Source organism: Lycorma delicatula, chromosome 12, assembly GCF_047948215.1.
Source record: "Lycorma delicatula isolate Av1 chromosome 12, ASM4794821v1, whole genome shotgun sequence".
In the NCBI taxonomy this organism is placed as follows: Eukaryota; Metazoa; Arthropoda; class Insecta; order Hemiptera; family Fulgoridae; genus Lycorma; species Lycorma delicatula.
In genome coordinates, this window is record NC_134466.1 from 70772000 (window position 1) to 70881092 (window position 109093).

General features: G+C 31.7%; 1 protein-coding gene across 2 annotated transcripts; it reads left to right on the forward strand.

Annotated features, from left to right (window-relative positions):
• Positions 1-2786: 2786 nt before the first annotated feature.
• On the forward strand, positions 2787-108376 carry LOC142333443 (NAD(P) transhydrogenase, mitochondrial-like). Of its 2 annotated transcripts, none has more exons than XM_075380545.1 (21): positions 2787-2985; positions 6628-6834; positions 33076-33230; positions 34894-35034; positions 39580-39702; positions 45671-45858; positions 53551-53706; positions 54356-54560; positions 59922-60143; positions 62259-62485; positions 65499-65587; positions 69462-69660; positions 76069-76235; positions 78069-78206; positions 81374-81594; positions 82218-82369; positions 85347-85506; positions 89538-89642; positions 93602-93813; positions 95190-95368; positions 103981-108376. In XM_075380545.1, the coding sequence occupies exons 2-20, from the start codon at positions 6647-6649 to the stop codon at positions 95343-95345; spliced, it is 3204 nt and encodes a 1067-aa protein (XP_075236660.1). In that variant the 5' UTR covers positions 2787-2985; positions 6628-6646; the 3' UTR covers positions 95346-95368; positions 103981-108376. The 2 variants fall into 2 exon arrangements, with proteins under 2 accessions (XP_075236660.1, XP_075236663.1); XM_075380548.1 differs by having other exon boundaries at positions 104136-108376.
• Positions 108377-109093: the final 717 nt, after the last annotated feature.

A 109093-nucleotide genomic window follows, 5' to 3' on the forward strand; every position in this document is an offset into this window, starting at 1 on the left:
TACTGAAGTAATCTGTACTAAATAAATTCAGAATTATTTTAAAAACCATGTTATTTACTTTATTTGCCTTCTCAAGAACAGAAAGTGAATAAGTACTAAATATCTGAGGAGGAATCTGTAAGCTAAAAAAGATTCGATGAGCAACTTTTTATAAAAATCTGTTGTAGCTCACTATAGGGGCAAATTTCTTTTATGAACATGCTTACACACCTTAGCGGAAGAAAAATTTATTTTATAGAAGAAATATATGTTTTCTTTCACGTACAGAAAGATTTCTTTAGTGTGGTTAATACTGTAAAACAGTTTGATTGGTTCTGTAGTCTAAGGTCTGTCTCAGAAAATGGTGCAGCAGATAAGTATATGAATTCAGTATGTGTGAATAATATCTCAATAGTTTAGGCTGAGTCATTCTTTCACTCCCATGTGAAAGTGCAATTATTGCTTTTCGTCTATAATGAACTGTAAGCTATCACTTAACTGTCGATGATAAGCAATTGAAAATTTTGTTTGTGTCTGTTTGATAATGATAATATCATTTGTAATCCTTCAGAAAATTATTCATTTCAATGAAAGATAGTATTTAAATCTACTTATTGTGTTACTCTGTATGGCATGATTCAGTTTTATACTTCATTTTTATAACTCTTTTATTCAGTGTTATTCTTCATTAATTTTAATTTACCTTATGTTTTTGTGCCAGTTAGGTTTTAACAATAAGTGATTCTGTCATGAAACATAAGCCAGGAGAACCCTTAAGTAGCTCAGAAAGAAAAGTAGTATATATAATTTAAAAACAAGATAACCCTCAAACTGCAGTCAGACATTGCTTGGAAAGCAAGTAGTGCAACAGTCATTAGTGAAAGAACAAAATTTCATATAATAAAGAAACACAAAATTGATGATAAACATGTTAGCTCTAAAAAAGACTAAAGTGTGGGAAAATGATTGAAAAGTTGGACAATTTTAATAAAAGTTAGAAATTGTAAAATTGACAATTTTATCAGAGAAAAAGTTCATTAATTTTATTTTAATAATGAACTTCCTAATTTGTACAAATATTAAATGCGTGAATACTGATTTTGAACTGCCAAATTTTTCTAGAAGTACCTAACATCGTGTTTTAAAATCAATGCATTTTCATTTCATGTCCAGAAAAAATAATTCTTTATTGATTGACGTGAGAATATTATTTCATGACATAGGGAATATTTAAGAGAAATTAAGTGATTTTGTGAAGAGAGTAAGACAATTTACCATCTAGATGAAACTTGGGTTAATGTGGGACATATATAGGAAAAGGATAAAGAGTGCAAAAAACACTTTCATGAAAGGTTTTACAACTGGGTTGAAAACCCCAGCTGGAAAATGATTAATAATAATGCACGTTGGATGTGAAAATGAATTTTTGAACAGTGTTTATGGATATTCTAGATCTTCCCAAGAGTATCACAATGAAATGAATAGTGAAAATTTTAAAACTGGTGGTTTAAAAAAATTGTTGCTGAAGGATCCAACATAGTAAAAAATAATTGCCTGAAAACTAAAAAATTTCCAAAGCTTTTACCCAAAAATCAGAAATTGCAGAATGATTAAAATTGCATATACTGAAGGCATGTAAAACTAGAACTTAGATAAATATATCCATTATCAAGTAGATGAAATTGCAAAATCAAAAAATTATGTCATGTTTCATATTCCTACACATCACTGCAATTTTAACCAATAGAATTGATATGGGCACAAATCAAAGGCTGCATTGGAAGTAATAACAACATTAATTTAATTGATACAAAAGATTTGATAGATGTTAATTGAATATATTTAAGTGCATGGAAAAATTACATTCAATTTGTAATTAAAGAAGAAAAAATGCTTGGGAAACGGCAGAAAATTTTCATGAAAATATTATTGAAGAATATGTAGTGATAAATTTGGGAAACAATGACACTAGTTCAACAGACAGTATCTTATCAGCTACTGAAGAAATACATTAAGGAAACAAATATTTTTTTGTTTTACTTGATGAAATTTTAATATAGCCCTCTTACATTTTTTTATATTACTTAATTAAACTTTTTTTTTTAAGGTAAATAAATAATTTTTTCACAATTTTCTAATCTTTTTATTACACATTATTTTTTTCTTCATTTTCATGTTAAAAGTAAAGACAAGTGTTTTTTATCGGATGGATTGCGCTAAATTGAATTAGAATCTTCATACTGTTATGTTTAGGTTTGCGCTTTCGTGAAACAAATTAGTTATATTTTTCAAATGATATGGTTAATGTTCGATATTTTATTGCTAGGATTAGTGCATTTTAAGATATTCTAATATTGCGAAAATATCAGCATTCTTTAAATTTATTAACTGCTTCTTAATTTTAAATAACATTTAAAAATTAACTTTTTGTCTAGTTTTGTAATTTTTTTATGCGCTGAATCAGAATACATTTTCCGTTAAAATTGTTATTTACGATTTGTATTTTAATATTAATATTGGGATTAATTTCGCAAAATTATATAATTATAAGTTTTAATAGGTATAATGTTGTTTTTAAATCACATAAATTTAATTCAACATTATTGCATTTTAATATTGTGCGTGAAACATATTCAGGTATTTAAGATAATAATAGTTTCTTTTTTATTTAGAACTTTGACAAGTCGTTCTGAGAAACAAAATAACATTCTATATCGTAAGTCTCACTTATATCGATATATTAAGAGAATCGATATATTAAGTTAGCATCGGTAACGCTACATTTGTTTGTATGTAGGTGAGAGTGGGAGAGGAAGGGCTGATATTGTTTGTTTACTCCTGTATGTTAGTTAATTTATTTTAGAGTTGTTGATTAGTACTTATATTGTAGTTATGCTGTGACGTCCTTTAAGTTTTTTTTACGCATTTCTGTGATACTCTAAGTAAACTAACTTGCGTTCATTCTGTTAACTTTTTTATTTATTTAAATTTTCAATACACTAACCGGTAAGTATATTTAAATTAAATAACGTTCATTTATTATATTAATTATATTTTTCTTATTATGCTTTTCATTTAAAGAGTGTTAATTCTTTTTAAGCATTATGTTTTACCATATTTATTTCCTGTATTACATTTTTTTGGTTCTCTTGAGTTTTTGTTAATTTGATAGAAAAACGTATTTTTTGTTAAGTACCAAATATGGTAACATAGAACACAATATTGTTTGACCAAATTCATAGCCAAGGAGTTCCTTTAATTACTATGTCCTCTAATTTAATTATTTTGACACTTCTTTGATCGTAAATATGTTGAGAACATTGTTATTATTCGATTTTCTAAGTGGCAATACATTGAAGCTAATAATATCTATAGCCAGGTGGTTGACTCGTTATTAATTCAGCTGAACGTATGAAACCTAGAAATCTTCGAGCTATTAAAAATAGTTGTATTGTTTTCTTCGTTTCCCCCTTGATTTATTTATTTATTTTATATTATAGAATTATATCGCCATTAATATTAAAATTTTAACTTTTGTTATCTTGATCCATAAAAATATAAAGTGGGAGACATTATGGATAGAATTTGTTAAATTTTTTGTAAAGCTGATATTAAAAGAGAATATTGTCGTTTTTAAGTAAAATAATTATTTTACTTTACTTAAAATTTTAATTTTTAATTAAACGTAATCTTAAAATTTTAAATAGTTTTTCTATTTTACAATATATGAATTAATTTTTCTGGTACTGTTTGCATCTGAAATGTTTTTATGAAATTTCTTTACTTTGACCAGATTTAATGAAATATTTTTTAAAATTAATAATTTTATTAATAGTATGTGAAATTATATATTTGGTTACCCTGTTGAATGGTGACATTGCACCCTACGAGTGAGGCATATATTTTAGGATAGTTAGGGAAAGAGGTGTATACATAAAAAATATAGAGCGTTGGAAAAAGTTGGTTCAAGAGGGATGGGGTTTTAAATATATAAAATTAACATTAGCTCTATAGGAATTAAAATTAATTTTTTTCAACATTAAGTTTATGGAAGTCGAAGATCTAACCACAGTGATGTTGGGAGTTACATACAACAGTCCAGATGTGAATTATATAAACATGAGTGAACAAAAATGGATATTAAATGCCACACAATCTAATAGCAGGCAATGCTGTACAAATAAGTAAAATAAATTTTGCATTATATATGCAAAAATTGTATAAAAGTTCTATTATTATACTTAAATTAATTATAATTTCAACTTTAACGCTATACTGAAAATTGAATTACGTTGGTAAATTTCTTTAAAATGGAAAAACTAACCCAACTTAATTAAACCAAACAAAGTTAAAAGTTGAAAAAAATATTTTTATTCAAAATTACAGAATTCATATTCTATTACTGGATATACAATTTTAATGTCTACATATTTTTTTCAAAGGGATCTAAGCCTTTTTATATGATAATTTTATGTCGCACGTAGGTACACAAATGAGCTGCTAAGTGCTCCTTTCTGAAGCCTGTATTGGTGATGTCATGATTTGTATGCTTCCATTCACCCTCTATTTTCTGGGTATTCTCTTCATTAATGAAACGACCTGTTCCTATGTTGCTGTGGTTGTCTTGTGTATGTAGTTAATATTTGAGATCTTGTCAGTGGCTTGTTAATGCTGGCCGGCAATCAATCCATATCTCTGTGGCAGGAGCCACATGTTTTGTGATAGAAGAAGGTATCTCTTATCACATTTGCTGTCTTTCTCTACCGTTCCCATCTTGATCATCAGTTTCCACTGATTTGTCCTTTCCACTGATTTATCCTTCTTTGAACTGCTCATCAAGTGATGTCATACATATTTTACGACAGTATGGATACCGCTCGCCAACAGTACGGTTGTAGAGAATTCTGTTATCTATTGAGGCTTCTCCCATAGCCTGGGTTTGGCTGAGGCTAATGTCTAGCTAGCATATTTTAGAAAGCATATACAGTAGCACTACTTTTTGGGGATCTAATTTGACATTTTCAAACCACTTGTCTTCAGATGCCATTATTTGTTTGAGTTTATGCTCTGAACTACATTTGAATCAACTTAACTTACATTCGTAAAATGACATTTTCTTAAAACAAACAGGACAGTCATCTCTGAGCAGAGGAAATTTTCGTTTCTCAACCGATTTACACAGTTCTCCCTATGTGTTCTCTAATATGTGTTGCCGCTAATTTATAGGTAGTCATCTTTAATAGAACTTTTTTAAAAAAAATTTTTTGTTCTCTTTTAGGATTTGAACTCACAATGTATACTCCCAGAGTCATATACTCCAACCACAGTACCAGCTTGCCTATATTATATACTTAGTGTAATGACCTATCCTTTCTAACACAGTTAGCAAATAAATAAAAATTTTTAAATTATAGGCGAGTGATAAATGTTAATTTGAGATATGCAGACTGATATTTAATATAATATAAATTCTAATGCTTCCGTACATTCGTATTTATGAATTCTCTACATTAGCTGAAAAAGTAATAACATTTTTAAAAAATAGTAATTTATTTCTGAAAAATAATATACCATTGTATAAAGCTAAACACAAGTGTATATTACTTTTTTTTATAGACCTAATAGAATTGTAATTAATACAAAAGGACTTTGTTTTGGTTTTGGTGCTATTTTTTATAAATTGCCTTATTATTGGAAGTATTTTCTATTTTAATGTATCTACTATTAAACTCGATTATTTCCTTTTATAAGAACATTATTGTTGAGTTTTTATGATACTAATAAGATAAGATTTTATGTATGCTTGTGAACCGTATACTTAAGCACGTACTCAGACTTTTATCGCTACTGCCTAATAAGTAGTTTTATTTTTTCTATACAAATTTTATTTGATTATTACTTTCATAATTGTTACATAACTATTATTTCATGTATAATGTATTAACAGTGATTAAATCCATTTATTGGTTTTTATATTAATTTAGTAATATTTGCTGATCAAGATTTTCCTACAGTTTTCTTTGATTCTTTTGACAAATGTTGGAATATTTACTACCGAGCATGAAGTAGAATTATCTACCTGTTTCTTATGTAATATAATAAATAACTTTGTTTTGATCTGGATAAAATATTATTTATATAATTTACTACATTGTTTGTAATGTAAATATAAAAAAAAAATTGTATTTTATGCCGCTATAACGCTTTACTGATCTCCACAGTGGAACAGTGGCATCTTGACCTTTCACCTGGAGGTCCTGTGTTCAAATCCTGGTCAGCTATGGCATTTTTCAGACACTACAAAATTCCATTTAACGTATTCCACATATAAGCTTAAAGGCTTCTGTGTAATTTCATCGACCAGAATAAATAAATAATACTGGCTGCTTTATAATAACCTTGAGTTAGATGTAAATTATACTTTATTAAATGAATATAAGTATGTTTTTTATAATTATCATATAAATTATTATACATGATGATATATATCATGTATAATAATAGTGTATTATTATACACGATTTATATCGTGTATAATAACAGATGATTATTATACATTTGGTTTGTATTTAAGATTATGACATTATTATTTATACTCTAGTTAGCCGAAATAATAAACAAGAATTTCTTATTGTTGTGTTTTAACAGGTGTCTGTGATTATTAGTGATGATACGTGTTAAAGAAGTACTTCGTCATAACAGCTCGTTGAAGCAGATAATTATTAAAAGGAATTTTTCAATTAATAACATTTCATTACAAAAGTCTATTGATACTAAAGAAGTAAAACCTGTTGGTCGGCCGTATAAATATTTGACTGTTGGTGTACCAAAAGAAAGCTGGCAGAATGAAAGGAGGTATTTGTTGTTTTATTAAATGATAATTCTAAATCGATTGCTGAATATACCTTGGGTTCTTACTTTTTTAAATTAACATTTCACAAACGTATCAAAATCAATTACAGAATTAACGCGCAAGAATATTTATTATGTTCGCTCTATTATACATGTAAAATTAAAAAGAGCGAGTCAGGTGTCAACAAAAAGTTTCTGAGGAGAGATGAAGACCTTGTTTTTATTTTTAAAATCATAAACACAAAAAAAAATTGTGTACGACTCATTAATACATCTTAGTTAATATCTTTAAAGATGTTTTGCTTCAGTATTATGAGGGGCTTTTGTTGCGAAAATAGACAATCTACTTTAATTAGCTAAATTATTAAGTATGATTTTGGATATCGGTTCTTACCTACTGCTAAAGAGGAAAAATTTGAAAACTGTTATAATAATAATGATTTTCAAATTCTATTTACTTTAAGTTATTTTATTTTGAATTTTTTAGTTTTTATTTAAAATTTTATTAGACTTACCTTCTGTATGAAAAACATTGCTCACAAAAATCGTGAAGACAAGAAATCTACATTTTAATAAAATAAAAAAAGGAGTACAGAGAAATTGTGACAGAACATGCTAATTCTCCCTTTGTAATGTGGAAACATATTTTTATAAAAAACAAAAAAAGGAATAAAAAAAATAACAGAAAGAAACTGTGCTTGGCAGTACTGTGCGATGATATCACAAATAAATTAAAAATATTCTCATATCATTTATATTGTCAATGTATTCTTTGTTACGAAACTTTTCCATTACGGTATTTACAGAAAAACATAAGCAGAAGTATACAGAATTACCTCGACAAAATAAAAAAGTAATATCATAATTGTTCTATAAAATAAGACTTTAATTTATTTCAAATAAATGCTTATTTTTATTGACTCTTAAAAAAAGCACGACCATCTATGAGCAACTTAATTTGTAGTTTCCAAATGATTCATCAGTGATTTTATTTTGTAGCCTCAAGTAGTTGGGTTCTGTTTGACGATTAATAAAATAATAAATCTATTTATATAAGTGATAGATACGCTAGTTTTTTCTGATATATGTTTCTTTCTACCTTCTATTTCATTTCATAAACTCAAAGCTTTTGTATGGGAATATGGAATAAAAATATTACATTGTATGGAAAACTGCCCGTTCGGCATATAAATGTGATGCTCTTTCATATGAAACCTGGAATCTACTTTGTAGGTCAACAAAATTTATTTTTATTGATAAATTAACTAAGTAAATTTGAGATATTTTCCTATGTCAAAAGTTTCTTACTTTTTCCTCAACTTTTATGACCGCGCAGTATCACTTTAGTCACTTCATTATCCGAGTCTGATGGGACCGTTCTGGCCTTCCAGTCTTCCCACTACTTTTTCTTACTTTATTGTAACTAAAAATAAATGTAACGAAAGTAAATAGTATACAAATTACATTATAATTATATATTATATTAGAGTGACGTTACAGCTTGAAATTTTGTTTTTACCCATCAAAATTTATTTATTTCAACTGTTTTTGTTAATTACATGCAGCACAGTTCCTCAAATTCATAATGTTCACCGATGTGGATCGGTTTAAGATAGGATTAAAATATTAGTAACAGTAAATAGTATAAATTAATGTCAATCACCAGCCTGTATTTGTTAAGAAACAATTCTCTTTAAACGCTAGCATATGTATGCACCTAGGATTTGATTTTCTATTACAATGTTTTGGATGATTAGTTAAATATAATCCCTTTCACTGTTGACTGTTAAATATTTGATTTCAGAATTATAATTCTAGCATTATCTATTTTCGTTTCTATTGATGATGGAAATGTGCGTGCATCTACTTTTCATTTACATATCGAATCGAGCATAGAAGTAATTCTATAGGTATGAATTGTACAATAGTTTTACAGAACTAAATATTATTTATTTATACGTTTACAGTAATTTATATCAGCGGTAGTGACTTACTAAATAGTTATTATTATCTAATTTAATAGCCGATTTTTATCTAAGGTTATATCTGCCGCTGTATTGATCGTAATGTGATTATTATGTTTTAAACAAGATTCAATTGAATTTTTAATATTTAAAACGATTACTAAGGTTTTGTATTTAGTATTTATATCTAATTCTTTGTGTTCTTCTGTTTTGGATATTTATTCAGTTTGCAGCCGTGTTTATCACTTCTCGGAAAATAATCTCTTCTTATTCCTCTCTTTTGTATGTGGCCCCGCCTTCTGTCGCCGGATACATCTACTTATTGTAAACACATATTTCCTTCAAAAGAAAACGTGTACTCTTTTATAATCGATAATTATTCGTGGATAGGAATCAAGAAATGATATAACGGTTACGAACGTGACGGTCGACATCAAATGTTATGTAGACTCCCCGCTCGGCACCTGCTTTTGATTAATTAACTCTAAAGTAGCTGTTTTATTCTTTGACCTGATGAAGTCACGGGTAAAATGAGACTGCACGATTAGCATTGTACGTGAACAAAAATAGTTTTTCTTAGCCGGTCATTTCGTATTAGATAAACATTCTTCAGAAATAGAATGGTAAAATCGGTTATTTATAACTTGCACTATAGAAAAAAAACATAATGATAGATTACATAATCGGGACCCTGCTGCGCGTGTAAAAGATGAACTGTAATCTATAGTTAATGAGGTCATTATCATTTGTGTCTGTGTTATTTATGTATATAAATAGACACAGTAGTTATCAGTGGTGTGATTCCCTCTTTTACATAAAATAAATCAATTTTTTTATTATAATTTTTGGCGATGATAATTTAGTGGTCAAATTTTGTTACTTTCTCGTGATGACCAGAATATCCGATTAATTTTTTTTTGTTGTTATTCTAGTATTTATCTTAAATTATGTCATGGTAAAGCACTATATATTTTATACTATAATTATTTGTCGAGTTCATTGAATTTATTATCGGGTCTACCGATAACATTATTAATTATCGTAAACTATTCTGTTTTATTATTAATTTATTTTTACGACCTTAAAGACACTTAATTTATGTCAGTTATTTAAGACCCCCCATGATTTTCTTTCCTCTATATGTATTTTTTCATAAATTCTAACGAATGAACAACCGAAAGGTTTATTATTGTTCAAAAGGACACTACCAAGTATTACTTGGTGGTGGTGAAAAGAAAATGCTTTTAACCGTTTCAAAGTATTGAAAATTAGGCGAGTAATATTTAATCCAAATCGATGCAAAAATCTCATTTGCTACAAGATCAAAAATCATTTTGTTTCACTTTCAAGCACACCGATCGATTACTAAGCTTGATCTCAAAAGGCACAGATATGATTACAAGTCAGATCTTTCACTTGGGAGGAGGGAAACTCCAGAATTCAAATTAATTTTGTATCGAAGCTTCTCCTGTTTTAGGAAAAGGTATCTAACAGTTTCATTTGGACGTTAACGTAATCTTTGCGCCAGGGAATCGATTTTCTCTATAGAGTCCCGTTGTTTTTAAATGATAACTGAACATATTATCTTCGGTCGGGATAATTTTCCTAAGTTTTAGTGTATTTAATCTTACTAAGTAATGAAACAAATCTTTAAACGGTTTCTGAATTAGAAACTAAATTTTTATTACGGTTTTGGTTTCTTGGCATTCACACAATCTATCAGAAACATACCGCTTAAATGTTGTATTAGTTAAGACAGATCTGATTGAATGCCAATTTTCACCATTTATGGCCAGAATTCCAGCCCTCTTGTTACGCAAACGCTTGATGTGCTTTCATAAAACACTGGAAGATTGTGAGTGGTGAATCGTAAACGTCCGGTTCAGAAGAGATATTTTGATTAGGAGATACAATCCTAATACCACTTAACCCTTTTAGTGATGATTTTCAAGAGAAATTCCTAATTATTATAAATGTTATGCTCAGAAGAATCAAAATAAGTATTCCTTAAAACGTTTCAGAATTCTATTTAAAAGGAACATATCTATCAAAGTTTCAAATTCTAAGCTTTTCTGGTTGCAGTACCCTTTTTCAATCGCTCTTAATTTAATTTCTTAGGGGTAGTTAAAATAATTTTGGCTTTCTTTTATATGTAACTGCAAGTATATGTTCTAGCAATTATTGCTAGTGGTAGAGGGTTAGTTAGCGATGAATTAATCGACGAGGGTTTTCTGCGTGTTTATGCAAGTAATTTATTTAAATGACGAATCAGTATGTAGAGATATATTTATATATTGGATTATTAACGGTTATATAATGGATTTAGTTATCAGAAATCGTTAAACAGATAATATTAGAAATTGTAGACGAGCTGACGACACAATTAAATAAAATCCACTAAGCGTCGATCTCAAATAATCAAACGATATCGTAGTTAAATCTTGATCGCAGCAACATTACAAAGTACAAAATTAATAAATAAAAAAAGGAAACTGTTATAGTTCATATTAACGCGTGAAAATAATAGGATCGGTAGACAATAAAGTAACAATTTTTTTTTTTTGTCTTCAGTCATTTGACTGGTTTGATGCAGCTCTCCAAGATTCCCTATCTAGTGCTAGTCGTTTCATTTCAGTATACACTCTACATCCTACATCCCTAACAATTTGTTTTACATATTCCAAACGTGGCCTGCCTACACAATTTTTCCCTTCTACCTGTCCTTCCAATGTTAAAGCGACTATTCCAGGATGGCTTAGTATGTGGCCTATAAGTCTGTCTCTTGTTATAACTATATTTTTCCAAATGCTTCTTTCTTCATCTATTTGCCGCAATACCTCTTCATTTGTCACTTTATCCACCCATCTGATTTTTAACATTGTCCTATAGCACCGCATTTCAAAAGCTTCTAATCTTTTCTTCTCGGATACTCCGATCGTCCAAGTTTCACTTCCATATAAAGCGACGCTCCAACCATACACTTTCAAAAATCTTTTCCTGACATTTAAATTAATTTTTGATGTAAACAAATTATATTTCTTACCGAAGGTTCGTTTCGCTTGTGCTATTCGGCATCTTATATCGCTCCTGCTTCGTCCATCTTTAGTAATTCTACTTCCTAAATAACAAAATTCTTCTACCTCCGTAATCTTTTCTCCTCCTATTTTCACATTCAGCGGTCCATCTTTGTTATTTCTACTACATTTCATTACTTTTGTTTTGTTCTTGTTTATTTTCACGCGATAGTTCTTGCGTAGGACTTCATCTATGCCGTTCATTGTTTCAGTAACAATTAAAGTTTTAATCGCTAAATTTTACGTTTAAACAAGTACATATAAAGTCAGGTTTACACAAATTAGTGGAGTTAGAAAATCTGTAAATAGATTAAATGTTTTTGTAAAAGATTTTTAATTTAATCGATCGGAAAACCGATCTAATTTAACTCGAAAAATAGTTCGTCTGATAAAAATGAATACGTAAATATATATATTAAGTGTACCGGGACGTATTCGCCGAACTTTAGGAACCTATTCGGGACACCAAAACGAGTAAAATAGTTCATATTGACGTAAGCGCCCTATTTTGCTTCCTTTTCCTTCTGGACGCCATTTTGTGATTTTCAACAAAAATAATATTTCTCGGGAACGGGTCTAACCTTCTTTAATTAAATTTGGCAAATCTAAGACTAGCGTCATAAAAAAAAATTGAAAACGTCACTTCAAAACCGCGGCCATCGTAATCTTTTAATCTTCAATAGCTTTGTAATTATTTGTTCGATAAAATTTTTAATTATTACAAAATTTATTAAGCGTTTTATTTTGAATAAAATGACACCTCATTTGTAAAAATTCGTCGACAAACAATCGAGTTATTGCTGCAGATAATTAAGCAGTAGCCTCGCGCAACGTAATGCGAACCGATGATTTTTATTAATTTACCATTATTATTTGTTATTAATAATTATTATTACATTTAGTGGAGGAAATAATAACAAGGAAAAAATTAAAATTGTATAAACGGAATAATCCCGATTTTATTTTAGCAGACGTTAAACAACATTCGTGAATTTAAATTGTTGGAAACGTCAAAATTTTTAATTTATTGATATCGGCTCTGGCAATCCAATATAGGCAGTTCTCGCATTAAAAATTATTATTCGACGATAAGTAAAAAATTTGAAATGTAATAATGGCGGATCCAAGGGTAGATACTTTAATCCCGTATCGTTTTATCGGTGCAGAAAACGATGTGCACTCAAGTTTGATCGTCCGTCAGATTTCGAAAGAAATTCTATCACCTTTCACATTTTATGCTGCGTTTCACGATATTAATTCTAAAGAAAAATTATTGCTGCGAGAACGATAAAGTATACCTTTTTTTAGCTTTCTGTTGCGTACCGCCACTTTCATCACTTAAAAATCCACCTTACCGATGACATTAAAATTTTTTGTTAACCAGCCCGTTCTTTACTTTATCGCCTACGAAATTTCAGCCGTTTCTTTAACAATTTTTTAGTTATTTCATTTGTGAAATAAAATGACCGTCGGATCTGTACGACAAACAAACGCGTGTCAAGGTTTTGTTCCCTTCATCGTCATTTTAAATCGATTAATACGATGTTATTTAAATACGTATTTTATTTACTAATATTTCATCGCCTTGTGAGGCGACTGAAGGGGGAAAACACTATTGTCTTCAAAGCTCGCAGGGAACTTTGTCGTTCAACCAGCAGCAGTATCGCCGGTGTGACTCATCGTAATAATATTTACTAGCCTGTTATGCGAATAATATAATATTATCTCATAATTAGTCGTTTTTGAACTTACGATTACGGTATAAATCATTAGAACCCACTTCTAGTTATTATACATTTTTATTATTCGTTTATTTTATATCAGAATTACGTAAAGCGATTAGAAATTTTACTGAAATAAATTAAAGGATGATTATATTCGTGCCGATAGATAAGAAAACTTATCTTTTATGCGTTTAATTTTTCAATCGTGGCATCGTTGGAATGTAAGATAATTTATGTATAAATAAATTAAATTTCAACCTTACCAACGCAATTCGTCTGAGTTTTTCGAGTACTTTCGGTAATTCGGCCATCATCAGGAAACTTTTTCCTTCTACAAGGTGTCCCATATAAAACGCAACCCAACCTTATATTGGTAGGTATTGAAATAATAAAAAGGCATGTGTAAATGTAAATGTAATTATTATTATTACCCTACATTTAGAGTAAATTTGGAAGTGGCCGCCATCTTCTTGAATACAAGCTTCAATTCTTTTTACAGCGTTTCTTGCAACTTTGTTTGTGGCCGGATATTTAATACAGCTTGTTCAATATTGACTTTCAATCGTTCAAGTGTTCGCGGTTTGTCGCTGTAGGCTTTTTCTTTGAGGTAACCCCGTAGAAAAAAATTCCGCCGCAGTCAAATCTGGAGATCTTGGTGGCCACAAACCTCGACCGATAACACGATTACCGAAGAATTCCTCGACGAAATCAGAAGTTGAACCTGCGTAGTGCGATGTCGCACCTTCATATTGTAGCCGGCAGTGTCTGTCTTCCTCTTCCAAGAGTGCGATGAACCGAAATAAAATATCCTGATACCGTTCTGCATTAATGGTGTACTCGAAAAAAATAGGACCGATTATTTTCTTCCGCGATATTGCGCACCACACGTCCGACTTCAGCGGGTGTAATTGTTTTTCGTGATAAACGTGGGGATTTTCAGCGCTCCAAATTCTACTGTTTTGACTGTTTACGTAGCCGTCCAAATGAAACCGCGCTTCATCTGTGAAAAATAACGAATCCGTAACGTTAATTCCCTCGCGCAGAAATCGACGGAACCGTTGACAATATTGTAGCCGTTTTTGTTTGTCGGGCTCAAGAAGTCGATGAACCGTTTGAATGCGATAAGGTCGTAATTGTAATTGTTTGGTCGGCCGATGAACTTTAGACAAATTAATTTCAGCAGACAAACGTCTGATCGATTTATTTGGCGAGGCGAGTAATCGATCTTTGATTTCAGTGACTGTGAACGTCAGGTAGGTAAAAGATAACAAAAAATGTACCGTTAAATAGGAAAGAAAAAATAGGAAATTTTCTAACCCCGACAAAAAACGTTGACGGTCGTCGATTTGAAATAGCAATGAAGGTAAGGAGTGTCGTCTACTATTTTCTACTTTGTATAGATCCAAATATAATATCGTTTTGCACATCAAATAACGATTCAAAAACGGTTAGAGATACCGATCTGAAATCTCACAAGTAACAAAAATAATTGAACGGGTTAGATCGTGTAAAACATTTTTACTTTAAGTTTTTTTTTTTTGTCTTCAGTCATTTGACTGGTTTGATACAGCTCTCCAAGATTCCCTATCTAGTGCTAGTCGTTTCATTTCAGTATACCCTCTACATCCTACATCTCTAACGATTTGTTTTTACATATTCCAAACGTTAACTGCCTGCACAATTTTTTCCTTCTACCTGTCCCTCCAATATTAAAGCGACTATTCCAGGATGCCTTAATATGTGGCCTATAAGTCTGTCTCTTTTTTTAGCTATATTTTTCTAAATGCTTCTTTCTTCATCTATCAACCGCAACACCTGTTCACTTGTCACTTTATCCACCCATCTGATTTTTAACATTCTCCTATAGCACCACATTTCAATAGCTTCTAATCTTAGCTACTTTAGTTGCTAAAAAAACTGCTTTTGAATCAGGTATATCGCTTCTTGTATGCCAAATATTGTATTGATTGCATGGAATCTTATAAGATTCCAGTAGTAATCTATCATATATTATTAAAAAACAATTTCATTGAATTTTCCACTCGGTTATCTTTATTTTATGTGATGGTTGTCTTCAATGAGTATTTGACTCCCCATCAACCTTAAACCACTAGCACAATCATTGGCACTGGGTATGAGTTAAATACTGAACACAGTTACCTCGTCTCATTTGATGATGTACCTTTGTATATGTTTTGCTTGGTTTGACACATAATTTTATGTTGATTGTGGTTACCTAAATTAGCCTTATAAAAAAGTGCAAAAATATTCCTGATAAAATACTACAATATTACCTGCGTAAAAATACTTTTTTTATTTTTTATAGTTTGATATCTGTAGTTAAATAAATTATTCTGGTAATGCTATTATAATCTACTCTTAGATTATAATGAAATTACTATTTAGGTATTACACATTATTTAAATATTTTACATCATGCATTTTGAATAATTTAAATTAAATTTATCACTTCTCTGACTCTGTTGTGTTGAAAATTTACTTGATCATTATTTTATTTTATTGCTGTTTTTTTTATTGTAAATTTGTTAGAATGAGACAGATTTAAATTTTGCATGGTTGATTTCTAAAGTAGTCATGTTTTGAGTAAAAAAATATCTTTAAATATTATATGCCACTAAGGTAGTAATTTAATTATCCAACACTAGTTTATAATAGTATCAGATAATTTATTTTATTTCAATGACTGAGAGAGTAAATAATTGTCTTTATAACTTTAAAAATGAATTATTTTTTATTAATTTGTCGCATTAAAAAAAAACTTCTGAAGAAGGATAAATTTTCATAAAAGTCCTTGACAACGACAAAAGGAAAAACATTTCACGTTTCCTATTATGGTTGATAAAATAATATTTTGTAAATGTGTTTTTTTTTGTCTTCAGTCATTTGACTGGTTTGATGCAGCTCTCCAAGATTCCCTATCTAGTGCTAGTCGTTTCATTTCAGTATACCCTCTACATCCTACATCCCTAACAATTTGTTTTACATATTCCAAACGTGGCCTGCCTACACAATTTTTCCCTTTTACCTGTCCTTCCAATATTAAAGCGACTATTCCAGGATGGCTTAGTATGTGGCCTATAAGTATGTCTCTTCTTTTAACTATATTTTTCCAAACGCTTCTTTCTTCATCTATTTGCCGTAATACCTCTTCATTTGTCACTTTATCCACCGATCTGATTTTTAACATTCTCCTATAGCACCACATTTCAAAAGCTTCTAATCTTTTCTTCTCAGATACTCCGATCGTCCAAGTTTCACTATAAAGGGACACTCCAAACATATACTTTCAAAAATCTTTTTCTGACATTTAAATTAATTTTTGATGTAAACAAATTATATTTCTTACTGAAGGCTCGTTTCGATTGTGCTATTCGGCATTTTATATCGCTCCTGCTTCGTCCATCTTTAGTAATTCTACTTCCCAAATAACAAAATTCTTCTACCTCCATAATCTTTTCTCCTCCTATTTTCACATTCACTGGTCCATCTTTGTTATTTCTACTACATTTCATGACTTTTGTTTTGTTCTTGTTTATTTTCACGCGATAGTTCTTGCTTAGGACTTCATCTACGCCGTTCATTGTTTCTTCTAAATCCTTTTTACTCTCGGCTAGAATTACTATATCATCAGCAAATGGTAGCATCTTTATCTTTTCACCTTGTACTGTTACTCCGAATCTAAATTGTTCTTTAACATCATTAACCGCTAGTTCCATGTAAAGATTAAAAAGTAACGGGGATAGGGAACATCCTTGTCGGACTCCCTTTCTTATTACGGCTTCTTTCTTATGTTCTTCAATTGTTACTGTTGCTGTTTGGTTCCTGTACATGTTAGTAATTGTTCTTCTATCTCTGTATTTGAACCCTAATTTTTTTAAAATGCTGAACATTTTATTCCAGTCTACGTTATCGAATGCCTTTTGTAGGTCTATAAACGCCAAGTATGTCGGTTTGTTGTTCTTTAATCTTCCTTCTACTATTAATCTACTACTACTATTAATCTGAATCTACTAAGTAATCTTAAATTACTTTAAGTAATAAATTAAAAAAAAAATAATAATTTTTAAAGTGACAAACAACTAAGGTCAGGGATACGTAACAGAATTTTTTTAAAAGATGGTAGCTTTTTTACTTCATTTTCTACGAAATAAAGGAAGTATTGTAATCGCGAAAAATTTTTGTTTTCAGATTTCAACAGAAATATTCATTTTCATTAGTTTCGGCCTCACTTTTGTATGTACGTATCTTGCATAACTAGGCTAATAGTTTTTTCGTGTTTCATCGAGCGCATGAGAGAAACGAAATTTTTTCAATAAACTGCATTAGAATCGTTTAAAAGATTAAGATTTTAACTTTAATTTCTTTTTTTTCATGTCGAAATATTCTATTTTAAAGAAAAAGGCCATTTTTGTCTTTAATGCTGTATATTTCCCGATGTATCCAACGTATTGCTACAAATAGATATGGACATTAAACGGTTTTGATCTAGCTTTAATTACAAATTCTGATGTCTTTAATGTAGCGTTGCAGTTTTTGGCTTTTGTTCATTTTGCGCCGAGTTATTGAAATCTTTGAAGATTGAGACTGCAACATGTATCACCACCCGCTGGCTCTCTACTTAACCCCCCAACATCATCATCATAAAAATTAACTTAAAAACAGCAATCGCAATTATTATTTTTAACGGATGGTAAGTTTAAAAATTTTGCGGGCGCTAGAAAATGTTTGATTCTCAATGTGGGCGGTGAGTGAAAAAGTTTGAGATACAACGCGTTAGATTTTTCTTCGATTGAACACACCATATTTTTAAACCGTTCTTTTACGACACAAAAACGCTTCCTCAATTTCACATCATTTGAACATATCGATAATGCTTTTCCAAAAAATGGTTACCCGATTAAAAAAAATGTAAGCCGACTGCATTCGGTCGTTAACATTTTCCTTTACAAATGTTTTCCTCCTTTCAGTATTTCGTACGACAAGAGTCGGTGTAGTGACTTTTAATTTTTTAAATTACTTAAGGTTGAATGTGACAATTTACTATTTGCTCAGTTTTTTTCTCCCGACAACGATTTTTAAATAGATTGTCGGTTTTATTTTTTCTGCCGTTAATTACATCATTAAATGCATCTAATATGCCTAACAAATGCATTATTTATGATTCCATCACTCGCCCGACTCGGGAATTTTTCCAGTTAATCGTGAAATTATTAAGTTATTACGTAGTTGTAGCATATGTTTTTACGATCTTTATTTATTTATTTATCTATCAGTAAAGTACCCGCCCGGTCGAAATCCAGTATACAACACATTATTTCACATCGTAAAAGGGTACATTCATTTTTTTCTTAAGACAATCTGTACTAGTCTTTTTTAAGGCTGCGAGATGTATAGAGCGCTCGAGATAAAAGAGGTACCGCCAATTACCGTTGCTTTTTCTGAGTATAATTGATTTTTCATTGAATTTCACTATACAGTCCCTCTCTGATGAACAAAGTGAAGTGTCGCTTGTCTACTGTGAGTATATCCTAAAGCGTACTTTAGTGGAATTTACATGTTTATATCCGACCGCATTTTCGGGTCGGTGAAGAAAACAATAGGAAGCTACTTCGCTCCTTACTTATCTAGTAAACCTGGCACGGGGAGGATTTTAATATTATTTTTGAGAATAGTCAAAATAAAATCGTTACGATTACAGTACTTAATATACATATAACGTAAAATCGGTCGGAAATAAAATTAGATCACCCACAACGTTTTACTATAATTATGAAGTAGAATATTAAACTTTGATAAAGATGTCGTGCAACTATATATACGAGTTCTGTTCAGAAAATAACCGAACTTATTTTTGTAATGTTTATTATTCATTTTTGCAGATTACTTTTCCATATCCTCTTCAAAGTACTTCCCTTCCCTATTCACAGACTTTTCTCTTGCAGGGGTGTTCCCACTACGCGGAGCAATTGTGAATAGCTTCATTTGAAATGTCTTTAAGGTCCGTGACGTATTTGCTTTAATGTCAACAATAGTCTCAAAACGGCGTCTTTTAATCACTTTTATTTCGGAAATAAGAAGAAATTGCAAGTAATCAATTCTGGCGAGTATTGAGGTTCAGGGAGGACAGTCATCTGATTTTTGGCAAAAGAACTGATTAATTGATAAAGCTGAGTATGCGGGCGCATCGTCGTGGTGAAGGCCGTCAAAACTCTGGTCTCTTTTTGCGATTTTTTCACGTAACCGTTGTAAAACGCCTTGATAGTACGCACGGTTCATTGTTTCATCTTGAGGCAAGAATTCAGAACTCACAATTCCATTAAAATCGAAAAAAAAGGAAGACATCGGATAGAGACTGACATGCTTTCTTGGGGCGTGAAGATTCTTTGCCAATCCATTGTGATGATTGAACGTTTGTCTCGATGTCGTAGCCGTAAACCCGGCTTTCATCTCCCATTATGATCCTTTGCGTGAAGGTTTCATCGTCATCGGCTTGTTCAACAAGTTGCCGACAAACGTCCGCTAGGATGTGTAGTTGACCCCAGTGTAATTATTTTTCCCTTTGAGACCTTCTTTTCGGTAACAAAACATTTTTATTTGTACCACTATTTAACACCGTCTTCGGTTTTTAGAAGGCTTAATATCGCATATCTCTTGTTCGATTGAATCATCCGAAGATGAAGAATCGTCAGGTTCATAGTTGACATCGATCTTACAATTTTTCAAAGCGATATTCTCTCGCGTGAAACTTCAACGATGTCCTCTTGTTCGTTTCTTAAGGCAGTCCTACCTTCAGTCGTAATTAGTTTTTTCGATATAAATAATACGGATAATTTCTCAGCAGTAATTTATTTTATTTTCCAAAAAAGGTTTTTGGCATATTAATATAAAATGTTTAAAAAACTTGCACACCAACACTACATCGGTGAAAATCCATCCGATTGCAACCGGTCGACTGACTAGATGAAACTTCTACTATAACCTTCAAACATCAAGCTTATACGCACATTCAGCAGGTAGGAACATAACAGGGAGAAGAGGTTTCAGTTCGATTTTGCCTCTTAGATATATCAAAAACAAAATTTCACCGGTGTATTCTCACCCTCCGTAGTTTTAAAGAGGTAACTTAGTCCAAAATAATTGCTACGTAATGACGGGTTATCTCAAGCCATGCTGTGCGGCTTTGTGGATCTTAACCGCAGATTAAGTTCATCTTTTAGCTCTACTGATTATCTCAGTAGTGTTGAAAGAAGAATACCTTTCTCAGCGTTATCTGCTGAGGAAAATATTTCACGACGGTTGTATGAATCCTTCAAAAATTAATATAGAAACAGCAAGGTAGATGTACAGACCGGTACTAATTCTGAAGTGTACTTACTTTTTGAGAATGCAAAATGTATACAAAACCAGTATTTTGAAAAAAATTCAGCAGTACCCTTTTAATTTAAAGTATTATACAACGTATTCACTGAATCACAACATTCAAATAACAGTCATTATCGTGGCAATTTTAAAATGATAAAGATAATATTTATCGTCCGTGTTTGCTTATGTACATATGTAAAATGAAGTATCTATAGGTCTGTTCTGAAAATAACCGAACATTTTTAATTACGCGCCAACGGAAGTGCGGTTAGTAGCATTATGTTCCGCAAAACCTTCTCTGTAACCACATGTTCTTGGATTGTCGATATCTCGTTTAGTTTTCGTGTTATTGTTATTTGAGTGCAACGTTTTTAAGTGTTAGTAGCGATTTTTGTAACGTGCGAATTTCGGGAGCAACGATACAAAGAAAAATTTTCCGTGAAACTGGGGGATAAGTTACACAGAAACGTTTCAACTTTTGAAACAAGGTTACGGAGATGATGCTCTGGGTCGTACGCTCTGTTACGAATGGTTTTCAATTTAAAAGCGGCCTCAGACGATTGAAGATGCCCTCGACTAGGAAGGTCTTTTACTTCAACCGATGACATTCGTGTTCATAAAATCGACGATCTGGTGCGTGTATATCGCCGATTGACTGTCAGAGAACTTGCAGAAGAGGCCAGCATTTCGATCGGACCATGCCGTGACGTTTTGATTGAAAACTTGTGCGTGCATCGAGTTGCAGCAAAGTTTGTTCTTCGTCGGATAACCGAACGGCAGAACATCGAGTGGACATTTGTCGGCAACTTGTTGAACAAGCCGATGACGATGAAACCTTCACGCAAAGGATCATAATGGGAGATGAAAGCCGGGTTTACGGCTACGACATCGAGACAAACGTTCAATCGTGACAGTGGATCGGCAAAAGATCTTCACGTCCTAAGAAAATATGTTAGTCTCGATCCGATATCAAAGTGATGCTCACTGTTTTTTTCGATTTTAATGGAATCGTGTATTCTGAATTCTTTCTGAAGATAAAACGGTGAACGTGCGTACTAATAAGGTGTTTTACAACGGTTACGTGAAAAAAAAATCGGAAAAAGAGACCAGAGTTTTGGCGGCGTTCACCACGACGATGCGCCCGTATACTCAGTTTTGTCAATTAATCAGTTCTTTTGCTAAAAATCTAATGACTATCTTCCTTCAACCTCACTACTCGCCAGAATCGACGCGTTGCGATTTTTTTCTTATTTCCGAAATTAAAGTGATGAAAGGACGCCGTTTTTGAGACTGTTGTTGACTTTAAAGCAAATCGTCACAGACCTTAAAGGACAATTCAAATGAAGCTATCCAGGACTGTTCCGCGAAGTGGAAATACCGCTGGAAGAGAAAAGTATGTGAATAGGGGAAGGGAGTACTTTGAACGGGATAAGGAACGTATAAAATTTTTTACTACTTTTCTATGTAACTGCCTTCAATTTGAACAAATTTTTCATAGCGTTTCAGTAGTTTCTTCTTTCCCTCTTTAAGAAATTCCGTTACCACTAGCTTAACCGCGAAGTAACGCCATTTTTCAATTCTTCGTGATCGTCAAACCTTAGTGATTCATGTCACTGTTAAGGTGAAGGAAAATAAAATAAGCGCTTGGAGGTAAGACAGGGCCGTAAGGTGGATGATAAAGATTTTCCATATAACCTATTTCATTCACCTCGCCGTGCGACGGCTTTGTGTGGCCGGGCATTGTCATGCAAAATCAAAATCCTGCGTTTGTTTTTTTTTTTTTAATTTTTATCTTTTCGCAATACAAATTCTGCACTCACAGTAATTTCGCGATTACTGAATTTGACAAGCAAAAGACACCCTTTTCGTCCCCCTCCCCCCCAAAAAAAACAGTAGCCGTAAGTTTCTTTACCGAATATTCTTGTTTGTATTTCTCCGGTCTAGGAAATGATGAATACCGCCGTCGCATCGACTGCCGCTTTGTCTCTACGACATTCGATTAAGCTATCCGGGTTTTATCTCCGATAACGATGAGGTCGAACTATTCACCATCGTAAAGTCGCAAAAATTTATGCGCTACAGGAAGACGTTTTTCCCTTGTGTGTGTCTGTTAATATTTTCGGTACTCATCTGACACTCACTATAGCCTAATTTTTCAGACAAAACTTCTTTTTTTTAAATTTTTTTTTGCTTAACCTCCGGGACCATCGTTAGGTATTGCTTCAAATGAGATGAATGAAGCATCTGTGAAAATTCCATGCCTTATCGGGATTCGAACCCGGGACCTCCGGATGAAAGGGCAAAACTTCATAAATCTGAGGCGGCGATTTTCTTAAATTTTTTCATTAATTTTTTTAATCGATCAGCGACCGGTACGGTACGTTCCTCATTATGAACGTTCGTTCGCTCTTCCCGAAATGGACGGTTCGTTTGTCTTAAGCGTCCTTTATAATATTCGTTCCGTAAACCGTACAAATTTGCCTATGAGTTTCAGCCGCAAGCAAAAATCGGATTACGAATTGTAGCGCTTTTCTTTTTGTTTAATTTTCGGGGCCACCGTTAGGTATCGCTTCAGAGGATGAGATGAATGATTTATAGCTTGTGTGAAAATGTCGTGCTTTCGGGATTCGAACCCGGGACCTGGGGGTGAAAGGTCGAGACGCTACCACTCGCCCCACGGAGGCCGGCACGAATTGTAGCACTAAATAGATAAATATAAACGGACGATTATAAACTACTAACAACAAAACTATTGTTGCTAACAGCTGAGAATTCATTTAAATAAAATACGCAAACGCTTTCTGTTTATATCATGTATATAGACCGCTAATTCAAAACTGATTTTACTCAATACGCCTCGTATTCTTAACGCGAATGATTAAAATCGTTGTATTCTCTTAAACGTTTTCCTTGATTTTTTTTTTGTAAAATGCTTCTTGAAATTTCTAAAACAAACTTTTTTTTTTACATGAAAGGCCAGTGCTTGCTTCTAAGACTTCATCAGATTTATCACAAAGATTGTTCAATATGTTATCGGGTTTATAAGACTAATATGAGCGAGTGTATTTTGAAAAACTCCATCGATTCCGGGACCCTCTAAAAGAAGAAGCTCTTCTCTACGATTGACAGTAGTCTGTGAATTATCGCTAATCGAGTTCAGAGGCGAAATCCACCGGGTTGGTCTAGTGGCTAACGCGTCTTCCCGAATCGGTTGATTTGGAAGTCGATAGTTCCAGCGTTCAAGACCTGGTAAAGTCAGTTATTTTTACAAGGATTTGAATATTAGATTGCGGATAGCGGTGTTCTTCGGTGGTTGGGTTTCAATTAACCACACATCTCAGGAACGGTCGAACTGAGACTGTACTAGACTACACTTCATTTACACTCGTACATATATCATCCTCTGAAGTATTATCTCAAAGGTAATTAGCGGAGGTTAAACAGGAAAAAGAAAGAGTTCAGAGGTGAAGAATTATCACCTCCAAGAATTATTGTATCTTAAATGCGTTGTAATTAATTTACTTTGAATAGTAATCGGTTTAAAACGATGAATGAATTTTGAGTGAGAATGAACAATTTTAAGTAAAAATATTAATTTTATTTTGTATTTTTAATTGAATAATGTTTTTGTCTTATTAAATTAAAGCGTTTATTCATCATCGTTTCCATAAATAAACTTTTCATTTGTACAGCCGTATAATTTATAAATGTTTTTTATCTTCAAGGCAAATAACAGAAATAAGATAATTATAATATTTATAAATAAATAAAACAGACCTCTTGACAGTTGAGTCACACATTTAAACACACGAACGCATAAACACAAATACATATATAAATAATTTTAATAATTAGTATGCAAATATAATGGCATTGTTAAATATTATATCATTGAAATTAAAAAAAAATAAAAACAAAACAAAAAGTAAACCGTTTATAAATAACTAAAGTAACGGTTAAGTAAATACAGTTATCAAAATTAACGGCATGTAATAACCCTCTTTTAATATTATTAAAGAAAACAATTACGATGTACGTAATTGTTTTAGATTAAGAACAATTTAGATTCGGAGTAACAGTACAAGGTGAAAAGATAAAGATGCTTCGATTTGCCGATGATATAGTAATTCTAGCCGAGAGTAAAAGGGATTTAGAAGAAACAATGAACGGCATAGATGAAGTCCTACGCAAGAACTACCGCGTGAAAATAAACAAGAAGAAAACAAAAGTAATGAAATGTAGTAGAAATAACAAAGATGGACCACTGAATGTGAAAATACGAAGAGAAAAGATTATGGAGGTAGAAGAATTTTGTTATTTGGGAAGTAGAATTACTAAAGATGGACGAAGCAGGAACGATATAAAATGCCGAATAGCACAGGAAAAACGAGCCTTCAGTCAGAAATGTAATTTGTTTACATCAAAAATTAATTTAAATGTCAGAAAAAGATTTTTAAAGTATATGTTTGGAGCGTCGCTTTATATGGTAATGAAACTTGGTCGATCAGAGTATCTGAGAAGAAAAGATTAGAAGCTATTGAAATGTGGTGCTATAGGAGATTGTTAAAAATCAAATGGGTGGATAAAGTGACAAATGAAGAGGTATTGCGGCAAATAGATGAAGAAAGAAGGATTTGGAAAAATATAGTTAAAAGAAGAGACGGACTTATAGGCCACATACTAAGGCATCCTGGTATAGTCACTTTAATATTGGAGGGACAGGTAGAAGGAAAAAATTGTGTAGGCAGGCAACATTTGGAATATGTAAAACAAATTGTTAGGGATAGGGGTAGGGGAGGTATACCGAAATGAAACTACTAGCACTAGATAGGGAATCTTGGAGAACTGCATCAAACCAGTCAAATGACTGGACAAAAAAAAAATTTCATATTTCTTGTATTATTTATTTGTATTTTATAATCCTTGTGCATTTTTATGTTTTGATGTAGATTAATTATTCGTATCAGTTAAAATTAAATGATTAAGATTAAGAATAAATGGTTATTAGGTAAAATTTGCACTAAATGCTTCCTTAACATTATAATTAAATAAATAAAAATGATTTGAAAGTAATAAATATTAAACTAGTGTAAATATTTTGAAGAAACAAGAAAGTATTGGATTATATAACTTTTGTGGCATTCTAGTAAAGGCGTACAGAATGGTGTGGGTGGTGAAGCAAGTACAAGTTACTCATTTACCCAGTTATCTATTTTAATAGGTGTAATAAAAATGTTGATTGATAGCATTTCCAGGATTCATCATATGATGAACGAGGGAAATGGCAACACTGGTAAACTCTTATAAAGAGTTAAACAAAGTTTGCATTACATATGTAATTTTAAGGTTTTTTTTTTAATAGTCTTAATAACTGTAATTAAAAATCCTTGGGTATTGTTACCATACCCTATTGGGTCCTATTAAGTGTCCTAACAATAGTTGTTCAATAAAAGTGAGTATGATAAATGCTTTTAAGCAGTAGTGACTATGAAGATATATTACGCAAGTTGATATTTCACATATACAGGTGTTCCATGAAGAAACAGAGAAACTTTCAGATATGTTCTACTGGTGAAAATAATGAAAAACATTCATGTAAACATAGGTCAGGAAACACTGTTTTCAAATTATGGCTAGTGAAACATTTCACCTGGATTTCATTTCTTCTAATAAAAAGAGGCTCTTCTGTAATTTTTGGGACCCAAATTAAGAAGTAAAGTTTGCGGTTTCTTTTGTAATTTTAGATTGAAAATAAGATAAAACTGGTCTCAGAACTATAACTCTAGTAGTCTTTAAGATATCCAATGTAAAACACAAAATTTGGTGTCGAAAAACAAATTTTTTTAAGGTTTGTGGTACAATAGGTTTATTAAATGATTAATAAATGAACAAGTTTAGTAATAAAACTTGTTGAGAATTTAGTTCTGAGAAAATTAATGTAAATACATTCAATAAAAAGTAAATAAAGACTTTTAAAAATCGGTTTTTTATTGAAACAAAACATGAAAAATAGACAGAAAATCGTATTCTTTCTGTAACTAATAAATATTCTTCTTCAAAACAAAAACAGTATTTACTGAAATTAATTTTAAAATGGATACAAAATTTATTAAATAATATTTTAGCTGTGTGTATTGTATAATTTACACAGGTGAAACGAAATAATTAGGTAAAAACTAAATTGAAATGTATGTTATTTTAGAAATATTTAAAAAAATTTATGTATATGTTGGCTGGCTGCATTTACATGTATTTTCTCAGAATTAAATTCTCTACAAGTTTTGTTACTAAACTTGCGCATTTATTAATCAGTTAATAAACCTGTTTTACTACAAACCCAAAAAAAAAAAACAGTTTTTTTGACACTGAATATTGTTTTACGCCGGATATCTTAAAAACTACTATAGGTATAGTTTTGAGACCAGTTTTTTCCTAATTCCCAGCTCAAATTACATAAGAAACCACCAATTTATTTCTTAATTTGGGTCCCAAAAATTATTAAAGAGCTGAAATTCAGGCGAAATCTTTCACCAGCCGTAATTCAAAAACAAAGCGTTTCCAAACGTATGTTTATATGAACCTTTTTCATTATTTTCACCAGTAGAACATGAAGTAAAAATTTCTCCATTTCTTTAGCAGATATCCTCTATAAGCAAATCATTTTCTCTTTTTTCTTTTTAGTAGCAGATTGTAAGCTAATTTGAGTAGTACCCTTGTGTAGTGTTTTAAGAGATTTGCACAGTGTGGTTTTAAAAAATGTTTAGTAGTAGATGCAATAATAGTTTGTTTTTTTTTTTAATAAGGACACAGGATCAAGAGACTTTTATATATATTAATGGGTTTGTTTATGCATTAATATTTATAATACAAATAGTGTTATAAATGTTGTTTAAATAATTAAATTTTTAATTTTATCTATTGTATGTACAAGTGTGTTTTTATATAATTATATTATTTGAGTCTTAGTGAACTAATACTGTCCTAATAATGATTACTTAATGAACATATATATCTATACTCTTAATATGTTTGTTTTAATAACCGTTTACATTATCACTATCCTGTTTTTATTATCAGTATTTTACCATTGAGTTAAATATGTGTATCATAATATGTTATATTTTTTCAATAATAATAACATTGACATAATTGTTTTTAAATATATTACTTTATAAAAATAACATCTCATAAAAAAATAATTACTATTTCATTATATTAAAAATAATATTGTAATTATCTGTTCTTATATATTTATAATTATGAAGATGATATTTTCTAAATCATTACATTACAATTAGCTTTTTCTGTTGATATTAGGAGTTAATTATAAGAAATGGAAATAGACATAATTTCATTTAAACCAATGTTTAGAAAAGTTCTTTATATTAGAAATGAATCAAATGATAAATTGTTAGCAGTTCTTATCTAACAGTCAGTAAACACTTGAAAAAATGATTTTTGGGGATTGTTTTACATTTAAAGACATTAATGACAAACTAGTAAGCATTATTAGAGACATACTAATAAGCATTAAAAGATTTGAATGGCAGAAAGGCTCCTGGAATAGACGGAATACTTGTAGAATTACTGCGCAGTGCAGGTGAGAAAACGATTGATAGATTATACAAACTGGTGTGTAATATTTTTGAAAAGGGGGAAGTTCCGTCAGACTTCAAAAAAAGTGTTATAGTCATGATACCAAAGAAAGCAGGAGCAGATAAATGTGAAGAATGCAGAACAATTTAGTTTAACTGGTAGTCATGCATCAAAAATCTTAACTAGAATTCTATACAGAAGAATTGACAGGAGAGTGGAAAAAGTATTAGGAGAAGACCAATTTGGTTTCCAAAAAAGTATAGGGACAAGGGAAGCAATTTTAGGCCTCAGATTAATAGTAGAAGGAAGATTAAAGAAAAACCGACATACTTGACATTTATAGACCTAGAAATGCTATTCGATAACGTAAACTGGAATAAAATGTTCAGCATTTTAAAAAAATTAGGGTTCAAATACAGAGATAGAAGAACGATTGCTTAAACTTACAGGAACCAAACAGCAACAGTAATAATTGAAGAACATAAGAAAGAAGCTGTAATAAGAAATAGAGTCTGACAAGGATGTTCCCTATCCCCGTTACTTTTTAATCTTTACATAGAACTAGCAGTTAATGATGCTAAAGAACAATTTAGATCCGGAGTAACAGTACAAGGTGAAAAGAAAAAGATGCTATGATTTGCTGATGATATCGTAATAGCTGAGAGTAAAAAGATTTAGAAGGAACAATGAATGGCATCGATAAAGTCCTTCACAAGAACTACTGCATGAAAATAAACAAGAACAAAATGAAAGTAATGAAATGTAGTAGAAATAAAGTAGATGGACCGCTGAATGTAAAAATAGGACGAGAAAAGACTATGGAGGCAGAAGAATTTTGTTATTTGGGAAGTAGTATTACTAAAGATGGACAAAGCAGGAGCGATATAAAATGCCGAATAGCACAAGCGAAACGAGCCTTCAGTAAAAAATATAATTTGTTTACATCAAAAATTAATATAAATGTCAGGAAAAGATTTTTGAAAGTATATGTTTGGAGAGTAGTTTTATATGGAAGTGAAAGTTGGATGATCAGAGTATCTTAGAAGAAAAAATTAGAAGCTATTGAAATGTGGTGCTATAGGAGAATGTTAAAAATCAGACGGGTGGATAAAGTGACAAATGAAGAGGTGTTGCGGCTGATAGATGAAGAAAGAAGCATTTGGAAAAATATAGCTAAAAAAGAGACAGACCACATATTAAGGCATCCTGGAATAGTCACTTTAAAATTGGAGGGACAGGTAGAAGGGAAAAAATTGTGCAGGCAGGCAACGTTTGGAATATGTAAAACAAATTGTTAGGGATGTAGGATGTAGGGGGTGTACCGAAATGAAACGATTAGCACTAGGTAGGGAATCTTGAAGAGCTGCATTAAACCAGTCAAATGACTGAAAACAAAATAAAAAATTATATACTGACATTAATGTCAGTTATAACATTGAAAAGTGATGAGTTTATCTATTGTCTGCAAGCAAAGAAAAATCATCTTATAACTTCAAAAACTGTTTCCTTAAGGAAGCTGAGTATTCTAACAAGACTACGGTACATATATCAGGCATGGCTTACTGACAAACATTTTATTTCAAATCTTCTTTTCACTTACCAAATGGCCTTGATAGCTTACAATATTAATTTAATTGAAAATTTAGGCAGTACTGGGTGTCCAAAAAAAACTTCACAGTTTTAAATTAGATTTATCATTTAAAATTACAAATATATTTGTTTTATTACTTCAAAGTGCAAAGTTTAAAGTTTTTTACCTCTTAATATAACTAAATATTAGCACTCCTTACCGCCGTGCAGACTCAAATGGATAATCTATCTCATTCCTCACTCTGGAAACCATATCTGCAGGAATCACTTCTACAGCTTTTTTTATTCTTTGGTACAGATGGTCAAGCGACTGGATTTTTTTCTTTTTAAACGTTGTCTTTTATGTAGCCTCAAAAGAAGAAATTCATCAGCGTCAAATTGGAGCTTTGTAGTGGCAAAGAGATGGATGCTTCTTAGCATATCTCGACATTTGGGTATCTGTTGTTGATCACAGTCTATACAACTTCTGCTTGATGTGTTGAATGGGCTCCATTCTGTTGGAAAATTAGACCCTCCATATTTTCAATCCAGAAACACAAAGTTCTCCAACATGTCTGAGTGCACTATGTCTGTAATATGAAAAAAAATCCCAAAAATTTGATTATGCTTGTACCATACTGAACATTCACTTTAGGACAGTTGCGGACTAATTCCATCGATTCATGTTGATTTTTTGAGGTTCATACTTGACAACTATGTTGATTCATGACTCCATGAACGTGCTTCATCAGTCAATAAAATAGGTAGGCGGGAAGTTTTCATCAGCAGAAATTGAAGTCTAAGATGGTAGTTACAAATTGAACTCTGTGGTTTACTGTTAGGTTTAATTTCATGGAGTAGCTGCAGTTTATTAACATGAAGTTTCAATCACATGCAAACAACATTATTTTAGGAATGTTTAGTGCTTTTTGAACAACAGTGCTTTTAGGAATGTTTAGTTGATGCCTAACATTATCTAAAGAATATTTTGGACTTGATTGGAAAGATAGTCAAGTTCTTTCTGTATTCACAGCACTTTTCAGGCCATACTGGTGAGTATCCTTTCAAAATGCTTCTGGTTTCCAGAAAATTGTTCATATCACTTACATGTACTTTTATCACCCGAAGAATTTCTATGGTAGTCTGATGTACAATTTCTTTCTACAGCACTGATTTTGTTTCTTTGTACATACATTGTTGCTTTCTCTTGTGGCAACGTCATGATACTGAAGCCCAGGTTCATAACAGCTTGATCTCTGTAAGAGTCTAATACAATTGCTATTTGACAGAAAATGTGTAAACTAAAATTTAAGTGTTGTATCTTCAAGATTAATATATAAAATGCTACTGAGTGCTGTGTAAAATAATTCACTCTTGAAATCAAATAAAATAATTCATTCTTGAAATCCCAGAGTTCTTTTTCAGACACCTGATATTGTGTAAATAAAAAATGGCAAGAAATTAAATCAATAATGATATGATACTTAGTAATATGTACTATAAATAGTACTAGTTTAAAATTAATCATATTTAATAATAATGGTGGTTAATTTGCATTCCATTGTATACTGCCAGAAATCAGTATGTTAGCCCATTGAAATGTAAGTGATATTTTTAAGTGATAGCATCTTGGCCTTTTATCTGGAGGTCCCAGGCTTGAAACCTGGTCAAGCATGGCATTTTTCACACCCTACAGAATTCATTTATCTTTTATTAACTGAAAAAGGCATATAAACCTGTTGTTACTATGTTAAAACAATCCTAATTACCATCTCTTGTATCTCAGTTCTTTTATGCCCATCATGGTCTGTAGAAAACCTTTTAAAGATATTGTATATCAACAAATTAATGTAAAAGATCTTAAAAAAAAATAAAAGTCTGTTCTTTGTTGGGAAAAAAGTGCAATATATATTCACTGCCTCTACTCATCAAGAGAATTTGTTTTGAAAATATATTAGTTGGGTCAGGGCTCATTTCGCTTGCCTGACTATCTAGCAAGGTAGGCCCAGGTGAGCCTCAGGGCTCCCAGGTGCTTCTCAAGATTGACCCCAGCCAACAGAGCTTGTTTTGTGCTCACCATTCCTGTCTAGCCAGGACCCCCCCCCCCCCCGCCGAACTTTCATTACTCTAAAGCCTGAATCTTTATTGACACCTGAAAAAGAAATAGATTACAAAAGATAGAATAGTAAGTAACTATGGTATCAAAAGCACACAGACCTTTGACTTTGAGGAAAACTTCACAACTTATTTCTGTTGCCATGGTGACAGAAATTAAGTTTACATTTGACCTTGATTATTTAAAAAATATGAAGTTTGATGCAAAGTACCAATTGGTGTCATCAGGTCATTTTTGGTGCTGTATTAGAATATGACATTTGAGGTGCTTGATTATTAGCATTACACACACACCCAAACTCGGTTCTTTTAATAGTATGGATAGATTTAATTAAAACTTACATAAATAAGAAATACAAAATCCACCTTCAATTATTATGTTTCCAATATTTTCATGTGTATTGTAAAAATAGAATAAGAAAATTCTGATTAACTTTAAAGAAGGTGTTCTCAAAAAAAAGAAAACTCCTTTTTGAGAACAAAAAGGAATAATTTGACAATAGTACAATGATTTTTTGCTTTTTGTGGATGAGGATTGGGAAAAATAAGTTAAAATATTTCATTGGATCATTTATTTAATAAAAATTATTAGTTAAATTTCTAAGTAAAAAGAATTTGTTATCTCACTATTCTTAGATAAGCGATTCCATCAAAGCTGCAAAATTATCACCTTAGTAATTATAGTTAAATTTTTAAATATTTTTATATAATGAATGTATAGTCGAAGTCGTTGGTATTACATTTATTGAAATTTTAGTATTAAGTGAAACTTAAGTCTTGTTTTAATATTTAAAAGAATATTTTTATTATTTGTTACAGAGTTGCCATAACACCGGCTGTAACTGCTTCATTTGTAAAAAAGGGTTTTAAAGTTAACATTGAACAAGATGCAGGAGTATCTGCCAAGTTTCCTAATTCACAATATGCAGATGCTGGTGCTAATTTAGTTGATAAAAAAACTGCTTTTGAATCAGGTATATCGCTTCTTGTATGCCAAATATTGTATTGATTGCATGGAATCTTATGAGATTCCAGTATTAATCTATCATATATTATTAAAAAACAATTGCAATGAATTTTCCACTCGGTTATCTTTATTTTATGTGATGGTTGTCTTCAATGAGTATTTGACTCCCCATCAACCTTAAACCACTAGCACAATCATTGGCACTGGGTATGAGTTAAATACTGAACACAGTTACCTCGTCTCATTTGATGATGTACCTTTGTATATGTTTTGCTTGGTTTGACACATAATTTTATGTTGATTGTGGTTACCTAAATTAGCCTTATAAAAAAGTGCAAAAATATTCCTGATAAAATACTACAATATTACCTGCGTAAAAATACTTTTTTTATTTTTTATAGTTTGATATCTGTAGTTAAATAAATTATTCTGGTAATGCTATTATAATCTACTCTTAGATTATAATGAAATTACTATTTTGGTATTACACATTATTTAAATATATTACATCATGCATTTTGAATAATTTAAATTAAATTTATCACTTCTCTGACTCTGTTGTGTTGAAAATTTACTTGATCATTATTTTATTTTACTGCTGTTTTTTTTTTTTTTTTTTATTGTAAATTTGTTAGAATGAGACAGATTTAAATTTTGCATGGTTGATTTCTAAAGTAGTCATGTTTTGAGTAAAAAAATATCTTTAAATATTATATGCCACTAAGGTAGTAATTTAATTATCCAACACTAGTTTATAATAGTATCAGAATAATTTATTTTATTTCAATGACTGAGAGAGTAAATAATTGTCTTTATAACTTTAAAAATGAATTATTTTTTATTAATTTGTCGCATTAAAAAAAAAAACTTCTCAGGAAGGATAAATTTTTACAAAAGTCCTTGACAACGACAAAAAGGAAAAACATTAGGCGTTTCCTATTATGGTTGAAAAAATAATATTTTGTAGATGTTTTTTTTTTTTGTCTTCAGTCATTTGACTGGTTTGATGCAGCTCTCCAAGATTCCCTATCTAGTGCTAGTCGTTTCATTTCAGTATACCCTCTACATCCTACATCCCTAACAATTTGTTTTACATATTCCAAACTTGGCCTGCCTACACAATTTTTTCCTTCTACCTGTCCTTCCAATATTAAAGCGACTATTCCAGGATGCCTTAGTATGTGGCCTATAAGTCTGTCTCTTCTTTTAACTATATTTTTCCAAATGGTTCTTTCTTCATCTATTTGTCGCAATACCTCTTCATTTGTCACTTTATCCACCCATCTGATTTTTAACATTCTCCTATAGCACTGTATTTCAAAAGCTTCTAATCTTTTATTCTCAGATACTCCGATCGTCCAAGTTTCACTTCCATATAAAGCGACACTACAAAAATACACTTTCAAAAATCTTTTCCTGACGTTTAAATTGATTTTTGATATAAACAAATTATATTTCTTACTGAAGGCTTGTTTCGCTTGTGCTATTCGGCATTTTATATCGCTCCTGCTTCGTCCATCTTTAGTAATTCTACTTCCCAAATAACAAAATTCTTCTACCTCCATAATCTTTTTTCGTCCTATTTTCACATTCAGTGGTCCATCTTTGTTATTTTGTAGATGTTAAAAATATAATATTAGTTCTAATCTTTATTTTATTCTTTTTTATAGATTTAGTTTTGAAAATTCGTCAACCGATAGAATCAGAGGTTGATTTTTTTAAAGAAAATGCAACACTCATTTCATTTCTTTATCCTGGACAAAATCAACAACTTATTGATTTACTTGCAAAGAAGAAAATGAATGCGTTTGGTAAGTTACCGTTTATTTTTTAAGAGTTTTTTTAATTTTATTTTATTTTATGTAATTTTTTATTAACCTAATAAATATGAATTTTCTTAGATCAGTGAGTTAGTCTGAGTTTATACTTATCTGACCAGCTTAAGTTCAGTTGCAACCGCTAGGTGATGGTACATCAATTTCATCTTGTTTTGATAGTATACATGTAGCTGCATTATGTCTTTTAAGTTACCTTATTCCAATGTATAATTAATCTTCAAATATTGTCCCCTTGTCACCGTACCTTTATAGATCATCCTTCTTTGAAGGCAGGAAGGTCATCTCATCCTCTGAAGTAATATCTAACGGTTGGTCCTGAAGGTTAAAAAAAAATTATGTGGACATCACATGACTTCTTTATACGCTTATTAAATTACATATATAAATCTTTTGCCGCACTTCGTTTAAACTTATTTCATTTAAAAGCGAAATACGATCCTCCAATTCTTTAATAAAGTGGATAGTTACACAATTGCTGAAATATTAGTTTTTATTAACATCAAATATTTATACAATTATTGTTAATTCAACAATCTTACTTGAAATATTAGGATAGAGTAAAAGTCCCTTTATTACTCATATTACTAGATCAGTATTATTCGTATCTTTGTGAGTTGCTGATTAACAAAAGTTTTTGATTTCTGGTGTGTCATATAAACAAAAGTTAATAATAATTAAACTATTCCTGTAGTGAACTGCCGTATACTGGTTACAAATGTTAATTTCGATCTAACGGTGTAAAATATTCAGTTTTTATTATTGGATTATTTGGTGAATAATCAAATATGAAAAAGAAATAATCATACTGGAAGAAGAAAGATAACATGAAGAAATATATCTCAAAAAACAACAAGAAGATGAATATGAAGGGAAAGAAAATGTTAAGAACGAGGGAAGAATAAAAAAATTAAGAGAAGATTATAAATACAAAGAGGAAGAAAACATTAAGACCAAGGAAAGAATAAAACAATTAAGAGAGGATGATGAATATAAAGAAAGAAAATTTGAAAACTTGAGAATGTGTACACAAATTAAGATCATAAGAATTATTTCAAACCAAAGAGCGATTAAATGATTGGTAACAAAAAACAAATAAACAAAATGATATCAACTCCGATTTAGGGAGAATGTCCGACAATATCAGAGGAGTAATGAACTAAAAGATAATAATTTTTTGCAATTTATTAAAGGACAGGCATGTATGTCTCAGTGTATATGTTGTTTTTGTGAGGGTTTACTTTTCAGTCGCTCTGTATGTAGTTAACTTTAATGTAGATAAAATTAAACAGAAATTCCAGAATAATTAAATAAAATTAAACTAAAAAATCCAAAAATAATACGATTCTAAATTATAATTTTCAATTAATATTAAATAATTAGATTTTTTACCAAATCTACTACATATACACATATGTAATGTCTACTAAATTGTATTTACACATTTTTAAAAGTACATAAAATTTTATTTCACTAATAATTTTTTTTTATTATCATTGAATTATTATTTATTGTAAAAATTTTTTTACATTCACAGGCTTATAATTATTAAATCAATATATTAAAATAAAAAAAATAAAAGTTAAAAAATAAATAAATAAAAAAAAGAGATGAAGTCTGATTTGAACCAATATGCCTTGCCTTTAAGATCCAAATACCTCATTAATTAAAATTTTAATTTTAATTTCAATTCAAAAGGGAGGTGTACAACCATGCTAAATTCAAAATTACATCCTACGACTAATCGTTTTTTAGTTATGCAAAATACATTTACACATATATACGTATGTACAGACAGACGTCATGCTGAAACTAGTCAAATTCAGGGATGGTCAAAATGGATATTTCTGTTGAAATATGAAAACCAAACTGTTTCGCGATCACAATACTTTCTTTACTTTGTACAAGGAAGTAAAAAAAAGTTAAAAAAAAAGAAAAAAGGAGATGAAATCTGTTGACTGAAATTGTTCACAATTGCAGTACTTACTTTACTTCATACAAGCAAGTAAAAAAAAAAAAAAAGTTATATATTTATGTTAAAATATTACATTTTAAATGTTAGTATATATATATTTTTTTTTTTTTTTTTTTTTTTTTTTAAATCTTACCTGGTGAGATAACCCTATGTATTAACAATACATATTATATTCATTAACAAAAACAATTGTAAGCAAGAAAATATATACCTGTGTTATGCGTAGTTGATAATTCATGGTAAATAAAATATTTTGTTCAAATTGTGCAAACTGAATTGCTATGTGCAAGTATATTTACTTACTTTCACATTAGATGAAAACACACATCTATTCATCAAAAACTCCTTTCTTAACTCAGTGAATTTACAGTAATGTAAATTATAAAAATTTTATTTTTATAATCCCAAAACATTTTATGTATTGAAATGAAACATTTAGTGTTAAAAAGTTTATATCTTTCTTAAATATAATACATAACACTATTTATGTATAAAATGTGAAGTAAATGGTTTATATGAGCAGAATTATTTTTTCCATTGTTTATTTATAGTTGATCAACGATAATAGACATTAGTGACTTAAATTAACTACATGATCAGAAATAACTGAACAGTAAACACCAAACACAATAAAAAAATAATGACAAACTAGAACGTAATATATATTGGTACATCACCACTAGTCTATTTTCACTGCGCACATAGCATTCTGAAAGTGATCTCATGTAAGCAAAACCACTAAATTAAGTTCTTCTGACGCCCATCTATACCATACCTGTGTATGTGGGCAATTCACCAGTGTTTTTATATACTGTAGATCATGCTAGAGTAAAAAGCCCTCTATTAATTCATCACCATCATCTGTGAAACCGCTATGCCATGAGTAACTTAGAATTTACATCTGCACCTATAAGGATTGGAGCAGTACCAGAGAATCATAGGATTTTATCCGAGACCTGAAGATGGCAGTCAGTAGGATCTCTATACTGGAAAAATGAACTAGCAACATATAGATGCAAATTTTGAACATCCACAAGGATAATGACATCATGATTATTTGAGAGTTTGAGAGAATAAGAATACAATCAAGTTCCCTTCTGCACAAAACAGCAGACATGCTTTCAGAACCACGATAGAACCTTTTCCAACGAGAAAAACCTTGCAGATCACCAGACACAATACATGGATGCTGCAACGAAACAACATCGAATCCTCTGTGTAATGCTATCTCTCCAAATTCTACCTGAGCAGTGTAAGCACCCTATGCATTTAACTCGCCAAATCTAATCTTTAACGAAATAGAATTATAGTACATATTGAGAGCTCTCTGATAACACCCACAGTCTTTACTGTTCACAGAGTGCTTATGGTCCTTCCGAAGGTGTCTGCAATTAACACAAGTCAGAACGACCAACCTCTTTGGACACTTCCCACAAATGTGTCCTTCATCACCACAATGGGCGCAAACTGCAGGATGTTCACACAGAACTTAGGCCTGTGACCAAACCTGCAGCACTTAAAACAGTGCTGGACATATAAATACTCCTTGATCTTACACGAAGAAAAGTGTACAAACTACCTGCCCTCTGCAGTGATGCTCTTGAAAAGTTTAGGACTAACCTCGAAAATCCCATGTAGCACTCTGCCTCGCGCCTACCTGTTTTAAATCATAATTGACAGTCAGAATTGAATGTAGCCTCATCCATCTGAGTATTTTACTCCCTAATGAGAGCCATTATTTCTTCCTCAGACAGCTGTCGATCTATATCATAGACAATCACTTTAGGAGGCCTCTTCCTGTAGGGTTGACTTTCATGTCAGACTTTCCAACTTTAAAGGAGTCAGAGATGACCCACACAGTTTCTTTGTCAGCAATGTCGACTAAACCCTTTCTCGCCTCTCTAGTATTATGAATTATCAGGTTCTTCCTCTTTTGTCAAAGGACGACCTAAAATTCGTTCCTGAGGGACTCAAAAATTTTTAATTTCAAAGACTTTTGAATGTACCTTATTAGCCGTAACATGGATCGTCCATTTGCTTAAAAAATTAGCCATAAGTTCAGCATATTCCCGTTAACACCGTTCTGTAGTAAGTAAAGGATTATCCTTTCTTTCCAAACCATCTCATAGGCCTTTTCAATGTCTAAGGTTACAAATGCCTCACACACATCCATCTCCATAGATACTAGGTGATCCATGATAGATCTCTTTTCTCTGAACTCGTATTGGTTTTGGGAAAAGAATTTAATTGTTTCCAGATGCTATCTCAGTCTGTTATTTATTATCATCTCCATCACTATGCAAAGGTTGCATGTTAAAACAATCAGAGTAGAATTTATTAAAGCTCGGAATTAAGAGTTACCAATTCCAGAATTTTGTAATGTTGAATATTTAAAATTAGATATTTCAGTTAGTAATTGGTTTTTAAGAATTACGCGTTTTTATAGTTCATCTGAGTGTCTACTAATATATTTAATTCTTTATCTATATTTAACATATTCGTACTTTTATAATAGTATTTTCTTGTGTTTTAATTCTATTTTCTAGCTATGGATTGTATACCTCGTATTTCTAGAGCACAAGTATTTGATGCACTTAGTTCAATGGCAAATGTTGCTGGATATAGAGCCATTATTGAAGCAGCTAATCATTTCCCGAGATTCTTTGCTGGTAAGGCTTTTTTGTTAAATTTGAATGTCAATTGATTTCAAGTCAATTGAAGTTTTATGTTTACTTTTTACTTAGGATTAATAATAATATGAGGCTTGTTTGGAAAGTAAGAGTTCAGGTTTCATATTTGGCCACTACAGCAATGGGTGGGCAGGCACTGAAATTTCTTTCTTCCTTAATGGAAGAAACAGATTTTGTTTACAATTTTCTTTATGTGTTATACATTTTTAAGGCAGCTGAAGGATCTGTTGTTTGAGTATAGTCTTTACAATTTTTTAAAGGGTTAGTGATGTTGTGCCAGACAAATGGAATGAGTGTTGGAATAGTGAGAAGATTGTTTAATGAAGGAAGGTGAAATCTGCATGATGAGGTACGTGAGTGGTTGTTGAGCAGTGATTTGCTTCAGCTTGTAAATGAAAAAAAAATTGTAAAAACAGATGATTTACAATTTTATCGGTTTCTTAAATGTTGCTGCTTGAAATCAAGAACTTACCCTCATCATTTGTCAGAAAACATCATTTTATTGAAGAAGATATTCAGAAATTCGTTTCATCCTGTATTAGTATTAATAGAAACTATGTTGTAAAGTATTAATTTTTAATCTTTTTGTTTAAGATATGAAATTTCTTATTATAATTATTATATTGTTTTTAACATCCAAATTGTACTTCCTGAATGTGCATCATATTTTGATGAATACTGTGTATTTTAAAAATCTCATCTTAGTTTTGACACTAAGGAAAGATATGTTTTCAAGTATTTGATTAAATGGTCTATTTGAAAACATCCATTAATTTTTTCTATCTGTTTCTTTAAATATATTTCTCTTCCAACTTTGGTTTTGATTTTATTACATAAAACAGAATGCCTATGTTTGTATGTGTATATCAATATATACACATACAGTCAGGAAACAGTTCCTGATATTTATGATTGCATAAATATCAGGAACTGTTTCTTGACTAAATCATTTTATAATAGAGGTAGTTCTAAGGTTCATATAAATGAAATTGAAAAAAGGTTTTCTGTAATTTTTTTTTATCAAAATTGAGTGAGGTATCAGCAGTTCTATAGAAAATGTTATTGTTTCACTTCTTTTTAATAGAGGTGCGTGGTTTAATGTTTCACTTCTGATCTAATTTAAAATGAGGAGGGCTGTGTGTACAGACTAATTTCTAATCAGCTGTTGAAAATGAATTGGCTGTCATAGCAACACAACATGTACAATTACTACCACCAGCAGTTTATAATCTCATTACATGGTATCCATTTTGTTTACCATTGGTAAAGAATCAGTCACTGTAACATGGAACATGTCGTTGTTCTTTCTGTGAGGTGTCCTGTGTGTTTGTTTTTTTTTAATGGAAGAATGTACAGAATTCTTCTTTCTACAACTAACATAATAATGTAAAACTATGTCTGTTCAGTTTACATTCATGATAGCATATTAGATTCATAACGTAATTGTTGATCATTACCTGTTTGTTCATTTTTTATTCATACAAAGTTGATGATTTTCTACTGTCTTCAGTGTTCATTGTGAATTGCATTTAAGTACTTATGGTGATTTCATATATTTCAGAGTTTATGAGGTGTGTTAGAAAAGTAATGAGACTCACTTTTTACTTACCAAAGTTTTTATATTTTACAAACAACAATATTTTCCCCTTCAAATTAGTTCACCTGGGTAGCTATACACCGGCAGAATCGTTGTTCCCACTCCTGGTAGCAGCGCTGGAAGGCTTCAACTGGTAGGGCTTTTAACTGGTCGGTCATAGTCTTTTGAATGTTCTTCAGAGTTCCAAAACGACGTTCTTTTAAGACGTGTTTCAATTTCGGGAAAAGGAAAACGTCACTAGGACTCAAATCAGATGAATAGGGGGGTTGAGGAACCGTAGGAATGCGTTTTGAGGTCAAAAATTCCCTGATGGAAATGGCCGTATAACATGGAGCATTGTCATGATGAAACATCCACTTGTCTGCAATGTCTGGTCTCACGTGAACCATTTTTTTCCTGAGCCTTTCAAGGACACCTTTTTAAAACACTTGATTGACAGTTTGTCGTGGAAGAACAAATTCTGTATGCACGATACCCCTACTGTCAATAAAGCAAATTAGCATGGTTTTGATCTTTGATTTGCTCATTCGACATTTTTTCAGTCGAGAAGATGGCGGAGTGTGCCACTCTTTGCTTTGCCTCTTAGTTTCAGGATCGCACTCAAATATCCAGGATTCATTACCAGTGATCACACGATTGAAGAATTCTTGGTCATTGTCAATCCTCTCAAGATCAACGTACACGTTTCTTCGATTATCCTTCTGTTCCGTTGTGAGGTTTTTCGGCACTGATTTCGCACAAACCTTTCGCACGTCCAAATCGTCTATCAAAATTTGATGTACGGTGAAAGTGTTTAAATTTAACTGTTCACTCATCATCTTTATTGTTAAACGATGGTCTGATCTCACAAGAACCCTCACACGCTCAACGTTTTCAAGATTATTCAAGATTATGAAGTTGAAGGTCTCCCTGAGCGAGGTTGATCTTCAACATGTTCTCGGCCTTCCAAAAATTATTTGTGCCAGTGGCAAACTTGTGCTCTTGATAAGCAATGTTTCCCATAGGCCTGTTTCAACTTTTCAAAGGTCACACTCACATATTCCCCAAGTTTAACACAAAACTGATTGCACAACGTTGCTCTAAATTCCGATGCTCCATTTTCATAACATACAACTCACTGATGGCGCTGTCAAAAATAATGTGTTGGCTGAATGGAGTTGAAACTCATACTGAGCATGTGGAAGGGATGAAAAAACCGGTCTGGCACAGACCGGTAGACACAGCATTGCCAGATCGCTCACAGTGTTATCAATCTCATTACTTTTCTCACACACCTCATATTGTACATTGGTAAAAATTTTATTATGGTTTACATATTTAATTATTTTGAAGAGATTTTAAATAAAAACTAGATAATCCTTCTTTTTGCTGTGTATTAGAGGGGAAAATAATCCCTATTAAAAAATACTTTAACTATATATAATAGTGTTGAATGCAGATGATAAATGTGCATCTATAAATTCTAAACATATTTTAGAATGTCTGTATATATATATATATATATATACACACAAAGGGTAGAGTGAAAAGTTCCAGGTCCAGATCATCACAAATTTATATAAAAATACCTTTGGATTGTGCTAAAAGAGCTCAAGACAATTTGCCTGAAATGTTTTTCGGCACAGTTTTTGGTCAGGTGTGAGCAAACATGGCATCGATCTAGCGCACAGCTTATTCATGCCCAAATGTTCATGCAAAATATTGTTCACATATTCTATTGACATGCCTACAGTCTCTGCTAACTTGTTCACTGTCACTCATTGTTCTGCCAAAATGATTTTATGCACTTTTTCTATAATTTCTGATGTAGTCACTTCAGAAGGATGTCCACTGCATGGTTCATCACTAGTGCTTGTTCAACCCATTTTAAACTCTGCGACCCAATTTGTAACTGTTGTATTTGATGCAGATGAGCCTCCTAATGTCATATCAAACTCTTCTTTAATCTCCTTTGCACTTAAACCATTCAGAAAAAATATTTAATTATTGCACAAATTTCCAGTTTTTCCATTTTCCAAACATGCCCTAATTCACCATTTTGACAGACTGTAAATACTCTACTAAGTGAAGCAGCAACTTGGAACTCTTTTAGTAAACTAATGAAGAGTGAAATCATCTGATGCCCCAGAAAAAAAGCGTACTAATCTCTGTGTGAGGTCCAGAACTTTTCATCCCATCCTCGTGTATGTGCATATATATATTCATGAAGCACGTGTGGATTATCAGAAGCCTAAAAACACACATTTTTATTAACAACCCTGTCTACGTGAAAATGTGCCTCATCTGAAAACCAAACATTGCTCAATAGGATGTCTTAGTTCACAGCGAATGCCATTCTTTGATGTTTGCTGTCAGCCATTAATTTAGGCAACACTGTTATTTTGTACGGATACAAATGCAAGTCAGTTATTAAAATTCGCTGCACAGATCGCCTAGAAATTCCAACTTGTGCTGCTCCTTTTCTTGTGGATTTGCCCGAGTTCCTCAGCAGCACTGCTCTGACAGCTTCGAAATTCTGTGAAGAAAGAACATTGACAGGCCGTGCATGCTTGCTGTCAAATACTAAACCATCACTATTCAATTTTTTGTAAAGTCTATGTATTGTTTTAAAATGAGGGTGACCGCTGAGTTTGAAAATGTGAACAGAACCATCTTTGTGTAAGCACCACGCTTTTCGTTTCATTAAAAAACAGCACAATCTTTACAGCCATTTCAACAGTCACTCTTCCTTTGTCAGCCATCTTGGAGCAATACACAAACAGCGCACTCGGAAAGAGAAGAAACTAATATTCATGAACTGACCCTGTAGGGGAAGACACCCATCATGTGGCATTTGCAGTCGCCATGCCACCCCTTCAATACCTAGCCCTTATGAGCTTTACCGGAGGTCATCTTCAAAACCAAAGCAAAAGCCATCTTTCAGCCTTGTTCTTGCCTCTAGTCAGGATGCCACCGATACGAATGCCACATGTGATATTTTGGGAATACTATCCCAAAAAAAAAACAACAAAACTAAAACAAAACATAACTTATATTATGTCTCAAACAAGACTGAATATATAAAGTAAGGAAAGGAATTAAAATCAACACCTACCCAGAAGGTAAAAGAAGTGAGTTCAACACGCAGTTACAATAAAAAAAACCAACAAAATACTTAGCAGTTACAAAACTTAGCTTATAAAGAAGAAAGTGGGAAACCCAGGCGGCTCCCTAAATGCCTTTGGCAATCCTTTCTTTTGCCAAATAGTGTATGAAATTCTCAACTATTATCCGTTCAGGTTTCACCAATTGACATGGAGATCCAGTGCCAACCCAATAATATCGAGCTGACAGATAGTCTCCATGCGTAGCAACAAATACTTTGAACAAACCTTCAGAACTTGATGTACATTGTCCAGTTGTCCACATCACAGACACATTCTTGATTCCACCAGGCCAAATCTCTGCAGCCTGTCCCAGAAAGCATCATTCCCAGAAAGATATTGCATCACGTACTTATTCACGTGTACCCAAGAGGCCCCATGCAAACTAACATCAGGAAACAGACCGTACATATAACGTCTGCCCTCTGCCTCATCTCATGTGGCCTACCACAAAGCAGTACGATGTTGTTCAATTCCTGAACTTTGTCGGAAGTTAACTTGCTTATCTTCTTGGCTACATAACACGTTGCTACTCTGACGAATCAAGTCTATCGGTTTCACACCCGCAATCACCAAGATCACCTCCTGTGAAATCGTATGATAGCCATGTGCTATCGTTAAAAGAATAAGACATTGAGCCTTTAACAATATGTCTCAATAGCTTTTAAATTTTAGTCTATCCGCCCAAACAGCTGCCGAATATAGCATAATTGCCTCGCAGACGCCCTTATACAGGATACTCATGGTCTTAAAATTAAGACTCCAATCAGGATTGATCACACGCTGAATACAAAAGAAGGCACTACAGGCCTTCTCTGAAACATATTGAAGGTACTTCTTGAATTGCATTTTCTAATCGGAAAACACCCCAGAATGTATTTTATGTGCTGGCCTGCCATCGAAACACGAACCTACTGCCTCACTTCCGAGTGGCCTTTGAGGCCCATCATAGTAGTCTTCTCCGGGCTGAAAGTTATCTTATGTTGATGTCACTTCTGCCAACAAAACACACAGTAATAATTATTAACCTAACAATTATTGCCAAAGCAAATGTTGGATCATTTCGTGTGCCACTCTGTACTTATTCAACTACTTATTATGTCACCTGAATGCTTATATTTTGGTCATGGTTTAGTTTTTAGCATTGTTTGGCTACAGTCCGTAAAAAACATGATCTGTAAACAAGAAATTTGTTTATAAATTACAGGTCAGATGACAGCAGCCGGCAAAGTTCCACCAGCTAAAATCTTAGTCATTGGAGGAGGTGTAGCTGGTCTTGCAGCGATTGGTCAGGCTCGTAATATGGGTGCAGTTGTAAGGGCATTTGATACTAGATCTGCTGTTAAAGAACAAGTAGAATCTCTTGGAGCTGAATTCTTAGAAATCAATATAAAGGTAATATATTAGAATCAAAATAATGTTAATATAATTAGTGTTAAGCCATTAGAATCAAACGATTGGCATAGAAAACGATTGAGTTTATGAAAAATGCATTACCAATCTTTTGCTTTTAAGTTTTTATTTTATAGTACATTTTGTAAAGTAGTTTGACAGTGGTTTTGTTTGAGTTTTGTTTAATTCATAAATATAAATATTGATTTAAAAAAAAATTATTAGATCCAAATGTAGTGAAAAAGTGTTGCAATTTATACAAGAAATTAAGTGGCAGTTATAAGTAGAAGATGGAGAGAAATAAATTGTGATTCCAAAAGGAGGCTGAGGCAAGAGTACAGTCTATCTGTTGCTTTTCTGCTTGTATATAAAAGAAGCAGTACCAGAGTGGAAGGAAAATTTGGTAATTATCCCAAGGAAAATAATGTTTAGATTCAGTGATAACATTGTTCTTTTTATAGGTATCACACTGATATATTGCTAAGAGAAATTCAATTTGAATATTAATAAGATAAAACCTGTCCTATATCTCAGCCTTTCATCCAGAAGATCCCCAGTTCAAAAACTGGTCTGGCACGGCATGCTTTATACATTACAAAATTTTCATTTCATATTCTCAAGCACAAGTTAACATTTACTGGATGAATTAATCATCTACACAGAAAAAAATGTCCTAGAAAGAAGCACGATAAAGAGCTAAATGTTAAGTTAAGGGAACACATATCAGAAGTACCAGAATTCTATTATTTAGATATTAAAATTATAAAGGATGGACAAAGTAGTGCAGATATATCAGAAGCAGACCAGTACAAGGAAGGAGAGCTTTGATGCAAAAAAAGAAGCCTGCTAGCACCAAGTATAGATTGTCACCAAGTTGCTTTGACAGCTCGTGGCTCTTTAGTACCTTGTGGTAGCCCTGAAAAGAGCTTTTTGGGATTTTGTAATGATGGCCCTGAAAAGGGCTGTTGAGAGTCCAGTCGCTGGTCTCCAATGGAATTACCTTGGCTCAGCTGAGGGTAGAAAAAATTTGCAGCTCACGTTTTCACAAGTCACAACCAGACCGAGCTTTCCCTCAGCAACAGTTGGGTCCCCACCACTACTCTGGAGGCCACTACTGTAGCGTCTATATAGTGGTGGCAGTCAGTTAGCTTGGCAGTTGGAGCACATATATGAACTGAAAGCTAGCTCCACCCTCCTCTCCATTAGATTGATATATTATGGCTAGCGTTGCACTAAGCTGATAATAAGCACAGCATGTAGTAACAAGATATAAAAGTTAGAAAAGAATTTGTGAAAATATTTGTATGGTTTATAGCACTTTAAGATAGGGAAACATGGTCAATTGGATAAACAGATTGGATAGAACAGAGTTCCTTGAAATGTGGTGTTAATGTTGAAAATTAGCTGGTTAATGAAAATAAAATAAAGGCTTCTTAAGCCAAAGAGGAGAGAAGAGAAATCTATGGTAGAATCTTGTAAAGATAATCTAGGTTATTGGTGGCCATATATTAAATATTCTGGTTTAATTAATTTGGTAATAGATGTCTAGAATCTCTACAGTTTTTTTCTGTAGAGGACTATTGGAATAAAGATAAAACTGAAAATTAAGGATGTAGGATCCAATAAAATTGTTAAGTTAAAAGATTAAATTGATAAGAAAGGAGAAGAGTAGCACCAAACCAGTTACCTGAGTGATGACTCGAAAAAAGATTCCTTCTAAGCTTTTTTTTTCTTAGTAATTGGATAAAACATAAAAATCTAATTTTCATCAGTAGGGGTAGCCTATTAAATATTTTAAATTTAGAAGCAATGGAATTGTTAAAATTTCAATCAATTATAAGTTGAATAAGAAAGAAGCCCTAATAAGAAAGGGAGTCCGACAAGGATGTTCCCTATCTCCATTACTTTTTAATCTTTACATGGAACTAGCAGTTAATGATGTTAAAGAACAATTTAGATTCGGAGTAACAGTACAAGGTGAAAAGATAAAGATGCTACGATTTGCTGATGATATAGTAATTCTAGCCGAGAGTAAAAAGGATTTAGAAGAAACAATGAACGGCATAGATGAAGTCCTACGCAAGAACTATCGCATGAAAATAAACAAGAACAAAACAAAAGTAATGAAATGTAGTAGAAATAACAAAGATGGACCGCTGAATGTGAAAATAGGAGGAGAAAAGATTATGGAGGAAGAAGAATTTTGTTATTTGGGAAGTAAAATTACTAAAGATGGACGAAGCAGGAGCGATATAAAATGCCGAATAGCACAAGCTAAACGAGCCTTCAGTAAGAAATATAATTTGTTTACATCAAAAATTAATTTAAATGACAGGAAAAGATTTTTGAAAGTGTATGTTTGGAGTGTCGCTTTATATGGAAGTGAAACTTGGACAATCGGAGTATCTGAGAAGAAAAGATTAGAAGCTTTTGAAATGTGGTGCTATAGGAGAATGTTAAAAATCAGATGGGTGGATAAAGTGACAAATGAAGAGGTATTGCGGCAAATAGATGAAGAAAGAAGCATTTGGAAAAATATAGTTAAATGAAGAGACAGACTTATAGGCCACATACTAAGGCATCCTGGAATAGTCGCTTTAATATTGGAAGGACAGGTAGAAGGGAAAAATTGTGTAGGCAGGCCACGTTTGGAGTATGTAAAACAAATTGTTAGGGATGTAGGATGTAGAGGGTATACTGAAATGAAACGACTAGCACTAGATAGGGAATCTTGGAGAGCTGCATCAATCCAGTCAAATGACTGAAGACAAAAAAAAAAAATAAGTTGAATTAAATTCATCCAACATTTATTAAAAGAACTTTTGTTGTTCACGGATAATCCTGTACGAGCAGTAACTGACACATATTGAAAAAAAGCAATTGAAACAAAAAGACTATTTGCTTTAGTTATATATAAAAGATAGAAATTCAGATTGTGCAACTTAGCAGTATAATTTTAATTATATGTTTTTATTATATGTTATATTATGTGGCTGTGAAGTCACCATACCCCTAAAGTTAATAAAAAATATGAGTTAGTTTATGTGTTTAGAACAAACAGTATTTTTGTTGGGGTTGGTTGGCAACACTATATTATGTCACATACTGAGTAAAAGACAGCTGTGCTGAAATGACTGACACGCATAGTTACAGCGTCGAGGAGTGGTTAGTGACAAGTGTAGGGTTCATGATTGAAAATATATGAATCAAACAATGTAGCTAATTAGTGATATGTTTTGGCAACGTTTTAATAAGCCACCACCATGAAAAGCAACAATGTTGGCTTGGGAAACACGTGCAATTGAATTAGACAGTATTAAACCACATGGAGTAAACGAAAGTTAACGCAGTTAGAAACATGTACTGCTGTTGTAGTTTCCATTGAACAGTCCCCAATGAAATCAACTCGTAAGTGGTCAGCTGAACTTCGTATACTGCAGACAACAATGCAAAACCTTATGAAAAAGGACTTGAAGTAAAGAAATACATCGCATGTCATGGTATGGGCTGGAATTACAGCTCTTCAGTTGGTTGGTCCTTATTTTTTTGACGGGTCAGTGAATGCACAAATTTATTTAGAGATGTTGGAAGTACGGTTAGTACCACAGCTTCATGAGAGGATCTCATGGAATGAGTATGGTTGGAGCAGGATGGAGCACCTGAACATTTTGCTCATCCATGCGTTTCTGAATGAAAAATTTTCAGGACGTTGGATTGGCCGCAGTACTCCAGCATTTCCAGCTCCATTATTATGGCCACCACGAAGTCCTGATCTTACCACACCACACAATTCATTATGAGAAATTATCAAGGCAAACGTATCTGCACATTGCTACTCTAGAAATGAAGAATTACATGACTTCTGTATGCCTTCTGTAACATAACACCAGAAATTTTCCACCGCATGTCACAGAGGATGTGGTGACGTATAGAATCGTGTGTTTAACATGAGGGTGAACACATGACCTACTGGACCTTTAAAATTAATACTATGTGTCACATGAGTAAATTAAATAATTCATTATATCGCATTTTACATTTATAACTCATTAAAATTGTTAGTTTAACGTTAGGAGTTATGGTGATTTCCCAACCATCTGTACAAGGGAAACCTAAACATAACAGAAATTGTATTGTGCTGGGGGTAAGATTGCAGCATTCTGCTGCTGGAATAGTCCAGACAGAACCCCTTTAAGTCAGTGTACAAGATGATATCGTAATCCTAAGAGGAGGTACTACAAAAAGCACAGTGAATTTTTAACTCAGAATTATTTTCTGATTTTTGGCAAAAACATAGTAGCTGAAAATCTTGAGCAATGCAATGCAGGCCATCAAGGTTTGTTTCCTTTTAGGAAAAAACATGGCAGAAATACTTGAAACGGTTCAGACAGCCATCAAAGAATCTGTGATGAGCAAAACATCTGTTTACAAGTGATTTTCGTACTTTAAACGAGGAGAAATATCAGTTTAAGATTATCAGCAAGCTGGATGTCGTACAAATAATATGAACCAATGAAAATGTCAAAGAAATTTGTGGCGCTATCACCAAAGATTGTCAATAAATCAACAATTTTACCTGAGTTTCTGAAAAAATTCCACATTACTGTACGGGAAAAACAATTGGAATTGTGGCAGACACACTTTGCTCATTGTGCAGCAGCTTTTAACAAGAAATGGAATAACCTCATTGCCCCATCCTTCACATTTGCCTAGTGTTGCACCTTGTAACTTCTTTTATTTCCAAAGATGAAAAGAAACCTGTAGGAAAAGTGATTTTACAGGTAGAAGAGATGAAACAAAAAACAGCTGATGCCTTGAAAGTCATAACACGTGAATAGTTCAAAAATTGTTTTGAGCAATGAAAAAAATGCTTGGACAGACAAGTGTTTTGGATGTAATAGATAATACTTTGAAGATGATTTAATTTTCTAAATTAAAAAGTAAATGATTTTTCAAAAAGTAATTCCTGTTATTTTTAGGTGCCACCTTGTAAATAGGGCTCTCTACAAAAAAAATGTGTCCTGTGTGGCAACAAGAATTGTGGTACAATAACTTTTTTATTAAAAAACTGATGATATCTTGAGAAAAATTTACTTGATTTGATATTGGTAAATAAAACAGCCAAATAAAGTTCAGTCTTTTTTTCTAAATTTCACTTGTTAACAAAATGTGATTTAGTCAATTACTCAAAATACTACTCCTTGTAAAATGATGCTGAAAATACAAGATTTTTGTGAAAGTTTTATTGGTTTTTTAATAGAGTTCTGGATCATTTTATGTTGAAACTATATTCAAATCTCAGTAAAAACATTTCTAAAAGAATCATCAGATTAGCTGAGAGATTTTTGAGTTTTAATTGAATATTTTGTTATAAACAAACTTATACACATGAATATTTTCATTTATATAGAAAGATTACAAAATTCATAATTATATTTTGCAAAAATTGTGCTTTTTATAATAATTTTAAGTGGTTTACTTATTTTTAGCCCAATTGATACAAGAGTACAGTTGCATGTACCTACTACCATCTTCAGAATGGCAGAATAGTTTGCTGTATTTCATATTTCATTATAGCATATACAAGGTGTCCCATATAATACGCAACCCATCAATCACTCATCCATGAAATTTCAAAAGTCAAGCTTACTCCCTTACTCGTTACTGAAATGGACTCGTCCAACATCTGAACATCGCGGTGACGCAGTAGAACACTACCGATAGTAACAACAATGCAATCATAACGTTCAGTGTATTGCTAGAGACAAGATGGTGTTTTCGCTAGATGAACGTGTTTTCATTGTCGAGTCATACTTCAATACGAAATCAGCGGTTGCAGTGCAAGATTTGTTTCATCATAAGTACCCAGATAAACCGGCTCCTAACAAAACATCAGTATTAAGGTTAGTCGCAAAATTTAGAGAGACCAGTTCTGTTAATAACAAGGAACACAAAAGATCTGCATCACTGTTGAATACAGATACAGTCACTGAAATCAAAGACCGATTACTCGCCTCGCCAAATAAATCGATCAGACGTTTGTCTGCTGAAATTTATTTGTCTAAATCAACTGTTGATTGGGCGACAAAACGATTACGATTACGACCTTATCGCATTCAAACGGTTCATCGACTTCTTGAGCCCGACAAAGAAAAACGGCCACAATATTGTCAACGGTTCCGTCGATTTCTGCATGAGGGAATTAACATTATGGATTTGTTATTTTTCACAGATGAAGCACGGTTTCATTTGGACGACTACGTAAACAGCCAAAACAGTAGAATTTGGAGTGCTGAAAATCCCCATGTTTATCACAAAAAACAATTACACCTGCAGAAGTTGGGTGTGTGGTGCGTGATATCACGGAAGAAAATAATCGGTCCTATTTTTTTCGAGTACACCATTAATGCAGAACGATATCAGGACATTTTATTTCAGTTCATTGCACTCTTGGAAGAGAAAGACAGACACTGCAACACGACGGTGTGACATTGCACTATGCAGGCTCAACTTCTGATTTCGTTGAGGAATTCTTTAGTAATCGTGTTATCGGTCGAGGCTTGTGGCCACCGAGATCTCCTGATTTGACTGCGGCGGATTTCTTTCTACGGGGTTACCTCAAAGAAAAAGCCTACAGCAACAAACCACGAACACTTGAACGATTGAAAGTCAATATTGAACAAGCTGTATTAAATATCCGGCCACAAACTTTGAAAAAAGTTGCAAGAAACGCTGTAAAAAGAATTGAAGCTTGCATTCAAGAAGATGGCGGCCACTTCCAACATTTACTCTAAATGTAAGGTAATGGATGGTAATAATAAAAATTACAAATACACATGCCTTTTTATTATTTCACTATCTACCAATATAAGGTTGGGTTGCGTTTTATATGGGACACTCTGTATAATCATTCAGAAAACTGATCGATTGAACAATTATTTATTGTTTGTGTGACTATAAAAAGAATTTTTATCTTCTTTAAATTTTTTTTTATGTACGGTATTTTTTGTAAAGTGGGTTAGAGAATCTTGATCTTTTATATATTTATGTATATATAATATTTTTTCAGCTTCCGCAAAGTACAGAATTAGAGAACAGTCTTACCTTTCCTTTTTTTTTACATCCATCAAAACGTTTTCAGGCCTAAGCCCATCTTCATTGATATTTTATTTATAAATTCTTGATTTGTTTACATTTACACATTAATTTTATTAGCTTTTTATATTTTATTTTGTAAAGATTGTTTGTTATTTTTTGTTTCACTTGACTGAACAAATATTTGTTCTAAATTTTTAAAATTTTTATCAACAATCAACGGTTACAAAATAAAATGCAAAAAGCTAATAAAATTAATGTGTAAATGTACGAATCAAACATCTATAAAAAAATATCACTGAAGATGGTCTTGGACCTGAAAATGTTTAGATGAATGTATAAAAGTAAAGGTAAGTGTTATCTAATTCTGTACTTTGCCGAGGCTGAAAAATATTATATCATATGTAGTTATTTAATGTACAGAAGAAAAAGAAAAAATGAACTATAAAAAATTGAATCCTATATCTGTCGTGTTTTAACATTTTGCCAATCCTTTTTTCTATCCTTTTTCTAGCCTTCATTGTGAATTATGTGTAATCTGCCTTTATCACTGTCTTGACTTAATTTGTTGTTTATTTACTATGATTTTTTTCTATTTAGGAGGAAGGATCAACTGCAGGTGGTTACAGTAAAGAGATGTCTAAGGAATTCGTCAAAGCAGAAATGGCTTTATTTGCAAAACAAGCAAAGGATGTGGATATTATCATAACAACAGCTTTAATACCAGGAAAGAAAGCACCAGTACTTATATTAAAAGTGAGAATTTTTGCTTAATTGTTTTCTTTTCTTTAAATATTAGGATTCTTAAGCTACTCCATCCATATTGCCAATTATGTGTACATTTTTTACATAAAATTATTTTTCTTTTACGGTAGGTTATATGTTAAAATAACATAAATATATTTTTTATGAAACAGGAAAAATTTCTATCAGTCCAGCTTGTGAACCAGTTTAAAAATATTAATTTTTGCAAATGTTAAGTTAGATCGTATCTAACATAAAAAGGAATAATATAACAAAAAAAAAGTATTTATTATAAAAAATAAAATTAAAATATACATATAACATAGCAAATATATTGTTATAAAACCGTGTTTAAATTATTCAGAGAATGGAGATGAATACATGTTATTATGGTCTTAGCAGTTTTTGCTAAATAATGAGATTAAGGTAATTTTCTAAGTTAATGTGAGCTCTGAAATGTCTGAACTCAAAATTTGAGTTATAGTGATCAATTTTCTAATTTTTTGAGAGATTTAGCTTATGTGTCTTTTATAAGTGTGGTGCAAAGATACCTTACTTTCTTTGATATTAAAATTACCAGAAATGTTCGTGTTATAAATAAAAATGAAATCTGAGAATGATCTTTTATTTCAATTTTATCTTATTTATTTTAATTTTGCAGGAACATATTGAACTGATGAAACCTGGTAGTGTTGTTGTTGATCTTGCTGCAGAAGCTGGTGGTAATATAGAAACAACAAAACCCGGTGAAATATACTCATATAAAGATGTTGTACATATCGGTTTAACAGATTTACCTTCTAGATTACCTACACAAAGTTCAACATTGTATGCTAATAATATATCTAAATTTCTATTTTCAATAGGTAAGTACTCGATTCAGTATTTTGATTTATTTATTACAGTTTGACTAATGAACATAGGCACTTGATTTTGAGCTGTTATAAATTTGTTACTTATCAAGTAAAAAAAAAAAAAGAAGATATATACCAAATTAAAATCTTATATTTTACATTATTCCATTAAAAGCAAGGAATGCATTATTTGTATTTGTAAAAAAATTCTAGGAAAAACAATTTTTGCCCTCTTTGTTATATGTTGTTTCCAAGGTCTACTTCGACAGAAAAAAACTGTAATATGCCTAATTTATTTATACAGCCAAAACTCCCTAAATCGAACCTCCTTAATTCAGATGTCTCCCTAAATCAAATATTTACTTTGGCCCCCTTGAAAAATCTTCTTTAAATCGAATTAAATTACCTCCTGTATTCAAAAATTTTGAGGACTTTATATAAAGCCCTCAAATAAATAATATGTATATTCATATTATTTATTTGATGAAATCTTTTTTTAAACATTTTCAATAAAGAATTTACATGCGGTACACAATTTCCAAAGAAGCATAGATAGCAGTAAATTCAGTTTAATAGAGTGTATAGCGATCGTTAGTGTGGACTGTGAATTTCATCCGGTACTGTATGCCTAATGTTAATCAACTTCCTACTTGTTTATTTCTGTCACCGAGGTAGTTGATAACAAACCTACGTGCCTGATGCCACTGTATGATGAGTAATATCTAGTCTTATTCCTTACAGCAGGCTATGCATAACATAATGAGTCAGATTTTACTACAGTATGCGTTCTGATTTTACATAGTTAACATTAAAGTTGTTGTTACTAATTGTGTTTTACAATTAACATTTACACAGTGCACTAGTTTTTCTCGCGGACAAGTTATTTTCATTTTAAAATTTACGATTCGATTACATACATTTTTGTGCCTCCTTGCTCTTTTTTGTTTAAATTTTGATATGTAGGCCTTCTGTACATTTTTAATAGCTTAGTTTTATAATGAATGTACAGTGGAAATAAACATTATCTGTTGGTGATAAAATAAAGATTATAGAATAAGTTAAAAAGGATAACAAAAAAAAAGAAAGACATTGCTGGTGAATTTGAAATTCCATCAAGCACAAAAAGAAAACTCAAGAATTTCGTTATTTATCTCTTAATAGAAAACCCCCTAAATCGAAAAAAAAATATTTGTCTTCTGAGATTCGAATTAGAAAGATTTGACTGTATTAAAATATGGATGATCTTCAGTACGGATTTTATTTGAAATATGGATGAGTAATCTTTACCGTCATCAAATTTTATACAGTTTCAATAGTTATTGGTGACAACGGGTGTTTTTAAAAATAACATTATCTCCCATCAGTATTAGTTGTAATTAATAAATATTTTATTCTGATTTATGCATTGTACAAATCACATCCTTAAAAGATAAGTTATAAATATAAAACCTTAATTTATAAGATAAAAAATAAATATTATTAAAGACCATATTAATTAATTATTTAAATGTAAACATTTGAAATAATGTTGATTTTCACTAATGAAAATTATTTTGAACAACTGAACAATTATTTTTAGTACCTAACAATTTCCGCTGGTGACAGTTTCTTTGCTGGTACCTTTTTTCAGCACTTCTGAATTGTATCCAGAATAATGCTCCCCATGCTAGACCTACTGAATACACAACTGTTTTCAGATTGATGGATTCAAGGAAAGTTTCCATTTCTTCATCAGTTCACTTGAGTACTGAGCAGTTCATGGCGGAGTAATGCACTTCAAATGACCTTATAATATTCTTGGCCAATGGTTAGATCAATGTTTCCGTGTCTTTGTTTAGGGAAAATCACTCTGTCCATGTTCATTTTTATTCCTGATTTATTAACAGTGTTCCTCACATCCAGAATTTTTTAAGGAAGCAGTTGATAATAGATGCAGTTTCATCACACTTGTACACTTGATGATTATTTAAATTGTAAATGATCATAACTTTATTTTATTCCTGAGGAAGATGTTCTGCAGATTCACTGTCACATGACTGCAGCTTCTCCCTTAATGTTGGTTTGACTTATACCTTGATTAGAATTCAACTGCAAAAACCAGCCATCTGATGGATTAAAATTGTCAGCCTAATGGAAATCTTTATAGAACTTCACATCTTCAGATCTGATGACCATTCCAGATAGCGGTACCCTTTCACTTTGTTTTATTAAGAACCATTTGCTCACCAAGATCACTATCTCTACCTAATATTTAGTTTTTTCTTTTCTGTCCAATTTCACCTTCAGCTATGTTAACAAAATTTCTAAGTTTATCTTCCTCTTTAATCCACCCCCTAATTTTTCCTTCTGGGGTACCACACTCGCACAATAAACTTGCTTTGGTTTCCCAGTTTTTTACATCGTCGATTACTTCTCCTACTGAATATGCTTTCCGCTTCTGCAACATTTTGTATTCTGAACTCACGGCTTTTTAGTCAGAATGTGTGATTCAGACTAAAATTATATTTCTACTTTCCTAGATCTTAAGAGTTTTTGGCAGGTGCAGATTTTTTTTAACCCTTGTAGAATTATACTATTATTCCTTTATTTCTGCGAAATCCTTTGGAAGGCAGTGATCACAGTCAACTAGGAGGGGTGTGGTGAGGATAAGTCTTAACAGTACAATTACAATGCAGAACCTCTTTCTGCAGAATTTTAACTGTTTTTCTCAGTTTTATTTAAAAAACTAGAGTATTTTTTATTGGGAGACATACTTTCCCTGTGTTACATCTGAATTCGAGGTATTTTGAACTGTGGTATTTATTACTTATTTATTTTGAATCGTGGTATTTAGGCTTGTACAATATTTATTAAAAATATTTGTTTTGCTGTTATTCTTAAATTTGTTTTAGTAGGTTTTTTTTTGTGTTGGATATTTATGTCCATCTTATTTTATTCATTTTCCAGATGGAACCCAATGTGTTCGAATATCCATTTTTCAAAAATGCTGCTACTGCAAGAAATTTTGGTGTGTGATTTTATAGCTATTGTTCATTCAGCTTTGATTTAAAATTAATTAATCCTTTTTTTTTTTTAATTCTGTACATAAGAATTGAAAAGAGATTGGAAGAAGTGTTAGGAGAAGACCAATATGGTTTCAGGAAAAGTATAGGGACAAGAGAAGCAATTTTAGGCCTCAGATTAATAGTAGAAGGAAGATTAAAGAAAAGCAAACCTACATACTTGGCATTTATAGACCTAGAAAAGGAATTCGATAACATAGACTGGAATAAAATGTTCAGCATTTTAAAAAAACTAGGGTTCAAATACAGAGACAGAAGAACATTGCTAACATTTACAGGAACCAAACAGCAACAGTAATAATTGAAGAACATAAGAAACAACCCGTAATAAGAAAGGGAGTTCGAGAAGGATGTTCCCTATCCCCGTTACTTTTTAATCTTTACGTAGAACTAGTAGTTAATGATGCTAAAGAACAATTTAGATCCGGAGTAACAGTACAAGGTGAAAAGAAAAAGATGCTATGATTTGCTGATGATATCGTAATAGCTGAGAGTAAAAAGATTTAGAAGGAACAATGTATGGCATGGATGAAGTCCTACACAAGAACTACCCCTATGAGAATAAACAAGAACAATATGAAAGTAATAAAATGTAGTAGAAATAACGAAGATGGACCACTGAATGTGAAAATAGGAAGAGAAAAGATTATGGAGGTAGAAAAATCTTGTTATTTGGGAAGTAGAATTACTAAAGATAGACGAAGCAGGAGCTATATAAAATGCCAAATAGCACAGGTGGAATGAGCCTTCAGTTAGAAATATAATTTGTTTACATCAAAAATTAATGTAAACGTCAGGAAAAGATTTTTGAAAGTATATGTTTGGAGCATCTCTTTATATGGAAGTGAAACATGAATGATCGGAGTATCTGAGAAGAAAAGATTAGAAGCTTTTGAAATGCGGTGCTATAGGAAAATGTTAAAAATCAGATGGGGGAATAAAATGACAAGTGAAGAGCTGTTGTGTCAAATCGATGAAGAAGGAAGCATTTGGAAAAGTATAGTTAAAAGAAGAGACAGACTTATAGGCCACACATTAAGGTATCCTGGAATAGTCGCTTTAATATTAGAGGGACAGGTAGAAGGAAAAAATTGTGCAGGCGGGCAGTGTTTGGAATATGTAAAACAAATTGTTAGGGATGTAGGATTTAAGCAGTATACTGAATGAAACGACTGGCACTATATAGGGAATCTTGGAGAGCTGCATCAAACCAGACAAATAACTGAAGCCAAAAAAAAATCTTTTTTCAATTTATTTCTAATAAGGCATTCTGATAATTGAGATTTTAAATATAATAACTTCTCTGACAGCTACCAGAAAGAGCCAGCATGATGTCACAGAAGGGGCCAAGACACTTGACCCAACTCTTATAGCGCTTGTTTGAGGAAGAATAAATAAAGCACAAGAGAAGAGGAAGATCAACCCCTCGTAGGAACTATTTCCAGTCATTAATTTCCCCAGAGTCATTCATTAATTTTGTTAATTCCTACTATTTTCTCTGATCTATATTTTCCTAGGAATTCTTTTCTGTACTGCATCCATTTTGTGTCTATGCTAATTATTTTTTGTTTTCTACTAACATCAGAAGTAAATCTTTATTTCTTCTTTCTTTTATTGTTATTACACTTGTAGTTGCTGCATTGACTCACTCCTTTCTGTAGTGCTGCATTAGTTTTCTTTTTGCAATTTCTGATCTTGTACAATAATTAACATCTGATTCTTGTTTGACTGAGATCAAATAAGCCTCCACATGGCATCAAACAAGAGAAATTTTGCTTTATACCCTTTGGCATCCATTACATTTAATGGTACTAAAGAATGTGCTAATGAAACTTAGGCACATGGTGAGGTGTGCATTATAGTTTGCTTTTGTAAGCAAACGGACACAACACAACAAAAATCGATTGACAATTGTCATGTTAATAATAATATGTTATGAGGGACAATGTTGAGGTACAGACTGATCTATATCTTCACCAAGATCTTAAGGTTACACAGCACTTTGAAACAATAAGCAGCTCATGAAGGGTACACTGACTGTATACACTGGTAGTAGTGAGTGTATGGAAAAGCTGCAGTTGTATTATTATAAATTAATGCGTAGAGAAGTATTATAGGTAGGTGCTGGTAACTTTTGTGTACAATAATTTCCTTTTTCTTTAATATTTTTTTAATAACCCTTGTAAGTAACTTATTTCTCTAAGTTATAAACAAATTCTTGTTAAAATGGTGAATATATTATTTTGTCCCATATTATGAAACCTGTATGTTCTGTATACAGTGTATTAATATGTAATTTTATACTTTTTAGGTAGTCAGGATCACTTTAATATTAATTTAGAAGATGAAGTTATTAGAGGTAGTATTATACTGAAAGAAGGTAAACTATTATGGCCGCCTCCACCTCCAAAAGTGCAACCGACAAAACAATCTACTGCTGTTACAACTTCTACAAAAGCACCATCTGCATTATTACCATTACCTGAAAATCCATTTAATAAAACATTGAAAGAATCTCTAATGTATACCAGCGGTAAGTATATCTAGTAAAATCTGTTTAGAAGCAATTTACACTTATCACTTCTGTTTATGAATATCATGACTTAGGTTTCAGGATTTAAAGATTCTGAGATTTTCTATTCACACTCAGGTGTAATATTAAAAACTTAGCGGGCCTTAAGTTTATTTGTTATTTTGCTGTTACGTACTTTTTTTTTAAGTGATTCGGTCAGAAAAAAAATTGATGATAATACAAAGGATTCCATATATATTTTCATGATTAAAAAAATGGTATAATAAACATTGTCAATAAAAAGAATGCATCTTTGAAGCATGAAAGTGTTAATTTGCATGACTTAGGTGAGCATTAATTGGAAATGGAGAATGTTGGTGGATCGACAGCTATCAAGCTATCAAGAACAAGACATAAGTCTTGTTCTGCGATTCACACTTTCATTCTTTCAAAAGAAGCTTATCAAGTTTCTTTATTTTTAGTGGTAATTGATTTAATTTTTTTTTTTTTATTTGTAATTAATTTAGATTAAATAGAAAGAGGTACAGAATTCAGTCATAATGTTCTTGAATCCAGATAAGATTAAGTTTGTTCTGTTGCTCTCAAAAAAACAGTACAATAAAACTTACAGACTGAGCAAAGAAGTGTACATGATTTTAAAAACATTTATTGGTGGTCTTATCAGATGTGACAAGTTCACATCTGAGATTCAAGGAATCATTTATTTTGTCGGCAGTAGATGATTGTTGGTAAAAAGAAAATTGAGGGAGTGCTGGTTACATTCAATTACAGCCCCAACCCAAAGTTTTCTATTTGTCAAGTTTTACATTAATTACAAAACACCCTTGCTTGCTGTAGATTTCACAGTTTTGTACAATAGTTGAAATTATGAACACATGAGCTACAAATTCTGCAGTCAGTAATAACAGAATACCTCCATAATATTATGATTTTGCAGTGGAAATTTCTTCATGCATCAATCAATACTATGGGTGCTTTAACTGTGTTCTTATATTTCTCCTTAAAGTTATGTCGTAGATACAGTGTATGCATGTCTAGTGATAAATATTAAGATCAATGATTACCGTCTATCCGGGATTATATTAGTATACACGTAGAGGGAAATTGAATATTGCATAGATCTTCAGACAGATCCACAAAAATATTTCCTAGAAAAAATTTATTTTTATATCTGAATTTGTTAATATCTGTTAAAACTATAGTTTAATAATAATATGTTTTGTGAAAATTGAAGTATTGACCATTTACATTTTTATAATATTTGTAATGTTTTGAAAACTTTTTTCTGAATGACATGATGATTTCTCTAACATAATATTTTTGTAATCATTATATTGAATTTTTTAGGTCCCTGCAAAGATCAGCTTTATTATATTCATTTGATTTCCATTTCTGATATAGGTCTATAGGGATTATATGCTCCAGAATTTTTTTTTATTATGAACATTGATAGGTTTTTGTTTGTTACTTTATTTTGCTCATTTTTACATGTATGTATTTCTTTTATTGACTATTATTTATAATTTTCAATTTTTTATGCATTTATTTGGAATGTATTTATATTTATAACACCATAAAAATTGTATTTTTAAAAATAGTTTTATACTTTCAATCAAAAACAATATTCTGTGATAACTCATCTGCATTTTACTTTGGAATACTTTGTATAGTATTAATTTCTAAATTTATTTGTATTGCTCTTGGTAAAATATATATATGTTCCCTGATTTATGTGGATACATATAAGAAATTTACGTGTAATATTTTACTACTGAATGGTTGCATATACATATTTTTGTTAGTTTCCTTTTATTGTTATTTTCAATTTTTTATAAAATTTCACTTTTTTGAAGTTGATATCAAATTAGTGTTAAGTTATTGAGAATTGTTTGCTTTTGATTTGGTGCTGACTTCCAATAATCAAAATCTAAAAAGAATTGAAAAAGCATTCCTTTTGTAGCTTTTATGTGGCTTTTTAATGTCTGTTTATTGATATTTTTTTGTATTGACAAATATTTCATCAACATATCTAACCCATAATATTATAATTGATAATGTTTTCAAAATGTTGTTTGTTTATCTATTTATTTATATAACTGCTATTTTTATTTGTAGGTCTTGGTAGTTTAGTAGCACTTGGTATCGTTAGTCCAGGTACAGAATTCACGACAATGATGACAACATTCAGTTTAGCTGGTATTGTTGGCTATCATACTGTGTGGGGTGTAACACCAGCACTTCATAGTCCATTGATGTCGGTTACAAATGCTATTTCTGGTATTACTGCTGTTGGAGGTCTACTGTTAATGGGTGGTGGTTATTTCCCTTCAAATAGTGTCGAGGTAATATTTTTTATTTTTGTATGCACACATCATTAATAAACAATTTTCTGTTGAAATTTGTAACATATTTGAACATGATATAACTGAAAATTAACTTTACATTAATAGTTAAGAATTCTTGTACTTTTCAACAAGCTTTTTGAAGCGAGCTTAAATTTTTCAATGAATAGGTTAGAAGATAAAAGGATTGTTATTAGCAGTGTTTTAGATACACGTGTTTTAATAATAAAAACACTAGAATTGTTTGATGTATAAAAAGTATTCAGTTTTGAAAAGGTACCTGTTTTTTATTGAAAGTGCTTTTGCCAGTTAAATTGTATGTATTTTGGTAAAGAATGAGATTTCAGTTTTAAAATTCAGACACTAATCCAAAATTGGAATAATGTTGAATAGACTTTTGGTCAGCTATCATAAAAAAACCAGTTGTTTTAGAAACTCGACACATCTGCATTAGCCACCAGCTATCTGTAATGGTGTTTCATCTCATCTTTCACTCATTTTGTTTTGTGCGATCAGTGAAGCGTGTAATTGTCATTGCTGCCAACAGTGGGGTGCATTGTGTGATTCTGTTTTTCAAATGGAGAACACTTGCCACCAAGATGTATTGACACTTTTCCTATATTTTATTTTAATAGTATTATTATTGAGAACTCTGTGAGAGATGGATACTGAATAGTTTCAGAGAGGGGAGAAATAAACTAATCTTGATTAAAATTCAAGCAGACGCTGTCAAACTAAAATAATGTACAGTATAGATTTTGGGATCTCAGTGGAAAAGATTCATAGAAAGTTAGACCACAATCACATCAGTAGTTTAATTTAAAACAATGAAATGTTTATGAGGCAAAAGAAACATTGCCGATAAGGATGTTGTTCTTCTACATGACATTATTCCACTGCCAAGGTCCACACAAAGGCTATACTTAAGCAGTTGTGATTGGAGATTTTCAACCATTCCTCATGGCTTGGACTCTGTGAAAAGTAATAACATATTTTCAGCAAAATAAGTTCTGTTCGGCTAAATGGTGGTTTGAAGCCAACTTGGAGTTTATGGATGAGGGAAACAATTGACTGGTAATTTTACAGTGGAGTTCTTTATCAGAGTCTACAGAAGCTGGTGTCACAATATAATAAGTGCCTGTTTGGGGGAGAAATACAATTTGTTAAAATAACTTACATGTACAGTAAAATTTGTTTTTCTATTTTTTCTTTTTAACCAGCTAATTGAAAATAATAATTATGGGATTTATTATTTATTTTAATAGATGCAATTTAAATAAATTGTGAAATTTAGAGCTGGAAGTGTATTAAAGACAGTTTTTCTTTAACTATCAGTTTTACTCATAAGAATATAATTATTTTCAGTTATTTCAAGAGAAGTACACTACTTGTTTACGCCAATGCGTAAAGCAGTTATAAGTTAATTCATCTTGTTTGGTATATGACTTACTTTCATCTAAAATTTAACAGTATTTCGATGTAATGAATATTTCAGTTATAAATAAGAAATTTTTCACGGATTTTTATTTATGCTTTTTGTATTGATTATTTGTTAAAATTTAACTCTGTATTATTTCATGTTTATAATGTTTAAAAAAAAAACGTAAACATGCTCCGTGAACTCGGCTCCTGATGATTCACACAGCTCCTGGTGGTTCACTCGGCTGCATCTATCCTATATAAGCCGACTCCCCACTAGAGTCAGTCTCTCTCAGTCTTTCTCTGAACATCGTCTCTCAGTCTCTCTCTGAACATCGTCTCTCTCCGACCATAGTCTCTCTCTGAACATCATCTCTCTCCGACACCATCATCTCAGGCAGTCTCTCTCTGATCACAGTCTCTCTCTGACCATCATTCGAAGAATCATTACAATTCTAATATTGTTTAGTCAAAATTTACACTTCATGCAGTTAACAAGTAAATTGCACATATTCTTCAACAATGAATCTTTTTTTGTATGTTAAAAATCCTTTAAACATTATGTTTGTATTTTTTCTTCTCTATAATTATATGATAAAATATTCAACTTAAAGGAATTTATGTAGACATATATAAAATCCACGATTGTGAAATTATATCTTGTGCAAGTCAACATCAAGATGTCAATGTTTTTCATTCTACAGTAATCGTCTGTTAAACTTTCTATTATGATAGTCCAGATTACATTCTGTGCCAGTGAGTAGCAAGATATTGTTTTTCATTAACAAAAAACAGTAATCGTCTACTAAATAATAAGGTAATTCTCTGTTAAATAATAAGATATTATTATACTCTGTATTGTTATATACTATGTATATGTAAAAGAAATATTTAATGTAATAAGTTTACCTATACTTTACTTAAGGATTGTTGTATATAAATATCGCACAAGGAGATTTTGTGCAAAGCATTTGTCTTAACAAAACAATAATATGTAATAATCTATTTATGCATTTTTTTGTTGTTATGAATATGGTTATATAATTCTGATTTTCATTCTCTTAAAAATGAAGTCCAATATTCTTTTGGCAAAAACGAGCTATGTGTAATTTTATTTTTGTAACTTTCCCCTACACTACTTCTTTATTAGATATTGGAAGAAGTACATGCTTCTATTGCAAAACCATTCACTCTGTACTTCTCAGTAGAGTGTTGAAACAACTATCAAAAAATTAAAGCCTTGTTTCATTCTATGCTTGAATGACATCTTATAAAGATGATGTTGCTATACCTATTAATATAATCTTCCCAGCTGCATCCCTTTTATCTCAATGCTAATCTTGTAATAATAAATAAAAAAGCAGTCAAGGCAATTTAAAACTGGGTAGGATAAACTGTTATGATTGAGTGTAAACTAACAATCTAATAGGTTGTCATCAGAAAAATTATTCAGAGATAAAAGCTTACAAAAACCTACGATAAAACAATAAACATATTTAAAAAGAAAAGGTTGTTAAACTAATTGACTGCCATTTTTAAGTATATATAGTGCGTTACACTTTATATTTTTTAATGTAAGTTTTTTTTTTTGTAGACTTTGGCTGCATCAGCTGCTTTTGTATCGTTTATCAATGTATATGGAGGATTTCTTGTTACAAAACGAATGTTAGATATGTTTAAAAGGTAACTGCACAAATATTTATTGATTTTTTTTTTATTTTAGCCATTGTTTTACCTGCAAAGTAACAATTACACTTCTTTACCTTCATGAATGATAATGGCAATTCACATTTTTTAATTTTCAGATGGTTTCGATTTTTTTTTTATCTTTGTTAATGTTAATATTTAAATAGCAGTTATGTATTATATGATTACTCTCTTGAAAGTAAACAATACTTGGTTATAAAAACATTTTGTTATAATTTTACAATTGAACTTATTTCTCTATTATTTGTCATCGGCATCGAGGTAGTAGTGATACTTGAGTTCCAAAATATCCTATTATACTATTTTGTCAATTTATTTTCCTTTTCTTGATAACTTCTTTAGTAATCATCACAAAAAATAAATTTAATGTTTCTCTGAGTGTGATACCATTTCTTGAATTGCTTTTTTGCGTACATTATAGATCTGTAAATACAATTTTTCTATCATCCTTAGTTTTAAATAAATTACGTTTAAAAAAAAATTAAGGGAAAATACAGTTAAAATCTGTAAAATTTTGCATGGCTATAACTGTGTTAGAATGTTTTCACCGATGCTTTTCTTTTATAAATAGCCTCAGGCACATCCCAAATTAATGTCCAACAGTAATCGACTAGCATGTTAATATTCAATTTCCTTTTATAGCAGCTTTTCATCACCGAAATGTGTTGGTGAAACTGTTCCGTGTTCATCACTTACGTCTCCGAGGTTGTCCGGGAAAAATTCCAGATGTGAGCGGAGGAATTGGATTTTCAAAAACATATTACATCCCATAGCTCTGTATGACGTAAGAAGTTGATTAATAATATCGTGGTAATTGTCAGATTTTTATTTGCTGAGAAAACTTTTGCAAATGTCTTTAAATGAAGCCCAAGCTGCAGTTTCTACATTATTTAACATTGAGTTAAATACATCATCTTTGACCAACTCTCTTATTTGAGGACTTACAAATATTCCTTCTTTAATTTTTCCTTTACTTAAATTCGGAAATTTCTGCCTGATGTACAAAAATCCGCATGTACAAAATTTTTCATTAGTCCAACTTGATATGGAGAGGAGGTAAAAATATTTTTTTGGATTCAACTAAGGGCTCGTGAATAATATTTTTCTCATTTGGAGTTAAGTTGTCTCGTTTTTTCCACTCTTCGTAACATAATGTTTATCCCTAGCTCGGCTATCCCATCCACAAAGAAAACACATGTATTTAGGATAGCCCTAACTGCATGCGTAACAAAATAGTTATAACTTTCAAATCACTGCATATGTTCGAGCTCTTTTTTATAATTTATTTTTGTTCAAGACCATCTTTCATCACATCATATGTCTCTTTCAAATTAATACCGTAAGTGAGTGGTATCGAAGAATATTTGTTACCATTTTGTAATAGAACCACTTTTAAACTATACTTGGATGAATATATGAAAAGGCACCTCTCCTCAGGCTTATGAACTTGTCCTAAGTACAACAGAAGCTCATCAACATTTGTGCAATAAACCAAATTATTTTCATCAATAATCTACTGAGAAAGTTCTTTTTGTCGGCTTCAAAAGTTCAAAATTTTTGTATTTTTTTGAAGTAAATTCCAACCTTGCAGTTTTGAGCCTAACAGTTCAGCTTGATTTTTTGATAAATTTAAATCCCTAACCAAGTCATTTAATTCACCTTGTGATGTAAGATGCGGCTTATCGGAAGATAATTCAAAATCAAAATCATTGTTGTCTTCTTCAGTACTGCCTGATTCTTCATCGCTGCTTTTGAAACATACATTCACAGGTGGTGCAGGAACTGGAATAATTGCAGTGTGAGGTGCAGGCCTGATTGTAGATTTTAATAAATTTTATTTTACAGTATGTTTACATTTTTTAGAGAAATTCCAGACCCACTTGTTAAACAAAAGTAACAATCTGTTACATGATCCTTTGGTTCATGTCAAACTATAGGTACACTAAATGGCAAAGCCTTCCGTGTACCTTTCAGCCATCCTCTTAAATATACAGAACAATTTGTACATACTATATGAGGAGCCCATGTCTTATCCTGATCACCAATTTTACACTGAAAGTACAAATGATATGCTTTTTTAATTAAAGGTGTTTTTTTCTATTTGATTTTATGGTAAACTCACCACATACATAACAAAAGGCATCCACATCATTTACATAATTCCAAGGCATTAAGACACTGCACTGTTAACAAACTTAATACAGCCATAAGACTGAACAAAATTAATTCATTTCTAAATCCATTGCTTATTACAAACAATACAGCTGTATTTTCAGCTACATGTTTTGACTTGCACGTACTTGATTAATCTTGTCCGTGAAGGCTCACTCTTCAGCAGATATCATCATTAGATATGATGTCATAATATGTGACTATGATATGATTTAATTATTTGTTTAGTATTGTTTATTTATAGCTTACAAATTATGTTAATAAAGTTAAACAATAAAAATTGAGCTAACAAAATATGATATAGGAGCTTAAAATGCTAACTAGATGCTGAAAAATGAAAAAAATCCTTTAATTAAAATTTTTCAAAAATGGTGGGTGCATTTCATTTAATAGAACATAATAATATTAAAATGCCTATCTTATAAAAACAAAATTTATAAAAAAATACAAATAATACTTGCGTAATGACACGCTTATAATAAATTATAATATGAAAAAACAAGTTTAAGTTTAAATTTAATATTATATTATAATACAATATGAAAAGGATAGGGCAGTTTAAACTTTAATATTAATGCATCACTTTATATTTAAATGACTTGAAAACAATGACATGATATTTAATAATTAAAGGTCCATGTTTAGTATAAATGAAGTTATGTTTTGTTTTATTTGATTCTATGTTTTTGTCGCTTTTATGTTTCACTTTTGTTGGTTTGAATTCCTCTTAGTGTGTGTTGGATGTTTAGTTTGTTTTGGTGTTTTTGTTACTGTTGTTTGTTTTGGTTAATGGTTATTAGTGTTCTGTACTTTGGTTACTGTTTCTGTAATTGTTGATTGTTTTGACTATTGTTTTGTTAGTGTTCATCGTTCAGTGTTGCGTGTTGAACCCACTCTTCCGTCAGGTAGGTTGTTTTTCAGCTCAATCAAAGTAGTTTTGTTTAAGACTTGGCAAAGTAATTGTTTGTAGGATCTGCTTTAGGCATTTTATGCTAATGAGAATATCACACATGACATTCACATCGCATTCACATTGCATTCTGACTGGAGCATGATGAAATATGTCTTTAGGCCTTTGAAGATGTGGCGATTGGATCCATCACATGGCAGGTGTCTTCCCCTTCGGGGTCAGAATGTTCAATTCAAAACAAAATGCGTGGTAAGCTGACTGATGGAATTTTATTTCTCCACAATAATGTACGACCTCACATGGTAAACAAAATTATTGAACAATTACGACGATTTCATTGGCAAATCTTCGAACATTCGCCTTATAGTCTGGATCTCGCACCAAGTGATTATTACCTTTTTTTCCATTTAAAACAATCGCTTGCATCGTGGAAGTTTGAAGATGACGAGGAATTGCAAAACAGAGTAATTAATTGGTTTAAATCACAGGCATAAGAATTCTTCAGTAATGGAATAATGAAGCTCGTAAGATGATATCAAAAATGTATTGCAATGAATGATGAACATATAGAAAACTATACATGTAAATTTATTTTATTATAATGAAGTTTTTTCTATTTCACTTTCAATTTTTGTATCAAAATGGCCCTTACTTAAAAAAACATACCTCGTAGATGGTTTTGATTTTAGATTTTTTTATTTGTCTATGTTTACTATAATAAAAAGTTAGGTAATTGCATTCTGATTTTATTTTTGTGTAATCTTTCAGACCTGATGATCCTCCAGAATATAATGGATTATATGGTGTTCCAGCAGCCGCTTTTCTTGGTGCATATGGATATGGAGTTTATAATGGTTATCCAGAGGTTCACCAGATGGCATCATTAGCATCATCTTTATGTTGTGTTGGTGCACTGGCCAGTCTTAGTTCACAGTCTACATCACGACTTGGAAATAATCTTGGCATGGTATTTTATGTTTATTATTTATGTTTTTTTTTGCTTATTGTGCTAACCTATTTAACATCTAATTTTTTTTTCCAAAAAAAGTTTCACTTCAAATATCTAAACAATGTGCTAAATAAATATCACTTTTGATTTCAGAGTATGAGTATAATGGATCAAATTTTAGCATCCAGTTGAATCTTTGGAAGAGCGCTTAAAAAAACAAAGTTACTTGAAAAAAAATCAATTCTCAAATTACCATTCAAATTTTTTCTCTACCAGCAAAACATTTGTCATTCATTTATCAAGAATCATTACAAAAAATTAATTAAAAATTACATATTGAAAATTAAGAATTTATAACTCATAACTGCAAAAGTAGTATTTTTCCAGAGGTAAAAAAAATGCTGTAAAGAATCAAGAATTAATTTTTAGTAATGTTTATTATTATACCAATTATAAGTCTTACTATTTTTTACTTCAGTAAATATTTTTTTTTTTTTATTAGTATTTGAAAATTTACAATAGTTACAATTACATTGGTGACTGACTTAGGCAACGCAAACAAAGGTGGCCAGGGGTCACGACTTAAAGGCCAAACTGAATGGACCAATGTCTGATGAAGAATTGACGTATGTGGTGAACAGGAGATGGCCAACAGAGGCAACAAGAAGTGTGGAGCAAATCCAAGACCTAAACGTTGACGAGGGAGAGGTGGTCAACTTCTTTGACCTGTTTGTCAACTGGAGCATAATAGAAACATCCCAGTACCACAGAGAGGTTAGGATAAAAGATATTATCAGAGAACAATCCACCAAAATGGATCATGAGGTTCCTACAATTGGAAAAAATAGATATAAAATAGATTATGAGTCTTCGAAGGGTGAAGAGAAAACGCTACTCATGGTACTGAGGTCAACGAGGATGATATGGGAGGAGACGCCCAGGCCGGTCTTCGTGTTGCTAACGGAAGGCTGGGAATGCAAGTAAAGAAAATGCTGGCGTATATCTACAGGGAAAAGGATAGCGTGTATATTTATCATGGACAGGACCCAAAACAAAAGAGAGGAAGAAACCAGGAATATTGTGATCCACACCGGCGGTCCAAGACAGTGGAATAATAACGATGAGGGCGGCAGGTAAAACCTATGCTGACCTACTAAATAAGGTAAAGGACTCAATGATGACGGAGGAGGCAGGAGAGGTCCTGTCCCTCAAGAAAGGAACAAGAGAAGAGTTATGCATAAGCATGAAGGGGGCTCAGAAAGCTGAAGAACTTAAAATGGCCTTACATAATAAAGCTGCAGACTTTCAAGTGGAAATGAAGTCAAAGAGTAGCCGATTTACTGTAACACATATAAAAGAAAGGCGCAAGCAACAGAAGAAATAAACGCAGCAGTGGCTCTAGTAGTAGAAGCGGAGGATGATTTTAGAGTTAAATCAGTATGGCCGGCTTTTGGTGAGACCAAAAGTATAACAATCATAACCACATATCGCACTATAAAGAGCGATTTTATAGACCAAAGCAATAGTAAAGATAGGCTGAGTCAGCAATAAAGTGGAAATCAGGGAACCTGAAAGGAAATGTTTTTGATGTTGGGCTGAAGAGCATGTTGCATCACTTAATTTTTAAGATGGATTTCTCCTTTAAAAAAAAAAATTATAATTTTTATCTGTAAAGGCTGTTATGCACTTAACATCGTCTGCTCTTTTAGTTAGGTGGAAAGCCTTCATTGTGCCAGTTGATTCTCTTTTCTTTCTTTTTTTATTTTTAAATAAAATAATTTTTTTTTTTTTTTTTTTTTGTCTTCAGTCACTTGACTGGTTTGATGCAGCCCTCCAAGATTCCCTATCTAGTGCTAGTCGTTTCATTTCAGTATACCCTCTACATCCTACATCCCTAACAATTTGTTTTACATATTCCAAACGTGGCCTGCCTACACAATTTTTCCCTTCTACCTGTCCTTCCAAAATTAAAGCGACTATTCCAGGATGCCTTAGTATGTGGCCTATAAGTCTGTCTCTTCTTTTAACTATATTTTTCCAAATGCTTCTTTCTTCATCTATTTGCCGCAATACCTCCTCATTTGTCACTTTATCCACCCACCTGATTTTTAACATTCTCCTATAGCACCACATTTCAAAAGCTTCTAACCTTTTCTTCTCAGATACTCCGATTGTCCAAGTTTCACTTCCATATAAAGCGACACTCCAAACATACACTTTCAAAAATCTTTTCCTGACATTTAAATTAATTTTTGATGTAAACAACTTATATTTCTTACTGAAGGCTCGTTTAGCTTGTGCTATTCGGCATTTTATATCGCTCCTGCTTCGTCCATCTTTAGTAATTCTACTTCCCAAATAACAAAATTCTTCTACCTCCATAATCTTTTCTCCTCCTATTTTCACATTCAGTGGTCCATCTTTGTTATTTCTACTACATTTCATTACTTTTGTTTTGTTCTTGTTTATTTTCATGCGATAGTTCTTGCGTAGGACTTCATCTATGCCGTTCATTGTTTCTTCTAAATCCTTTTTATTCTCGGCTAGAATTACTATATCATCAGCAAATCGTAGCATCTTTATCTTTTCACCTTGTACTGTTACTCCGAATCTAAATTGTTCTTTAACATCATTAACTGCTAGTTCCATGTAAAGATTAAAAAGTAACGGAGATAGAGAACATCCTTGTCGGACTCCCTTTCTTATTATGGCTTCTTTCTTATGTTCTTCAATTGCTACTGTTGCTGTTTGGTTCCTGTACATGTTAGCAATTGTTCTTCTATCTCTGTATTTGAACCCTAATTTTTTTAAAATGCTGAACATTTTATTCCAGTCTACGTTATCGAATGCCTTTTCTAGGTCTATAAACGCCAAGTATGTTGGTTTGTTTTTCTGTAATCTTCCTTCTACTATTAATCTGAGGCCTAAAATTGCTTCCCGTGTCCCTATACATTTCCTGAAACCAAATTGGTCTTCTCCTAACACTTCCTCCACTCTCCTCTCAATTCTTCTGTATAGAATTCTAGTTAAGATTTTTGATGCATGACTAGTTAAACTAATTGTTCTGTATTCTTCACATTTATCTGCCCCTGATTTCTTTGGTATCATTACTATAACACTTTTTTTGAAGTCTGACGGAAATTCCCCTTTTTCATAAATATTACACACCAGTTTGTATAATCTATCAATCGCCTCCTCCCCTGCACTGCGCAGTAATTCTACAGGTATTCCGTCTATTCCAGGAGCCTTCCTGCCATTTAAATCTTTTAATGCTCTCTTAAATTCAGATCTCAGTATTGTTTCTCCCATTTCATCCTCCTCAACTTCCTCTTCTTCCTCTATAAAACCATTTTCTAATTCATTTCCTCCGTATAACTCTTCAATATATTCCACCCATCTATCGACTTTACCTTTCGTATTATATATAGGTGTACCATCTTTGTTTAACACATTATTAGATTTTAATTTATGTACCCCAAAATTTTCCTTAACTTTCCTGTATGCTCCGTCTATTTTACCAATGTTCATTTCTCTTTCCACTTCTGAACACTTTTCTTTAATCCACTCTTCTTTCGCCAGTTTGCACTTCCTGTTTATAGCATTTCTTAATTGCCGATAGTTCCTTTTACTTTCTTCATCACTAGCATTCTTATATTTTCTACGTTCATCCATCAGCTGCAATATATCGTCTGAAACCCAAGGTTTTCTACCAGTTCTCTTTATTCCGCCTAAGTTCGCTTCTGCTGATTTAAGAATTTCTTTTTTAACATTCTCCCATTCTTCTTCTACATTTTCTATCTTATCTTTTTTACTCAGACCTCTAGCGATGTCCTCCTCAAAAATCTTCTTTACCTCCTCTTCCTCAAGCTTCTCTAAATTCCACCGATTCATCTGACACCTTTTCTTCAGGTTTTTAAACCCCAATCTACATTTCATTATCACCAAATTATGGTCGCTATCAATGTCTGCTCCAGGGTAAGTTTTGCAGTCCAAGAGTTGATTTCTAAATCTTTGCTTAACCATGATATAATCTATCTGATACCTTCCAGTATCGCCTGGCTTTTTCCAAGTGTATATTCTTCTATTATGATTTTTAAATTGGGTGTTGGCAATTACTAAATTATACTTCGTGCAAAACTCTATAAGTCGGTCCCCTCTTTCATTCCTTTTGCCCAGCCCGTATTCACCCACTATATTTCCTTCCTTGCCTTTTCCAATGCTTGCATTCCAATCTCCAACTATTATTAAGTTTTCATCTCCTTTTACGTGTTTAATTGCTTCATCAATCTCTTCGTATACACATTCTACCTCATCATCATCATGGGCGCTTGTAGGCATATAGACGTTAACAATCGTTGTCGGTTTAGGTTTTGAATTTATCCTTATTACAATGACTCTATCGCTATGCGTCTTGAAATACTCTACTCTCCTCCCTATTTTCTTGTTCATCACGAAACCTACTCCTGCCTGCCCATTATTTGACGCTGAGTTAATTACTCTAAAGTCACCCGACCAAAAGTCGCCTTCCTCTTCCCACCGAACCTCACTAATTCCTACTATATCCACGTTTACCCTATCCATTTCCCTTTTTAAATTCTCTAGCCTACCAACCTTTTTTAAGCTTCTAACATTCCACGCTCCGACTCGTAGAATGTTATTTTTTAATTTTTTGGTGACCCCTTCCTTAGTAGTCCCCACCCGGAGATCCGAACGGGGGACTATTTTACCTCCGGAATATTTTACCAAGGAAGGCGCCTCCATTATTGTATATGTGAAAATGCAGAGCCACATTTTCTTGGAAAAAAAAGCAGCTGTAGTTTTCCATTGCTTTCAGCTGCGCAGTACTCAGAGGACTGAGTGATGTTGATACGGCCGTTTAAGTCGTCCTGACTCACGCCCCTAACAACTACTGAAAGAGCTGCTGCCCTCTTTCAGGAATCATTCCTTAGTCTGGCTCTCAACAGATACCTCTCCGATATGGTTGCACCTTCGGTCCAGCTACTCTGTATCCCTGAGCACTCAAGCCCCCTCACCAACGGCAAGGTCTCATGATTCATAGAGGAGGAATTATAAAATAATTATAAACAATTTAATTTCAAAATATTTAATATAAAAGTGTATAGACATTATGTCATGCAAGGCAAGAATAAACATGCAATCCAGTTATCTAATTTAAAAGTAGAAAAACAACTTAATAAGATATGATATTTATTCATTTATCTATTGAATTAAATAATAAAATGATTATTCAAAACTGTGTTAGGATTAGTAAATAGAAAAATAAAAGTTGATTAACTTATGAAAAACATAATATTACAATTAAAATAAGAGAAGTTAACAAAAATAATACAAAAATAAAATAAAAATTCTTCAGAGCTCTCAACAGGAGTCAAAATTCTGTTACAATGTTTATATATATAAAGATGGACCACTGAATGTGAAAATAGGAGGAGAAAAGATTATGGAGGTAGAAGAATTTTGTTATTTGGGAAGTAGAATTACTAAAGATGGACAAAGCAGGAGCTATATAAAATGCCGAATAGCACAGGTGAAACGAGCCTTCAGTCAGAAATATAATTTGTTTACATCAAAAATTAATTTAAACGTCAGGAAAAGGTTTTGAAAGTGTATGTTTGGAGCGTCGCTTTATATGGAAGTGAAACTTGGACGATCGGAGTATCTAAGAAGAAAAGATTAGAAGCTTTTGAAATGCGGTGCTATAGGAGAATGTTAAAAATCAGACGGGTGGATAAAGCGACAAATGAAGAGGTATTGCAGCAAATAGATGAAGAAAGAAGCATTTGGAAAAATATAGTTAAAAGAAGAGACAGACTTATAGGCCACATACTAAGGCATCCTGGAATAGTCGCGTTAATATTGGAAGGACAGGTAGAAGGAAAAAATTGTGTAGGCAGGCCACGTTTGGAATATGTAAAACAAATTGTTAGGGATGTAGGATGTAGAGGGTATAATGAAATGAAACGACTAGCACTAGATAGGGAATCTTGGAGAGCTGCATCAAACCAGTCAAATGACTGAACACAAAAAAAAAATTAAAAAAAAATATATGTATATAAATAGTTTATTCAGTCAAAATTAAAAATAACAGAGTATACCATGACATCTGCTGATATTTTTTAAGAATTTCTATTGTTATAATTAAAAAAGAATCTATTTTTTGAGTTGCTCTTCTATCTGATGAAAATGCCAATTTCCATGCTCAAAGAAATTTTGTTATTATTTTTGTAAGTATATAAAGAAAATAAGTTAAATAAAGTGGGTAATAATAAAAATGTTTGGCATTATTGCTTGAAGAAGTTTAAGATTTTAAGCTCTATGAAAATGCTGTGAGAAAGTACAGCAACATTGTAGTCAGTTTTTTATTTAACTATAATAGGTTGTTACTACTGATTGTAAATTTTTTAGATTGGAGTAACTGGTGGGATTGCTTCAACGCTCGGTTATATGGCTCCATCGCATGAAGTATTAGCTCAGATGTTAACGTGTATGGCTGTTGGAGGTGGTATTGGAACGTATATTGCGAAGAAAATCCAAATTACAGACTTACCTCAGCTGGTTGCTGCATTTCATAGGTATGGATGTGTTCATTTCTTTTACTATTAATTACTGATTAAGTTTAAGATTAGTTTATTAAGTTTATTTATAATTTTACAATGATTTTAATAGCTACAATCAAAATTGAGTGATTTGAGCAGATCATATACCTTTTACAAATCTTTAAATTTCACTTAAATCTTTAAAAATTACCTTGTAAATTCACAGCATAGAAAAAGGTATTATTTGATGTCCTGAAATCACAATTAAATTATTATTTTGTGCTTTGGATCACAAAAAATTCTCTCTGCATTTTCTAAGTTTTTAAAATGGAAGTTTCCTCTTTTCATTTTTAATAATAGTATTAGATATTTTTTAATTTTAAAAATTTCTAAACTGTTAAATCACATTTTCAAGATGGGAAATTTTGAGCATCTGCTGAAGTTGCATTTCCTAGAGTTAACAAGTGGTATTCACTACAAAAAAACTTACAGGAAAAGATAAAATTCTATTTTGATTTTCAGTTTATTTGGGAATCAGGGTCACCTTGAAAAAAATGGTTAAAAACTGTTTGAGGAAAAATTACAAAAGGGGCACAATGTTTATATTGTTAATTGTTATACAAGTGTGAATCTTGTGCAATATTTAATTAATAATGATTTTTATGCCATGAATACTGTCCAAATGAATAGGCGGAATTTGCCCATAGATAGAAAAACATCAAAAATGAAAAGGGGGAGAAAAAATAACAAAGAATACAGAAAAGAGTTTGTGGCTTATTAAATGGAACAATCGCTGAGATGTCCACGCATTGTGATCATGATTAGCTGTAGGATGTTGAAATTTTGGATGTAGGACTGTTTTAACATCTACAGGGTGTCCCATATAAAACGCAACCCATCAATCACTCATCCATGAAATTTAAAAAAAAGCTTACTCCCCTACTCGTTACTGAAGTGGACTCGTCCAACATCTGAAAATCGCGGCGACGCAGTAGAACACCGATAGTAACAACAATGCAATCATAACATTCAGTGTATTGCTAGAGACAAGATGGTGTTTTCACTAGATGAACGTGTTTTCATTGTTGAGACGTACTTCAGTACGAAATCAGCGGAAGTGCAAGGTTTGTTTCGCCATAAGTACCCAGATAAACCGGCTCCTAACAAAACATCAATATTAAGGTTAGTCGCAAAATTTAGAGAGACTGGTTCTGGTAATAACAAGGAACACAAAAGATCTGCGTCAGTGTTGAATACAGATACAGTCACTGAAATCAAAGACCGTATAGGTCTTATATACGTCCTAATTAAATTCTAATTAATAAAATATTTGTATCTTACATGGGGAAGGCACATCGGTTCGAATCAGACTTCATTTCCTTTTTTTTAACTTTTTTTAAATTTATGTATATTGATTTAATAATTATTAACCTATGATTGTAAAAAAAAATGTTAGGTTTAATAATAATTCAATAATAAAAACAAATAAAAAAATATGAAAAAATATCATAAGTTATTAATGAAATAAAATTTTATGTACTTTTCATTTTAATGTGTATATGTGATTTAATAGGTGTACATGGAAGTCATGTAGTGTCCACATCAGATTTTTTGTTATAGATATCCTTAGTCATACCATAAGCTCTTTGCATTCTGTGAATCCTATCATTCATAAAAATTCTATGAGTTTATAGTATTTTTTTATTACTACTGTGGTTTACATCTTTCTACTTTCATGTTTAATTAATTTGAATAGTTTAGGAAAATTAATTTATTGTAATCTGAAATGCTTTCATTTAAATAAATTTAGATTAATAAAATTTTATTAATTTTTTTTTAATTAGGTTTTGTTTTATAATTTTTTTTCAGCTTGGTCGGTTTAGCTGCTGTTCTTACTTGTATTGGAACATATATACATGACTTTCCTTCATTTGGTGAAGATCCTGCTGCTAATGTTGTAAAAACTGCTTTATTTTTAGGAACTTTCATTGGTGGTGTTACATTCAGGTATAAACGATAGTAATTTAAAATATTTTATTTAACTGTATTATGGTTTCCAAATATACAAAATTTGATAAAAAAAATATGCAAAATTTTCAAATTTCCTAGGCTGTGTAACTCCAATTGTCACAATTTTTTTTGTTATGTGGATAAACTTTATTCAAACAACTGTCTAATTGCACCTTTCAGTATTCGAAACTTATGCTGCCGGATCAATAATATTTTCAATAAATACTTTGTTAATGTATTCAATTATAGTTTTAATATACAGGGTAATTCAAAGAAACGGGAAATTTAAAAAATTAAATAACGTTAATGAAAAATGTTTTTTAGAAAATGAATTTTATTTCATGTAATTGTACAAATGTTGCCGTTTTAGGATACATACATTTTAGTTTACTTTTTAAAGATGACATCTTGCAGGTGACCTCTTCTTGTACGTAAACACTCACGAAGTCTCTTCGTTAAATTGTTCGTGGTTTGATGTAACATCTCAACTGGAATTTCCACAATTGCTTCTCGGATCTTTGCCTTCAGTTCTTCCGTTGTAGCAGGTCTACTGTGGAACACTTTGCTTTTAAGGTGACCCCACAAAAAGTAATTGCAAGCTGAGAGATCAGGCGATCTGGAAGGCCATCTAATGTCACCATTTCGTGAAATGACACGTTGTCCAAACAATCGGCGTACAGCTGCCATCGATATTCGTGCAGTATGTGATGTTGTTCCATCTTGTTGAAACCAGACTGTGTTAAAAATCGGTAAAAATCTCTTTTGTTGTTCCACAACAAAGGTTTCAAGCACGGCTACGTAACGAGCCGACGTCACTGTAATCGCAAGACCGTTGTCATCCTCAAAAAAATAAGGGCCTATAACACCGTAAGGTGACATAGCACACCATACAGTCACTTTCTGGCTGTGCAAAGGATGCTGGTGTAGCTGCGTAGGATTTTCTTGTGCCCAGTATCTGAAATTTTGCTTGTTAACAAATCCACCGAGGTGGAAATGTGTTTCGTCTGACATTCACAGTTTGTGAACAAACTCTTCGTTATCATTTACCTTCTGAAGCGTTACATTACAGAATTGTGCTCGCACAACTGCATCGTTCAGTTTCAGTTCCTGAACGATCAGCAACTTGTATGGATGGTATTGCAAGTCCTTCACTAACAATCTTCGAACACTTGAACTATGCGATTGTAAAGAAGCTGAGAGACGACGGATTGACCGATGTGGACTTCGTGTGACAACATCTTGTAAAGCTTGAACATTCTGTGGTGTACGGACGGTTCGCTCTCGGCCTGGAGGTTTCTTTTTCATTGCCGAACCGGTTTCCTCAAAATTAGATATCCATGTTTTAATTGCACGTGCTGATTGAACACGGTCGTGCCGTCCCAGATTAAAATGACGGTGAAATTCTCTACGCGCTCACTCCACACTGTCATTGTTTTTGTAAAACGCTTTGATAGCAAATGCACGTTGCGCACCACTCCAAGGATCCATGACAACTAAATGGCAGGTTAGGTTAGAGAGGCTGGCGCCACTTATCAAGTGGTACCAATCGTCCACGGCTACAAACACAACTTTCAAAATTTCCCGTTTCTTTGAATCAGCCTGTATATTAACTTAAATGTAATTTATTTAAGTTTATTTTCCTCTTGATTGGATAGAATGATATGCATTATGTATATATATTAGCATAGTTAAAGTATGTAATGATTTGAAAATATGTCATTATTACAACATATTAAACATATGTTTACAACAAATATATTTAAAATTTTCTTTCAGAATAATTATAAAATTGATATCATTTTAAACTCCTACCATGTGTATTTTGTAGCTGTAGTTTTTGCATATGTGCACGCACGCATTTGTTTGTGGTGTAAGTAGTAATACTAGGAATATTTATTTTTTATTTCAGCCAACCATGGACTATAACATTTTTCTTACTGTCCTACTCCTTCCTTTCCTGCCAGAATCTTTGTAAGGGTTTGACATTTTTTCAACCCCTTATTATCTTATTTTTTCAATAAGATTATCATAGTGATTTACTTATCAAAGAAGATCGACAACTTACAGATAAACAAATTAATGAAAAATTTCGAGTAAGTGTTGACACAACTCATTCCATCATTCAAAACAAATGAACTACTATAAGTTTTGTGCAAGGTGGGTTCCTAGAGAGCTTACCATTCATCACAAAGCCGAGAGTTTTCGCACTTGCATCGAACTCAAAAATCCTTTCAAAAACAAAGGTAATGCATTTTTTGACAGGATTTTAACTTGTGATGAAACTTTGGACATCATTTGTAGCAGGAGTCCAGCGTCAAAGCATGCAGTAAAAACATCCTGAATTGCCTGTCTGTAAGAAATTTTAAACACAACCATCGGCTGGTAAGGTCATGTTAACCATCTTTTGGATACCCATAGTCCAATTTTGTGATTATTTTGAGGTGCTATGCACTATCAAAAGCTTATACTACTCAGCCATGATTGAGGACAAGGTGAAGCCTGTGTTGAAAAGGAAATGTCTGGGATGGTAGAGAAAAGGCATGCCTCTTTTTCAAGTCAAAGCTCGACCTCATACGGCATGACTGACGCTGGAAATTATTGGCAAAGTGGGTTGGGAGCTTCTACTCCTTGCAGCCCTGATCTTGCCTCTTCAGATTTTTATCTGTTTGGTCTGATGAAAGAAACTTTGTGTGGCATCAAGTTCAATGACAACAAAGAGGTAAATTAAAAAGTACAAAACTGGCTTCGAGATCAAAGTAAAGAATTCTTTGCCGAGGGGATACGAATACTCGGAAAAAGATGGGACAAGTGCAGAGAAGTTGGGATTACATGGAAAAGTCGATAAAAGAATTGTATTTATGAGTATTTAATAAGCCATTTTTGCTGTACAGCTATTTGTCTGCTTAATTATTGAATGACCCTCATACCATACACCATGGGACATCTAAAAAATAAGATATATCATTCAACATTTTTGTATTAAGTAAATGAATATGTGATATATTGATTGAGAATCAAATATTTTTTTATATTGTTGTAGAGGCACATATTTTTCAGTTGTACATTACCAGTATCAGCAGTTCTAGTTATTAGTAGACTAGTATTAGTAGTTTACAGAAGTATTGAAATCAGAGATGTATGTACAACATTTTTTTTTATTTCAGCGGTTCATTAATTGCTTATGGTAAACTACAAGGTATGTTAAACTCTGCACCATTACTTTTACCTGGACGTCACGCTATAAATGCATCATTATTTGCAGCTAATGTACTTGCGATGGGTTACTTTTTTACTGATATTAGTTTAATGTCCGGATTGGCTGTGCTTGGAGCTGCATCTGGCTTATCAGCTACAATGGGTGTTACTTTAACATCAGCTATTGGAGGTACATTTTTTTTTTAATTTATTTTTTTATCAGAAATTTATTAAGCTCAACTTTTTCCTTTAAACTTGTATGTATATTAAGAGGCTCAAATTTTTCAGATAGTCATTTTAGTCATTAGGCTTACTGTTTAGCCAATGAGAGTTAGCCTACATATAGTTTCCCACCAATGCATTTTAAGGATGCATTGTTCCAGCATCTTCAGTACGGTCCTGCAAGGTTTGATCTACACCCAAAAAGCCAAAATTATAAAATGGATCAAGGATAAGGGAAAAGGCTATATGATGAGAAGGGGTGAATGTGGAACTTTTATATAGGATGGGAGAAGCACTAACTGATTTTATGTTAACTTACTTCAAAAATATGTATATATATATATATATATATACTATAAAAAAATTAAGAATGCAGTACAAGAATAAAAAGCTCAAATAAAGATGGGACAAGTGCCTTAATGTAGCCAGGGGCTGTATTGAAAAGTAGTATTAGTTTCATTGTTGTTGAATGAATAATTTTTAGTCATTTGTCTCTAATTAAAGAACAACCCTTCTAACATTGCCTAAATTATACATTTGTATGTTTATCTTTATTAATTTCATTAAGCTGTAATTTTTTTTTTTCTGCAGGTGCTGATATGCCAGTAGTCATTACAGTCCTGAATAGTTATTCAGGATGGGCTTTATGTGCTGAAGGATTTATGTTGAATAATAGTTTAATGACAGTAGTTGGAGCTTTAATTGGTTCATCAGGTGCCATATTGTCCTATATTATGTGTAAGGTAAGTTGTAAGTATATAAGTTTGTCTGTAAATTGTATGAATCTGTATATCTGAATTAATCATAAATATTTATAATATAATTATAATTTTGAAAGACGTGGAACTAAATGTCTTGTTACAAAATTATTAATGTACGCGATGGCACACAAAATGATCCCACATTTGTTTAGATTAATAATTATTAATGTGTTTTATATTGGTAGAAGTGACAGCAGTTCATGAACATTAGTTTCTTCTCTTTCTGAGTGTGTGTGTGTGTGTATGTGTGTGTGTATCATTCCAAGATTGCTGACAAAGAAAGACTGACTGTTGAACAGTGCGTAAAGACTGTGTTTTTCTTTAATGAAACGAACTGTGCTGCTTACACAAAGACGGTTTCATACACATTTTCACGCACTGTGGTCATCCTTGCTTAAAACAATACATAGACTTTATGAAAAATTTGATAGTGCTGATTCATTATTTAAGAGTAAGCACGAACAGCTTGCCGATATTCATTCTCCACTGAATGTCGATGCTCTTAGAGCAGCATTGCAAGGAGCCTGGGCAAATCAACAAGAAAAATTGCAGCACAACTTGGGATTTCTAGGCGATCTATGCAACAAACTTTAAAAACCAATTTACATTTGCATCCGTACAAAATAAGTGTTGCCCACATTAATGGTTGACAATAAACGTCAAAGAATGGCATTTGCTGAATGGATTGTGAACCAAGAAGTATTGTTGAATGATGTCTGGTTTTCAGATGAGGTGCATTTTTGCCTAGATGGGGTTGTTAATAAACAGAACGTCCATTTTTGGGTTTCCAAAAATTCACACGTGCTTCATGAAAAGGTGCATCACACTCCAAGAATTACAGTACAGACCGCTGTCAATTATTTTTTAACAAAACCAAATGTTGTATCATTTTGTGTGCTGCCCTGTACATTTGTTATGTTATTTCTATTCGTATTCAATTTCTAATAATATATTATCATAATTTTATTTGTTAAAATTAATGAAATTAACTTGCTAAATTAATGATTCATTAACTTTAGAAAAACAAATGTTAACGTATTGATAAAAGTCAATACAATTCATTAACACGCTCTTATCATTTTCTACTACAATAGTGAATAAAATTAGTATCTCATTGTGAGATATTGTGGAACGTAAACTGCTAATACTGCGTAGCACTGTTTCATCCTTGTGATAAAATAATGCATTATTTATCGGCTACAGCAAGTGTATTTTTTTCTAGACTTTTATTTTTTTTATTGAAAGTAAAAGTTATTTATTTTTCTTATGTATATTTACTCATGTTTTTTTTCATAAAATACTTTACACAGTTTGAAGAAAACCTATTTATTTTACTGAATTTTTTGTAATCTTTTTTTACAAAAATGACGCAAGATTTCAATTTTTAGCAATTTTTTGTGATACTTCATAGAGATTTCTAAAGTATTCATTGTGCAACATTGGAACCAACTTTTAAAATTTTTTTAATTAAAATTACTTATGAAATTATAAATATAGCTCTATAAATTGTGTTAAGATAAAGAAAATTATGTGGTACATTTCAATAATCTACCAAGTAAATTTTTTCAATTTCCATTTTCATTTCTCTTTTCTAGGAATATTACAGTAGCATTTTATAAGTAAATCATTGAAAAGTTAGCAATAAGACTAATAGCGAAGAGAGACTTTTCCTAATAGCAAGTCTTTTTCTCATGCCTGACGAATCAAAGAAAATTGTGTTATTTAATTGTCTATATTCAGCTAATTTCATTGAGGGGTAAAAATGTGAAAAACCAACAAATAATACAGATAACAAAATATTACGATTTGTTTCTATAAACAACCAGCATGCATTTGATTTTCACCAACTAAATTGCAGCAATTTATTCCTGTATGTATAAGAAAATAATTATTTTGGTTAAGAATATGAAGGAATAAGTTATAGTAGTAGTAGTTGTATTTTTATAAAAGATCTTTTTATTTTGTCCACTGTGTGATAATTAACAACTTATAATTTAGGCTAAGTTTTCTCAACATGGCACCGTTGATATAATGTATAAATAATAAAGTTCAGCTTATCATCATGTAAAAGTTTAAATCATTCGAGCGCTTTCAGATTATTATCCATCTTCAGGAATATCCAATTAATTATAAGATATGTAAAAATTAATTTAAAATATTGAAATAGAATAAACTGAAATAAAATATTGTAAATTAAGTAAAATTTTATATATATATATATAAACAATTGATCATCATGGAAATAAAATAAATCATACGTTAAAGTAAAACATGTCTTGTCAATAAAGTAATCTCAATTATTACGTAATTAATATGTAATTCTATAACGATTGAGATTATTGACAAGACATATTTTACTTTAACGTACGACTATATATATATATATATATATATATATAAAATTTTACTTAATTTACAATATTTTATTTCAGTTTATTCTATTTCAATATTTTAAATGAATTTTTACACATCTTATAATTAATTGGATATTACTGAAGATGGATAATAATTTGAAAGCGCTCAGATAATTTAAACTTTCATATGTTGGTAAACTGAACTTTATTAATTATATATTATTTATAATTTTATCTGATTTATTAAAAACTTAAATTTAAATCCTTTTCTGGTTAATCCAAGTTTAATTTGGGTGGGGTTTTATTGTATTTTAAGTACACTGATCATTAGGCATAAAAAATGAGTGCAACATGCAGTGAACTTCACCCAAAGTTTTTAATTTCAAGGATGTATTGAAACCACTTCATTGAACTTGACTTTGGCCATCAGTATTTTACGACTTGTTTACACCCTTCAATCTCCAGGATGCTACTTTCTGAGGCATTTCAGGTGTTGTGTAACCATTAGAATATGTAGTTCTCAGTCGGTCATTTTACTGAGGATCCACACATTTGTAATTAATTATTTTAAACAATTTTTATATATATGATTATTGTTATTGCAGGCAATGAACAGATCATTACCTAATGTTATTCTTGGTGGTTATGGTACTTCTTCAACTGGTACTGGTAAACCGATGGAAGTTACCGGTACACACACTGAAGTTACTGTTGAAAGTGTTGTTGAAATGATTTCAAATGCTAAAAATATTATAATTACTCCAGGTTTGTTCTATGTAAATAATTAAATCATTTGAATTTATGTTTGTGTATGTGTCTTGAGTAGTTTCTCCAGAACGTACTTTTTAATTTTTGAAACCTTAATATGCTTCAGCTTGTATTGTAATGAAGAAGAATCAAATCTGAAAACATTGAAAAAAAATTGTGGTTAAAGTTTCAGTAAATACTTATACTACAGTTTTAAAACATTAATTTTCTCCTTGCCTTTAAAAAAAATATGTTATCAGCTTTCATCTTCAAAATATTGTGACTGGTTGCAAAATATTTCCGTTTACAAATTATATCCATTTTTATAATTTTTTTAACCATAATAAAATTTTATTTCTACTTAGCGCTATAGCAGTAGAAGGGTATGAGGTATCGATAAAAAAATTATTTCTAATAAATAGCAATATATACCTGAATATTGTTTTTTTTTTTTTTTTAATTAAATATGTAAATAATAAATTCATTGAAATTATATTTTTAAAACACTTGTAAACATTTTAGAGGCAGTTTAGAAGCTGAAAAGTTTAACAGAAAGAAATTTTAGTAAATTAATTTACTAAATTTTAGTAAAGAGATTTTTTAGTAAAAAAGAAATTTTAGATTAAGATAAAATTATTAGATCCGAATATGTTTGTATATATAAACATCAAATGTGTCGATTTTATTTTTTGTTTGTTTTTTACTTGATAAATGATTTCTGCTTTCTAATTGAAGAAGGTTTATTATGTTTATTATGTTTTCAATTTAAAATTTTTCTTCAAAAATGTTTTCTTTTTTCTTTTGCAAAGTGTTTTCTTATTCACCATTTAATATTATTTCTGCCGTCAATGTTCTAATAGTAAACGTTTGTCACAATAAAATAAAATTTTCTGTTCACTGGAATGTAATTTTTTTAATTTTTATTACTAAAAAGTAATTCTTTATTTTAAATAATACATCAACGCAAGCTCAATTTTAATCGCTTTATGTTGTGCAATTTTAGATGCACCATTCGTGAAACAATGCTATTAATTTTATCCCAATAACAAAGTATACCAGTACTTTGAACCCTGAAGTCCAGTTAAAAGGTTTTATTGGAATAAAAAGTTTGTTACATTTTTCTTTTATACATTACTATGTTTAACTAAAATATGTAAGGTGTTTAGATATTACAAAGCCCCCATTACATATTTGGTGCCACATATAACGTAAAACAAAAAACATGAGAACCAAGTGAAATAATTTAATTTCACTCATTTATTATTATATTTTAACATACCATTAAATATTAAATACTATTTTTGGTATTTGTTTTATGTGTAAAATTTACACCTCTATGGGAAAGTAAAGGTTGTCACACGTCAGTTGTTTAGTAACTGATTGTCGAAGTTGAAAGTTCTGAGGTAAAACTTAGTTGCTTTTATTCAGAGTTGAATACTAGACAGTGGATATCAGTGTACTTTGGTGCTTGGGGTTCAATTAATCACTTGTTTCGGGAATGGTCGGCCTGGGTTTGTACAAGACTACACTTCATTTGCATGTCATACATATCTTCCTCATCTTTTGGATCTTGCAGATGGAGGGGGTGGTTGCTTACTGTTTATTAGTTGATCAGATTGCAACATACACATTAGGAAAAAATCTGATGTGGATATCATATGACTTCCTTGTATACCTATTAAATTACATATACACTTTTTTTTTAAAAATGAAAAGAACAAAAAAATTTATTTCATTAATAACTTCTGATAATTTTTATTTTATTTTTTTAATATTATTGAATTGTTATTTATTGTTGTAATTTTTTTTTGTAATCAGAAGTTAATAATTACTAATAAATCAATATATTTAAATTAAAAAAATGAGATGATGTCGAATTTGAACTGATCTGCCTTCCCCATATTTAGATTTAAGATCTAAATATTTCATTAATTAAAATTTTATTTGGCTATAACTCTGGAACCAATGAAAATAAGTACCACTGATGTATCGTTGAAGAGCTCTTAATGAGTGCTGTTACTGCAGTTAAGAAAAAGTCTAAAATCCAATTTTCTTGGATTTTGGGCTGTTTTGGACACTTTTTGTACAGTTTATTGCAATCAAAAGGGGAGGTGCACAACTAGATGTTAGAACAGTTCTAAATCCAAAATTTCAACTCTCTGTGGCTAATCATTTTTGAATTATTTAAAATACATATGTATGTATGTACAGACAGACGTCACCTCGAAACTAGTTCAGGGATGATCAAAATGGCTATTTCCATTGAAATCTGATTCAAAATTTTTCACAATCACAATATTTACTTTATTTCGTACAAGGAAGTTAAAATAAAATTAAGTATAGAGTTAAATTTTCATGTATTATTGACTGCCAGCGGAACAAAGTTTCCCCACATTATTAATACTATTGCCTACTGGACTGCTATCCTGCCTCATGTCAAGGTACTGAATTTAGAGAACATGTTGCTTGACTTAAAAACCGACTAGTTTCTGATTTTTTGGCAGTTCAGAGAAAATACCAAAAATGTGCTAATTTATTCAGCTGAGGTTAATCTTGTGGAAATAGTGTTATCTCCTATTAGTTTGGTAGCCACCTTCGTACTCAGGGCAAGTTCTGTTCTACTTTGTTGTCTAATGTTTCTGTTTGAATTTTGAAATTTTTGCCTTTTATTTAGGCAGACCTGACATGCCGTACCACCTATAGGGTCAATCTGAGTCACTGGAGTAGGTTTTAGTTGTGCCAAATGAAAGAATTATGAGTCACTGGATTTGGCACTGTCAGTCATATTTTTGTAACCTATGACAAATATAGTAGTCGCAAATATTCAGGCTGTATGTGACGTAATAGACTCCTGTAGGGCTAGATAAGTGTTAATTCTGTTGTTCTGAATCTATTCAGTATAAAGTGAATTTATTTCAGTGTTTACTGTACTGTCATTTATACAAGTATCCTACAAGGGTGTGCATTGTGTACTAATTTATATAAAAAATGTTGCATTAATTACACTAATATTTCATATAGTATTATGTGTATATATATATATATATATATATATATATATATATATATATATATATATATGCACATGGTCTGTTCAGAAAATAAGCCAACATTTTTAATTATGTGCCAACAGTGATATTTAGTGATGTTCAGTTGGTAGCATTGTGTTCCACATAACCTCCTCTCCTAAACACATGTTCTTAGATTGTTGATATCTCATTTAGTTTTCGTGATATTGTTGAGTGTAATGTGTTTAAGTGTTAGTAGCAATTTTTTGATGATTGAACTCTTCCTCAATGTCATAGCCATAAACCCAGCTTTCATTTCCCATTATGATTCTTTGCGTGAATGTTTCATCATAAATGGCTTGTTAAAGAAGTTGCCGACAAACATCCACTTGATGTTCTTTCTACTGTTCAGTCATCAAACGAGGAACAAACTTTGCTGCAACTCAATGCATGTTCAATTTTTCTGTCAAAATGTCACGGCATGATCGAACTGAGATGCTAAACTCTTCTGCAAGTTCTCTGACAGTCAATTGGCGATTTGCACACACCAGATTGCTGAATGTGGGTGTCATCAATTGAAGTCGAAGGCTTTCCTGGTCGAGGGTCATCTTGAGTTGACTGATGACCGCATTTAAGTCATGGAAATCATTGGTAACATTGCGTATGACCCAAAGAATCATATCTGTAAGCTTGTTTCAGAAGCTGAGAAGTTTCTGTAAAAGTTTTTCCCCAGTTTCACGCAAAAGTTTTCATTGTATTGTTGCTCCTGAAAATTGCTTATTACAAAAATCGCTACTGACACTTAAACACGTTGCACTCAAATAACAATAACACAAAAAAATGAGATATCAACAATCCAGGAACATGTAGTTACAAAGGAGGTTATGTGGAACACAATGCTGCCACTAAATATCTCTGTTGGCACATATTTAAAAATGTTTGGTTATTTTCTGAACAGACCTCGTATATATAATATTAATATACTTCATTTAACTTTTGATTTTCCTTTTACCTGATAATCCAATTTTTTTTTTATACTAGGTTATGGTTTGTGTGTGGCAAAAGCACAATATCCTCTAGCTGAAATGGTTTCTTTATTAAAAGCTCAAGGGAAGATTGTACGATTTGGAATTCATCCTGTAGCTGGTACGTATTTTTATTTTAAGATAATTTAAAAGTTATTGCATTGAATCCTTACCATTTCAGGAACAATCTAGGATTTTTTCTGGAAAGTGGCTAAGGGGGCTGATGATACTCATCAGCATCCCATTGGGTGGGATGAAAATCATTTTATATTGAAACGGTTCGATATACTTCATTGCATTTGAAAAATACAAAACGTATGCTTAGATTTAATACATCATTTTCGACACAAATAAGAATCATGATGTTAGTGTATAATATTTTCATAATCCACATTTATACAATTTCGGCACGGGCTATAGCCCTGCCGCTCTGCTAAATGCGTGCATCTGAGTTAACTGAGTCTTTATAGTCTTTATAGTAATTAGTTTAGAGCAAGTAGCATTGTTTTTTGTACATGCCAAATATAAAATGCATGTTTGACATGTCTGAAGATGTGTTCTACTTGTGTGCACAACTTGGTCTGCTACTTGAGTTACTCAAATACATATTTCCATCCATGGCTAAGTGTTATCATTGTTTTATGATGTAGTATTTTCACTTGCAAGTTTTGTATTATATTAACTATGTATAAATCAGTGGACAGTTACAATCTGTTATATATTTTTTTAATACAGAAATGGTTAGGTTTTGTGATCAGGTGAATTTTACAACAAAGGATGATAAAGTGTGAAAAGTTACAGTTTAGTATACTTTAATGAAATGTCTTGTGTAAATTGATGTTTTGTGATCTTAGATTTCATAATATATTGTCTTTTCCCCTACTGAATGTAATAATTTATACAGCATCTTCAACTTAAAAGAGGCCCGCATCACTCATGCTTTATACTAAATGCATATACTGATATGAGATGGTAAAATAATGTGGAAGATGTCAGTACGACTGGAGCTGGAGTGGGAAGGACTGTTTATTGTCTGCATATTTGAGGTCGCCATTCTGTGTCGAACATTGGCTTTTAAAAAAGGGTTGTGTAATTATGTGTTGTTTGTTAAAAAGCGGTTAACTGTTGAAGAATGTGTATTTGGGATGGAACTTTATTTAGAGATGAAATCATGTTGTGTATTAGTGAAAGTTCAAGGAGAAATTTGAAAAGAAAGCAATGAAAAGTGTTATTTATAAGTTAGTTAAAAATTTTGTGAAGCAGGTTTATTGTTAGACTAGAAATGTGCCTGACACAGGTCAATTAAATGGTGTAGATCATAGAGGACATTAAAGTGATAGTTACAAGATCTTCTGATAAATTTTTGTGGAGACTAAGCCGGAAAAAGAACATTTCACTAGGTTTAGCCCACACTGCAGTGAGGAAAATACTGAAGTGTTATCTGAATCAAATGCAGGTTTCCCATGAACTAAATGCTGATGACACTAAAAGGCTTCACTGCTGTCAATGGTTCAAGAACTTCATTAGAGGCAACATCGGCATTTCAGATCAAGTGTTTTTCACAGATGAAGTGTGGTTCCATCTTGGTGGGTATGTTAATAATCAACCCACCGGGTTGGTCTAGTGGTTAACGCGTCTTCCCAAATCAGCTGATTTGGAAGTCGAGAGTTACAGCGTTCAAGTCCTAGTAAAGCCAGTTATTTTCACACGGATTTGAATACTAGATCGTGGATATCGGTGTTCTTTGGTGGTTGGGTTTCAATTAACCACACATCTCAGGAATGGTCGAACTGAGAATGTACAAGACTACACTTCATTTACACTCATACATATCATCCTCATTCATCCTCTGAAGAATTATCTAAACGGTAGTTACCGGAGACTAAACAGAAAAAAGAAAGAAAGGGTATGTTAATAGTCAGAACTATTGGACCTGGGACACTAAAAACCTGCACATTTTTTTAAAACTATCCTACAATAACAAAAAATAGACATATGGTGGGCGGTTTCGAGACAACAATTAATAGAATCCTTGTTTTCTGAAAAAACTGTGGATGCTCCCATCTTCTTGCACTAAGGTGCAAGAAGATGAGCATGGCTGCTGGTTGCAACAGGATAGCACCACTTGCCATACAGCTCGCTCTACTATGGAGATGCTATAGGATTTTTTTCGGTGGAAGAATCATTTCTAAAGGATTGTGGCTACCAATATCCCCTGATCTGTCTTGTCCAAACTTCTTTCTGTGGGGTTACATAAAAGAAATTGTTTATTGGAGCAATCCGCACACCCTACAGGAATTGAGGACAAATATTACCAATCCCGTCCAATGAAATAGACAGGGTATAGCCAGCAAGAGTAGCCAGGAGCATGGTCAAACATATTGATAAGTGCATAGAAGTGGATGGACATTATTTTCAACACTTTCTGTAAATTATTATGTAAGTGTTTGACGATAAACAATTATTTATAGACTAAACTAAATGATGCAGCCTCTTTTAAATTGAACGCTTTGTATAACTTAATGTTTTTCACCAAAAGGAGACGTTAGTTTGATGCATTATACTTCCTGTTGTAGTCTTTCTTATAATTGTTACACGCATAAAGCATCTTAAGTACAAATTGCACTTAATTTCTTTGAAATAATGTACTCATTTTCAGCCAGTGAGTGTAGCGAAAAAAAAATGAGGTGAGACTTGTAAGGCTGACATGCAATGCTGTGTTTAGCTTAATGAAAAATATAACTGGAAACCACTTTCTCACTTTTTCTTAGTGACCCTCACATTTTATTATTCTTGATAATGACTGTTGTGACATTGTAGTGTCGATTACAACTATTAATTAGAGCACTTAATATATATAATATATTTTCTTCAAGTTTCAAAATCTTTATTGGATATATTTATTACTGTATTGAAAACTTTGTACCAAGGATATCAAAACATCTTATTGCAAAGCAAATTATGTAGTCCTCTGAATTTTTAGCAGTATCAAAAGAAAGAAAAACCTTTTAGTTTTAATTTTGTATGATTAAAGACACCCTAAGGTGATATATGGGACATCCTAGGGTCCCATATATCACTTTAGAAACATACAATAATGATAAACATGGAGAAAAATTTCAGTATCTAAACATGAATACCATGTGTGCTGTACTTTTAGATAGACAAAAATTTGTGGAATTCATATGCAATAATACGATTTTTGATGTAAAATTATGTTACTAAAATTTATATAAAATTCAGTTATAGTTCTTTAATTTTCCTATACGATTAAAATTTTAAAAAGATTAAATCTCTTAAGTGTTTCTCCTTACTCATGTCCATGGAAAAGATGGGAATATAATCCATGTGGATTGATCATCGCTTTTCTGTTCCCTCTCCTTTCTTAATTTGTTGTTTCTTCTTTTTGCAAATTCTACCATGCAAATTCTGTTGTTCACCATCTGACCATCTATTGGTACATGTCGGCATCTTCTACTAGCTAGCAGGGTAGTTGCTTCTTTATTGGAGCTTAGTTGGATGATAACATTTTTCTATCCATGGGACTGCACAAGGACTCTACTTTGTATTTTTGGATTGTACAAAATGTAAACTAACAACATTCTGAGGCTCCTACTAGTTTTTATGTTGGACACAGAATTTTTGGAACACCGGATGTATGCAATATTTGATTGAAAAAAGGATTATAAATATGAAGATATAAAGATGAAGCTCAAGTTTTTAAATTATCTTTATGTTCTAGTTTGTTTCTTTATCTGTACTAGTTTTTTTCTTTGGAATATAAGAGTGAAATGAGGTTTTGTTATTAAAGTTACGATCTTTAATATAGTCGGTTCACATATAAAAGTAACAAAATTCTAATTTTATAATTTACAAAAAAAAGTTTAAAAATCCCAGGCTAAATATATTCAATATGTATTAATCCTTTCAATTCTTGGACTTTTAATAGACGTACGAAATGGTTTATCATTTGTAATTGAGTTGGTCAGGCTCACAAAATTTATTAAAATGTAATTATTTCATTGAAAAATGTGAATGGACAATTTATATGTGATTGTGCTCAATTTTATCATGTTCCAGGACGTATGCCAGGACAGTTAAATGTCTTATTAGCTGAAGCTGGTGTATCATATGACGATGTTTATGAAATGGAAGAAATTAATGACGATTTCAATAAAACTGATTTAGTTTTAGTTATCGGTGCAAATGATACAGTAAATAGTGCGGCTGAAGATGATCCTAATTCAATTATAGCCGGTATGCCAGTATTAAGAGTGTGGAATGCTGATCAGGTAAATTTGTTTTGCTTATAAACTGCAGTAGTTTTAGTTGTAACAAGTTAGTTAGTACTCCGTTATGTTAGCTCAATTTCTGTCATCATGGTATCAGAAATGAAATTATCATAACATTATAAAGGAACCCAAGAGTATTTCTGGAAAAGACTTACAGGCCATTTTAAAGAAGGAACACAAGTGGAGTACTTCAAAGGCAACAGTACTTGCTAATGTACAGTTCCAAACACATATTTTATAGCGTAACAAGACCGGTATAACGGACCTGGGTAACGGATTCCTTCCACTTATGAGGAAAGTATGAGAAAATTATAATGTAAGGAATCCAGAAGTAAACTAAAAGGGATCCTTTTCTTAGGCTAACAGGCCCGTTTAACAATCTGTTCTTTGTAATAATGTCAGTGGCACGCCTCGAACAGTTGTTGTTCAAAGAAAACGGTTACCAGACTGGAATAGGAAGTCATGGGAAAATGTAAGGATACAGACGATGAGAATTCTCATGCTTCAACAGGGTTCTGGTTCTGCAGGTTAAGAGGATATAAATACTTCAGAACCAGCGAGTTAAGGCCAGTTTGAAACAAGATAAGTGAGTACTGCGTGGTTTGTTTGACGTAACTGTGAGACAGTGTTATCAATAAGTAACAGTGAAATGTAGTACATCACAAGTATTTTAGTATGGGTAGTGGGTGAATGTAGGAAGTTGTTCAGCGAGTTATTGCTAGACAGTAGTGAAAGTAACAGTATTAAATTTATTCATAAGTTGTGTACTCCATTGTTGTATACTTGTGTCCTATACTCGTTAGTATTTGCAGAGAATGGAACCAAATGAACTTTAGACTTGTTTATCCTTACCTTGTTAATGAAATATTAAATGCTAATATTATCGAACATTAAAATGTTTTTAATGTTGAATTGTATGTTTTTAATGCTTAAAGTTGAACTGTATTCTGATTTTCATGATTTAACTACCTTTAGATGAATTTTTTCCTTATTTGAAACACTATTTTGTATGTAATTTATTCATTGTTATTATTATTATTATTATTGTTGTTTATTAATATTATTTATTTATTTTATGTTATTTAATATTATGTTCTAAGATAATTAATCGTATTTTTATGAATATTTATATTTGTTGCGAACACACAACAATTAGATGTATTCAAGAATTGGACAGATAGTAAAAATCAGACAGCTTAAATAAACAAAGAAATTTTAGTTGTAATGTAACTGCCAAGTAAATATTTTCTAATATTACTTGTTTTAGCTTTATTGTAACCAAATAGTTTAACCTTTTGGTTTACTGTTGTATGTTAAACTACATGGAAAAGCAAATATTCTATTATTTTAAATTTTATTTTACTTTTTTTTAACAGGTAGTTATAATGAAAAGATCACTTGGAGTTGGTTACGCAGCTGTTGATAATCCGGTATTTTATAAACCAAACACTGCTATGTTATTAGGAGATGCCAAAAAAATGTGTGATGCGTTACTGTTGAAATGTAAAGAAGTACTTGCTCCAGCTGCATAAATTATTTACAACTTAGGCATTAGGTATTAATTTTTATATTTCACATTTATAATATTTTTATTTCATTTTAAAGAATATCATTTCTTTTAAGATGAAATAATAAAAAAAATCAGTTACAGATGTAAGATTGTGTTCATTCGTTTATTATAATACATATCTTAGAAACATATTGAAGAAAGTTTCTTCAAATACTGAAACCACTTTCTTAAAATAAGAAAATAAGAATGGTGTTTTTAGGTAGTTGTAATTTGTTATACTTTTCCAGATTTTTTTATTTATGCTAGTTGTTCTGTTTTTAGTTTGATTTCTTCCCATTTTTGTAATTTTTTTTTAGTTTTAAATTAAAATATTTTAAACAGTACAAACTTTTGGCTACTTTTCAAGAAAAGTAATTTTGATATAATGAATTTTACATTTTCATTCATCGTTTGTGGTCTGTCACAAAAGTGTAATTGTGTCATATGTTGTTGTATATGTCATAATTACAGATGTTTGTGGGATAAGTTATCACAAGTTAGCGAGATATGAATTGATGTGGTGAAATCATATTTATGTACTATTTTTTTTTCTAATATATATATTTTTTAAAATCAATTCTTTTAAGAATCATACTCTGTACTATATACAATATATTTATTTTATTAGATCATCCAGTACAGAATAAATAAAGTAGGATGACAACTTATTCCACTATATATGCAATATATCGCGATTTACTCGCATCATCAGCCGGATTACATATTCATATATTCATTTCAAATTCCATTACAAACATAATAAAATATAACTTATCATGCATTTATTCATTTTATACAAACTTTAAAACCTTTATTTTTTTATTTTAAGAATTTAAACTTTTAATCGGTTAAATTAAAAATTAAAACAAAATTTAGAATATGAAAAATTAATTAAAATTAACATTAAAAATTAAATTGTAAAAATTTTTTACATATGTAAAAATATGACGTCAAGGTATAAAACCAAATTAAACTCAAAAATTCAAAGTAAAATCAAATAAAAATAATTTTAAGTAAAGCAATTATACATGTTGTCCATTTAACTTTTTTTTATCTATAATCTCCCCGTCCTCCGGGAGCCAGATCTGCAATTATGCATAAACTCAGCTCCGAGGGGTGCCTTCACCTCCTCGGTAAGGCACTAGGCTGTACCCAGGTATATAGGATTCGCTCATGTGTTACATGCCTTACCTCTAGTGGGAGAACACCAAGGGATTCTCCTGCCAGGGCTCTGGTCTTGATGCCTAGCCTGTAATGGAGAACCCCTGGAGGGATCACCCACAGGACTACAGGCTTGCATTCCTCCCAATGGCATCTTCAAGGGAGTCCTCATCATTGGTGATGAGATTACAAAGCCTCCCACTCCTCCTGGATGGGGCTATCCCCTACAGACACTGCATCCTCGTTATGCACACTCCAGCGAATTCATGATGTGAGCAAAGTCGCCTTACATTCACGGCCTCCAGGTGCATGTCCATGCAAAATTTGCATGTGAGACACTGAGGCTACTGCATACAGTCTTTTTGTAAGTGGCCAGGCTCACCACAGGTAAAGCAGTCGCCACTGCGATCTGGTTCAAGACAAAATTTGGCCCTGTGGCCTGGCTTCCAGCACCAAAACGTTAAGTCATCTAAGGTGCACCTCATCACTCGGCAGACCACCCACCCAATTTGAATTCACCCATCGGAGTCTTGTCCTCAGAGATAGGTGGCACTGCCAAGAGCACCACTTGCATCGCCTCAAATGCCGGCCAAATGGATAGTGCATCTAGTGAAACCAACTCCTCTGTAACCTGTCAAAGTTCCTTTAGGAACTTGTCCTTCATAGTGAGTACGTACACGTCCTTAACAACTATGTGGACCGTCCAGCTGCCTCTTCCCATCAGAAACATAGTGGCACCCTCTTATCTTTTTGGCGATATCCTTGCTCAGTTGTTCAGCTGCAACACCCAGTTCACACCCGGAGATGTAGGTCCTCCTTCTGCCCCTGATGTGTGGAGAGGACCCTGACCTCACCCGGCGACACTGCCCCCTTGACGGATCGAAGGAAATCAGCATAGATCTTACGTTCTACCCTAACCACCACTGTTGTTGTCAGCAGGTCCACAGGTGATTTTTGGCTCTTTAACGACGATGCTGATGGCACTTGTGAAAGACACACACATAATGTTTCTTTTCCACCTGCCTACACATATACTCCACAGAATGCCGTAGAATCTGCCCAAGCCGACTCAAGAGCCCACAAAAGCAAACTAGTCAATTCTGCCTATCTTGCATCACTTGCAGTACAGACCTGCAAATGACCTAGGCCACCTCGCAGTCACCAACTGCCAAATCAACCACTAAAGCATAGTCAGTCCAGCCCACATCAATTTTACATCCATTCTCCCCTCTGCATAGATCACATGCAGTGAACTGCTCCACAATGACTGGGCCTGCCTTCAATTTGCCCACTCGGGCCAGGTCCTGAATCCGTGGAGCCTTATGGAACACCAGTGCATGTTGCGGTTACGGGTGTTCAACTCTCAACACTATGTCTATAATCCAAGCAGATCTAACATCCTCTGGAAACTCAGTGGTGTCCTCCACTGGAGTAAAAGATACAAAGACCTCCTGAGGCCAGCCTCTAAGAACTAACTGCTCAATGTCTGCCTCTGCAACTCCATAATCAATCGCTCACTGGAGCCCGTCAGTCGACAACCAAGTTGCAGCTCATTGTAGACCCCCATCCAGAATCTGCGACACCATATCGGTGATGATAAAATATGTTTTTGTAGTCTCATCCGCTGTGCTCAGCCGAGTAGATGATCTCTCCTGAAGCTCCATAGGTATTTCATCCAAAACATCTGCAAACACTTCCAACATATGAACATGACTGTTCATATGCTCGGAGCAGTCTTTGATCTCAACTTTAGCGGTCTTATGTTGTTGGACCAGTGAGCTCAGCTCCCTAACTTTATGCAGGAAAAGAATCATGTTATGTGCAAAACATTTTCCATTCCTACACATGAGATGGTCATAAGAAATGCAGACCTCCCTAGATCAGAAACTTTCTCCGACAAGTATAAGGAACTCCATGAACTTGCTTTTGACTTTTTCTTCCCCTCACCTGCTGGTGGGGAACCACGGACCCTTCGTTTCTCTGGAGGTTTCAAAGGACACTTCCTGCCATCCATGACATCGTCTAACTGGACTGGAAGAGCCAGAAAGTCATCCTCGACATCCCTGCTTGTCAACGCAATCAGCTTACCCATCTTCTTCCTTTTACGCTTCATCAACAACCGTATAGTATACTGTACTATACTTACTCTACTATACTGATTGAAATATATTAAATTATACATCACTGTCAAAATAGATGTGGTGTATTACAACTTTCAAAATACTGTCATCGTCATATTCTATCTGAAGGTTGATCATATTAAATTTATTTTTATGTTTATATATGTAGTATCTTTCTAAAATGTCTAATCCCTTACTTTTTGTATTCATATTATATTTTTTAATTTTCACTACTTTTAAATTTATTCTAATATCAGATAATGTATGTTTATTCTTTATCAGATACGTTAGAGAAACCCGGTTTGTCTTTTTTATAACTTCTAAAATGTTCCAAGAATCTTACCTTAAAGGATATAATGGTTTCCTATATAAATATTGTCACAATCATTACATTCAATTTTATAAATACCACTCAGATTATATAAATCAAATGAATCATTATGTTTATTACTTATTAGCTGTTTTATTATGTATTTATTTGTCTGGTACGGTTTAAATTTATTATTGTCATAAATCTTTGTAATGTATTCTACTATGTTATCAGTATACATTGTCAACTTCTTGAGTGTTGTTTAATGTTATTAAATGTGTGTTATTTTTAATTTTTGACATTTGTTTATTATATATATTATCTACTAAAGAATTATCATAACCATTATTAATGGCAATTTGTTAATACCTATTTCTTTGTTTAATTTATTTTTATTTTTAGTATACTTTGTATAATTACTTGCTCTATTTATCATGTTTGCGTAATTACTAATTTTGTATGACCACGAGTGATTTGAAGATCTATGTATGTATAGTGGTTTTGTTAGATGTGGGTTTCCTATATAGTGAAGTTATGCTTTGATTATTTTTATTATTAATTTCAATATTAACATCTAAGTAATTAATTTTTTTATTATCAATTTCAAAGGTAAATTTCAATCCACTATAGTAGGAATTTAATTTATTCAAAATGATTAAATGCTCGTTACATATAACTGGATTATAGACTACAAAAATATTGTCATCATAACTAGTCCATAATAAAATATGCATGAGTTATCCTGTAAACAACTTTACTTTTGTAAATAAACCTCAGATAAAATGGATGACAAAGGAAAACTCATCAGTAGAGTATTTACCTGGGTGTAATATTTATCATCAAATTTAAAATAATTCTGTTTGCATAAATTTCTTATAACAATAATATTTCCAATAAATAAGGGATCTTCATGATTTTATATTAATTTATTTTTTATTATGTTAATAGTTTTTTTATGGATGTACTAGGATACATATTAGAAATATCATAGCTAACCATCCTATTTTTATCACTCATTTTTAAGTCATTTAATTTATTTACTAATTCGTATCTAGTGTTTATATTGTATTTGTAACCCAAATTTATTTTGTTTCTTAGTATTTTATCAGTTATTTTAGAGACAATGTAAGGTGCGGTTTTGAAGTTAATTAAAGGTTGCATAGGTTTGTGTATTTTTGATAGTCCAGTTAGTATAGGTGCACTTGGTTCATAAAGGTATAACCTAGTGTGATATGTTAAATTATTTTTATTATTGAAAATGTTGCAGTATTTTATCATTAAACTTTTAGTAATTCTTAGAAATTTTTTTAGTGGGGTCCTTTATTCCCTTGAACTCATTCTCCATTACATATTGTTCCATCAAATTTTTATATTTTATCAAAATACATGGTGACCGGCGTATTAGTTTTATCTATTCCAAAATGATATGACATTTTTCAGGTTGTAAATTATTTTTTTTTATTATATTAATAAAAGGTTTGTAATTTATATTTCTTCGTTTTATATCATACATTTTATTACTGATGCTATTACGTAATATTTCTTTATCATTAGGATTTGCTTTATTTATATTTATTTCAGAATCTTTTTTTTTTATTATCATCAGTGTTGCGGAGAAATACCATTTACTTACCCCCAACAAATGGGGGAGTGCTAGATGTTATTTAGAGCCTATGTGTGCTCACACCCTACCGACAAAAACTCCTAGTTCACCGCTTCTCCCCACCCGAAGTCGGATCTACCTCGGGGGTCAAGCGGGAGTCCGCTTCATCATCATCATCCCCCATCCACACAAGCACGGACAAATGATGGCTCTCCAGAGGGCTGTCTATCACCCCTTCACTCTCCATCCAATTCTTCACCTGATATCAAGAGTTTTTCCATGTTGTCAGTCTTATCAAACTTAAATCTCCCCAAGGGTCTCCGATCACTCGTAAGAGACAGCCCATCTCAGCGAGCTGCCCCCTCCCTATCGAAGCTATCCTCCCCTCCCTTATCAGCTGAGCACCACACCGTCGATCCACCGCATTCTTCAATCGTAAAACCCTCGTGACAAAAGAGTCTAAAGCCTTTCAATTCTCTTCCAAAGCCAGGATATATGGCACCAGGTTTTTGGGGTTAAGTCTTTCTATTCCAGCTTGTATTTGCAACGGGGGAATCGTGTCTACCAAATCTATGCACATATGCTTCAAATGCCCCATGTCCAGACAACACCTGCGTTGTAAAATAATTAATTTCTCCATGACCTCTGCTAATCCAAGAAACTAGATCTGTGATCAATCGTCTTGACCAAGAGGAACCCATATCTGTCTGCCACCTTTCCTTCCAGGCATCTTTTGTTATGATCGCTGCCTCACCTTTCCCTGTGCTTTCGAAACACATCATCCGTTCCCTGACTTGCAAATCTACTGGCAGGACCGAATCCAAAACAGACCAAATCATAAGACAGGCCCTATATCCCGATATTGCACCCAACAATGAACGGCGATGTACACTCTGGAGTCTACCCAGACTCCTCTTTATATTAACTGCAGCACCCCAAACCAAGGCGCTTTTGTGAACTTGATTTGCATCATCAGCTGCATACATTTATATATTTATATACTACAAAAAAACATCATAAACTTGCAATCCATGATAACATACCACTTATTCACTTATAGTTTTATGTTAAAAATATTTTTAAACCAATTAAATTTTATTAAAAATCTTTAAATTAAATTTAACTTATACTTTAAAATTTTATATTAAAAATTTTAAAATCTTTTATTTAAATTAAAAAGTTTATTAATAATCAGAACAAGAAATAAAAAAGCATAAAATATTGTTTAAAATTATAAAGATTAATCAATTAAAAGCAATTAAGTTAAAATTAAAATATATTATTAAAACAAAGCTAAAAATTAAAACTTTTAAAGTAAAAACAAAAACTTAAGCAAAGCAAAATCATGTGCTAGCCCTTTCACTGAATTTATTCTCATACTTTTATACATACATTAAATTTATAAGGTGTCAGCTTTATCTCATTCACAATACGTTTATGTGCAATTTGTTTAATGTAACTTGATTTTAATCCTTTTTTTTCCAAGCGGTTTTATACTTTAAATAAAATAAAGTAGATTATTAGAAAGTTAACCAAAAGTAAATAATATTATTTAGAATGTAAAAAAAACAGAAGCAGTGGCATCTTTGACAGGTAAAGCTGATTGAATTATCTGTATTCTTGGTTTCGTATTGTATTACAAAAACACCATCTATCATTTCATTGTAAATAAGGTATATATCTCTTTTTAAAATTAACTTTTTTTTTTATTCTTGTATAAATTACATTTGCATTCTTTTAATTTTAGTTATTTATTTATGTATTTTTAATGTTAACAACAGTTTAAATAAAGTTATTTAAAAATGTCTGATATATTTGTTTACGTAACAAATATAACAAGATGAAATATAAAGGAACCTCCTGACTAGATGGTCAGAAGATTCCACCTTTGACGTATTCGTCATCCTCATGACTGTGAGAATATCAAATATTTTACTGACATTCAATAAAGAAAAAAAGTAGTCATTCTACTTCATTATATTTCTGTTGCCATAGTGACAGAAATATAATCATGATCGACAGGGCGTCGATCTATGGCTTAAAAATCTTCCCTAGAATTACACAAATGTAATCTGAAAATATGAAAGCTGTTGGACGGTTGGTTCTCACGTGATACTGTTCCAAACAAGCAGACAAATCCGTAAACTTTCGCATTTATATATAAGATTTTGTGTGAAATTTTTCTGCTCTGATCCAAAGTGTTACTTATAGATATAAAATGCTTTTTCTTACAAAATGATCTTAACTTAAAACTTTTGATTTAAGTTGGTCTAAGTTTAGCGCCTTATATGAGTTTTATTTTGTAAGTTCAATCTATTAATTAATAAAATGTACGTAGATTTGAAAAAGTCTGTGATGATTAAGATATTTTTGTGAAATTAAAAATTAACATTTCTTCTTTGTATTTAAATTGTATGAAGTTTGTCCAAAAAGAAATCGAACATTTTAAAAATTATTTTGTTTGCTTGTTACACAAGTTAACTGAATTTTTCTGTTTTATGTAGCGTTCTCTACTGTTAATGCACTTCTATAAGGACCTTTTCCTCTGCTGGAATACATTCCGGTAAGTGCTTTATGGAAGAGCCTACAGGTGTCAAAGAAAATTTTCATTAATCTCTTCTATCATCTGAAGAGAACTCCCATTCTGAGTAGCTTTTCTGTGGAAACAAAGAAATCGATAGGATACAATGCTGTATTTTGCTTTCTTAAAAACTGTCAAATAAGAAGCAGCAAATGTACAGGAGCATTGTTGTGGTATAGCATACATGTTGTTTTTGCCTCTCTCAAACACCATATTACTTCCAAATTAAACCTATATTGATGGTCTGAGTGTACCGTATGGAAAATAACTAATGAATACAATTTTTTTTTTTAAGAATAAACCTCTTTACATTTGAGCAATTTTAGCATGCTTGTTTTAAAATCGTAATCTAGAAGTAGTTCCTACAAACTTTTGCTATAAACTTCTTGTAACATTTGTAATGCTTCTGTAAACCCCTTGTCCGGTTCCAAAAAGGTTTTTGTACAGATGTTATTGTTCTTCAAGAATTTATTTTATTTATATCAGAAAATTACTATAAGTGAAAAATGAAACCTTACTTTACATCCCAGCAACCTTGAAATGGAACAGTGTAGGTGATATACCAGATGGAATGTTATTTCTAAAGAATTTAATTACACAGCAGCTTACAGACATCAAAATAAAAGGATATCTTCAAAAGAATAAAGTGTCAAAAAGTAGATTAGCGAGTATGTATATGTTGGATTTCTATTTCAAAACTTTGTTTCTTTGTGGACAAGTATCATATTATAATGTGCTATTGTTTTTAGAATTAAATATATACTATTAAAATTTCAGATTTTGAATTATCAAAATTTGATTTAAACTATAACAGTTTAAATTCTAACTTAAATTCGATTACAGATGTTACAGATTCTGAATTTGGATGAAAGTACGATTACTTATCAAGAATTAAAAAGTATATGACTGTTGGAGATAAAACTATGTCATCACCTTAATATTTTTAAGTACTATCATCAGGCATATTGTTAAAGTTTTTATTTGTTATTCTGTAACAGTGTCGGCATGAAGGAGTGACGATGGAGTTATAAAAAAAATGGGTTCTCATTTACATCTTTTATAATAGATTTTGAAAAGTGAAAATTCATCATAAAAATTTAAAATCCAGAATTTATCAGGGAAAAATACTATAATAAACAAATTTATTCTATAAAAATTTGTAACAGAATTATTTTTTAAAGCTTTATATATGTTTAGTACGTATTTAATTTATAAATATTTTTAATTTAAGTAACAACCGGTAAATAATTATGATGTTAAGAAGCTTTTAATATTATTATCAGTGCGTGATAATAATTATTTTATGTTATCTTTTACCAAATAATTATTTAATCTGTATTATTAATTAATTGCTCAATATTTATTCACATTTTAATGATTTTTTTATTTTAACATTTAATTATTAATATTTTATTAGAATTTGTGTTTTTGATTTTTTATAAGTTTTAAAATTTTATAATAGTTTTTCACAATGGTTTATTTAACCAGTTTACATAACAGTCATCGTAAGAATGTATTACATAATCTTAATTTTTTATTTATTTTAAAGGATTTATTATACCTAATATTTAATTTTAATTTTAAAAGTTACTGAAGAGTGGTGGGAAATTTATTTACTGTGGCGTAACTATTTAATTATCATCAGTAGTATGAAGGAAAGTAATCATTAATAAATATAGAAGATTCGTCGTTTTTGTGACACTTCACTGTTTGAAGAAAAAATGTGGTAATTTATTTTTAATTAACATGTAACAAATGAAAAATATTGTTCAAAACATAATCTTGGGACTATAAAACAACTTTGATAATCGTTCATATTAAACTACTGTAGTTGTTTTTGATTAATACTATAAATGTTATAATTTTTTTACCCGTTCATGTAAGCAGGTGTTGAATTACTATTCATGCACTTTGACTAATATATTTTTTTATATATTGGAATAGAACAAACAGAAAACAATCCAATTGTTATATATAGTAAAGCAAAAATAAATAAAAACAAAAATCATTAAATATTTTAAAAAGAAAAAAACGTTTAATAAAATAGAATATCATATTAAATGGTGTAATTAATTGAAAATATTTACGTAATTAGAAATATTTACAGATAAATTAAAAATGAAAACTGGGAAAAAATTACTTATTCTTTAGATCCATCACATGTAATTTCTGGTGATGTAATTCTGTATCCGCTAAGATAAAAGGATTAAATCTCGTCTAAATAACAGGAAGCATTGAGATTATTTATTAAAGAAAAAATTCATAAAAAACAACCATTTAATTGGTGATATAACACTTACTGGTTGGTTATATAACTGACTAATAGAAAAACAATTTTATTCATAAAGTGAAAAATAGAAAAAATTATAAATGTTTATTCAAGTAATAATCTGTTTTAATATTTTTATGTTGCATTAAAAAAAAACACTATTAAACATAATTTATGTTAACATATTCAACTGAACTTCTAAAACAATTATTTTGTTTCCCCTTTTTGTACTTTGAACAAACTGCATTCTTTTATAATTATCAATATAATTAAGTAAGTGTGAATTGTTAATTAATACGTAAATAGAATAAGTCAAACAAATTTAGAATTAAAACACTTTGAATGAAATAAATAAGGGATAGGATAAAGTAGAATCATCTACCTGCAATGCAACTTCTTCAGACGTAGATAATGTTTCATTTAGTTAAAATTTCTACAAATAGATAACTTTTTTTTTAACATTATAGAATTAGTTTTCACTTTCTTGTTCTGTTTTACTAGCAGTTTTGATACTGTTATTACTGATAATAAAAATCTAGTACTCAGCGTAGATATCATGCCAGTTTCAGTTTTTATTTACGTGTGGTGATTAGTATTTTCATTTATTTTTCATTGATGTACATTTTGTTTATTTATTATATGTTTAAATTTATTTAAAAGTCCAAATAAATTATATGTTTAATTGTGATTCAAAGTTACAAAAAGATACTGCATAAACTATTTGAAAGACAAGATACTGTATGCTAGTATTGATAAAAATAGTTATGATTATTAAACTTGTTAAGAAAGAGTAATATAATATGATAACATTGAAATAAAAATGGATATTATAAAAAGCATTGTACATAATAATATTACAACATGCATAAATAATGATAACAATTAATTCATCTCTGCTATTACATATAAATATTAGGTTGTAGTAGACAAAAAAGCATTTGGGTATAAGTCCACGTTCCTTACCATTTAAAAACTTATTATCACATAATAAAAAAATTCTGTAATGATATTAATAATATTTGAATTTTACTTAATTATAATTGTAACTACAAAGAGCAATGCTTATTTATCATTGTAAAAGGTATTATGTAAAAGCACATTTTTGTATCTAATATTTATTTTTAGAAATTTTTAAAGAATTTTTTTACCTTTTAAAGAAATTAAGTGAACTTATACAGGGTCTGGCATATAAACCTGACGATTTTTGAGGGATAATAATTAAACTGTGTTTCGTACTATTAAAACATTTAATATATCAAATTAAAGATCAATTTTTGCAATTTACAGTGAATTACTTATATAGATTTTTTTTTATTTGAATATTATGTCGTCCAAATGTTTTCCATTACTCCTCACACACTCGCTTAACCTCATTCTAAAATTTGACATTGCTCGTTCAATCATCACTTGTGGAACCGCTTCAATTTCTCGTTGAATGGCCTCCTTGAGTTCTGCATTTGACTGTGGTCGACTACTGAAGACTTTATGTTTGAGATACCCCCACAGAAAAAAATCACAAACAGCCCGATCAAGTAAACGTGTTGGCCAAGGAATGTCGCCAAATCGGGAAATCAAACGTCCAGGAAAGGTTTCTCGCAGAACACCCATTGCGATTCTCGCCGTACGGGCAGTGGCACCATCCTGTTGAAACCAAATTTCATGTCCTTGAAAGTCATTCGGTTTCGGTCGCAGAAATTCATTCGACATGTTTACGTATCGATGAGATGTTACTGTTACTTTGCTATTTAACTTTTCAAAAAAAAATACAGGCCAATTATGCCGAACTTTGAAACCGCACACCACACTAACATATTGACTGTGAAGTAGTTTTTCAAGAATTTGCTGTGGATTATGTGAAGCCCAATAACTGTAATTTTGTTTATTCACAAATCCTGACAGATGAAAATGCGCCTCGTCTTTGTTTATTCACAAATCCTGACAGATGAAAATGCGCCTCGTCACTTAAAAGAATAACGGCATCCTGGTGGACGTTTTCGAGGATGACCTCGCAAGCTGCTTTGTGAGACGCCCGATCATTTGCATTAAGTCGCTGCACTAACATCATCTTATACGGATGGATTTTCAGCATGAAGAATTCGTCATACACTTTAATCGGAAATGGCTAGCGCAGTAGCATGTCTTGCTGCTGAACATCGTGGAAACCGCGTAACAGCTAACCTTAGCGTTAATGTTTTTAGGCGTTCTCACAGTCTGTTTTCGTCCTGTCTGTTTCATTTTTAAAGCAGACGATGTGTTCCTAAAATTCTTCACCTACAACAATATCGTATTCCTACTAGGAACAGATGCGTGTCGATTTAAATTGAAATGTCTGCGAAATAAACGCTGTGTTACAACAACCAAGTAATTATTTTTAAAATAGGCTTCAATCACAAACTCTCGTTGTTCACCCGACCACGACATACTGGCTACTGAAATAGCATGAATAGACCTGTCGATGTACAACACTCCCACCTTCTCATTGACAGTGTTGCCAACATAACAATTACTACAAAATCGTCAGATTTATATGCCGGACCCTGTATAATGTAAATAGATCTACAAAATAAACCATTAAAGAAGAAATAATAATCTTTGTACAATAATTGCCTTAATTTTCTAGTAACATCTAATAAAGTTCAAGTTAAATTAGAAAAAGATTACTTTACTGGGCACATCTAAAGGCAAAATAAAGTGTGTGTTCAATTTATGTATCTCCTTAAATTTAATCAATCTTGAAATGTCTTCCTTTCCCCACCACCTTGTAAGAGATTTGGTTGCCATATTTATATGGCTGAAGTCAACCTGATGTACAATATTAGTAAGTTATGTTTGTATATTAAGACTGATTCTTTTAAGTAATTATAAAATATTTTAAAATATGTAATAATTGTAGAATGTATTATGTATGTAATAAACTATATATACAAAGTTGTATTGTATAAAATAATTAAATAGTTTTTTCATCTGAAATAGTTTTTTGTATTTCGTATGAAACAATACATCCATCCTGTTTCAAATGTTGGTTTGTAAAGTTGTGCAATTCAGATTCCTGAAATATCCGAACAAAATATGTAAACGTCATACTATTAACATTTCACTAAGATTCAACTCAAAACAGTATTAAATCGGGGAGGGGCTAAATTAACAGTGGTGATACAACATTCTGTGCCACCTGGTTGAGCTAGAGAGTACAGGAAGTGATTCAGCGCAATCTTTGGCTTGCCAAATGTGAATCATTGTACACCAGTAGACATAAATAACATCGGGTTTACTAAATTCACAAGAGAAAAATATTCATCATTGGAGTCATTAGCTTAAAGAAACTGCCAGCTTATTAGATGGAAAATATTCCAGGAGACTGTCTGTTAATAATGAATCAGTTGATTTTATATACGAGCCGTGTAAGAAGTCTAAAGACCTTCAATGTACTGTACTCAAGAGCAGGCCTCAGAAAAAACTACTATTCATAAAGTTCTGAAATAGATAACCTATTTTATAAAATACAAACTCTTGTTATACACACTTTGTCCATGAGGTATTAGCCTTTTGCAAAACAACTTATACAGACAGGCCACACCCAAAAATATTATTCACGGTACAAAGTCTCACCAACTTAGTTTAGGCAGGTATATAATTCAAAACAGAGTCTGGTGTATTGATTTGTTACTTTACTCTGTTCATATCTGT

What these genes read in the sequence shown, in the direction of transcription:
- LOC142333443 (XM_075380545.1), top strand. Translation starts at nt 6,647, where the DNA reads ATGATACGTGTTAAAGAAGTACTTCGTCATAACAGCTCGTTGAAGCAG. An exon ending in TGTCCTATATTATGTGTAAG is followed by an intron (nt 82,370 to 85,346) that starts GTAAGTTGTAAG and finishes TTGTTATTGCAG; the next exon opens with GCAATGAACAGATCATTACC. An exon ending in TGGAATTCATCCTGTAGCTG is followed by an intron (nt 89,643 to 93,601) that starts GTACGTATTTTT and finishes ATCATGTTCCAG; the next exon opens with GACGTATGCCAGGACAGTTA.